A 112979-nucleotide genomic window follows, 5' to 3' on the forward strand; every position below is an offset into this window, starting at 1 on the left:
GAATAAAGGGCAATCAGGTCTTACTGTATGAAGCGGAATTGATAGTTGTCGTGCCAGAACCGCTAAAGGGTTAGCATGAATTCCAGTAATTACGCTCCCACCAAGATCTAAGGCTGCAAACTTATCCTCATTACCTATCCTTTGAGTGTAAACTCTGCCGCCAGGACGGTTCCTACCTTCCAAAACGACAACCTTATAACCAAATAACAACAGTTGCCTTGCCGCAGTCAATCCAGCAATGCCAGCACCAATAACAACAACTGTCCCTTTCGTCGCCTCAGGAAAATGAGATGTAAATGACCGCAAAACACCAAAATTGATGTGGCCATTATGCAAAAGGTAATCATAAGCAGAATTAATCAAATATTCAAACTCCTTGCTCACAGTTTCTTTAATCTGTTCCTTCGTCAACCAACTCATAACATTCCCCCTCCAGCGAGCCAGTATATGATTCCTCACAACAACATAATCGTTTTGCTCTTTCACACCTAATTTTGTGACAACCCCAGATTGAACCTCATGCTCAAGCAAAGCATTCATTGGGAAACCAAGTGAAAAGGTGATCATAGCCTCGGTGTTGGTTTCTTTCTGAAAATCTGTATTTTTACCCATCTTCTTCAAAGTGCTATGCAACTTCTTATCAATTCGCTCATCATCTAGCAATCCCTCATAACTACGATAATTCGCTTTCTTTCTCAGAGACATACGCCTCGAAACAGATTCAGAAGACGAGCTTGCCATTGTTTGTTCCTAATAAATATAATTAACCTATTCAATAAACTATTTGTGCCCAGTAATTATAATAATCTGTTCAATAATAATAATAATAAAACCAACAATAACAATAATCATATGACAAAATAAAAACTATGCTAGGTGTGAGCAAATTGATATGAAACAAAAGAATGTAAATTTGAATTTGAAAACTTCATGCCTTATTAAAAGCACCCATGACTTTTTTCACATATATTAAAAAAGTGGTTAGTAAATTTAATGTCTCGTATTTGATCTTTCAAAAGTACTCTTGGTTTATTAGTATGTAACTTTAACTTCTCAAATTTCAAAAGAAATTAGTAATATTTATAAAATGTATGTTTGAGAACAAAAATAATAAATAACCTAGTATAAATTACATATGAATTTATATTCTTCAAATGAGGCTTATAGTTAGAGACGTAGGGAGTATTTTACCAAAAGTTGATGACACTTGTTGCAGTTTTGAATTTTTGGTCTGCACAATATGTAACTAAAATGGATCAGTGAGAAGTTTTTGCATGGTGAGTACATATAAACAAATACTAGAAATAAAGAGTAAAGGAAGGGGAAAGAGAGAACTTACATTACAGAAAGAGATTTGAAGGGAAATGAAATGGCGTTTGTTCCCTGAAAGCGACAATATGTAACAAGGAGAGAATGAAAATGAGTTGTGATCAATTGACGAAAGGTTACGTTTATTTGTAGTGTCTGAAACAATCAAATATGGTAAGTTTATTGGTCTTTTAGGCGGGACTAAATATAATGTGGTCGGTGGGAACAAATTAATGCAAGTTTAAAGATTTTTTTTGGTCAAGTTCTTGTTATTTTTACATGGTATAATAATAATAAACATTCCAAATCTAGTAATAAAAATATATTCCAGTCAAACAAAATAAAAACAAAACATTTTTTTTATTTCTTAATGATATCTCCGGTAAGAACGGTTGAGTCACAATGGTGGCAGAAAATGCTTCAGTAAATCGGTAACGGCTTCCGATGCGGTGGCGATGAGTCTTCGCGGTGGAACGAAAGGTGCCTGCAAGCACGTTAGCACCCCAACGATCAAGTCAGTAATGGAACTGAGAGAGAATGTGTACCCTGAGGGTGAAGCAAGTTTACCCTCACTTGGGAGACTACCAGTTGAGAATCTATCTTCACCTGAACTTCTCGGGAACCTAGATCTCAAGCCAGGTCGAGCCCTGCTATCACAACTTTGTACTCTGTCTGGTTGTTGGTCACCGAGAACCCAAACCGGAGGGATAGTTTGACCGTCAATCCTTCTATGCTTTCGAGGATGACGCCTGATCCCCCGCCTTGGGTATTGGAGGATCCGTTAGTGAATATCATCCATTTCGAACATGGTTCGGTCGTGGGTGGAGTGAATTCTGCTAAGAAATCCGCAAACATTTGGCCCTTCAATGTTTATCTTGCCTCAAAGGTTATGTCAAACTCGGAGTGCTTTATCGACCATTTGGTCATACTTCCCGCCAAATCCGGCCAAAAGAATACATTCTTAAGCGGCTGGTCGGTTGGCACTATAATGGAATGGGCAAGGAAATACCTCCTCGGTTTCCTGGTGGCCAACGAGTGCCAACTTCTCGATTTTTTGGAGCGTGTCTCCGGTCCCGCCAAGGCTTTCGAGCAAAACTAGACCAGGTTTTGGTTGGTCCCTATCTCCCTTACTAGGACGGCACTGACTGCTTCTGCTGATATTGCCAAGTAGAGGTACGAGGTCTCCCCCGCCATTGGCCTGGATAGGACGGGGGGTTGTGAGATGATGGTTTTCAATGTATCGAACGCCTCTCCACATTCTTTTGTCCATTAAAAATTTGTTTCCTTTCGCAAGAGTCTAAGGAATGGGAGTGCATATTGGGTGGACCTGGAGATGAATCTACTAAGTTTCGTCAGCATCCCATTCAACTTCATGATCCGTTCTTTCAACGATGGGGGTTCCATTTCGAGGACAACCTGACATTTGTCCGGGTCTGCCTAGATCCCCCTTTCCATTAGGTAGAACCCTAAGAATTTGGTTGCCTTGACTTCGAAGGTGTATTTTTCGGGGTTGAGGCACATATTGTACAGGCGCACGCGGGTGAATACTGCCTCAAAGTGACTCCTATGCTATGATTATTCGGTCGACTTTACTATCATGTCGTCCATGTATACTTCAAGCATGTCCCCTATTTCTTTCTCAAAAACTTTGTTCATCATCCTTTGTTAGGTGGCGCCTGCATTCCGTAATCCAAAAGGCATGGCGTAGTACATGTAGTTGGCTCCTTCCGTCATGAAAGTCGTGTGCTTTTTGTTGTTTTTGTCCATGGGGATTTGGTTGTAGCCATATTAAGCGTTCATGAAGGATAAAAATTTGTAACCAAAGGAATTTTCTACCGATTTGTCGATGTTGAGAAGTCGATAGGCATCTTTCAGGCAAGCTTTATTCAAGTCCGTGTAGTCGATGCACATCCCCCATTTTCTTCTCACCTTCTTCATGAGGACTGCGTTGGAGAGCCTTTGAGTGTAATTGATTTCGGAGATACATTTTTCTTGTAGAAGTCCTTATAATATTTCTCTGGCGGTCTGTGCTTTTTCAGGAGATTGGTGGCGCCTCTTTTGACTCATAGGTTTGGCCTCCGGATTGACGTTTAGTTTATGGCAGGCGACACTGGGGTCTATTCCCAACATCTTTTCGGAGGAACAGGCGAAGAGTTCGGCGTTAGCCCGCAGGCATTCAATGAGGTCGTTCTCTACCGTTGGTGTTAGGTTGGCCCCGATCTTGAACATCGTGGTCGGGTTGTCGTCTAGTTGAACAGATTTGAACTCCGCGCCAGGGGTATGGCCCTCGAACGGTAACTTCGCTACCACGGGAAAGACATCTCTTGCTCCTTTTCACCTTTGGGGCATTTTTTTTTTTGGCGGGTTTCGAGGTCGGCGTTACTGTACCTAGGAATGGGGCACCGAGAATCTCTTCTTGTTCCTCATGAGACTGATATTGATTGTGGAGCGGGTAACTTCCCGAAAACCTTGTGGCACTTCGTCGCCCCCTTCAAATCCACGTAGATTGTAGCCACGTCACCGTTCTTGTTGTGATATTCATCTTTAGGCGCACCGTAGAGGTGACCACATCGAGCGTCGCAAGGGTGGGACGCCCTAGGATGCAAGTGTAAATAGATACAACCGAAACCACCAGGAAAGGTGTTTCAACTGTCTGTTCGTCCATTTCTTCTCCAAAGGTCACGCCCAACTTGATGTATCCCCACGGGCGGGTGCTTGTTTCATTGAAGCCATGAAGGTTAGTGCCTTCGTAGGGTTTCAGGTCCTCTATTCTTAGGCCCAGTTTCTCGAAGGCATCCTGGTAGAGAATGTCGACGGAGCTTCCTTCGTCCACCAGGCACCTTGCAATGTCATGGTCTCGGATACCCACGACGACGACGAGCGAAAATTATCCGTTAGACACTCTGTTTACCTTCTCGTTGTCGGTTAAGCCTAGTAATGGTCTTTTCTTCACCGGCCGCTGGGATACCCTGTGCCTCTCCCACATTTCCGCCATCTTTCTTTTGGCCGCCTCCCTCGGTGCGGTGTTCGGTGTGGAGAATACGCCCATTATTGCTTCGAGAAAGATCATGCCTTCATCTTTTTTCCTTCCGTTGTCGCTGTCTACGACCGCTCAATCTCAATAAAGGATGTCTCGCGACTTCCTTAGTGGGGGTTTGCTTCCTTGCAAGGATCGCTTTATTTTTGAAGTCTTTCGTAGTGAGTTCCCATGGCGCCCCTTATTGACGACGCGACCTAATTTTCCTACCTTCAAAGGCTTGTAGCGTCCCGAGTGCTGCAGGGAGGTTTCTTGCCTTTCCTCTGGAGGTTCACCAATGAAGAGGTAGCGTTATCCCTTGCCGAAGGCATGGTCCGGTATTGGTTTTGGAGGATTTGGATCATCAAACACGATTCTTGAGAGGTGGAGGAACGACGCGTGGTCGCTCTTATGCGAATTCTGGCCATTTCTTCGAAGGTAGGAGCGGTAACTGTTAACCGTTACGGTGGAGGAACGTGTATCTGAAAACGATTACAGCAGAGATATGCGTAACAGAAAACGATTACGGTAGAGTATCGTTGGACCATGGCGATTTAGTGAACGGTCCCTCCTTCTAGCGCCAAATGATATGTATGTTGAGAACAGTTGAATCGCAACGGTGGTAGAGAATGCTCCAGTGAATCGGTAACGGCTTCCGGTGCGGTGGCGATGAGTCTTCGTGGTGGAACGAAACGTGCCTGCAAGCCATTAGCACTTAAACTCTCAAGTCAGTAATGGAACTAAGAGAGAATGTGTAAGAAGTGTTATGGAAAGTGTTATGTACCCTGAGGGCGCATGTTGGTCATAACCGTCTCTGAACACTTAACTTCTACTCCCTCTATATTTTGACATTATTACACATGTTAAAAAATGTAGTTAATTTTGTTTTGAAAAGAGAAATTATGAATGATTTTACAAAATTATCCTTTATTAATAATATGAGAAAAAGAGATTAACATAGTGGAAAGAAGAGAGAGTATTAAATGGTAAAATGTATGATGGGAAAAAATCATTAATAATGCATTGTACCATAAACAACTTATAATAAACCAAAATATTTTTTCTCAAAGTGACTTATAATAAAATAGGAGATATATCATATTAATTTTAAAGAAAAAATATGCGATTTAAATACTTGAAATACAATAAATTTAATTACGTATTCTTTTTACACAAAAATACGTACTTTTTATTTTATATAAAATATGAGATGACTTTTTCATGTGAGTCAAACTCATATCAATTTAAGTGTACATTCCCTTGGTCCTAAATTATAGATCGCATTAAATTATCTCAAATTATAAACCGCTTTACAATACTAATAAATCATTAATGTTATTTTTTTTATCATACCCTTAACGATTTAATACTCTCGCTTATTTCAATTCTTTTACAATATTACTCCCTCCGGTCCTATTTACAAGAGAAATTTGATTTTTTAGATACATTGAATAATGTATATATCTAGTCAAGAACCTAAACCAAATGCATAAATTATTTAATGTATCTAAAAAGTAAATTGTCTCTTGTAAATAGGACTGGAATGAGTCGAGAAACCACGTGAAGAATCAAGGGATATAAAAAATAAAGATCAATGGTTCTTATAAGATTTTTTGTAAGACAATAAAAGTTGGGCAAAATTCATCCCAAGTTTTAAGGCATTTCAAGACCGAAGAACGCTCGAAAAAGGATGAAAATTGCAGAATTTGCCCCTTAGGGCTTGTGTAATGCACCCAAGCGCATGCATGAGCCACGTGCACCTGCGCATATGGGATGTGTAATGCACCCTTGCACATGGTGTTGTGCACCTTGCGTATTCATTGCAAGAAGAATACACTAATTTCTTGTTTTTCAAGCTGGATCGAGGAAAAAGCCCATAAATCGTATATTAACCTAGAAGAAACTATGTCTATAAATAGAGATTGTTGCATACTTTTTTATTCATTAAGAAATTTAGCAGTACAAGACAAGGCTTAATCATCAGAGCTTCAAGGTAAAGGGTTTCTCCTCCTTTTGTTCTCTCTAGGGCATGTTTTTCTCTTATTTTGTAATGATGTTTGTAACCATGTGTAACTAAACCTCTCTTGATTAGGGTTCTATAATAAACCTCTATTTTTTTGTTGGATTCAATTATTAAATTTTCTATTCAGTTTATAATTCAATTTTCCTGATTTAATTTGTACTCCCTCTGTCCTAAAATATAAGCAAAAAAATCTCATATTCTTTGTCTCAAAATATAAGCAAAAAAGACCAACTTTTATGTTATTATTATGTTTTTTTCAAACAAATCATCTTTTCCAATGTAAAATTAAATGCAAATTGCATTCAATTTGTTCTCCTTTTTATTTTCTCCATAATTTTTAACAAATGAAAATTATTTTTACATCTTTCCATGAAACTTATTTCAAGGAGAACACAAAAAATTATACCTCAAATCACTAAGTGTTAGTTTTCTTAATAAGTGTGAATTAGTGTTTTTTGCTTATAAATTAGGACGGAGGGAGTATATGTTATGAATACTTATAATGTTTTTCAATTAGCGGTTAACCTGATCCATAGATGAAGGTATATAAATGACTATCCTGCATTCTAGTAAATTTATTATTTTATAATTAAATTATTTAATTTAATATGAGTATGATTGTTAGGGTTATGATTCCTCTTTCGGGAAAATCAAAAAGTATATCCCTTATCTAGGTACAAATACTCGAACATCCCATTGTTAGATCACGAGGTCATATCAAAACTTTCATTTATCATGGCGAGGCCATAATTAATAGTAAACCAAGTTAATTCCAACAAATAAGGTGGAAGAGATTCAAGGAAACCCTAATCTCTATTAATCATCTGGATCAAACAAACATGATCTCGCAGTGTGCAAGACAAATCTAAAACTTGCAACCCATAAACTTTTTTAATAGATTTTCTAATCAATTAAATTTCGTTAATTGTGTCGTTAAACAACAATCTTTAGGGAGATTCTAACTTGCTACTTTATTATTTGTTTCGATTTTGTGCACTTGCCGGTTTGTTCATCAAGTGTTTGGTGTCGTTATCAAGGATTGTTGATATTTCGACAAGGCAAATCGCTGAATTTATTTTGTATATATTTCGTTTATTTGTTTTATTTTTATGGATTAATGGTGTTTTACCCCCCTGTAATATAGGTCATTTTTGGTTTTCCTCCCTGTAAAATATTTTTTTTTATTTACCCCCATGTAAAATTTATTTTTTTTGGAATACCCCCTAATAGGTCATAATATTTTTTTTGCAGAATTTTTTCGTTTTTTTATGACCTGTTAGGGGGGTATTTCAAAAAAAAAATGACTGGAGGTAAATAAAAAAAAAAAATTTACAGGGGGAAAACAAAAAATGACCTATATTACAAGGGTACACCATTAACCCTATTTTTATGTTCTGTTTTAGATTAGGTTAATTTTTTTTTTAGGTTAGATTTTTTTTTTTTTATAGTTTATCACAACGGTGATTTGTTATTTTTCGTGGAAGCTTAATCATGTAGATCATCAACCCACTAGTTAAGGATTTTGTTTAATGGCTAGAGGTTTGAATTCTACTGTCAATTTTGTTTCTTATGATTTAATGTATTTTTCCTCTAAATCTTATATTTTTCCATGATCATATATGTTTGAACACTTGTTTCATTTCATATTGATTCTATCGATAACAATTCATAATAATTTCATATATGTTTGAACGCTTGTTTCAATTCAAACCCGATTATAATGAATTGGTATCAGGGAACTGCTTAAGATACTTGATTTAGTTTAGACTCTTGATTTAAATTATTTAAATGAAGACTGTTATGTTCCATAACACTTAGTTATTGGTTTGGTTGAACTTGGTAATCAGACTACCCGTCATTTTGTGACGCATGCTCCAAAATAATGGTAAATCAAATTCTAGATTTTTGTGACACTTGCTCCAAAAATTAGTAGAAGTTATAATGAGATTGATTGATGCTTAATTTGTTAGTTTTATAAACAAACAAGATAACTGAATCATAGAGAACAACTTTAATACCTCTGAAAGACTTGAACAGACTCTGACAAACTAGTGGACCAGTTGTTTTGCCAAATCATTAATTTTGCCAGGTTGATCATCATTTTCCACAAACAAAATCTTGTAATTTACTTTCATTTTAATTGCCTTGTGCTGCTTTTTGTAAATCATTTTGACTGGGAACGATAACGATCAAAGATGAAGATGAGTTTTAGAATGAAGAAAATCGAAGAAAGGAAATGTGTTTATAGACAATCCATGTCAATAAAACGTGTACATTATGTCATTTTGCAACCAAAAATCATCTGACCTTTCAAAGATTTGTTGATCGGACTTCCGTCGAAATTCTGAACTATTTCATAATATATAATTGGTCAAATGCATCTAAAGGTCTTTTAAGTTTTTTGTTTTTCCCAAAGTGGTCTTTTAAGTTTCAAAAGTCCCAAACAAGTCATTTAAGTTTCAAAAGTTCCAAACAAGTCCTTTTAGTTTTTGAATCGTCTCAAACAAGTCCTTTTAAAGGATGATGGTGATGATTCAGATGATAGCAACAAAGAGCATTATCCACCATTTATCATGCCTAAAAAGGTGACTAATTTTAAGTGGGTGTTAGGAGCCAGATTTGGTACCAAAGATGAGTTCAAGGAAGCAATTACCAACTATGCTATATACAATAGGACTTGTTTGAAACGATTCAAAAACTAAAATGACTTGTTTGGGACTTTTGAAACTTAAAGGACCACTTTGGAAAAAACGAAAAACTTAAAGGACCTTTAGATGCATTTGACCTATATAATTTGAAAACAAGTTCACTATTTGTTCGGATTGTATAATATAAAACTGCATAATTTTTGTTAAAACTTTTCATTTTAAGTATTTTATTGTCGTCCATATTATACCAACAATTTGTGGTCCACGATGCATATAACTTTCTACAAATTGATGTGTTTGGTTCATTTGCAATATTCTATAAATTGGTGATGTGGCTATAAGTATCTTGCAATATTCTTCATTTTTATCGCAATTTCTTTATTCTTTCATTCTTTTATTTTCTTTCTTACTTTTTCTTTGGGGTGGTTTTGATTTCATGATCATTATTGTCCATTTATATCATCTCAAAAATCGTCATGCTGTTTTCATGGGATAATATATATGATGGTCGACAAACATCTTTGATTATCTATTTCTGATTTTTTTATAAGACTCATATTATATGATCCAAAATATCACTGATAGGCTTCAAATTATATATCTAAAAGGGGGAAATTTCAAAACAAAAAAAAAAATCGGTGTGTGAGAAATGGGTAAGGTAAAAAAACGAAATCTCTAATTTTTAATAAGGAAAGTTGGTAGTGGATGTCTGTGTGTGAACTAACAATGAGGCTTTCTTCTATTGTCATAGACATAAATGAATAATGTTTGATCACACACACATAAAACGATTCTTTCTGAGAATACTAAGGCCTGTTTGTTTGGGATCTTTTTGAAAAAAAATCACTTTTTTTGTAGTGTTTGTTTCCGATTTTTTAAAAAAAATCCATTTTTGTCAAGAAAAGCTTTTTTTGCCTCAAAATGAAAAGCTATTCTAGTAGCTTTTCTAAAAATCTATTTTTTCTAAAAACAAGAAATTTAAGTGTAAAAGTTTCAAATCTTCAAAAAAAAAATTATAGTAAACAAACAGAAAAAGCTTCTGATTTTTTTTAAAATTTCTAGATCCTTTTAACTCAAAATTTATTATTTTTAAAGTTGAAACAAACATACCCTAAATCATTTATAATCAATTTTTTTTTATTATTATAAAAAATCTTTTAATACGATATTCTATTCATTTATGATTGTGATCATAGTAAAGTTTCTCACTGACAAGTTGGGCGATCACTTGTGATAGAAAAAAGATGCAAGCTAATTAAAGAGTATATAGATTTTCAAAAATCATATGTCGATGAAAATGAAACTAGAGATGAAGATCAAGTCAAGGTCAAATGGATTCTCATATCAATTACTAATAGGTGTTGCTCTTGGTCCTTATTTCTATGTTTAAATAGTAAAGCAATCTTCAACAAAACAAAAATGGTACATATGTCAAATATTAATTCATCAAGCACCATTTAACAGAAATTTTTCTAGTTGCCCAAGATAAAATAGAGTGGACTCTGATGTCTTGGTAGGTTTGACTTTTTCTTCTATAAGCTCAGATTCATGATCATAAGAGATCTTCACATTCACCAAAGTTTTATTCTCTGATATTGCTGAGAATTGGAAAGTTGTCTTGTAGTATGACAAGCCTTGATTCAGATAGCCTCCTTCAACCACTTGGAGCCCAATTGTATGAGATAACTCATCATACTCAGTGATCACCTCCCTTTGATAATTTACTGGGGCTATACCTAAGATATAATAATTTGATTAATTAAAATATTTATATTATATTCTTTTCAAAAGAAAAATTCGAAAGAAGTAAATCGCTATTAACATAAATGACATTAATGATTATTTTACAACGATGTTTTAGGGCATTTAAAAAACAGGCGATGCAATCAAAATCCCAGCGAGGGCCGTGACCTAGAGAGAGAAGGTATACTTACCAGGCAAAAAATTAAAGATGAGTTTGGTACCAACCCCTCCATCCCCTTCAATTACTTGCACATCTTTCACAATATTTGGTAGAACCTTTGGAACAACTAAGGTGATATCCTTGGACTGAGCAGCCCAGAGGGCCTCTAACCCTACATTCAGTGTTGTTTGGGTGTTGAATTCCTTTATCATGATTCTTCAAGGTGTGTTTCAACTAAGACTCGTGATATTGATTTATATGTAAGAAATTTGAGAATCGTACATCATCTAACATTAATTAAGAGAAACGTTATGTAACCAAAAAAATATTGAGAAAAGTTTGGAAACAGCATCTTCCACTATGTCATTGACTTACAAGCACAAGAGATGCTTTTTTGTTTTTTTTATGGAGAGAGGTTGCATTGGAAATTGATTCTATATAGTTTTATAAAAGTTAGGTATAGATATATTGTCGGGATTTGATACCATAGAAAAGATATATCATTGGTGGAATTAAAATGGTACAGTTGATTATGATAGAGGCCAACAGTTATGGTCAAGTCATATTAATAAACTTAGACAAAAATAAGATTTTGATGAACTTTTAAAGTATGGCATACTCCCTCAGTTTTAAAATATAAGTAAATTTTACTTTTTAAGTTCATTCAATTAATGATGTATGTGATTCATAATATAGACCACATATATCATTAATTGAATGAACCTAAAAAGGAAAATTTACTTTTATTTTAAAACGGAGGGAGTATTGCATAACAAAGTATCATCCAAATAGTGCAAATATGATAATGTAATCTATTGAAATTTAATCTACTTTATGGAAATATTTAGGAAGGAGACATTGTGCGCGTCAGAACCAACAATGGATTAGTCTAAGTAGTAAGGGATTTGGGTCTCTTAAGTATATGGTCATTAGTTCATTTTCTATTTTATGTGTATAGAAAAAATCCGATTAGAAGAGAAAAACTCATCTTGTGTATCCTACATATTCCGTCACTATTAAATAACGGTAAAAACTTCGTAACGATATCATGATAACCTCAATACTCTAACCAGTTAATTTTGAAATCCACAATGATAAATGTTATGCAGTGATATAAATTAATTATGAGTTCAGTCTAAATTATTTACTTTTGATCTAAATGTAGAAGTCGATTAAACATTAAATTTAAGACTAAAAACTAATTTAAAAACTCAAAAACCGTAAATTCTAACTTGAAGTTATAATCAATTCTAACTTGATTCTAAATTCAAGTTGTAAGCAAAATCAAGTTGTAGGAAGGGAAAATCAATCAATTTAAATAATATTTCCAGCATACCTAAGATGACCGTTTATGGAAAATAATGTAGGGATAAATATGTAGAAGTATCTTTCAAAAAAAAATAAATGTAGAAGTAACGCAAATTTTAATTTTTTTTTTTAAGAAGTTAAATTAGCTCCAATGCCAATAAAAAGTAACCCATCCAATGGTATTTAACATCCAGAAAACTGCCAAATAAAATGCGTCCCAAGCCGAAATATCACAAGTACCACCTCGTCTCATCCAAATTGTTTAACCTTTCATTATTACAAGAGAAAATATTTGTACAACTATTTTATGATAATTTTTGTGATAACTTTCTCTATTATAATCACATTATATTTATTTTCTTTCTTTATTGCTTTGATTTTCGTGTCAATATCTATTTTTTTTTTTTTTAATTTATGTGACAGACCTCAACAAAAATTATAACCAATACCCACCCACAATCAAAGGCAAAAAAAAATTAATGTTTCTTCTTTCTTCCAACAGCAACGTTATTTTTGTTTTCTTCTCAAACTCTCTCGCATTCCCTCTCGACCTCCATCTCTCAGCCACGCGCCGCCACAAACATCGGTAACCATCTAGATCTAACATACATCTATCCTTTAGACTATATTTCTCCTTTTTGGACAAGAATTTAATGCTATCAAACCATCAAATCTGTATAATCACTTAATCAATCAATTTAAAAAATTATTTCAAAGAATCACAATAATCCTTTCTTTTTCGCATAATTGTGTTTTTATTTTATTAGATGCTTATTTTTATTATGAGAGCCGAGTCTCTAATTTCATAAAAACGACCCTAATAAATATAATTTATCATGAAATATTTGTATATTGAAGTAGCCATCTTTGAAACTTATCATATGTTTGGAAATTTTATTAACAACAAACAATATGACATAAATCAAATAGCTGTATGCTTAAACTAACAGAGACGATCTCCAAGTAGAGTGAAAATTTGCACCCTTATTTTTGCTACTGCATAATAACAAAGGATCCAAGTTGCACAATAAATTGTACTTAAAATCCAATTTAATAACTAAAAAACACATGTCGTCTGATCTTCATCCAACAAACAAAATTTGCTCCAAACAAAACTCATAACTCCAAAGAATCCATTTCCAAATAGGACAGATCCTCCTTAGGCCTTTACAAAACATAATTTCAAAAGGTCAACATTATTCTTTTCATTAATTAGGCACATAAAAGTAACATTCAAACATTCTTGGAAGACAATAACATTATGCTCAAGCATCATTCAACAAATTTGTTTCTAAGCATCTAAGAAAGTGTAAAGCAGATTCTAATGTTTTCATTGGAAATTCACTTTCCTCAATTTCCAACTCATAATCATAAGAAATCTTCACATTAACCATTGTCTTATCCTCTTCTGTGGTAGATAGCTTGAAACTTGTTTTGTAGAATGAGAAACCTTGATTCAAGTATCCTCCTTCAACCACTTGCAACCCAATTTCATGGGAAGAATCATCAAGCACTGTGATCTTCTCCTTCTGGTAACTTACCGGAGATAGACCTATGATTCAACTCGCAAAGAGGAATTAATTTGGTTAGAAATATTGGAAGATATTTAATATATTTTGATAAACACTTATGTATAAGCTATTTCAATAACAAAATATAAAATTAAATTAAATTGTTTTCGCACAAGTTCTAAATTGTTTTCATAATCTATTCTAGAGAGCTTATAAAAATAAGCAGAAAAACAAATTATAAACATGTCAAGTTGTTTTCGTAAGTTCTTTCAAGTAATTACAAGTGCTTATATAGTTGATAACCTCAAATAAACCAATCGTAACATACTATAAAACAAAAATTGCATTAAAAATAAGTCAACTTTTCTAAAGCAAAAATTTGCAACACTGACCTGAGAAGAAAGTCAAAAGCAAGATGGTACCAATCCCTCCACTGCCTTCAATCACTTTGACATCTTTCACAATGTTTGGTATAATCTTTGGTATTGTTACTATCAAATCTTTGGACAGAGCTTGCCACAAGGTTTCTAACTCCACACATATCTCTGCTTGTTGGTTGAACTCCTTTGTCATGATAACTGTTCAAACTTTTTCTTTAATTGAAAAAAAAATGTCATATATATAGACACACACTAAGTCCGGGGCAAAATAATATCGCAATAAATTTGACAAAATTACGGTAAATCATCTTAATATTGCAAAACCGGGGAAGGTTAGCATACACAAGTGAAACTTTTTGTGTACTATACAAGTATGTGTTTTTTTACCATTGGCTATGATTGAAAAATGAGTACTTGTTTACCACATGCAGGTTTAGCCAGTGGCGGATCTTGAGTTAAATTCCTGGGAGTGCCAAATTTCTATGGAATATATATTAAATGGTTTCAAGATATATCAATAATTAATAATTAGCCTACTTGTATTAATTGTTTGAATGCAGGAAGAGAACATGGTTTCGAGTCCCCTCAAACACTTTTTTCAAATACAATATCTAAAAATAGGAAATAAATATGTAAAAAGAAGAGTGTGGAGAAAACAAATTCATTTTGCTTGTGCATTCTGTAACATCTTAAACTCTAAAAGCGATAACACACGCAAATGATACATTCATATAAAGAATTTAGATATTACTTCCTCATTAAATCCTAAAACATGGATACTAAATTTTTTCAAAACATCTCACCGAAATAAATATCTCAACCGTTCATCAATAATAAAATAAATCTCCAAGTTGTCATGTCATCATGCTACATATATCATCATAAATACATAGTCTTGAAACTCATCAACAGTCATAATAAAGGTAAACACCAAAGACCCACACCTAATTAGAGCCCTAAAGGCTATGACACCAAAATACAGTAGACGAGGTAGCATCCATGCATCCTCAAGCAACTCACCAAAGCAAAACAAACTATTCATGCACACCGTCTACCCATTCGTAAGAATAAGGCAGACGGTTAACCAAACGACCACTGGGAGTTAGATTCCACAAATAATAGCATAATCAAATGAATGTAAACAACGTCATTAATTTCACATGATTAATACTCCCTCCGGTCCTATTTATAAGAAAAAGTTGACTTTTTAGATTCATTGAGTAATTAATGTACTTGGTATAGATTATAGACCAAATACATCATTTATGCAATGAATCAAAAAAGTTAAATGTTTCTTATAAATAAGACCGGAGGGAGTAATACTCAATTGGAGATCATTTGCAATAACCCCACAATTATTCAAGCATCAAGCATACAAGTATAACATTGCAACAAATACACATTCACATCATCACATATTCACCCAAAATTCACTAAAGTTCACCAAGCACATAAATCACCAAGATTTCAAAAATGCACATTGTCACTGGTTCATATAATCAAATATGGCACAACTCACTAATTATCAAGTGTATGCAATGTTCTAGACACTTCTAGATGTACATGGTACCAAGTTTTGAATTCGGGGATAATCTACTGAAATTCTGTACGTAATCCCCTCCAACTACGTATTACATAACTCCCTCTGGTTATGTTTATCCACCAAAGACTCGACATGACAATTAATGCATAAACATACAAGTAAAGACCCGACAATGCGACAATAACATCATTATATTATATAATCCATCCATCATATAATATTCTCACCCAAAATCCTTCATTGCATTATCAAGAATTTACATCCACACAATCAAAAAGTCATGAACATTCAAGGAGTCATCATCATAAACATTGCCAACAAATTAATCATCAAACATTAACATAAGCAATTATTAACTTAAAGAAACGTTATCGTTTCACTTTAACATTTTCATCAAAGACGGATAAACAACAATCATCATGACATATATTCATCTTATTAATCACCTATTCATCATCGAATCATTATAAACATGAATACAATTCATTTTCAAATTTTAGAAATCAAGAACCCAATTTCGGAAAAGTTAGTCTATTTTCCTTAAAGTCATTTAAGTTCGATTTTATTTGCGAAATAGAGTCACATGATCTTTCCTAGCATTGAAAACATTCCTACGTACTATTCAACATCTCAGTTAATCATTCAAAGTATATCGGTTTTACAAAGTTCGATTAATTCCATAAAAACCCAAAGTACGCCTCATTTAAAACTTGATTCAAAATCATAATCATTCTCAATTTAAAACCAAGTTAAACTACTCATAAAAACCAAGTTAAACTACTCATAAAACTCAAATTATACTTCAATTAGATAGGGTTAGTTGTTTGGAACGCATATGGATACTTAAAAGTCTGAGAAAACGCGAAAATCGAGGTTCCGGACACCTGATAGCTGCGCGCAGTAGTGCGGCCATCACACACAGTCGTGCTGACTAAGTGAGAATGGTACGCATGGTCTGTGCCCCCAATCACTACTACAAAAATGGGCTTATATAGCGCTTTTTTTTTGCTTTAGCTAGCGCTACTATAAATGGCGCTGGTAAAGGTAATATAGCGCTTTTTTTTCTGTATAAAGCGCTATCTAAAGCAAAGTTTATATAGCGCTTTTTGTAAATAAGCGCTAGCAAAGATTCTCTTTAGATAGCGCTTTCGATAATAAACGCCATCTAAAAGACGTTTAAAATAACACATACACTAGTAAAAAGTAGCGCTTTTGTTTTAAAACGCTATGTAACACTAGGTTTAGATAGCACTTTATGGAGGAAAAAAGTGCTAGGAAAAGCAATAAATTTTTTTTTTTGGTCAGATTTTTTTTTATTTACAGATAGCGTTTTTTATTAATTTAAAGTAATATTAATATATATATAATTTTTCTAAGGGAAATATATATATTTTTGGCACATTAAAATTGAGACTATTATTTATCAAATAAAACTTAAACATATATACAAAATAAAAGTCATAATGTATAGCCATTAATATAAGTTACAACTAATTAGTTAACATAAAGATCAAAATCTTCTATGGTAGCATGCAGTCTTCATCTATCTTCTTGGTCGTCTCAACATTTTTATCCAAAACAAGCGGGCAAATCATCATTCATTTCCAAATTTCGTTCACTCTCCTCCACCTGAATAAATACCACAAAACACCATTAAGCAATAACACTATATTATATTAGAGATAATTTCAAAATACTACTAATCATGAGTACAAATTAAAGCAAGATTATAAATTTAAACAACTACCACTTCTAGCAAATATATTTAGAAACATTAAACTCACTTTATTATAAAAAAATCATATAACTTTTAGGTTGATCATGAACCGACACCATTCTTCTTGGATTTCTATTATTTAATCTTTTGAGTATGTCACACACTTGAAACCATCAATGTACTGCATATATTATAACATAAAAAATAACCATGTTACTTAATAAACTTAATTATATACATATATTATACTTTAATATAAAAAAAGATATACCAACTTTGGAATCTCATTTAGTTTTGAAATGAGAATCTTTTTGATAAACCTCATCACAAAGTACCCACAATTTATACCATTTTTTTGGCGAGGACACTACAAAAAATAAAATAAGTAATTGTAGCAATAAAACAAGAATCAAGTTACCATGAGCCAAGTTAGGATTAAGCATATGAATATGAAAGGAAGTTGGTGTGGTCCATATATGCTTGAATGTGTAGTTTTCTTTTGTGGTCACAACTTCGATGCTCCACACCTCTCACCCTTGTATTCTTGAACTTCAAGTAAGTTCATTGTTAAGAAGTACATTCAATTCAATGAAATGTATTCCCTTTGCACTTGATTATGAATAAATACACTAGTCTAAAGCATAAAACCATGCAACGATATTTTCTGACACTCCAAGTCTCCAACAGCCTATATGCTTAATTAAGATTAAAAAGAACATGTTGAAAACACCTAATCAAAACCTTATATTTCACTCTCCTTGACCCAAACCTTATAAGAAGATTAAGAAAAGCTTGAGTAAAAGATTACCAGCCTTTAGAAACTCAATACATAAGTTGACCACAATGGGGAAGGTGGGTCTAAGAACAATATCCAACAAGTCACAAGTAAAATTGATATCTATAGTCCTTTGGTGTTATTCTAAAATTTGCTCATAACACAAGCACATAAATACCACACTTACCTATTATATTGTACTGAAATGCATAATATTACAAATTCTGTGTTTTGGTTCCATCACTTAAGCAAAATAAAAGAAAATCGATTGCACAAAAAATCTTCTTGAAGAAATACTAGCCCCAAAGAATTTACCTTTTTCTCAAGTCCACCTTCCTATTCATCATGATATCAACAACAAAATAAAATATGATGTCGTGATTGTGTTTGACCTTACCAAGCCATTAAACTGCATAACATCTTTCAGTCGAGCAATTATATATCAAACCAATAAGTATATTATTTTTCATAAACACAAACACGTAGGGACATAAACACAAACACATAGTGAGCAATATCTCATATTATTTTATGAAAACTCATTTCTATATAAAAGACATGACTCAAATTGAATTATCAAAACTCCATCGTATACCCAATTACATAAACTAAACTTTATAACATACTCAATCCAGTAATCAAAATAAAACAACCCCACAAAAGAAACTACAAACAAAACCATTTCATAGAGAAATAAACATAAACACCTAGAGAGCAATCACCAAAAGAAAGAGATAAAGCATTCACCCCATATTATTATTTTTTAGTTTAAATCTTAAAATCCTAAAACATCAATATGAAAATATGAAAAAATTAAAGAATATTAGAGTTAAATTGAGGTAAGGAAAGAATGGAGATGATACCTGAGATGAAGAATTGAGTATCGAAAAAGCTGTAACCCGTCGACGGCAGCGGCGATACGATGAACTGTAACTAAGACTGAGATAGAGGTGGTGGTTTTGGAATGAATCGAAAGAGACAAGTGATGGTGAAGAATGATTCAATTGATATAAACGGTGGTTCTTGAATGAATTGCTTGCACACGATCTAATGAAATTTTTTAGGAAAGTAGTTTTTGGGTTTTCATACTAATTGATTAAAAAAGTACGTTTAATAAAAATTATGTTAGTTTTCTTGATCAAACAAAAAAATTATGTTTGTTTTTAATTAGGATCCATTAAAATAGGGGTTTTTTTGTTACTTTTTTGAGCATCCAACAAAAGTAACGCTCTTCTCCATAAAAATAAAAATAAAAAACTAACGCTTTTTTGTTATCATAAAGAATTTTTTTAAAATAAAAACAAAGAAAACTTCCCACAAGGGTTCGAACAGGAGACGTGTGAGTTAGGAATTAATTGATAGATAGCGCTTTTCAAATATTATAAACGCCATCTTTATTAAACCTTTGGCAGCGCTTTAAAAGCGCTATTTATGGTTGAGCCTAAAATGGCGCTTCTTATAATAAGCGCTATCTGAGATTTATTCTGAATTTTTTAATTATATTTACTATTATTTTATGAATCCATGATGACGCAAATATAGCGTTTTTTTGAAAAAGCGCTATTTATGGCCTCCGTATTTTCATTTATAGCGCTTTAGTGTTATAAGCGCTATTAAAGGGGCGCCATTTTTTCACCATTTTGTAGTAGTGAATACGCAAGATCATGCTCGACGTGCAGGTCAGAACTTCTAATTTTTCTCGTATCGCGCATAAAATTCCAACCGTTAATCTGATTTCGAATCAGTTTTTCCCTACGCGTTTCATTCACTTAGATCTATCATATTTTTATCATAAAAATAAAGTTTACCCCATCCCAAAACAGATTAGTCAAACCTCTCATAATCACTTATTTTCCAAAAACGATCATGTTATACCCTGTTTTTGGACCTAAAAATACTGGGCCCAATTTCATTTCAAACTTTGTCAATTATCAAATTTCAACTGCACAGTTCAAATTGTCTCTGCCTCGCTGTATTTTCAATCACAATTTTACCTATGTTTTTCTTGCATAAAACCTTTCGAAATGTCTCTACTTGTCTTGTAAGTCATTCAAAAGTGTCTCTGAATCATTGCATTGCTTTCTTCTACAGTTTATTTCAAAATTTGCAAAAAGTCGTACAGAAGGGTATTTTGGTCATTTCCTGCAGTGGGACCCATTTTCATCCTTGCGACTGTCTCTGAGTCTTTTCAGATTGATTTTTAATATTTCATCAGTAAACCTTGTTAAATTCATTTCAAACTTGCATCTGAGTCAGTGTCAAGCCAATTTGAATCTGTTTAGGTCATTTTTAGCCCTAGGGGCATTTTGGTCATTTCACACAAAATTTTGGCATAGAGAGGTTACTTTGAAGTACCTCATTTAGGCCATTGGTTCGTTTTAGTCCGTTTTGTCAATTTTATTTTTGTTTCGCTTTACGTTTTATCAAATTTGTTTTTAGTCCAATTTTATTTTTAAAATTACATTTAAGTCCAAAAGTTTCTAAAAATTGCATTTCAGTCCTTTTATTATCATTTTTTTTGCAGAAACGCCCCAAAGGGCATTTTGGTCCAAATTTTCGCACAAATTTTAGTCCAGTCCAGATGTCACTTTTTTATTGGTTCAGGTACACATGGCAGCATATAAAAGGGAAACAGTGTCAGATTTTTTTCAGGGGATTCCATTCACACAGTGCCACATCACAAACAGATCCAAAACTTTCTCTCTCCATTCTGTTAGATCAAAGAAAACAGAATCACCAAGAACACAGAAAAATTCATCAAACCCTAACACACAAATTCATAACAAAATCATCAAAATCCATTGAAGTTTCCGCAAATCTCAGAAGATTCGTCAGAGAATCATCATCATCGATTTGTTTCCTTTCGCAATACGAGTGCGAATCCGTCACCGGACTCAAGCACGATCACGAAAGGTGTGCGAATCCGAGAAGAAGAAAGGGAAAACCGAATCTGTACGGAAGCCACAAGAACGTGAAGAACGCGAAGCAACAAGAACGTGAAGAACGCGAAGCAACAAGAACGTGACAACCGCGAAGAACGCGAAGCCACAAGAACGTGAAGAACGCGAAGAACACGAAGCAACAACGCCAAGCCAAGAGTCACCGCAATCGTGAGGTAACCGCCGCCGTTCTTCCTCTTTTCCTTTCCGTTTTTTTAGTTTTTTTCATCAAGATTCAAGTTTAGATCTACTCCGATTCAAAGCTCTTTTGAAAAATCTAAGCTCGGATTCGAGTAGTACGTAAAAAAGGATGTTTAAAAACGTAAAAAAAATTTGAATCGGAGAAGTTTCGAATTCCGGCGCGGAGGCGCCACCGCCGTCCGCCGCGCCGGAAAAGCCATGCCAACCGGAGAAGATGACCGGAAAGTTAGAGAGAAGGTGGAGCTTCTCTCTCTAAAAGAGAGAAGAAAGAGAAAGAGGAGTAACAAATGAGAAAAAACCGGATTTCACATATATATATAGAGATTTAAACCGGTCCGGTTTATTTTCGGTTTTACTCCCTCGTTCTCAGCCATCAGATCAATCTAACGCTCCCTGATGCTCCAGATTTTCTTGTTATGGTTTGGGCCTTTCATTTTCGTTTTTGCTGCTTTTTTTTTTGCTATCTGCACCCTGTCTCTTTGCTACTGGAACCTCTGCATGCTTAAATTTTCTTAATAAAATCTCCAAAAATTATCACATATTTCTTGATGAATTTTCATGCCTTTTTGATACTTCTCAATGGTTTTAAAATGATAAAAGAGAGTATGTGATATTTCTTGGTTAATTAGAGTGCTTAGGCATAATTTTGTGCATTTTAGTAGTATATTCCTCATGAAAACGTTGGCATGTGATATGAGTTCTTAAGATGCAATTTTTGTGATGAATTTATCACTGGTTATGGGTGCAAGTTGCTGCTTGTGTATAGTGTTTTTACTTCCCTCTTTGCTTTGCAATTAACATGCACTTTTACTAGTTAATGAAGTGCCAAAATATTGTGAAAGTGTGCTATAAATTCTAGCATAAAATGTGTCCTATTTTCCCTCATTTCGACACCAAACAAGACCTCTAAAATTTGTCATAATGAAGGAATTAGGGGTCATGCATGTACTAGAATTCTATAACCACTTTCATGCGTATTTTTGACACTTTATTAATTTCTTTTCATTTCCTCCCTTTTCAATATTATTTTGTCTTGTGCATTTCTTTTACTCTATGCTTTATTTTACTAACTATTTCATCTCATGTGCCATACATTTCATAGCATTTCACTACCTCCTCCACTTTCTTTAGCTTAGCATTTATTTTTGCAAGTTTTAATCCATTTAGTGATGTAATTTGTTATCATTGGTTTGTAGCTTGGCAAAGGGGCCATAGAATGTATTTAGGCAATTTTTGTAATATGGACTATGGACACTATGACGCACCGACACACACTCACTCACCCTAGATGTATGCTTAGGATTGTATGCATAGATGTATGGCTAGGATTGCATGATTAGATGAACACTTAGTTTCGAACACTTAGAGAAAATCCAATTTTTTCCAAAAATATGCAAATAAATTCACTTCAAATACTTTTATAAAAAATGGAGTCAAAACTCCAATAATTTTTCCCTTTTATTTTCTTAAGTAAAACTTTTAATGAACTTTAACCATGCTTAGACTTCATTTAGCAAAACGATTAATTCCACCTCACATTTTCCAAATCTTATGCCTTTGAGGCCTCTCAACTCTATTCTTCAAAAATCTCTTTTCAAACTTAAAATCAATCAACAAAAACAAAAACCATTTTTGAGAATGAACTACGAACGGTTTTGATCCCTTAAAAGGGTACGTAGGCAATGAGTCAAAACTCATCCAAGCCGAAATAAAAATCAAATTCTACTTCTTCTCACCCCCCATTCTTCACTCAAATAAAACTTCTTTTCTTTCAATAAGTAGGCAATAAAAATAAAGCGTAGAAATCAACTTAGGAGAGCGGCTCTTATGGAGTACCATAATCGTTCCGGGTGCCTAACACCTTCCCGTAGCGAAAATGACCCCCGAATCTAGAACTTTTTAAGGGTTTTTCTCCTTTTACCCTTCCCAAGAAAAAAGAGAGATATCAACGGTCGAAAGGTTCAAGTCCAATTAATGGCTTGGCACCCCAAAACCATGATAACAGAAATGGCGACTTCACTGGGGACCTTTTTAGCGGGTCGCGCCTAGTTTTCCTTAGTTTATATTTACGCTTTGTTTTATTGCTTACATATGTGAATACTTGTTTATTTTCATTTGACGTGTGGGGTGAGAATATCAAAAGTCCTATACCCGGGCTGAGTGAACTTATGTTTAGGTAGAGATATAATCGACAATTCGATCCGGGGGTTGCCTCGTGTATTGGATTATGCGATCAATCTCACATAGCTGAGGCATTTTGAAGGTGATATTGTCGGCGTGTGTTGTCATGCTTAGGCACTTCACTTTCAATTGTTCGACGAAGCTATGAACCGTAGTTACCAAACCCATCCTAGCCTTTTTAGGACGTAGTGCGGTGGCTAAATTGAGTGTTGTCTCAAACTTTAGTCGTCACGCGATACTACACTCAAACTAGACCTTCTCACAAATAATCATGGAACGGGTGTCGTCCTGTACTACCATGATATATGTGAGAGAGGTTGCAGTTTGGGAACTGTGTTAGAACCTTGGTTACTACTATCCAAAGCCTTAGTTCACCGGACGCCGTGTCCATCCGTGGCCCCGTTACTTTGAAACTCAACCCACTTTGTTCTTTAACAACACAATCATGCATACATGCATTCATGCATAAACATTTTTTCATGCATTCATCGAAGGGCTTAAACAAATGGAAATTTTTGTAAATAATCACAGGTATGAAGAAGACTAAGTGCTACAAGTTCAAGGAAGTGGATTTGGTTAGTTTGAGAGAGTTGGCACTCAAGGTCAAGAGTCAAACAGGGTTCCGACTCCGATATGGGGGATTGCTTACTTTGCTCCGAACCGATGTGGATGAGAAGCTAGTGCACACTCTAGTGCAATTTTATGATCCGAGCTTCCGTTGCTTCACTTTCCCGGACTTCCAGTTGGTTCCTACTCTCGAGGCTTACTCCGATCTAGTGGGTTTACCTATAGCCGAGAAGACGCCTTTCACCGGTCCCGGGACTTCTCTTACTCCTCTGGTTATTGCTAAGGATCTCTGCCTCAAGACTTCCGACGTCTCCAACCATCTTATTACCAAGTCTCACATCCGGGGGTTCACTTCGGAGTATCTTCTTGATCAGGCTAATCTCAGTACTACTCGTCAGGATACACTCGAGGCTATCCTTGCTTTGCTTATCTACGGGCTCATTCTCTTTCTGAACCTCGACAACTTCGTGGACATGAATGCTATCGAGGTCTTCCATTCCAAGAACCCGGTTCCTACTTTGCTAGCAGATACCTACCACGCCATTCATGACAGGACTCTCAAGGGCCGTGGGTATATTCTTTGCTGCATATCTCTTTTGTATAGGTGGTTTATTTCGCACCTTCCGAGTTCCTTCCATGATAACTCGGAAAATTGGTCCTACTCTCAGCGGATTATGGCTCTCACTCCTAATGAGGTGGTCTGGATCACTCCCGCCGCTCAAGCCAAGGAAATCATTATGGATTGTGGAGACTTTCTCAACGTACCTCTTCTTGGTACTCGTGGAGGAATTAACTACAACCCCGAGCTTGCTATGAGACAGTTCGGTTTCCCTATGAAGTCGAAACCCATCAATCTTGCTACATCTCCAGAGTTCTTCTTCTACACGAATGCTCCTACCGGACAAAGGAAAGCTTTCATGGATGCTTGGTCCAAGGTTCGAAGGAAGAGTGTGAAGCATCTAGGTGTGAGATCCGGTGTCGCTCATGAGGCTTATACTCAGTGGGTGATAGATCGAGCTGAGGAGATTGGTATGCCTTATCCAGCTATGAGATACGTGTCTTCGTCTACTCCATCTATGCCTCTACCTCTACTTCCCGCGACTCAGGATATGTATCAGGAGCATCTAGCTATGGAGAGTCGTGAGAAGCAAGTATGGAAAGCTCGGTACAATCAAGCCGAGAATCTAATCATGACTTTGGATGGTAGAGATGAGCAGAAGACTCATGAGAATCTGATGTTGAAGAAAGAACTAGCTAAGACTCGGAGGGAATTGGAAGAGAAAGACGAGCTGCTTATGAGGGATTCCAAGAGAGCCAGAGGACGACGAGATTTCTTTGCCAGATACTGTGATTCAGATTCCGAGTCCGACGATGCTCCGACTACTTCCTTTGCTTGAGGGCTTCATTTGTTTATCTTGTTGAAATTTCAAAGTCTTCCTTTTGAAAATGCTATGTAGTTTTGATTATTTGCAAGATTTCTAATTTGTTTAAAAATCCTTCGATGAAAAAAAGAAGTCTTTTGCATTCGCATTTGCATATCATGCATCATATGCATCATGCATTGGTCACAAAGGCTTCCAAGTGCTCACTATCTCCTGGTTCTTCTGCCGCAGTGTGAAAAGTGGCTCGTGCTCAGAGGATCTACGAACCTGATAGAACCGATCGAACCAGAGAATACAGAAGGAAGAAAAGGGCTATGGAAGAAGAGAACACACAACTCCGTACCGAATTGGCATCTTTAAAGGAGGAATTGGCCAAAGCTCATGATGCTATGACTGCTCTGTTGGCTGCTCAGGAACAACCAGTTCCTGTAGTTTCTACAGCTGCAAATGTGACTCCTACAGTAACAACTGATCCCCGCTTTATCATGCCATCCGGGTATCCTTACGGACTTCCGCTGTACTATACTGCTAATACGGGGGCAGGGACCTCTGGTACTACCAACAGTGGCCCAATCTTAGGGGCAAATTTAACTCCTGTTAGTACCGCCTTGACTCAAGCTGCAACAACCGTTACCGAGCCCATTGTGAATACGGTGCCTCTATTTGTCCATGCTAATGCGCACCATGGGAGTGTTGCCACAACCGGAACTATGGAAGAGAGAATGGAAGAACTTGCCAAAGAGCTCCGACGGGAAATTAAGGCCAACAGGGGAAATGGAGACTCCATTAAAACCCAGGATCTCTGCTTAGTATCGAAAGTGGATGTTCCTAAAAAGTTCAAAGTCCCGGAGTTCGACAAGTATAACGGGCTGACTTGTCCTCAAAATCATATTGTCAAATATGTCCGGAAGATGGGCAACTACAAGGATAATGATTCCCTTATGATCCATTACTTCCAAGACAGTCTGATGGAAGATGCTGCGGAGTGGTATACTAGTCTGAGCAAAGACGATGTCCATACTTTTGATGAGCTAGCCACTGCTTTCAAGAGCCACTACGGGTTTAACACTCGATTGAAGCCGAATAGGGAGTTTCTCAGGTCCCTATCTCAGAAAAAGGAGGAAAGTTTCCGGGAATATGCGCAAAGGTGGAGAGGGGCAGCTGCCCGTATCACTCCTGCTTTAGATGAAGAAGAAATGACCCAGACATTCTTAAAAACCTTGAAGAAAGATTATGTTGAGAGGATGATCATCGCTGCCCCGAACAACTTTTCGGAGATGGTCACCATGGGAACCCGTCTTGAGGAAGCCGTCAGGGATGGAATCATTGTGTTTGAGAAAGCTGAATCCTCTGTGAATGCATCGAAGAGATATGGTAATGGACACCACAAGAAGAAAGAAACGGAAGTGGGGATGGTGTCAGCTGGAGCCGGTCAACCCATGGCTACCGTGGCTCCTATCAATGCAGCTCAAATGCCTCCGTCATACCCATATGTGCCGTATTCTCAGCATCCGTTCTTTCCGCCATTTTACCATCAGTACCCCCTGCCACCGGGTCAACCTCAAGTGCCCATCAACGCAATTGCCCAACAGATGAAACAACAGATGCCAGTTCAACAACAACAACAAAATCAGCAAGCTAGACCAACTTTTCCTCCTATACCAATGTTGTATGCAGAACTTCTTCCAACTCTACTCCAAAGAGGGCATTGTACGACTAGACAGGGCAAGCCACCACCTGATCCGTTGCCTCCAAGGTTCAGGTCTGATCTCAAATGTGATTTTCATCAAGGTGCCTTAGGTCATGATGTCGAGGGGTGTTATGCTTTGAAGTATATCGTGAAGAAGCTCATTGATCAAGGGAAGCTGACTTTTGAGAATAATGCTCCACATGTCCTCGACAATCCTCTCCCAAATCATGCCGCTGTGAATATGATCGAAGTGTGTGAGGAAGCTCCTAGACTTGATGTCCGCAACGTCGCAACTCCTCTGGTACCTCTACACATCAAGCTGTGCAAAGCTTCTCTGTTCAGCCATGATCATGCCAAGTGTCTAGGATGCCTCCGTGATCCTTTGGGTTGCCATACTGTTCAAGACGACATCCAAAGCTTGATGAATGATAATCTTCTGACTGTCAGTGATGTTTGCGTGATTGTGCCAGTTTTTCACGATCCGCCTGTCAAGAGTGTACCTTTGAAGAAGAATGCTGAGCCTTTGGTGATAAGGTTGCCAGGACCAATTCCTTATGTTTCGGACAAGGCAGTTCCATACAAATACAATGCTACTATGATAGAAAATGGAGTAGAGGTGCCTCTAGTCTCCTTTGCCACAGTAAGCAATATTGCTGAAGGGACTTCTGCAGCGCTAAGAAGCGGGAAAGTCCGTCCGCCGTTATTTCAGAAGAAGGTAGCTACGCCAACCACTTCACCAGTTGAAGAAGCAACTCCAACCGTTGTTTCGCCCATTGCTACAGATGTGAACCAGCCAGGCAAATCTATAGAGGATTCGAATTTAGATGAGATTCTGAGGATAATAAAGAGGAGCGACTATAAGATCGTTGATCAATTGCTGCAAACTCCTTCGAAGATATCTGTCTTGTCATTACTCTTGAGCTCCGAGGCTCACAGGAATACCTTGTTGAAAGTGCTGGAGCAGGCTTATGTTGACCACGAAGTCACGGTAGATCGTTTCGGTGGCATAGTGGGAAATATTACTGCTTGTAACAACCTCTGATTTAGTGAAGAAGAGCTGCCGGAAGTGGGAAAGAGTCACAATCTGGCTTTGCACATCTCGGTGAATTGTAAATCAGACTTGATATCAAATGTGTTGGTGGATACCGGTTCCTCTCTCAATGTAATGCCCAAGGCAACTCTAGATCAGTTGAGCTACCGTGGGACCCCTTTGAGGAGAAGTACTTTCTTGGTCAAAGCTTTTGATGGATCTCGAAAGAATGTGCTGGGAGAGATAGACTTGCCGATAACCATTGGCCCTGAGAATTTCTTGATTACCTTCCAAGTGATGGACATTAATGCATCCTACAGTTGTCTGCTGGGAAGACCGTGGATACACGATGCGGGTGCGGTTACTTCCACCTTACATCAGAAGTTGAAGTTTGTGAAGAATGGAAAAATCGTCACAATCCATGGTGAAGAAGCATACTTAGTCAGCCAGCTGTCTTCCTTTTCTTGTATTGAAGCAGGGTCTGCTGAAGGGACTGCTTTCCAAGGTTTGACCATTGAAGATGCAGAGCCTAAGAAAGCTGGGGCTGCTATGGCTTCTTTGAAGGATGCACAGAAAGCCGTCCAAGAGGGTCAAGCTGCCGGTTGGGGCAAGATGATACAGCTCTGTGAGAACAAGCGTAAAGAAGGTCTCGGGTTCTCCCCGTCATCAAGGGTTTCCTCGGGAGTCTTCCACAGTGCTGGGTTTGTTAATGCTATCACTGAAGAAGCAACTGGATCTGGTCTCAGGCCTGTATTTGTTACACCAGGAGGCATTGCGACAGATTGGGATGCCATTGACATTCCTTCAATCATGCATGTTTCTGAGTAATGTGTCTTGTTGCTTTAATGCTTTGTTTTCAAAATAACAATCCTCTCGCTCTGCCCAAAGCGAGAGTGATATTTTCTGTAAGGGCATGTTTGTTTCGGCATTGCCGTTGATTAATAAAATTTTGTCGTTTCTTCCACGACTACTTTTTTTTAGTGCTTTTTCCCTTGGAAACAATGGTAATGCCAGAAAAAAACCAAAACGTCTGTATTTTTTCTTATTAATTTCAAAAATCTGCATGAAAAAAAAAAAAAAAAAACTCTTTCTAAAATCATCCAATCATTATATGCAGGTTGAACCATAATAAACCCGTTGAACACAGTAATCCTACGGTTCCTCCAAATTTTGAATTCCCTGTGTATGAAGCCGAAGATGAGGAAGTTGATGACATACCATATGAGATCACTCGGCTACTTGAGCAGGAAAAGAAAGCCATTCAGCCTCACCAGGAAGAGATTGAGCTTGTCAACATAGGTACCGAGGAGAACAAGCGAGAAATCAAGATTGGTGCTACCCTAGAGAAAGGGGTTAAAAGGAGGATCATCCAACTCCTCCGGGAATATCCGGATATTTTTGCATGGTCGTATGAAGATATGTCAGGGCTAGACCCTATGATTGTGGAGCATCGGATTCCCACCAAGCCTGAATGTCCTCCCGTCAGACAGAAATTGAGAAGGACTCATCCAGATATGGCTCTCAAGATTAAGAGCGAGGTTCAAAAGCAAATTGATGCGGGCTTCCTCATGACAGTTGAGTATCCTGAATGGGTTGCCAATATTGTACCTGTGCCAAAGAAGGATGGTAAAGTCCGGATGTGTGTTGACTTCAGAGACCTGAATAAAGCCAGTCCAAAAGACAACTTTCCATTACCTCATATTGATGTGCTTGTTGATAATACTGCTCAGTCTAAGGTGTTCTCCTTCATGGACGGTTTCTCCGGTTATAATCAGATCAAAATGTCTCCTGAAGATAGAGAAAAGACGTCTTTTATCACTCCATGGGGTACTTTCTGCTACAAAGTGATGCCATTCGGTCTAATTAATGCTGGTGCTACCTACCAAAGGGGAATGACTACTCTGTTTCATGACATGATTCACAAAGAAGTCGAGGTATATGTGGATGATATGATTGTGAAGTCAACAGACGAGGAGCAACATGTTGAATATTTGACGAAGATGTTTGAAAGATTGAGAAAATACAAGCTTCGACTGAATCCCAACAAATGTACATTCGGCGTCAGATCCGGGAAGTTATTAGGCTTCATTGTCAGCCAAAAGGGCATTGAAGTCGATCCTGATAAAGTCCGGGCCATCCGAGAAATGCCAGCTCCACAGACCGAGAAGCAAGTCAGAGGTTTCCTCGGGCGTTTGAATTACATCTCCCGATTCATATCTCACATGACCGCAACCTGCGGGCCGATCTTCAAGCTACTCAGAAAGAATCAGCCTATTGTATGGAATGATGAATGTCAAGAAGCTTTTGATAGCATCAAGAATTACCTGCTGGAACCACCTATCCTTGTCCCACCCGTGGAAGGAAGGCCTTTGATTATGTATTTGGCAGTATTTGATGAATCCATGGGATGTGTACTTGGTCAACAAGATGAAACGGGAAAGAAAGAACATGCTATCTACTATCTAAGCAAGAAGTTCACCGACTGTGAAACTCGGTATACAATGCTTGAGAAGACTTGTTGTGCTCTAGCTTGGGCTGCCAAACGCCTGCGTCATTATTTGGTAAATCATACAACTTGGATGATATCCAGAATGGATCCGATAAAGTATATCTTTGAGAAAGCTGTTGTTACTGGGAAGATTGCACGCTGGCAGATGCTTTTGTCTGAATATGATATTGTGTTCAAAACTCAAAAGGCAATCAAAGGTAGCATTCTTGCCGATCATCTTGCCTGCCAACCTCTTGATGATTACCAACCAATTGAATTCGATTTCCCCGATGAAGAGATCATGTATTTGAAATCCAAAGACTGCGAAGAACCGTTGATTAATGAAGGTCCAGATCCCAATAGCAAGTGGGGTTTAGTCTTTGATGGTGCTGTCAATGCTTATGGTAAAGGAATCGGGGCAGTCATTGTATCCCCGCAGGGGCATCATATTCCTTTTACCGCCCGAATTTTGTTCGAATGTACCAACAACATGGCTGAGTACGAAGCATGTATCTTCGGGATCGAGGAAGCAATTGACATGAGAATCAAACACCTCGACATCTATGGAGATTCTGCGCTCGTCATCAATCAGATAAAGGGAGAATGGGAGACACACCATGCTAAGCTGATTCCTTATCGTGATTATGCGAGACGTTTGCTGACATATTTTACAAAGGTTGAGCTGCACCATATTCCTCGTGATGAGAACCAAATGGCTGATGCTCTTGCTACTCTATCCTCCATGTTTCGAGTAAACCATTGGAATGATGTGCCAATAATCAAAGTGCAACGCCTTGAAAGACCTTCGCATGTGTTTGCTATTGGGGATGTGATCGATCAGGCTGGTGAAAATGTGGTTGACTATAAACCCTGGTACTACGACATCAAACAGTTCTTGCTGAGCCGTGAGTATCCGCCGGGTGCTTCCAAACAAGACAAGAAGACCTTGAGAAGATTGGCCAGTAGATTCCTGTTAGATGGAGATATTCTGTACAAGAGAAACTATGACATGGTATTGTTAAGATGTGTTGATGAACATGAAGCGGAGCAGTTAATGCATGATGTACATGACGGTACCTTCGGGACCCATGCTACAGGGCATACTATGTCGAGGAAGTTGTTACGGGCAGGTTACTACTGGATGGCCATGGAGCATGATTGCTACCAGCACGCCAGAAAATGCCACAAATGTCAAATCTATGCTGATAAGATTCATGTGCCTCCGCACGCTCTCAATGTTATTTCATCCCCATGGCCGTTCTCAATGTGGGGCATCGACATGATTGGAAGAATTGAACCGAAGGCTTCAAATGGTCATCGTTTCATCTTAGTGGCAATTGACTACTTCACCAAGTGGGTTGAAGCGGCATCTTATACCAATGTGACCAAGCAAGTGGTAGCTAAGTTTATCAAGAACAACATCATCTGTCGATATGGTGTTCCCAGCAAGATTATTACCGACAATGGTACCAACCTGAACAACAATGTGGTGCAAGCTCTTTGTGAAGAATTCAAAATTGAGCATCATAACTCTTCTCCCTATAGACCTCAGATGAATGGTGCAGTTGAGGCCGCCAATAAGAATATCAAGAGAATTGTCCAGAAGATGGTAACCACTTACAAGGACTGGCATGAGATGCTACCCTATGCTCTGCATGGCTACCGTACTACCGTGCGCAGTTCAACCGGGGCAACCCCTTTCTCTCTTGTATATGGTATGGAAGCAGTTCTTCCTTTGGAAGTGGAGATCCCATCTCTCCGTGTGATCATGGAAGCAACGTTATCTGAGGCTGAATGGTGCCAAAGCCGGTACGATCAGTTGAATTTGATTGAGGAAAAACGTATGGATGCCATGGCTCGTGGACAGTCATATCAAGCAAGAATGAAGACTGCTTTTGACAAGAAAGTCCATCCTCGAGAATTCAAGGTAGGGGAACTTGTATTGAAAAGGAGGATAAGCCAGCAACCCGACCCAAGGGGCAAGTGGACGCCTAACTATGAAGGTCCTTATGTTGTCAAGAAGGCCTTCTCCGGTGGTGCTTTAATCCTTACACACATGGATGGTGTAGAACTTCCAAATCCAGTGAATGCCGATATAGTCAAGAAATACTTTGCCTAGAAATGTGAAAAGAACAGCGTGGTAGGTCGAAAACCCGAAAGGGCGGCCTAGGCAAAAATGCGCTTCCCGGTGGATCGAAAACCCGAAAGGGCGGTCCAGGCAAAAATAAGGGACAAAAAAAACAAATGTGAAAAGCTCGCTGAGATTGTACACAACTCAGGCAAGAATGAGCGTCTCGATGAGCCGAAAACCCGGAAGGGCGGTTCATGCAAAAATGAGATTGAAACAAAAGGCAAGTAACTATATCTGACCAACCACCGTCCCCCTTGGGGTATCTGCAGCTGTTAATGACCATTTTCATCTGAAGCTTCTGTACTTGTGAATTCAAAGTTTCTAAGAACTGTAGTGGTTACTGTGTTCAATGTACCACCAACCAATAAAATTACCATTTTCCAAGCTTTGTGAATCCGTGGAGTCATGCCTTTGGCTGACCACCACTCTTATACATCAATTTGAGCCTTTGCTTTTGTTTGAAAACTCTATTTTCTTCTACTTTCAAAGTTATATACAAAAATATTTTCTTTCCATTTTGATAATGACAATGCTTGAAACAAACATTTTGAAAATTGAAAACTTTTTGTCTATTTTGAAAAGCAAACCTGAGCAACAGGGTACATTCAAATGAACATGCATGAGCGAGTGTGTGTTGGTGTCTATTTCAACATATGTTACAAGCAGGTTCTCCTCCAGGATAGTCTGTGGTCAATGGCAAGAATGAAAAAACAGAATGAAAATGCATGAAAATGAATAAGCTCGCTAAGTTGAAAACCCGAAAGGGCGGCTTAGGCAAAAATGAGCACCCCGCTGGATTGACAACCCGAAAGGGCAGTTCAGGCAAAAATGGGGCATTGAAAAGAATTTATTTCCCCGGTGGATCGAAAACCCGAAAGGGCGATCCAGGCAAAAATGGGATGCAAAAATGAATGAAAAATGAGAATATAACATGCAAAAAAAAAAAAAAAAAAAAAAAAAGAAGCATTGACCACAGATGCAATGTCTACAACATACCCAGCATTGAAATGCCCAGCACAACGGCGTTTTCCCCGGCGGAGTCTCTCAAGACTCTATCCCCAGCAAGTTACATACCTACCGGCCCTCGGCCATGGTTCCGATACGTCTCCCAACGACGTCATCTCCATAGAGGATCTCCGAGAATGTGTAATATAGCACGAGCCACTACGTGCCCAATACTCTAATGTCTTGTCTTCCCCGTGAAGTCGTGCCTACAAACTGCCAACAGTCATGCATTACAAGCATTCATACATGCATAATCATGCATATTACGTGCCCATGCATTTAATGAAACTGTTATATCATCCATGCATATCGCATTTCCAATGTCAACATCAGTCTCAATTCAATACTCATGTCAGGTTCTCTGTCAAAACCTTGTGAGCCAATAATATCGGTCAATTTCTGCCTTTCAATTCAAATCAATGTCAAGTCAATCTCAATCTATATTTTGTCAAAACAAACCAATCCCCAGTGAATATGTTTCTGTTTGGTCAAGTGGCTAGTTCAAGTCCAAGAACAGCTTGTACCTATCAATTTGCTTATGTTATCGGTCGAGTGCCCAGCTCAATCCAAGAGCAGCTTGTACCTGTCAATATGTTTCCGTTTGGTCAAGTGACTAGCTCAATCCAAGAGCAGCTTGTACCTGTCTATCTGTTTCTGTCCGGTGGAGTAACCAGTTCGCATCCAAGAACAAGCTCGCACCTGTCTATTTGCCTTGCTTTCAGTCGAGCAACCAGTTCGAATCCTTATGTTTGTTTTTAATTAGGATCCATTAAAATAGGGGTTTTTTTGTTACTTTTTTGAGCATCCAACAAAAGTAACGCTCTTCTCCATAAAAATAAAAATAAAAAACTAACGCTTTTTTGTTATCATAAAGAATTTTTTTAAAATAAAAACAAAGAAAACTTCCCACAAGGGTTCGAACAGGAGACGTGTGAGTTAGGAATTAATTGATAGATAGCGCTTTTCAAATATTATAAACGCCATCTTTATTAAACCTTTGGCAGCGCTTTAAAAGCGCTATTTATGGTTGAGCCTAAAATGGCGCTTCTTATAATAAGCGCTATCTGAGATTTATTCTGAATTTTTTAATTATATTTACTATTATTTTATGAATCCATGATGACGCAAATATAGCGTTTTTTTGAAAAAGCGCTATTTATGGCCTCCGTATTTTCATTTATAGCGCTTTAGTGTTATAAGCGCTATTAAAGGGGCGCCATTTTTTCACCATTTTGTAGTAGTGAATACGCAAGATCATGCTCGACGTGCAGGTCAGAACTTCTAATTTTTCTCGTATCGCGCATAAAATTCCAACCGTTAATCTGATTTCGAATCAGTTTTTCCCTACGCGTTTCATTCACTTAGATCTATCATATTTTTATCATAAAAATAAAGTTTACCCCATCCCAAAACAGATTAGTCAAACCTCTCATAATCACTTATTTTCCAAAAACGATCATGTTATACCCTGTTTTTGGACCTAAAAATACTGGGCCCAATTTCATTTCAAACTTTGTCAATTATCAAATTTCAACTGCACAGTTCAAATTGTCTCTGCCTCGCTGTATTTTCAATCACAATTTTACCTATGTTTTTCTTGCATAAAACCTTTCGAAATGTCTCTACTTGTCTTGTAAGTCATTCAAAAGTGTCTCTGAATCATTGCATTGCTTTCTTCTACAGTTTATTTCAAAATTTGCAAAAAGTCGTACAGAAGGGTATTTTGGTCATTTCCTGCAGTGGGACCCATTTTCATCCTTGCGACTGTCTCTGAGTCTTTTCAGATTGATTTTTAATATTTCATCAGTAAACCTTGTTAAATTCATTTCAAACTTGCATCTGAGTCAGTGTCAAGCCAATTTGAATCTGTTTAGGTCATTTTTAGCCCTAGGGGCATTTTGGTCATTTCACACAAAATTTTGGCATAGAGAGGTTACTTTGAAGTACCTCATTTAGGCCATTGGTTCGTTTTAGTCCGTTTTGTCAATTTTATTTTTGTTTCGCTTTACGTTTTATCAAATTTGTTTTTAGTCCAATTTTATTTTTAAAATTACATTTAAGTCCAAAAGTTTCTAAAAATTGCATTTCAGTCCTTTTATTATCATTTTTTTTGCAGAAACGCCCCAAAGGGCATTTTGGTCCAAATTTTCGCACAAATTTTAGTCCAGTCCAGATGTCACTTTTTTATTGGTTCAGGTACACATGGCAGCATATAAAAGGGAAACAGTGTCAGATTTTTTTCAGGGGATTCCATTCACACAGTGCCACATCACAAACAGATCCAAAACTTTCTCTCTCCATTCTGTTAGATCAAAGAAAACAGAATCACCAAGAACACAGAAAAATTCATCAAACCCTAACACACAAATTCATAACAAAATCATCAAAATCCATTGAAGTTTCCGCAAATCTCAGAAGATTCGTCAGAGAATCATCATCATCGATTTGTTTCCTTTCGCAATACGAGTGCGAATCCGTCACCGGACTCAAGCACGATCACGAAAGGTGTGCGAATCCGAGAAGAAGAAAGGGAAAACCGAATCTGTACGGAAGCCACAAGAACGTGAAGAACGCGAAGCAACAAGAACGTGAAGAACGCGAAGCAACAAGAACGTGACAACCGCGAAGAACGCGAAGCCACAAGAACGTGAAGAACGCGAAGAACACGAAGCAACAACGCCAAGCCAAGAGTCACCGCAATCGTGAGGTAACCGCCGCCGTTCTTCCTCTTTTCCTTTCCGTTTTTTTAGTTTTTTTCATCAAGATTCAAGTTTAGATCTACTCCGATTCAAAGCTCTTTTGAAAAATCTAAGCTCGGATTCGAGTAGTACGTAAAAAAGGATGTTTAAAAACGTAAAAAAAATTTGAATCGGAGAAGTTTCGAATTCCGGCGCGGAGGCGCCACCGCCGTCCGCCGCGCCGGAAAAGCCATGCCAACCGGAGAAGATGACCGGAAAGTTAGAGAGAAGGTGGAGCTTCTCTCTCTAAAAGAGAGAAGAAAGAGAAAGAGGAGTAACAAATGAGAAAAAACCGGATTTCACATATATATATAGAGATTTAAACCGGTCCGGTTTATTTTCGGTTTTACTCCCTCGTTCTCAGCCATCAGATCAATCTAACGCTCCCTGATGCTCCAGATTTTCTTGTTATGGTTTGGGCCTTTCATTTTCGTTTTTGCTGCTTTTTTTTTTTGCTATCTGCACCCTGTCTCTTTGCTACTGGAACCTCTGCATGCTTAAATTTTCTTAATAAAATCTCCAAAAATTATCACATATTTCTTGATGAATTTTCATGCCTTTTTGATACTTCTCAATGGTTTTAAAATGATAAAAGATAGTATGTGATATTTCTTGGTTAATTAGAGTGCTTAGGCATAATTTTGTGCATTTTAGTAGTATATTCCTCATGAAAACGTTGGCATGTGATATGAGTTCTTAAGATGCAATTTTTGTGATGAATTTATCACTGGTTATGGGTGCAAGTTGCTGCTTGTGTATAGTGTTTTTACTTCCCTCTTTGCTTTGCAATTAACATGCACTTTTACTAGTTAATGAAGTGCCAAAATATTGTGAAAGTGTGCTATAAATTCTAGCATAAAATGTGTCCTATTTTCCCTCATTTCGACACCAAACAAGACCTCTAAAATTTGTCATAATGAAGAAATTAGGGGTCATGCATGTACTAGAATTCTATAACCACTTTCATGCGTATTTTTGACACTTTATTAATTTCTTTTCATTTCCTCCCTTTTCAATATTATTTTGTCTTGTGCATTTCTTTTACTCTATGCTTTATTTTACTAACTATTTCATCTCATGTGCCATACATTTCATAGCATTTCACTACCTCCTCCACTTTCTTTAGCTTAGCATTTATTTTTGCAAGTTTTAATCCATTTAGTGATGTAATTTGTTATCATTGGTTTGTAGCTTGGCAAAGGGGCCATAGAATGTATTTAGGCAATTTTTGTAATATGGACTATGGACACTATGACGCACCGACACACACTCACTCACCCTAGATGTATGCTTAGGATTGTATGCATAGATGTATGGCTAGGATTGCATGATTAGATGAACACTTAGTTTCGAACACTTAGAGAAAATCCAATTTTTTCCAAAAATATGCAAATAAATTCACTTCAAATACTTTTATAAAAAATGGAGTCAAAACTCCAATAATTTTTCCCTTTTATTTTCTTAAGTAAAACTTTTAATGAACTTTAACCATGCTTAGACTTCATTTAGCAAAACGATTAATTCCACCTCACATTTTCCAAATCTTATGCCTTTGAGGCCTCTCATCTCTATTCTTCAAAAATCTCTTTTCAAACTTAAAATCAATCAACAAAAACAAAAACCATTTTTGAGAATGAACTACGAACGGTTTTGATCCCTTAAAAGGGTACGTAGGCAATGAGTCAAAACTCATCCAAGCCGAAATAAAAATCAAATTCTACTTCTTCTCACCCCCCATTCTTCACTCAAATAAAACTTCTTTTCTTTCAATAAGTAGGCAATAAAAATAAAGCGTAGAAATCAACTTAGGAGAGCGGCTCTTATGGAGTACCATAATCGTTCCGGGTGCCTAACACCTTCCCGTAGCGAAAATGACCCCCGAATCTAGAACTTTTTAAGGGTTTTTCTCCTTTTACCCTTCCCAAGAAAAAAGAGAGATATCAACGGTCGAAAGGTTCAAGTCCAATTAATGGCTTGGCACCCCAAAACCATGATAACAGATCAAAACTACGTTTTCGTTCAAAACCCAATTTTCTCCCCAAACTTTAAAATGACCAAAGCTTATGAACCAAAATTCCAAAACAAAATTTCTATTAAATCATTTCAGCACAACAACATCACTATTTCACTCTAATTCACCAAAATCAACACTTTCCATTTGTGACCCTTTTTCTCAAAAAAAATTATAGTTAAAATCGGGCTGTTACAACTCTCCCACATTAAAAAAAAAATTCTCCTCGAAAATTACCTCAAGTAAAAAACTTCGGATACGACTCCTTCATCCTACTCTCTTATTCCTAAGTCGCACTCTCCCCAGTTGGTCCAAACCAAATCACTTTCATCAATACATCTTTTTTCCTCTTAAGTGCTTAACTTCCCGATCTTCAATCTTAACTAGCCAAGTTTCAATAGTCAAATTATCCCTTACTTCCAATTCATCCAATTGAATCATATGAGACGGGCTGTGCACATACTTCCTCAACTGAGATACATGAAACACATCATGAAGATTAGACAACGACGACGGTAACGCAATAATCTCAAACAGTCCAACAAAACAAGGTGTCAACTTTCGACACTTCAAAGCACGTCCAACATCGGTTACATGATTCACTCTAAAAAATACATGATCACCAACTTGAAACTGAATATCTTTTCTCCTCTTATAATGATAACTCTTCTTCTTACTTTGAGACTCTTTCATCTTTTCCTGAAACATCTTAACCTTTTCCGTAGTCTCTTGCACAATTTCTGGTCCTAACAGAGCACTCTCCCCTGACCCATACCAACACAATGGTGTCATATACCTTCGTCCATAAAAAGCCTCAAACGTGTCATACTGATACTAGAATGAAAATTGTTGTTGTAAGTAAACTCAATCAATGGTAAACATTCAGCGTAACTTACACCCTATTCCAAAACATAAGCTCTCAACAGATCTTCCAAAGATTGAATAGTCCTATTCGTCTAACCATCAGTCTCAGGATGATAATTTAGTTCATGCCACCATCACCGGGGAAGATAATGATATGTTAACTGCTACCTTTACTATAGAAGAGTTCAAACAAGCAACCTTTTCTATGAAAGCAAACAAATGTCCAGGGCCACATGGATTTAATCCGGGTTTTTTCAACATTTTTGGGATACTTGTGGTCATGAAGTATATCAAGCAGGTTGTCAATAGTTAGCGAGCGGTGTTTTCCTACCCCATGTCTATTCTACTAATATTAAGCTTATACGAAAAGGTGATTCTCATACTTCAATGAAAGATTGGCGGCCTATTGCAGTTTGCAATGTTGTGTATAAAATTGTAGCCAAGGTGCTTGCTAATAGGCTCAAGCAGGTGCTTGATAAGCGTATTTTTATTAATCAGACAACTTTTGTCCCTGAAAGATCTATCTTAAATAATGCAATGGTGGTCATTGAAATTGTTCACTATATGATGGCTAAAACTAAATGGAAGAGTGGAGATGTTGCACTTAAGTTAGATATTAGCAAAGCTTGTGATCGATTAGATTGGGACTACTTACGAGATATCATGATTCAAATGGGGTTTTCCTCTAGATGGGTTAGTTAGATTATCCTTTGTGTTGAGACGGTTGACTACTCGATCTTGGTTAATGGAGCATCAGTGGGTCCTATTGTGCCAGGGTGCGACCTTCATTAGGGTGATCCTCTCTCACCTTATTTGTTCATCATCTGTGTTGAAGGTCTTTCTTTCCTTATTCATGAAGCTGAACGTCGTAATGATATCCGAGGTACTATGATATGCACAGATGCACCAATTATTTCTCACATTCTCTTTGCAGATGATTGCTTTCTTTTCCTTAAAGCTTGTGAAAGAGAGGCTATTTGTATGAAAAATATTTTGGCTACTTATGAATAAGCTTTGGGGAAAGCCATTAATCTCCGGAAGTCAGAATTATTTTGTAGTCGCAATATTCCAGATGATTTAAAGAATCTCATTGCTACTACTCTTGGTGTTCGTCAAGTCTTGGGTACATGTAAATATATTGGGCTGCCATCTATGATTGGACGTAGCAAACATGCAACTTTTAAATTTATTAAGGATCATATATGGAATAAAATCAACTCCTAGAGTAGTCGATGTCTCTCGCAGGCTAGGAGGGAGGTTCTCATTAAGTCTGTTTTGCAATCTATTCCTTCATATGTGATGAGTATTTTCCTACTTCCAGGATCCCTCATGAGATAGAGAAAATGTTAAACTCCTTCTGGTTGGGTCATAACTCAACGAACTCTCGAGGGTTGCACTGTCTATCTTGGGAACGCCTTTCAGTTCCTAAGGTGTTTGGAGGTATGGGTTTTAAGGGCCTTGAGGCTTTCAATATGGCTATGGTTGGCAAGCAGGCTTGGAAGTTGGTTTCTTCACCAGAGTCCATAATCACTCGTTTACCCAAAGCTAAATATTTTCCTCGAAGTGATTATTTTGGAGCTAGCATAGGCCATAATCCTAGTTATGTATGGCATAGTATATGGAGTGCCAAAGATGTGATTCGCCGTGGTTTTCAGTGGAGTATTGGCACAGGAGAACACATTCCAGTTTGGGATCACCCATGACTCAGTAATGCTGCCAGACTTATACCGTATACTCATCAACACTTGGAGTGGCCAGCTATCGCTGGAATATGGAGCTAATTGATGCCTTTTTTGACAATGCTACTGCTAAAAATATCATTAATACTCTGTTATTCCCTTATGTAACTCATGATATGCCTGTTTGGAAGTTCGAGTGGGATGATGCATATTTAGTTAAAAGTGCTCATAAAGATATTCTGAATCATGATGTAGCAGTTGTACAATACCGTGTGCCAGATAATTGGAATTGTTTTTGGAGTTTAAAACTGCCCCCGAAGGTCACGAGAATCCGATTACAATCAAAAGGAGTTCAATGTACTGATAGGTGTGCAATGTGTGACGATTTTTGTGAGGATAATACCCGTCTATTCTTTATATGTAATAATAGCATGATTTGTTGGCAGCGGAGTGGGTTATGGAACCTTTTAATGGTTGTTTTTGATACTGATGCAAGTTTTCCATCCAATGTGTTTGCTATCTTATAACACCTGGACCAACAACATCAGCAAGTTTTCGGTGTGACTCTCTGGAGTATATGGAAGCATCAAAATAATAAGGTATGAAACAATGTTTCTGAAACAACTCAAGCTATTTGTGCTCGTGCAAGTTCTCTTCTTACTAGTTGGAGGAATGCTCAGACTATTTGTCAGCCTATCCATCAACATCCCACTACCCCGAATGATTTGAAGTGGACTAAACCAAGTACTGGCAGGTTTACAAGTAATGTTGATGCGTCCTTTTCTCAAGCTCGGAATCGGGTTGACATTGTGTGTGCATTCGAGATGATGAAGGTCGATATGTTTTAGCCAAGATTGAATGGATGACTCCGCTCCTTGATGTGGATTTGGGGGAGGCTGTAGGTTTATTATCAATAATGCATTGGGTTCGCGATCTGCAGCTGGGTATTGTGAACTTTGAGCTTGATTTCAAAACTGTGGTAGATAGTTTTTATGGTAGTAAAAGTGACGTCTCTAATTTTAGCGCAGTAATCAATGAATGTAGACGCTTGTTAGCTTCTAATCTAGTAACCTCTGATGTTAGGTTTATTCAGAGACAAGTCAACGAAGTCACTCAGCTTTGCTAGAGTGGCTTTGCGTCATGTTAGTTTCCATATTCATATTATGATTTCATCTTGTATCTCTACTATTATTATGAATGAAATACAATAAGTTACTTCCTGTAAAAAAAAAAAATATGCAAGGTCCGGAGTTCGAACCCGGCCACAAAAAAAAATGTTAACTAATTTTGGACCCCTATCTTTCCAAAAGTTGCGGTTATGGCCCCCTAACTAATTTAAATACAAAACAACCCCTTATGTTTTGATTCTTTGACAGTTTTGGACCCCAATCCATTAGTGAGGTGCGATGTGGGGTCCAAAACTGCAAAAAAATCAAAACATAGGGGGCTGTTTTGTATTTAAATTAGTTAGGGGCCCATAACCGTAACTTTTGGAAAGATAGGGGGGCAAAAGTGCAATTAAGCCTAAAAAAATGTATCCTAATCCATTGCAATTTGTTTTAGAATTTGAGAATTAGTGAACTGTAAAAGATAATTTAATTTTGTTTATAATCAAAAGATAATATACATAATTTAAAAACTATATGATGAAAATACCCACTTTTTGTCAAAAAAAAAGTGACACTTTTACTTAAGGTAATCAGAACCGGACCGGACATCAAATCGGTAAAGGTATGGGTTTAAGGTTTAAAGGTTGAACCGGGTCGAACCGTTTTTAATAAAATAATCAATTTATATATAAAAAATATAAAATAGGTAGCATTTGAATAAATAAAATCATTTTGGTTACTATAATAACCAAAAAGAAATTAAAAAATAAATAAATAAAGTTTATTTGGCTTGTATGGTAGACCACGCCCACTTTTTTAGAAGGGCTCCACAAACCCATTTCTTTTGTATTTGTAATTGATTGGTAACCCTAGCATGTTGCTACTGCTAATGACAATAAACAGCCGCCACCAACTTGCAACTTTCTCTCTAGTATTGTATCCTTCAATTTTTCTTCTATTTTTAATATAACGGTTCTTCACCATTTGTTATCGCCTGCATCTGTGGTTATTCTTTTTGAACCAAATGTTCGATTCTCTTTTCATCTTCTTGCGGTTTTGTTTGAATACTTTGATTCTATGAATGAGGGTTTCTCTTTGTGCTGTCTGTGTGTGAAAAAACGCCAAGGAAGAACGAAACTGAGATTTTGGCCATCTTTTTCGTTTACCAAAACGCGGTCCAACCTGTCAAACCTCCGGTTCAGCCGGTTTTCTGGTTCGTTTCCCAGTTTCATGACATAGCGGTTTACAGGCCATTCCGAACCGGACATATAACCGGTTCACGGTTGAACCGGCCGGTCCGGTCCGGTTTTAATCACCTTGCTTTTACGGTTTTACCTGTCATCGTAGAGATATACAACAAAACAAAATAACCCGCGTAGACGTACCACAAGAGACATCATAAACGACGCTGCGTTGGACGACTTTTTCAGTTTCATCCACATTTCGTAAACGACAACAGCGTCACACAAACGGTGCCACTCGGTGCTACCGCGCCGTCAAGCTGATTTCTTCCTATCCTAAAACGACATCGTATCGATCAATATCATCGACGATCCTCTTTCATCCCAATTACCAAACCCTAATTCAGAGAAAGTTTTTTTCTCCTTAATTTGAAGGTGAAATTTTATTCTTCTTTACAATCTGTTCGTTTTTTTCGTGTGATTTGAATTATTTTTTAGTTTTGAATTCTGGATTGTGATTGTGGAGATTGTGAAAACGTGTTTTTTTTTTTTTTGTGTGGATGATTTTGACTTTTTTGGGTTGATGTTTGGTTTTGTAGAATTGTTGCGTTTTGTGTATGATTTTGATGTTAAAGGTGGTTAATTTTTTTGGGATTTCGTGATGGGTCGGAATTTTGTAATTTTTCATTGTTTCTGTGATCATGAGTTGATGGTGGTGTAGATTTAATAGAGGAATTTGTTGTTGAGGCAATTAGTTTGGTTTTTTGGGTTAATAGGTTAATATATTTGTGAATATTCATGTTAGGAAGTGTTGTTGATAGTGGGTTACAGAAAAAAGTGGTTTGTTCAAATTATGCTACAATGCTATAACATGCCGCTATATCTACTATTTGGCAACAGTTTGTACTAAATAGTATATCAAGGAGCAGTAGCCATTTTTGTCCAAATTCTGCTATGAATATGATATAGTGCTATAGCGCCTCTTTCTTTTTAATAGCACTAATTTTGGGTAAGAAGGATGATGTTGCTGGTTCCTGTTGGCAAAAGTGATGTTAAATGGAAAGTTGGTAGTCAAGGTTGGAGGTGTTAGTTGACTAGTTGTTGTTTAGGTTTATGTGATGATTTGCTTTTTTTTTCTTTCTGGTTTGCTTTGTTGTTAGAAAGTTTTTTTATCGTATGATTTGAATTGAGGTGACTTTGCTATATCGTAAAGAAGGATGATTTGATTGCTCTTTACTTACGATCTGTTCGTTTTTTTGCGTGATTTGAATTGATTTATTTTGAATTCTGGGTTGTGATTGTGGAGATGGTGAAAACGTGTTTTTTTTTGTGGTTTATTTTGACTTATTTTGGTTTGGTGACTGTTTTATGATAATTGTGCGTTTTGTGTATGATTTTGATGTTGAAGGTGGTTGATTTTTTCGGGATTTCGTGATGGGTTTGAATTTTCATAGTTTTTCATTGTCTCCGTGATCATGATAAACATGTGGTGATGGAATGTGGTGTATATTTTAATAAAGGAATTTTTCGTTGAGGCAATTAGTTTGGTTTTTTGGGTTAAGATGTTGATATCTTTGTGAATATTCATGTTCTTAATCTTGACAGTGGAATATTTTGACAACACTGAACTAAATAGTTTATTGCGGAATGGTGGTAATTTGTTCAAATTCTACTATGCTATAAGCCGCTATTTAACATCACTGATTTTGGTTTAGAAGGATGTGGATGCCTGTGTCTGTTGATGGGAGTGGTGTTAAATGGAAACCTGGTTCAATGGTTGGTAGTCAAGGTTTATGTGACGGATTGCTTCTGTTTCTATCCGGTTTGCTTTTTTGTTAGAAATTATTAGATATAGAGATAGGGATTTTTTAAGGAGTATAGGAGATTTTCGAAGGCCCTGTTTGGATAAACGTTTGTATAAGTTAGGCATGTGAGTAGCATGATGTACAACTTGTTTCATCTTTGGTGTCGTTTGATGTAAAATCTAACATACTGCACAACTTGCATTGATGATTTTTTCTATATAATCATTAATCACTATAATTTGCCTCTTATTCTTGTTTTCTTTTTCACCTAATTTCAGGCAAATGGCATCTTCTTCAGACTCATGGTTGAAGGAATATAATGAAGCAATGAAACTTGCTGATGATATCAGTGGCATGATTTCTGAACATAATTCATTTCCTTCATCTGGACCAGAAACACAACGTCATGCGTCTGCTATAAGAAGGAAAATCACAATATTGGGGACCCGACTAGATAGCTTGCAATCCCTTTTGTCAAAGCTCCCTGTAAAGTGAGTATTCAGCTGTTGTTTACCCTGATTAAGAAAGAATGGTGCTATTACAGCAATGAGGACCTGAACTCAATGTCCTGTAGTAATATGATGCTTTTTTATTTTGAAAAATGTTTTGTGGAATTCTCCATATCTATCCCCTTACCATTTTCTTATGATTATACTATAAAACTTTTGTGATAATACTGATAAGAAAATATGTTATCAATATAAGGTCAGTGTCTTCTTTTGAGCTGCAAAGGCATGTGATGTAATGCTTTTCACTTTTCTTTGTCAACTGATAAACAGGTCTGAGAAGGAGATGAATCGCCGCAAGGACAACCTTGCAAATTTGAGGTCAAAGGTTAACCAAATGGCTTCAACTTTGAACATGTCAAACTTTGCAAATAGGGATAGTTTGCTCGGGCCAGAAATTAAACCAGATGCAATGAGCAGAACTGTTGGCCTGGACAACAATGGACTTGTTGGTTTGCAACGACAAGTTATGAAAGGTAACTTCATTTTGAATTGTGTGAACATTGAAATATATAGTTTGTGCTTTGGATATTGATTTTGGTTGCTGTTTTTCGAACAGAACAAGATGAGGGCCTTGAGAAATTGGAGGAGACTGTATTGAGTACAAAACATATTGCGTTGGCAGTGAATGAAGAGCTGACTCTACACACTAGACTCATTGTATGTTCCCATCCTATTTTAACTGTCTTTGCTAATTTTTTGAGATCCATTTTTCTATCGGTCTGAAAATTGAATCTCTTTATTTTCGGCTAGGATGACTTGGACGAACATGTAGATGTCACAGATTCTCGGCTGAGGGTAACACTCTTACCACAACTTTCTTTAGGCATATATAAAAAATAAACTTTTTGAGATTGGAAAAGTTTACAATATACTTAATTAGTCTTCATGATGCAAACATTTCTTTGAATTCTATTTTCTTCGTTTCTAAGTTCCTTAATTCTTAATTCTGATAAGTATTTTGTCTAAGAATTAAAATAGGCCAAGTACTCACTAATTTGACATTTCAAATAGATGTACCATAGTTTGGTTAGTTTGTCTTTGTTGATGTACAGTATTTTGGAATATAATCATTAATTTGGGAAAACAATAAACTTACATTGTTGTATGCCATGTCATTCATGGATCTGCGGGGATTAGGGCTAATGTTGTTACTTTTTGTATGAGGAGATACAATTTAAGTAAATTTACTGTAAACTTACATAGTTAACTAGGTTAACTTATAAATTATTGAATATCTGTGGATGATGCTTTTTGCAAGATAAAATTGTCATTTTTCGGCTAGGTGGGGTGATGGGTTAATTTTTTCAGCCAGGTGGGGGGATGGGTTAATTTTTTAATGCTTCTGCTATTTTTATTTTTTTTTAATAATTAACTTGTTACCTTTTCCCTTTTAAGTTTTTTTTTTTTTTTTTTTTAATTCTTGAATTGAGTTATGTTAATATTGTAGAAGAAGTTGCATGCAACTAACCTTTTCTGTTTCTTTTGTGATAACAGAGAGTGCAGAAGAACTTGGCAATTTTAAACAAACGTACTAAGGGCGGTTGCTCATGCATGTGCATGCTATTAGCAGTGATTGGTATAGTGGGTTTGGTTCTTGTCATATGGCTTCTGGTCAAATATTTGTAGATATGAAAATACCCAACTCACCAAACTTCTCCCCTTGTGTTTATGTTTCTGAATGTGCCTTGAAACATATCATATATATAACCGAGGTTCTTTGATTGTTTTTTGTACTTTGCCAATGATGGAATGTATTGAGGTCTTGAAAAGCTATGATATGTTGTAATCTTCAGATCTTTCAAGTGTTGATATGTTTGTGCTTTCGTTTGTTAAAGTATGAAAGTTTAAGTGGTTTGTGATAAACTGATAATGCCTTAAGTCGCCTATTATTGAGTGAAAAGAGAAATAATATTTATGTCATGCATTGTTCAAATATATTAGATGCTCCGGTGGCACTAGATTGCAACCTTACTGCATTGTCATGTTCCTTTCTTTTTGATTCTGAACCTTCCCATAGAAGAAAATTGCTCTTCTCCCATCACATTTTATCCGTCTCATACCAAAATTCCCAAACTACCCCCCGCGTGAGTCAACTCACGTGGTGATATGGTAGCTATGTTTGTATTACTGAAGGGATTCCTCAACATGATATGGTAGCTATGTTACGAATTCTGAGATGAACAGGTTAAGGTTTTGGCATGTGAATGTGAGTGAATTATGAACAAACATCAGAGGAAAAAACAACACAAAATTGCAACACTGTCTTGCGATTTATAGCACTTGTTATTATAAACAAACATCAGAGGAATTGCAACACAAAATAACAAACAACACAGAAATTATACACAATGTTACATGGATCGCAACTCATAATCAAATAGAACACCGGGGGATCCAAATTTGCTCAGGAAAAAACAGAAACATCGAAAAAATAGAGCGAAAGTCTCACCACGACGGAGCAAGCTTGTGTTGTGGTGGATGGAGATGGAGACGATTTGGAACGCGGTGGTTCTGGGTGGTTCAAGTGATGCAGCGTGACTTAAGTCAAGGAAGTTGTATTCCAACGTGACTTAAGTCACACATGTTATACAGCTGCGTGAGTTAACTCATGCGGGGTCTTTTTGGAAGTGCAGTTGGAAACGAGGAAAACGCGATGGGAGAAGAGCAATTTTCTCCATAGAATGTTGCTTGAATGAATATTCATTCATATCTTCAAAGTTCTGGAGCACTTTTCGGACCCAATTGTTTTAGATTTAAACAAAAAAAAAAAGATTTTTCTCTGTAATTCTAAAAATAGATTTTTTTGGAAATTTACTCAAAAATAATAGAAATTAGGCTAAATTACATCATGAGTCTTTTAAGTTTTACGTTTGTAATAAATTGGTCTTTTTAAGTTATTTTTATCTCATATCAATTCTTTAAGTTGACAAACATTTTCAACATCGCCCTTCTATTAAAAAATACGTTAAAAAACTGATGAAATTTTATCCCACATTGAGGTATGTCTAACCTTATACAATTGTTTTCATGTATATGGATTGTTTGTGTCAAAAAAATGTATATTGATTGTTTGCTTGTTTGTAAAATAAATGTTGGTCTTCCTTCCCATATTTGTGAAATAAATGCTAGTCTTCCATACCATGTCATTATGCATCATATTATTCATGGCGATATCATTCTTAGGTAAATTTATTTTAGAGAGAAAAATAAGTTTTTCCAAAGGACTGATATAGGAGAAAAGGGGAATTGAGACATAAATTCATCAGTTTTTTAACGTTTGTTAAAAGAAGGGCAGTGTTGAAAATGTTTGTTAACTTAAAGGATTGATATGGGATAAAAATAACTTAAAGTACCAATTTGTCACAAACGTGAAACTTAAAGGACCCTGATGTAATTTAGCCTATAAAATTTCAAACTCATTTGGTATAAGTTAAAAAAGAGATTTTGACATTCACTAACTCAAATATTTATTTTTCGAGATTTTACATAGTAAAAATCATATATTTTTTCAAAATAATATCTTTCAAAAATGATTTTCATGAAAAGCTATTTGAAATAGCTTGTTTTTTAGAGAGTTTTTTCAAAATTTTATAGTATAAAAAAAAAGATATTTATTTTGAAGGAAAGTATAACAAAAAGATGAAATACTTAGAATGACATTTTAAAATAAGCTATTCAAAGGAATTTTCTATTTGACGCTTTCCTTAAAAAAAATTGTTAAAAAAAATTATAACAAAAACATATTACATTACAAAAATCTATAACAAATGGGCCAGCTAACTATGAAAATATATAAACAATTGCTTTTTGACCTTTTTATTAATTTTTCAATTTTAATCTTAAATTTTTATTTATCATGTGATAAAATTAAATATTTAAAAATTTAACTTTACATCCTTTATTTAAAAAACAAAAACTACTTTACAAAACATTTAACTACCGATAAAATGTAAAATTTATTTCCTCAAAAAAAAAAAAATGTAAAATTTATGGTTTAAATATGTTTTTTTTCTTCCAACTAATTTAAATATTTATTTTTAAAAAATATTTAGTCCATGTAAATATACCACTTTTCATTTTTGGTCCTTCATGTACGTGATAATAAAATCTTCAACCGGCATAATCTGCCTTGATCGACTTTAACAAAATTCAGATGTGAGTTTGAGTTTTCCCGAAATTCAAAATTGGAGGTGGGGATGTTGATATCATTGAACTCATCCCCATTCATAGTAAAAAATATATTTTTAACTTTTTTCTTTTACATATACATATTTATTCATTTTATCTAATATTTAATTTAATTCTATACTGCAAATTTTGTTCTCCCCTTCAATAGAAAATATAATTTCCTCTACAAAATGGGAACATAATTATAGAGCCAACAGATTGGGGCACCATTACTAATATTGAGCCTATGGAGATAATGTGGCATCTTCATGCGTGGGGGACAAGCAAGAGGAAAAGTGTAGCATTCCATACTCAATACTTTTCTTGCATGAGGAGGAGGACACACACTAGACTATTCTTTCCTTCACTGTTTATACTTTTTCTTTAGTGGTTTTAGAATAACTTCAATCAAACATATAAAGATACTGCTACATTTAGTGCAGGTCAATCATGCATTGGTTAAAGTATTATTAATAAACCAGAAATAAACCATAAAATAAAGAAAACTCTGTGGTATCTATAAGGAAAAAGTGCATCTGTGATTCTCAGCTGAGCTAAGCTAACTAGCAGGAAGGGTGTTTGCATCTTGAGAAGTCTGCTAAGAAATCAGGTATGCATGTAATAATTATTATTAGGTTAAATACAAAATTTAGTCCCTAAATTCAAAATTTAGATATTTGGTCCCATGTTTTACACAATATTGGAGGTCTGGTCCTAACCCGCATTTTTTGGGCAAAAGGGGCGGTTTTTGGCCAATTTTTTTTTTTAATTTTATGAATTTTCTCTTCAATTTTCTCTTCTCACATGCCAACTTTTCGAAAATATCCTCGTTCTGATTGTATAATATGAATTTCTTTTTGAACGTTTTTAGATTATATAATCTGACGAAAAAAAACAGAATTTTAAAATATATGATTCCAAAAATAAAATCTAAAACCTCTAATACTTCTTCATAAGAGGGTCAAAATAGCTTATTTTCCTAAAGATAGAAGGCAAAATTTTGAATTTTTTTATTAGGGGGCCGAAATCGCAACATTTTAAATGTTAAGAGGTCAAAAATGCACTTAAACCTATTAAAAAAAACATTAAATATGGGGTAGAAAAATCTTTTAAACAATATCTACATCTTAAAAGTTGTGATACACCGTTATCCTTTTAAGAACCTATTTGAAACTTAAAAACTTAAAAACTTAAAAATTAATCAAACAGATGCATTAAATTAAAAATTTAAAAACCTATTAAAAACTTAAAAAACTTAAAGAATTAAGTTGATATTTTTGTCAAACATAAAAGGATAAAAGAGCTATTTGACCTTTCTATCTTATAAATAAGACCATATTTTTTTTTTTAAAATTTCCTTATATACAGGATCTGAGGGGGAGTACATCATTATAGTGACATGCACATACAACTCATATAGATGTAGCAACCATGTCATCTTTTTTACTTTATTAAACTAGTTACAAACCCGTGCGATCAATAACGTATTCGATAAAAAAAATCTTTGAAAGAAGAGATGTTAAAACGACGGAACATTGTGATTCATCATAAAATATGTATGGACTGATTAAGAGAGCATATAATCAGTTTATGAGATTAGAAATTGACATAATATTTAGGATGAAAACAATTTGAACCAATAAAGGAACTAATGATGTGTGAATTTACATATTATCCAAAATTATAAAAAAGAATGTTGTTGTTATAAAGTTACGAAAAAATGATTGATACCCATATTTACATCAAATGAAATCGAGCAAAGAAGTAGCATCGGTGAGTGAAGATAATCTAGTCTAAGATTAGAGTTAAGGTGATATGCTGAAAGTGCGGATTATGAACACCAAATCTTTATTTGGAAACGACTTGAACGTGCATACTTTTAGGTGGCTTCTCTAGATCAAAAATTAACTTATCACCTACCTCTAACATATGTTCTCGGCAAAATTTGAACCATTGGCTGCCTAAATATTTTTTGTAACTTATCAAGCGACACTTATACCTTTTTTGAGCTTGTTTGTCAATGCGTGTGATTGTTTTCCGTGTTCCTTTTAGAAAAGTCATTGATATCTCATTTGAGAAGTGCTAGGTATAAAACAAGCAGTGTTAATTAGAAGTTATATATATGTACATTTCTAAAACATTTACCAAAACATTATAAAGATTTACTATAGGAAAAGAGCATGTTTTATTTTTTTTCTTCAAGAGATTATGAAAACAACATTACAATTAACATGATACTAATTGGAACCAATGAAGGAACCAACAATGTGCAGATTAACGTTACATAATAGTTAGGTTTATAAAAGAGATTGCAAGTTTCATAGACTAACCAAAAAGGGATTTTTGCCAATATTTACACCAGACAAAATGAAAAGAACAAATGACATCTCAAAGTCAAGATAGTTTACGACTACAGTCCAAAGCGATACGTCAAAATAGTAGAAGTTCAAATAGTTCAACAACAAATATCTACTTTGGAACAACTCGAATTTGCAAGTTTTTCTGTGACTTTTCGAGATCAAAGATGAGCTCCACCTTCTTCCATCACTCGTTATCTGCAGAAATTGAACCACTTCCCACCCAAGTAATTTTCATAGCTTGCCCTATCGCGGTAAAGAGGTGACAGTTATACTGTCTCTAAGTCTGGTCATCAATGAGAGTGATTGTTTTGCGCTTTCCTTTCAAAATTGTTCTTGACACGTCGTTTGAGAAATGCTAAACATGAAAATAACTGGAATATCAGTCTAATGCATATTTACATGGATAAGATGTATGCGAATATAGTTACATATTATTTATAAAATAAAGGTAGCATAACTGATTTTAAGCTAAAGAAAATGTAGCATGACTTCTAATTTATCTTCCTATAAAGTCTAGATAAATGCATGCATGTACATTATATTTACCCTGTTGACCAATTAACATTGTTGAAACAAATGGAAATTAAGCATCACTTCTGCATGTGCATATATAGTTAGCACCATTTGACATTGATGTCTTCGAACATTTGGTGCAACTCTCATAATACAATCCAAACTGGTTAGGATTGAATTTGGTTGTTTTCCAAATAGTGATGCAGTATGTTTCCTAACACAAATTATGCACATGAAATAAAGAATAATGCAATATGTATTTTTAATTTGTGCATAAAAAAACTCAAAGCATGTTTGTGCATAAAAAAGTAGACATTGACTAAGTTTATAAATTCAGCAATTGGCCTAACCTGAGACAGTTTGCAAAAATCGTTGTACGAAGTACGTTGAGAAGAAGTCGAACTCTGACTTAAGTTCTAACTGAAGCTTTAACTCTGAGCTTGAGAAGTGTTAAGGTTATGACAACAATTCAAGAAACATTGTCAAAAAACAACCAAATCGGATTGTGAACTAATAAGTTACTCTAACACTATATTGTGAAATCATAATGCAAATTTACTCAGTCTTAAACTTCTCAACAACCGGATGATGTAGGTTGACGAGCAGCCTTGAACCTGACCAATTGTTACATATATTTGGGTTGCCATTGACTACAAAATGGAAGCAAAGAACTCAAAGTAAAAAGATGGTAAATGATAAAGCTACGGAGTATTTTTCCCATAGTGTTACATCAATTATATTCCCACTACATAAGGAAAGACATCTTTCGCGTCATTATCAAACTTATACAAAATCCTATCATCTGATGCTGACAAAATAGAAAATAATACCATTTCTATTTAACAATGTTTAGTTTATTTGAAAAAGAAAAAGATATGCATATTTTGTTACGATATAAAGGTGCAATATATATATATATATATATAAAAGATAAGTATAATTTTTTTAGGCATCTATATCGTTTTTGAAGAAAAGACATCTACAATTTTACTTTTAATTAAAATCAAAATTTTATAAAAATTACACGCATTAGTGTAACAAAAAAACAGACACACATAACGTATTATTCTAAAACTAATATGTGTGTCTGTATATTTGCGAGGTTGAAGAAAGAAAATAAAAATATTTTGTATCATTAAATGATAGCGTGAATATAAATATTTGTGAGGTTGTTATGATTAAACGATATTTAAATTAAATATATAAGTGATAAAAAGATAATAAAATTTCTTTGAAAAAAAGGTAATAAAATTAAATGGAACCTCCTTAAAAAAATTAAATGGAACAGCTAAAAAAAAATTAAATGGAAGAAAATAACATATTGAAATATAATATTAGAAAATAAAATAAAAGGTTCCCAACGTGAATTGAAGAGAGATGCTTGTGAAATAAATTGTCGAGAAGTAGTTTTTTGAAGTAGCATTCAACAACTTTTGGGCAAATCTTATTCAATTCAATTTTATGCATTAAAAAAAGTACCTTTTTTAGTAAGTACTTAATTGATATTGTACTTGACCTAACTTCTCCTTAAAAATGTATAGAAGTTCAAAAAAACCGGGTCAAACGGTATCTTAATCTTCAACAACGGCAGTGAAAAAGCAACTGAATTTGGGAGAAAAAAAATTAGAAAATAGTTAAACATAAATTTTTTTTTGGAAAATAGTCAAAAGTTTTTAAAAAAATATGAAAATTAGAAAATAGTTAAAAAAAATCGGTGAGGTAGCACTCAACCAAGCAATACTAAAAAAAATTATATGCATTAGCGTAACAAAAAAATAGAAAGACGGACATAAAATGTTACTTTAAACGTTAATGTGTGTGTGTATATATTCGCGAGGTTGAAGAAAGGAAATAAAAATATTTGGTATCATTAAATGACAGCGTGAATAAAAATATTTGTGAGGTTGTGATGATTAAACAATATTGAAATTAAATATATAAGTGATAAAAAGATAATAAAATTCTTTTAAAAAAAAGATAATAAAATTAAATGGAACGGTTATAAAAATAAAATGAAACAAAGTTAAATGAAAAGAAAACATATTGAAATATAATATTAAAAAATAAAAGAAAAGGTTCCCAGTGTGAGTGAGTTGAAAAGAGGTGTGTGTGAAATATATTGTCGAGAAATAGTTTTTTAAAGTAGCATTCAACAACTTTTGGCCAAAGCTCATTCCATTCAATTTTATGCATTAAAACAAGTTCTCTTTCTAGTAAGTATTAATTGATATTGTGTTTGACCTAACATCTCCTTAAAAAGGTAGAGAAGTAAAAAAAACGGGTCAAACGGTATCTTAATCTCCCACAACGGCAGTGTAGAAGCAACTGAATTTGGGAGAAAAAATTGAAAAATAATTAAAATTAAAAAAATTGGAAAATAGTTAAAAGTTTTTAAAAATATAAAAATTGACAAATAGTTAAAAAAAACTAAAAAAATTATATGCATCAGCGTAACAAAAACACAGACAAACATAAAATATTGTTTTACTTTATTGGTATCCACGTTGATATTGTTTATAATTGCTACCCACGTTGATATTGATTGCTACTTTTGCTCTTGTTTATAATTGCTACCCACATTTGATATTGATTGCTTGATTATTTTGCACCACACATCAAGTATTTTATTGGTATGATTTTCAAAGAATTCACAACATTCTTTAATGTTAGATTTTGCGTGTGTCAAACTTTGATTTTTTTCCTCATAATCTAACAACTAAACAACCCTAACTATTCACATGTTTGATAAATATTTGACTAACTATGCACATGATTGTATTGTTAGGCTTCCTTTAATTTGATGGCAGAAAACGTTATCTCCATTGTTGCTAAACTTGCTGAATGTTTGGCTGAATGTTTAGTTAAACCTGTAATACGCGAAGGAAAATACTTTCTCTGTGTTAATAAAGTCATCAGAGATCTCGAAAATGAGAGGGAGGATCTGATTTCTGAACGAGATAACTTGTTGTGTCGAGTTAAACAAGCCAAAGAAAGAACTGAAATTATTGAGAAGCCCGTGGAAAAGTGGCTAGATGAAGTGAAGAGTCTGTTAGAAGAGGTGGAAGCATTGAAACAAAGGATGAGAACAAACACCAGGTGCTTTCAAAGAGATTTTCCAACATGGAGAAGATATCGTTTGAGCAAGCAAATGGTAAAGAAGGCACAGGCAATGGAAAGATTAAAAGGAAAAAGCAATATTCAACCATTTTCTCACTTAGCTCCTCTTCCAGGCATTCAATACCAGTACTCCTCCGAAAATTTTACATGCTTCCAATCTACAAAGGTGGCATACAATCAGCTGTTGGAGTTACTACGTGACGATTGCATCCATATGATAGGAGTGTATGGAATGGGTGGATGTGGGAAAACAACTCTTGCAACTGAAGTTGGTAAGAAGGCTGAGGAATCAAATATGTTCGATAAGGTTATCTTAATCACAGTGTCTCAAACTCCAAACGTTAGAAAAATTCAAGGAAAAATGGCAGCTTTGTTAAACTTGAAACTCAGTGAAGAAGATGAAGACGAAAGAGCACAACGTTTGTGGTTGAGTCTGAAAGAAAAAAAAACGAATTCTTGTCATAGTAGACGATTTGTGGAAAAAGTTTAATCTGACGAGTATAGGGATTCGCATAGATAGTGTTAATAAGGGAGCATGGAAAATCCTTGTAACCACTCGTAATCGGCAAGTATGCACTTCAATGAACTGTCAAAAAATTATTAATCTGGGGCTCTTATCTGAAAACGAATCTTGGACTTTGTTCCAAAAGCATGCAGATATTACTGATGAATTCTCTAAATCATTGGGTGGTGTGCCACATGAACTCTGCAATAAATGTAAAGGACTGCCTCTAGCAATTGTAACTGTGGCGTCTTCCTTAAAAGGGAAACACAAAAGTGAGTGGGATGTTGCACTATATAAGTTGAGGAATTCAGCGGAATTCGATGATCACGATGAAGGAGTGAGAGATGCTTTAAGTTGTCTTGAACTAAGCTATACATATTTACAAAACAAGGAAGCAGAGTTGCTCTTTTTGATGTGTTCTATGTTTCCAGAAGATTACAACATATCAATAGAAGATTTAATCATATATGCAATTGGACTGGGTGTGGGAGGAAGACATCCACTGAAGATATCAAGGATTTTGATTCAAGTTGCCATAGACAAACTTGTAGAATCTTGTTTGCTGATGCCTGCTGAAGACATGGAATGTGTGAAGATGCATGACTTGGTTCGCGAAGTGGCCTTATGGATAGCAAAGAGGTCAGAGGATCGCAAAATTTTGGTAAATGTTGACAAACCTCTCAACACCTTGGCAGGGGACGATAGTATACAAAATTATTTTGCGGTATCATCATGGTGGGAAAATGAAAATCCAATTATTGGTCCATTGCAAGCTGCAAAAGTTCAAATGTTGTTGCTACACATAAATACCAGTATATCACAAAGTTCCTTTGTATTATCAAATTTAACATTTGAAGGAATTGATGGACTCAAGGTTTTTTCTTTAACCAATGATTCCTATCATGATGTACTATTCTTCTCATTGCCTCCATCAGTCCAATTTTTAACAAATGTTCGAACTCTGCGCTTGAATGGGTTGAAGTTAGATGACATTTCTTTTGTAGCAAAGTTAACAATGCTTGAGGTTCTTCTCTTGCGACGTTGTAAGTTCAATGAACTTCCTTATGAAATGGGAAATCTCACAAGGCTGAAGCTACTAGATTTATCAGGAAGTGATATATTTGAAAAAACCTACAATGGAGCATTAAGGAGATGTTCACAACTAGAAGTGTTTTACTTCACAGGAGCATCTGCTGATGAGTTGGTTGCTGAGATGGTTGTGGATGTTGCTGCTCTATCAAACTTGCAGTGTTTTTCAATACATGATTTTCAGCTTCCACGTTATTTTATTAAATGGACAAGATCTCTATGCTTACATAATTTTAATATTTGCAAATTAAAAGAATCCAAAGGGAATATCCTACAAAAAGCTGAAAGTGTTGCTTTTCAATGCCTCCATGGAGGATGTAAAAATATCATCCCAGACATGGTTGAAGTTGTGGGAGGTATGAATGATTTAACTTCTCTATGGCTTGAAACTTGCGAAGAGATAGAATGCATCTTCGATATAACCTCTAATGCCAAGATAGATGATTTGATTCCGAAGTTTGTCGAGTTAGAACTCATTGACATGGATAACTTGACAGGATTGTGTCAAGGTCCACCACTACAAGTGCTATGCTTCTTTCAGAAACTAGAAAAACTTGTAATTCAGCGGTGCATTAAGATTCACATCACATTTCCACGGGAATGTAACTTGCAGAATCTCAAGATCCTCATCTTATTCTCATGCAAGTCTGGTGAAGTACTCTTCCCGACATCTGTTGCTCAAAGTCTGCAAAAATTAGAAGAGCTGCGCATACGTGAATGTCGTGAATTGAAGCTTATAATTGCGGCCAGTGGAAGAGAGCATGATGGTTGTAACACAAGAGAGGATATAGTTCCAGATCAAATGAATTCTCATTTTCTCATGCCTAGTCTAAGGAGAGTTATGATTAGTGATTGTCCGTTGTTAAAGTCGATATTCCCATTCTGTTATGTGGAAGGACTTTCACGGCTACAATCGATATATATAATAGGCGTTCCTGAGCTGAAATATATATTTGGTGAATGTGATCATGAACATCATTCTTCTCACAAATACCACAACCACATCATGCTTCCTCAACTGAAAGTACTCAATCTCGAATTCCTTCACAATTTATTGGGATATGTCCCGAATACTGTCTTGCAAAGTGGCCATCTCACTCTTTAAAGGCTCTTGTTGTGAACGATTGTCCCAAATTGGCTTTGTCATGGATCTTTGTGATGATACGCTCTGATCATAGTCAAAATGAAGTATGTTCTATTTTGCAGAAGCATAATTTATTTAATTTCCCAAATATGCTTTATAATTTCATCAACCTTTTTCATTTTCAGAACTTGCCCCTAAAACTGGACTTGGAATTATATGATTTGCCTCAGTTGAACTCCATATCATGGTTGGGTCCTACAACTCCAAGACAGACTCAGAGTCTCCAATGTCTCAAGCATTTACAAGTTTTACGTTGTGAAAATCTGAAATCTCTATTCTCCATGGAGGAATCTAGAAGTCTACCAGAGTTGATGTCCATTGAAATTGGCGACTGCCAAGAATTGCAACACATCGTTTTAGCAAATGAAGAACTTGCGCTGCTGCCCAATGCCGAAGTGTATTTTCCAAAGCTAACAGATGTAGTAGTCGGAGGCTGCAACAAGTTGAAAAGCCTTTTCCCTGTTTCTATGAGGAAAATGCTTCCAAAATTAAGCAGTCTTGAAATAAGAAACTCAGATCAAATTGAAGAGGTTTTTAAACATGATGGTGGAGACAGAACTATTGATGAAATGGAAGTTATTCTTCCAAACTTGACAGAGATAAGACTATATTGTTTGCCGAATTTTTTTGATATCTGCCAGGGTTATAAGTTACAGGCTGTGAAACTTGGACGACTCGAAATTGATGAATGCCCCAAAGTTTCTCAAAGTTTGAATGCAATTCAGGTGACATAAAAGAGCTTTTATTTGCACAATCAGTAAAGAATCCAAATACATTTTTATTTTAATTTTGAAAGATAAATGTTACTAAAATTTTGAATATATTGTTGATAAAGGTGGCATTAGAAGATGGCAGTTCTTAAATTGGTTCTTTGAGGAATCAAGTTGTTCAGGTAATGTACTAATTATCTTGTAACTTGCACATATATATGTTAATGTGAAACTATGTAAAAGACCTAGGGTGTTTTTGGTTAACCCCAAAAAAGAGCTTTTAGCTTTTAACTTATAGCTTATAAGCTCGTTTAACAAAAAAAGTTCTGTTTGGTAACACTTTTTCACCATGAGATTATAGCTTATTTCACGAGCTTATAAGCTATTTTTCAGAAGCTATTCCAAGTAGCTTTTGAGCTTATAGCTTCTCACTTTTTCTTCCAATTTTACCCTTATTATTTCATTTAGATTGTATTTTTGTCCATCATAATTTTTATAATAAGCTACGTAATAAAGACTACTATACCTTTATTCCAATTTTTGTATATATATATCAGCTGGCCCTTTTTTTTTTTTTTTTTATTTTTACGAAACAAAATACTATTATTCTATTAGTGTTTTTTTTTTTTTTTTTGAGGTAAGTGTTATTTTCTTTATTCTCTATTATTAGTATTACTCTATTAGTGCTACTTTTTTTTTGAGGTAAATGTTATTTTTTTTTATAAAGTGGAAACACTTAAATGAAAAAAAATATAAAATAAAATTTTTGTGAATAAAATTTAATTTAATTTATAATACATAGGATATATTAAATTAATAAATTGAAAGTATTTTTTAAAGAAAAATTAGTTTACAAAATTACAAATACTTAAATTAATGATATAATTTTTATTATGAATTAAGAATACCCTTTATGTCATTTTACATTTATCAACTAGTTGAACCGCTATTTTTACCAAACACTTCAGTTAGCTTATCAGCTATAAGCTATCAGCTAGCTTATCAGCTATCCGCTATTTTTACCAAACAGAATAAGTAGAAACACTTATGTGAGAATGTCAAATAACAATTAATAGAAGCTACTTTAAGTGAAGGAACGTGCATTGTAAATATCCGATATAATATAGTGAATTCTTCATGAATTTAATATCATAAGAACAAATGTTGCATGAATTTTATTTGATTTTTTTTATATGACCGTTACACATCTTCTCTATTCAATTAATGTTGCTTTAACAAACAAATATTTTTGGCAGGTCTGCTATTGCAATCTTGCAACTGGTTCAACAATGGAAGAAATTGGAGTTTTACTTTCAACTATTCAATGTTATTATTGTGTTCTTTCCCCTTGTATTTCCACATGATCAATTGATATCATGGTGTAAAACTTAATAATATGACACCGATGGTAATTCTTTAATGTACAACCGTATTACAAAATCAATCGTTGGATTGAAAGATGTTACATCATAGATCATGTCTAATTTTTTTTTACATTAATCGGAAATTCATTTGATATGTCAATAAGATACATCAAAATTAACTCATTTTTTTAAAAGTTTATAAGGTGTTCATTTTGATGTATCAAAATATAGACCAAAAAAAAAAAAAGATACATCAAAATTAACTCATTTTTTTAAAAGTTTATAAGGTGTTCATTTTGATGTATCTAATTGACATATCAAATAGTTTAAGATTAATGTAATATTTTACACACATGATCTATGTTATAATGTTTTTAAGGAGAGCGATTGATTTTGTAATAAAGTTATACAGTAAAGAATTATGATTAATTTATTTATTATTGAATCAATGAATAAATTCTGAATCACAGAATAGAGATCAATAGAAATTTGCATTCTCAACTATGTATGACTCAAACAATTTGTCAATTCAAATTTCCAACTTTATTCAAACAGTTACCAAATTGATTTACTATCTTTAACTTTTATGAACTACTTTGAGACACTAAATACCTCGAATTCTACATTTTCAATCATCAAAGTTTCTTTTGAATTCATTCCAAAAGCCACAAGTCACGACGACACTCACACTGGTCTCTCATATATGTTCAAACTTCATGTCCTCAAAATGTTGTTTGGGAACCAGGTCATGCTTCCGCAATTGCAAATACTCAAACTCGTTTTCCTTGACAATCTCATTAGGATGTAGCTAAGTGGCCACCTCACTCTCTGAGAAAGATATTTGTGAGCATATGTCCAAAGTTGGCTATGTTATGGATCGCTGTGATGATACGCTCTGATCATAGTCAACATCGTCGAAATGAAGTATGTACCAATATCTTATTTAATTCCATGTATTTGTCCAAAAGTGAATATTACTAACCACATTTTTCAGAACTTACCTCAATTGAACGCCATATCATGGTTGGGTCTTATAACTCCAAGACAAATTCGGAGTCTCCAATGTCTCCAGCGTTGAAATGTTGGTGATTGTGAAAATCTGAAATCTCTATTCTCCGTGAAGGAATCTAGAAGTCTACTAAAGTTGATGTCCCTTTCTATTTACAACTGCCAAGAATTGGAACAAATCGTTGCAGCAAATGAAGAGCTTGTGCTGCTGCCTACTGCTGAAGTTGAAAGATGCAATGAGTTGAAAAGCCTTTTCCTTGTTACTATGATTAAAATGCTTCCACAATTAAGCACTCTTCACATATTCAACTGTAATCAAATTGAAGACATCACTTTATTTGAAATAACAAACTTAAATAGAAAAGTAACAAATAGGCGAACTATTATTGTTGTCTTTAGACCCTCTCATCCATTGCACATATCTGATATAATATAGTGAATTCATCATTAATTTGATATCTTAGAACAAAAAAATGTTGCATGATTTTTATTTGCATTAGAATGTCCCAACTTTGTTATATGAGAAAAAGAATAACTTAATTTGACATAAACCACCATAGAAAAGAATCAATTAATATTGCATTAACAGACATATGTTGTAATTTAACTATATGAAGATGCCTGATAATGAGGGGTCATGTGATAAAACAGAAGAAAAAGTAGTTAGGTACTGTAATTTTTTTCTTGTGTTTATTTAAGTACTTAAACAGTTTCATCATTAATAAAATCTCGAGGAGTTTCAAGTAAACAACTTAAACCTTTAAATTTACCAAGTGACAAATTAGTTTTTGTTCATTCTATAATCTATGAATCACCAAATATAGTTCGATAGAAATTTGCATTCTCAACTATTTATGCCTTAAACATTTTGTCAATTCAATATTTCCAACTTTAATTACGACATTTACTAAATTGATTAACTCTCTTCAACTTTCATGAACTATTATGAGACATTGAAAACACCTCGAATTCTACATTTTCAAGCAATAAAGTTCTGCTGATTACTGAATCCATTCTAAAAGCGATGAAATGCGGCTGATGTGGCTGCAATTACGGTTGCAATGCCATTGCGAGACGTCTAAAACTGTTATATAGTGGGCACAGTTGCCGACTGCAATTTTAGAACTATGCATGTAATTGCACTGGACAATAGCACAAACACTCAACAATTTGTGGTTCATAACATACATATCATTTATACATACAGTCAACAACAATTTGCGCTCATTTTGCAAAGTCGGAATATGAGTCATTTGATTAAGATCGAACAACTGAGATTGCGTCGGATTTATTTATTTTCAAGGAAATTTCCTTATTTGTGTTTATATTCATATCTTGGTGCAGCTAGGTTGGTTCAAAATTATGATTCGCCAAAATGAGGAGGCGCAGCTTGTTCAGTCAAACTAAGGCAGCAGCTGGAGGCACATTAAAGAGAGCTTAGGCGCCGATAGAAGCACAGGAGAGAGAGCTGAGACAATAACTAGTGGTGCAATAAAATAAAACATTGCAAGTTTAAAAAGAATATGTACATCATTCAAAGTTCAAACAATCCCCGACATTCGTGGGAACTAACCAATATTTTGGTTTAGAAGTTCATCTGTTTTATGACACGATCCCTCAATAGCGCATCCACAGAATTAAATTACAGAAAAATACTATGATGTAAATGAAAAGTTTCTCACTACAAGAGTATCATGAAAACATTTTCTACTCACATGCATTTTATCTGGCAAAACTAAAATTTTCAAATTACAGTATTTAAGAACTGCATAAAAAAAAAAAACAAAGGTTGTTGTGAATTCTTGAACAACATCACACCAAATGAATAACAAAGATGTGTGGAGCAAAGGAAGTGGTAAATAGATAAAGTGTCTCCAAGCAACAACAACAAAAACAGACCTAAATCACCATGTAGAGCAACACCATAGGCATAATCAAAGCAATAGAGATAAGCAATGAAAGAAAGGAACAAACACACCAAGATTGTTGACCCAGTTCGGTCCAATATGACCTAATCTGGGGGAGAGAGCAGCTCTCAAATCCACTATGATGAAAGTGTTACAAAGAGTTACAAGAAATTAGCTTAAAAGCTTACACAAGAGCAAGACCTAATTTCTACCCATTTGTGTTACCCACACTCTCAATAATGAATCCTAAGAGAAAACACAAAAGGAAGCTTTTGATCCTTCCAATGGTGAAATCTCACTACTCAAGGTGTTTACAATGTTTCCCAACCCAAGAGATCCTCACTACAAAGACACTCAACCCTAAAGTTACCTCCTTTGTAATCCAAGTTTCTCTCTCTTCAAGCTCTCTTCAAAATCTGCACAAGAACACTTACATAGCAGTCTGCAACTGTCCAAATCGTGACACGATTGGTGCGTACGACCCAAGGTACGACCAACCTTATCCGGAAAACGTACTCAGCAAGTTTGAAAATTGTGTCACGTTTTCCCAAAATCGTGACACGATTGAGCACCCTGAAAACCATGCTCACTGCCTGGAAAATCGTGACACGTTGAAGAAATCGTGTCACGATTTCTCTGTTCTTCCAAACCACAAATTTGAAGCCAATTTACAACAAAGGTGAAACATCACAATAATAACATTGAATGATAGGAAGTAAAACTCCAATTTCTTCCATTGCAGAACCAGTTTCAATATGTGAATAGCAGACCTGCCAAATAGTTATATGAAACAAGTTATATGGATGTTTATGATATCAAATTCATGATGACTTCACTATATTATTATATAAAGATATGTGTTGTGGATGAGAGGGTCTAAAGGCAAGAATAGCTCACCTAGTTAGTACTTTTCTGTTTAAGATTTTTATTTGAAATTTACAATGTTGCTTCCTTCGTTTGAAGTAGCTTCAGATTCTCAAATAAAATTTGCCTTATTGCTTCTTCTGTTATCTGACATACTCACCAACTGTTTCTAGTTTCTACTGATTATATTAGTAGAATTCAGACTTGCACAATTTTGCATTAACATATGAGAAAGTTGATTATATTAGATTACCTTAAACAACTTGATTTCACAAAGTTGGGAGTTTAGAACAATGACAGTGAACATCCTCATTGATATTGTCTGGTTTTATACATCATTTCCAATTTTCCCGAAAAACTTTGTATCAAGAATTCCATCATTGTGCATTGATGGATCTTCTCCTTACCTTTATCAACAACATATTCAAAATTTTAGTTAGCTCGGGAACTATCTTCACACCCGATAGATGAACATATTAACATTTGTTATTCCAAAATAAATAAAATTAATGTATTTAGATTCTTTACTGAATGTGCAAATAAAAACTCTTTTTGTCACCTGAATTTCTTTCACACTTGGAGCAATTTTGGGGCATTCATATATGTTGATTTGTTGAAGTTTCACAGCCTGTAACTTACAACCCTGGCAGATATGAACAAAACTCGGTAAAAAGTTGAGCGTTATCTCTGTCAAGTTTGGAAGAATAAGAACAACTTCCATTTCATTTACAGTTCTGTCTCCACCGCCATTTCTAAAAACCTCTTCAAATTGAGTAGCGTCGAAAATGTGAAGAGTGCTTAATTGCGGAAGCATTTTAACCATAGCAACAGGGAAAAGGCTTTTCAACTTGTTGCATCTTTTGACTTCTACATGTGCTAGCTTTGGGAAATAGACTTCAGCATTAGGTTGCTGCACAAGTTCTTCATTTTCTGCAACAATGTGTTCCAATTCTTGGGAGTTGTAAATAGAAATGGACATCAACTCTGGTAGACTTCTAGATTCCTTCATGGAGAACAAAGATTTCAAATTTTCACAATCACCTACTTTTAAATACTGGAGACATTGGAGACTCCATATCTGTCTTGGAGCTGTAGGATCCTGCCATGATATGGATTTCAACTGAGGCAAAACATGTAAATACAACTCCAGTTTTAAGGGCAAGTTCTGAACATGAAATATCTAAAGGTTAGTAACCGAATAATAATGGAGTGAGAATGGAAAATGTGGTGACCAGAATTCGTATTCGAACAAATACATGAAATCAAATGAAATAAAATTATGAGCCTAGAAAATATTACATACTTCATTTAAACGATGCTGACTATGACCAGAACGAATCATAAGAGCGATCCACGACATATCCAATTTGGGACAATCCTCCACAACAAGATCCCTCAAAGAGTGAGATGGCCACTTCGCATGACAGTATTCAGGACACATCCCAATGAGATTGTCAAGAGAACTGAGTTTGAGAACTTCCAGTTGAGAAAGCATGGTGTGGTTCAGGTATTGGTGAGATGAATGATGTTCATGATCACATTCACCAAATATATATTTCAGCTCATGACCTTTTGCTATATGTATCCGTTTCAGCTCTGCAAGTCCTTCGACATAGCAGATGGGGAATATCGACTCTAACATCGGACAATCCAGAATCGTAACTTCCCTTAGACTAGACATGAGAAAATGAGTACTTGTTGGATTACAACAACCATGCTCTCTTCCACCTGCAGCAATTATAAGCTTCAATTCATGGCAATTACGTATTTTCAGTTGTTCTAATTGTTGCAGACTTTGAGCAACAGATTTCGGAAAGAGTACTTCACCAGACTTGCAATACTCTAAACTGAGGATCTTGAGATTCTGCAAGTTACATTCCCGTGGAAATGTGATGCGTAAATTCTTGCAATGATAAATTACAAGTTCTTCTAGTTTATCAAAGAAGCATTGCACTTGAAGAATTGGACCTTGACACAACACTGTCAAGTTATCCATAAACCGAAGGCGTAACTCGACAAACTTGGGAATCAAATCATCTATCTTGCCATTAGAGGTTATATCAAAGATGCATTCTATCTCTGGGCATTCATCAAGCCATAGAGAAGTTAAATCATTCATGCCTCCCACAACTTCAACCATGTCTGGGATGATATTTTTACATCCTCCATGGAGGCGTGTAAAAGCAACATTTTCAGATATTTGTAGAATATTCCCTTTGGATTCCCTTAATGTGGAAATATTAAAATCCCTTAATCCTAGAGATCTTGTCCTTTTACTAAAATAAGGTAGAACCAAAGAATCATGAATTGAAAAACACTGCAACTTTGAGAGACAACCAATATCTACAACGATCTCAGGAATGATCTCAAGAACAAATTGTACAGTGTTGCGTGGCAAAACGTATAATGCTTCTAGTTGTGAACATCTCCCAACTGCACCATTATAGGTTTGTTGATAAAAATGACATCTTGACAAATCTAGTAGCTTCAGTCTTGTGAGGCTACCTATTTCGCATGGAAGTTCATTGAAGTCACAATGTCGCAAGTCAAGAACCTCGAGCCTTGTTAAGCTTGCTATAAAAGAAATGTTACCCAACTTCAACCCATTCAAGCGCAGAGTTCGAACATTTGTCAACATTTGGATTGATGGAGGCAATGAGAATAGTACTTCACTATTGGAATCATTGGTTAGAGAAAATACCTTGAGCCCTTCTATTCCTTCAAATGTTAAATTTGATAAAACAAAGGAACTTTGTGATATACTGGTATTTATGTGTAGCAACAACATTTCAAGGTTTGCAGCCTGCAATGAACCAATAATTGGAATTTCATTGTGCCACCATGATGATACCGCAAAATAATTTTGCATACTATCGTCCCCTGCCAAGGTGTTGAGAGGTTTGTCAACATTTAGCAAAATTTTTTGATTCCCTGACCTCTTTGCTATCCATATGGCCACTTCACGAACCAAGTCATGCATCTTCACGCATTGCATGTCTTTAGCCGGCATCAGCAAACATGATTCTAAAAGCTTGTTTATGCCGACTTGAACCAAACTCCTTGATAACTTCAGTGGAGATCTTCCTCCCACACCTAGTCCTATTGCATATAGGATTAAATCATCGATTGATATGTTGCAATCTTCTGGAAACATAGAACACAACAAAAAGAGCAACTCTGCTTCCTTGTTTTGTAAATATTTATAGCTTAGTTCAAGACAACTCAAAGCATTTCTCACTCCTTCATCGTGATCATCAAATGCTGATGAATTCCTCATCTTATGTAGTGCAACATCCCACTCACTTTTATGCTTTCCTTTTAAGCAAGACGCCATAGTTACAATAGCTAGGGGCAGTCCCTTACATTTATCGCAGAGTTCTCGTGGCACACCATCCATTGACTTGGAAAACTTGTCAGTAATCTTTGCATGCTTTTGGAACAAAGTCCAGGATTCATCTTTAGATAAGAGCGCCAGGTGAATATTCTTTTGACAGTCCATTAAAGTGCATACTTGCTGATTACGAGTGGTTACAAGGATTTTCCATGCGCCCTTGTTAACATTGTCTATGTGAATCCCTATATTCATCAAATTAAACTCTTTCCATAAATCATCAATTATAACAAGAATTCGTTTATTTTCTTTCAAACTCAACCACAACCGTTGTGCTCTTCCCTCTTCGCTTTCTTCCTTGAGTTTCAAGTTTAACATGTCTGCCATTTTTCCTTGAATGTCTCTAATATTTTGAGTTTGAGACACTGTGATAGATATTACCTTATCGAACATATTTGATTCCTGAGCCTTCTTACCGACTTCGGTTACAAGTGTTGTTTTCCCACATCCACCCATTCCATACACACCTATCATATAGATGCAATCATCATTTAGTAACTCCAAGAGCTGATTGTAAGCCGCTTTTGTTGATTGGAAGTAAGTAAAATTCTCGGACGACTGGTATTGAATGCCTGGAAGAGGAGCATAATGAGAAAATGGTTGAATATCACTTTTGCATCTTAATTTTCCCAATGCCTCTCCCTTCTTTACCATTTTCCGTCTGATACGATATCTTCTCCATGCTGGAAATTCTCCTCGAAAGCAACTGGTGTTTGCTCTCATCCTTTGTTCTAATTCTTCCACCTCTTCTAGTAGGCTCTGCACATCATGTAGCCACTTTTCCACAGGTTTCTCGATAATTTCAGTTCTTTGCTTGGCTTGTTCAACTCGATCCAACAAGTTATCCCTTTCAAATATCAACTCATTTATTTCATTTTCAATATCTTTGATAATTTTACCGACACAAAGAAAGTATTTTCCTTCGCGTATTACCGGTCCAATAATATATTCAGAAACTTTAGCAACAGTTGTGATAACAATATCTGCCATGAACTCAAAGGCAACCCTAACAATAGAATCATGTGCATAGTTAGTCAAATATTTACCTCGAGCATAGTTATGTAATTAGTTGTTGGATCATAAAAAAAATAAAAATAAATAGAGTTTGTCATACTTGCAATGGAATTGAATATTTTTTTGGTGTTAACCCTCTTATTCTCAGGCGAAAGGTCCCTTGATAATCCGAAGTAAGTAAAGTCTGGCAAAGAATTGTTCCAGCTTAGGAAAATACAATTTAATATAAATAAACTTTTATATTAAAGGAAACATGCTATACAAAACTCAAACTTTAATCAAGCCTAGAATCCTAATGTTACAGAATAATGAACTTATTTATGTATGCAAAAGAAAGAACATTTAATAGCTAAAACATCCAATTCAGAGCAAGAAACCAGTTTTACCATTGATATATTCAGAGCGTGCATGAAAGCACCATACCTGATCTAGGAGTGGATTTCTGTGGCAGGAGATGACTTGTTAGCTTATCACAGCTGGGTGTTACAGATGCCAGAGAGAAGACTTTGACTTGTTATTTTCGTGATTTATTTCATGTTTATTATTACATTATATCCAATGCATTATTGAGCTCCACTCTGACATGACCGTGCCTTTGTATGGTTGACTAACAGTTTTTTTATTTTTATTTTTTTATAAAAAGTTGAGTTGAGATGTGTTGGGTTTGGGGCATACCTCAAGGTTCAAGTCTTGGAAATTGTGGTTAGGCCTATGACAACTTCACAAAACCAGTTTGTGAGGTGGAGATTAGGTGAGGATTACCTCAACTTATAAACACTTGTTTAAATCATCTTTTATTTGATGTTGGACTCTTTAACTCTTTAACACACCCTCTCATGACTAGCAATTGGGCTTGGTTCGAGGACATGAATATTAGGTGGCTCGATAGCATGTGCCCCAATGGATTTTAATGGAGGCTATGATAACATCTTAGAAATTGTGGTTGGGCCGAACACAACCTCACAAAACCGACTTGTAAGGTAGAGATTACCCCCACTTATAAATACATGTTCATGCTATCTTTTGTCTCATATGTGACTCTAACAATGAACACCGACAAAATTACTTATAAGTCACTCACCAAAACACCGGCGGTGGGAATTGAATTCATGACTTTTTAATATATGAATTCAACTCCTTATCAATTAAATTGATCTTCATTGACTGATTAACGTTGTTCTATAGAAGTTATTTGTGTACATTGTACACCTATTTAACATCACAAAAGATAAACAAATAGATAACCGTGTGTGTAGATGGCGATAGGAAGGGGAAATATAATGAGAAAATGAATTGTTAAATGGGTGTTTGAGAATAATGTGTATTCAAATATAAAAGTTTTATTCTAAAATCACAATCAAAGAGTGTGTTTGGAGGTGTTAATTGAAAGCTCCATTAAACATTAGAAATTGAGGCAATTCAAATGCTTAAGTTAGGGTCAAATTTAAAATAGTTGAGCGATCAATTAACAAATATTTTCCTCTACCTCAATGAGCATCAATTGGAATGGTTCTAAAACAAATACTTTTCAAACTTCAAGAGGGCTACAAGGAGATATGGTATGTCCTTAATTTAGAAAGGTTGGTTCATTAATTCAAGACATGGTTGATCAAGGGAAGTGGAATCCCTTGAAATAGGGAAGAGGTAACAAACCTCATGAAAGTTTTATAACTTAAAAGTTTACCTTAGCTCGTTTTGTCCACGTAAACTCAGCTCGAGAACTCGTACGAGTTTACCTAAAATTAAAATTAAATAATTTTTTTATTTACTTGACATATGTAACCTAATATAATATTGTAAATAATCCAATAGTGCAAAATATGATTAAATTATGAAGGTTTTCAACCACCGTAATAAAACATTATGTTCAACTAAAAATCAAAAAACAAAATAAACTTGCAAAATCATAAGTATCTTAAGTCTTAACCATCCAAAAAGGCAAGTTTCACAAGTTCTTAAAATTGTTAATAAAACTATATAAAAAAAAATAAAAAATCGACTTACATTCCGAGTTTACCAGATTTTACCTAAGTTTACTAGAAATCGAGTTTATCTTTGAGTTGACACGATTTTGGTATCTTAAAACGTAAACTCAGTAAAATCGACGAGTTAACACTCGATTTTTGGAACATTAAACCTAATCTCGCTCATATAGGACAAAACTATTGAGCATAGAAAATGTCGCTTAATTTCATGGAAAATTATTTGTAAACCAAAAAGAGGTGGATTGGGGTATAGATATAGGACAATCTTGAATCAGGCTTATATGTGGAACTTAGTGTTGAGTATTTGTATTGGCCGCAAATTTAGTACAGTTTATTGTGAGCCTTTCTTGTATCATCTTGATACATGTTAAGGACTGTTTATTGAGTTGTAAACTCGTTGTGCTACACCAAACTTGTAAGCAAGGTCATAGTTGTTTGTTTGAAGGTAACTTCACCATTTGTGTGTTTTTAGTCTGATAATCACATGGGCTATGGTTGACTGTAGGATAGTGAGATGAGATCTCAGATCTAGGAGTTCCTAGGTTAAAGTCTAGACGGGTAGATCCTAGGTCTTAAGTGTAAACGAGGATTTTGTTGAAAACTTTAGAATAAGGACTACACTAGTGGATTTCCTTCCTGGCTTGGTAGCCTTAGAGTAGGTGTGTTTGTCACTGTGCTTTTTTACTTGTCATTTATTTCCTTGCTTTTTATTTGTTCACTACATAATGTTGGAACATTAAACGGAACTTCCAGTGTCTGTGTATCAAACATTGAAACATCACATAAAATCACATAAAACATCTTAAAACAAGTACGCTAGAATTACACTTAGCTTGTTAAATGGTGACCAATCTTGAAAATTGTGGTTTTGAAAGTAAGAAAAATATATGAAATTTGATCTAATTCAAACGGTTTTCAATAAACGACATCTAAACTCATTTAAAAATATTCAATTTTATTTGCTTTTTAGTTTGTTTTAGTCAATTTGCGATTTTATTTTAAATCAGTTTGAATTTGGACACATCTACCCTTTATGATTTTTTTTACAGTATCCTTTATACGATCTTGGTACTCCAATGACTCCACTCTTTTAAAATTGTATTTTATAAAAATATATATCTTTTTAAATTTTATTTGACAATAAATTTTGTGTTTTTATAAGTACTAGCATCAAACGCAGTTTCACATCTACACAATTCTTGTTAAGGATATTAAGGACCTTTTTGCTACCTGAAATTTCTCTATTTATCATACTCTTGTATAAGGCAATCAATGTGTGGATTTCATGACTAAGTTGGGAGCTTCAGTAAATGCTGAGTTTATAATTCATACTTATCCTCTAGAGGATCTGCTCCCTCTGCTCAGGGCGGATACTATGGGAACTCCTCTTCATGAGGCGCTAGTTCCTTTGTTTTTCTTTTTCTTATGTCCTTTTCCTTTTTTTTTTTTTTCACTTTGAAAAAAAAAAGTATTAGCATCAAGACGGACACTAATATGCCGATCTTTTCATGTATGCTTATTTTTATCGTTGAATGTGGCTATAAATTTTTTGAAATCCATTATCAAATGATATTTAACCCATTTTTTAAAATTATAATTAGAATAATTTAAATGATTAGTATAATTGAAAATAAAAATTTCATCCAAAGATCATATATTTCTTTATTTAAACAGAAGGTTAAAAAATAAATGGGTCCTATAAATATGTAGAATTTTTAATCCTTTAAAAAATCACAAGTTTTAGTTTCTGTTAGATTTTCCTACTTAAATCAAAATTTTATTTATATAGGGATGGATACAAAATTATGAATACTCATGAAAAAACATTTACTTATACAAAAATAAAAAAATAAAGAATAAAATAACATAGCATCACAGAAACAAACACCAAATCCAAAACCTGTTTGAAAAAAATAAATAAATATAAAAACCAAATCCAAAACCCTTTCTTTATTAACACCCTAAAACATTGATTCAATTTAGTAAAGATTGAAAAACAAGACAAGATGAGTGTGATTCCAAAGGAATCAATTGAAGTAATTGCACAAACCCTTGGCATCAACAATTTATCTTCCGATGTTGCCCTTGCTCTTTCACCCGATCTTGAATATCGCATTCGTGAAATTATGCAGGTAGCTATTTATTAATTCTTTTTTCTTATACCCTTTTTCCCCAATTTTCAATTTAAATCAATTTAAACCCTTTTTTATTTTTTTTTATTTTTCAGGAATCAATTAAATGTATGCGCCATTCTATGAGAACTTTTCTTACTACTGATGATTTTGATACTGCACTTGCATTGAGGAATTTAGAGGTAACTTTGCTTTGCTTGTAACACGGACACGGACACTGACACGCCGACACCGATAATAATTTGAGAATATCTCATAATTCAGTGTAATTTATATGTGGTGGTGTTGTGTTGACACAATGTCCTGTGTCCGACACCGGGACACGTCTAATCCGATGAGTGTCTGTGTTTTGCTTTACTTCAGGGTTTTAAGGACCTGTTTGGATTGACTTGTTTTTAAGCTTATGCAAATAATAAGCTTTTATATTATTCATAAGTTGTTTTAATGAAGATACAATTTTCGTTAGTGAGAACTTATGACTTAACATAAAAAATTACTTTTTTGCATAAGCTATTTTTCATAAACTCAAAAGATTATATTTTTTGCATAAGCCAATCCAAATGAGACCTAAATAGCAGTTGCTGTAAATTGCTGCCGTTGTAGCCGCGGTCGGTTTGTAGTTTTGGCGAGATGAATAATTGTTATGTCGTGCCCGAGATTGTGGTTGTGGAGGACCCTGGTTTACTTTTCATGTGTTTGCCTGACTTTTTATTTGATAGGATTGGTTTTCAAAGTGCTATAAATTTTATGTTTGTTGAAAATGTTATAATTACTTTTCTTGTATTCGTTTTTGCGGTCAGGGACTAAAAGCAACAATTTTTAAATTTACACCTATCTTTTATCTTCTTTTTTTCATAGATAAATGTTAGTAAATTAGTGGTTATGTTAGGGTCCGTTTGGGGTGGTTTTCTGTTTTGAAATTTTCAAAACCAAAACCAATTCTATTATTGAAATCTTCTCATCACCTCCGCACCAAGAGCGAATCAACGATGAATAAATAAAAACCATATCAACGTCTGACAAAAACTGGGCCTTACAATGAAATGAACTCTCATAACTTATCGTTACTTGCTGCAATTAAGAGAACAGTGCCGGTTGCAACATGGTGATGGAGTGGTGGGTCGTATGGCAGCAATGTGGCGGTGCACGATGGGGTACAAGGCATCAACAAGTTACCGGGTGCTGCTATGTTAAGCACTATTTGGAGCAGCAGTGGCACCTGTGTTCTGGTGGTGAAGGGGTGGACGATGTTCATTTAAGAGGAAGGTGTTAAAGGGGTGTGCAAGACGGAGGCAGTGTCTTGCATGCGGAACTGGTGTGGAGGTTGGTCGTGAAGGTGGACGATGTTCAGAGAAGAGGAAGAACGTGTTCAGGAAGATGAAGGAGCAGCACGCAAAAGGTCACGAGAAGTGAAACTAGAAACCAACAACCCAAAACAGAAAACCTATTTTTTTGGTTTAGTTTTAGCGAAAAACTGTGTTTAAATTAATTAAAAATCGAAATAAACCCAATTTTTACCTGAACAGATTTTGGTTTTGAAATTGATTTTCAAAACCAAAAACTAACAACCACCCCGAATGGGCCCTTAATTTCTGTTTGAGCTAACTCCTGTTTTAGTTTTGATTGTATTGTTTGGGTTTCCATTTGTCTTTATGTATACACATTGTTTATTACAGAATAGAACACTATGACATTTGGTCCATGTAGTGATCACACCTAGTTGGATAAAGCTTAGTTTTTTTCTTTTTGAGAGGGGATAAAGCTTAGTTGTTGTTGTTGATTTATTGTTGCTGTTTTCTTTTTTCTTATGTTTGTATTTATGTATCAGCCGATATATGGTTTCGCCTCTAACGATCCTCCTCGGTTCAAAAAAGCTGCTGGACACAATGATTTGTTCTACATTGATGATAAGGATGTGGATATTAAAGATGTAAGCTTTTTGTAGGTACTTCTAGACTTTTTTGTTTGAACTGAAGTAGTTGAAGAATTGCTTCCTGAATCCTGATATGATATTCTTCCTATTTTTCTTGATTCGAATAGTTGGTTGAAGCAGATTTACCGAAAGCACCCCTTGATACATCAATTACCAGTCACTGGTTGGCTATTGAAGGTGTGCAACCTGCAATTCCCGAAAATGCTCCACCTGAAGGTAATTATTTAGATTTGAGTGCCCCTTAGTATATTAGATTCACTAAACATTATTGGGTAGTTCATATTACCATTACTAATTTCTTCTTATTTAACCTACCTATTATAGTATTGAAGATTAGAACTAGTGTGAATTTTGTATTTCGTTATCGGCATGATTTCACTCCGTTTTATTTTGTTCAGTTACTATGAGGTATATGAATAGAAAGTAATTTTCCAACCATTTGACAATTTTACTTGCATTATGTTACTTGCAGCTTCCACTGAGATAAAAAATTCTGAATATAAAGAAGATAGGCTTCCTGTGGATATCAAATTACCTGTTAAACATGTAATAACGACGGAGCTTCAGGTATACACTTTATATGAAATGTACTGTTTTAAAGTAATTTCTTATTTACTGATCAACATTAATGAGCTTTGTTTCATCTACAGCTTTACTACGAAAAAATAATTGAGCTGATTTTGAATAAATCTGGCTCCATTCTTTTTAGAAGAGCGTTGGTTACCTTGGCAACTGACTCAGGACTCCATCCTTTAGTTCCTTATTTCACACGCTTTGTTGCTGATGAGGTATTGACAGGTTTATATCTATTACGTTTTTTGGTTAAGTTTCTTATATATAGTGCGAAATATACTTTTTAAGTACTCATTTTTATCTTTTTCCCCTTACCATATCAGGTGGCACGGAATTTAAATAATTTAAACATCTTATTTGCCTTGATGCGCCTTGTGCGGAGCCTTTTGCAAAATCCTCACATACACATAGAACTTTATGTAAGTACGGTGTTTGTCTTTGCATCTAAACTTTCATCAAATTCGTATGATTATTTCCTTCTATGATAATGCTGATGAGGTTGCAAGGTTGATCATTGGTATGTTATACATATGTCTTCTGAATTTCAGTTTCTAACCAATTTTTTGTCAAATTCCATCAGTTACACCAATTGATGCCGCCTATCATTACTTGCATTGTTGCAAAAAGGATTGGAAACAGACTGTCTGATAATCACTGGGAGCTTAGGGATTTCAGTGCTAATCTTGTTGCTTTGATATGCAAAAGGTTTGGCCTTCTTTCAATAGATGATAAGAGTATAAATTATAGCAAAGCTCATTCAATTATAATTTAACTTGATAGTCCGAAGAAGATAAATGAGAAGGTCCACTTTTACTGATGTGCAATCTGGTTCCATGTTAAATGCTCACTGTTGAGGCTGTTACTTGTGTGTGTGTGTGTGTGGGTAATATTAAATATATCAAAGTTAAAACTATAGAAGAATAAGAAATTATAAGGTTGTATGCATTATTTATATTGAGTTTTTATGTTCGTAGTCTGAATTTTACAGATTTGGGCATATGTATCACAATCTTCAGCCACGTGTGACAAAGACGTTTCTTCACACTTTCTTGGACCCTACAAAAGCTCTGCCTCAACATTATGGTGCAATCAAAGGAATAGCAGCTCTTGGATCAAGACTGGTATGTATCTTCTAGCCTTTGTATTTTAATATTAGCAGAGTGGATTGGTAGATAACGGCCCGGGGTTGTAAAACTGGTCTCATTAGTTATGTGATGCTCTCTTGACGACAATAACTCAATGAAGATAGCTATGATTAATTTTTTCTTGGATGTGGTATTTATAGTGCTCATTCATTTGCATAGGTTCGTTTGCTTATACTTCCAAATCTGGAGCCATATTTGCATCTCCTTGAGCCCGAAAAGCAGCTTGAGAAGCAAAAAAATGAAATAAAAAGGCAAGAAGCATGGCAAGTATACGGAGCCTTGCTGGTGAGTTGTAATTTTTGTCATTGACTTTAATATTGACACAATCCAAAAAGAAAATACACTGTTATCCAATCATGTGTTGTCAAATTCAATTAAACATGTTGTCAATTGTCATTGAATGATGTGGCAACGTACCTAGTTTCGATTATGCATGAATTATTTGTTTTTTTTCATTTTCTGAACATCTTTTTACCTAATTACTGAAGTCATAAACCTTTCAGTGTGCAGTAGGCCAAAATATGCATGAAAAGGTCAAGAGATTTAGTAGTTTGCTTTCTCCTCAAAGTCGTGCTACTTCAAGTGGCAATGGAAAAGCCATGATTGCAATGCCAGGTATGACTTAATTTTGATGCATAATGAATTGTGTTGTCTTTGAAGCAATACCCCTTAAAAAAATGGAATGCAAACTAAAATGGTTAAAAGTGCTAATGGAAAACATTTTCGATAAAACAAGAATGACCAAATCTTTACATTTTAAAACCAATATATATATTTTAACACATGAATAACTAAACCAGATTTCAAACAATACTGACTAAAATTTACATTTTAAGGCCAAATCAGTGTAGAATTGCAAACTAAACTACTAGTAAAATTGAGAGTTTACCAAATTTTATCAGCTTACTTGAAATCGTAAAAGTTTATATAAACGAGTTTACATGCTAGTTCACTCATTTTTGTGACCGAGACATTTACGAGTTAACTCAATAGATTGACAACCTTAATTTGCAACAGGTGTTAGTGGGGTTGTGGCACCAATGAATTCCATGTCAGTTGACAACATGCAAGGGTCAACAAGTGGATTTCCCACCATGATGGGAGTTTCTAATTCAAGTGTCGGCATGTCATCATCAATGGGTCGTCAATTATCCAACGAAAACAACACTTCCTCTTCCATTCTAGCTCAGGCTTGGAAGGATGACATAGATGCAGGACAATTGCTACCTCCAGTGTTTGAATTATTTGGCGAAAGTTTGTTATCATTTATACCAAAACCTCAAGCATTTATATTTTTGTAAAACATAGCTGTAGTATTTTTATTTCTGCATATGAAAGTGCATGTAACTCGGTCATTGTTTATGTTAGAAGTTAGTATAGAAATTTAACCTGTCTTTTATTCTCTTCTAACATTCATAACGTTGAACTTTTTGTCTCAGACATGATTTATTTAGCATAAGGTATATTGTTTTTTGATTATTTTAATAATGTAAATTCAAAAGCCTTGATTTTAATTAAAAACCGTACAAACAAGAGCTTTTCATTTTTCTTTGCTGCAAAAAAGTACATCACTTGTTTTTCAACAAACAAAACAACCGAAGAAAACTTAAAAACGGAAAGGTCTCACTTTCTTTGGTGATTATTCATTAAAACTAGATTCAACAATAATATAATATCCAACATAGCCTTGCTGTAAACATACTTGAAATTAGTTTACCTAAATATATTTGAACTAAATTTGCATAAATGTACTTGAATCGTGTTTGCGTGCGAAAACAATACTTAAATTAAGTTTACATAAAACATACCTGAACTAAAGTTTGTGTGAGTGGACTTGAACTGAGTTTACATAAACATACTTGAACTTAATTTTTGTAATTGTATTTCAACTATGTTTGGATAAGATTTGAAAATTCAGAGTCTACACGAGTTTAAGTAAAAACATAACTGAACTGAGTTTTTTGTAGAAAAGTTTTTTTGTAAACGTACTTAAACTGAATTTGTGTAAAAATTGCAGAAAACGAAACACTCTACTTTCTTACTCGAAATTGAAGAATAAACATAATCACTTATAATCAACAAAATGAAGTATACATTCATAAATGGAACTCAAATCTTGTAAAAAAAAAAAAGAATGCCAATAAAACTTGGTTGAGGTTTTAATTTTGTGATATTTGAGAAAACTTGGTTGCACAGATGAAGTGAAATGACTACGAAGTAAAGAGATGAAGGAAGTGCAATGGAAGAGAAGATAAATGGTTCACGAGAGGACATAAGACCAAATACAATGGTTGTGTTGAATGACAATTTCAACACTTAGTAATTGTACAATGGGGAGTTGAAATTTGTTGAGAAATGATGTGGAAGATAGAGGTGATGAAAACTCTCAACATGTTGAAATTTAATCTGAAAAGTGGAGTATAATTGAATTTTTGAAACTGTTACTAAAAAAATCTTAAAATTACTTCAAATTTTAAAGCGAATCGTTCAATTCAAATCCCATATTTTTTTTCTCATATGTTTCTTCCATTAAATTTTAATTATTTGATATATATATATATATATATATATATATATGAGACAGGATCCGTTGACACCAGGTGTCAACGGTTATATTGACATCAAATCTCATCCATTGAATTAATTGATCTAATGGTATGTATTTATTCCCTAAATCACTAACATGAGGTGACCCGCACACTAATTATGCTCACCTCATCTTTAATGCTTTCAAGAATGAACATGTTCGTTTTCCCCACCGATCTCAGGAATGGCAGCAATTCAATTTAATGGTTTTTCATTTACCAAAAGCATAAAATTTGTTATACTCCCAACAATCTCAAATTTCAACTTTAACCAAAACCAATTCATTTGGAGCGAAGGATATTACCTGGTGACATTTTAATTAACTTTGCAATCATGGTTAAAAACCTATAATTATAACAAATGGATTGAAGTATGTCTCAATCTCCTCATCCAATTATTTCTCCCAATGGCGTTGAACCTTCATGATTGCTTTGATATAATTAAGCATCCTATAAACATCAGTATTTTCTTGCAAAATTTAAGGAGCTTTTTCGGCTGATGCATTAGAAATTTGATGAAATTTAAAATTCAAGAATCATGAAATTTCTACCTCCAACAATGGTAAATGATAGAAACACCATGGATGATAGAAGGAAGAAACGGACAAAAAAAAATGAGGTTTTAGGGAAGAATGTGAATGAGATTGATGAGAGAGAATATAATAAATAGTCTTAAAAGTGAGATATAAAATATTGAATGTCCACATTAAGATTTTGATGAATCATTATTGACCATTAGATTAAGAGAAATGAACGCTTAAGATTTGGTGTCAACGAATCCGTTGACACCTGGTGTCAACGGATCCTGTCTCATATATATATATATGGGGTTTGCTAGAACACACCCACTAGTTTTTATGTGGGAGTGTTTTAGCAAAGCTACACCTTAAGGTGTATTTAACCACTTTTTAGTTATTTACTTGCTAAAATACTCCTTCTAAAAAATAAGTGGGTGTATTCTAGCAAATGCCTGTAGGATTTGCTAGAACACACCCACTTGCTTTTTTTATAAGGTGTGTTATAGCAACATACACCTTAAGGTGTATTTATTAACTTTTTAATTATAACTTGCTAAAACACTCCCACATAAAAATTAGTGGGTGTGTTCTAGCAAATCCCTATATATATATATATATAGGCTTAATTGATCTGCCGGTCCCATAACTTATTTCTTTTATTCAATTTGGTCTCATAAGTCTTAACTTTCTCAAACATGTCCCTTAACTTATTTCTTTTATTCAATTTGATTCAATTTTGATAATTTTAATCTCCTAAAAAAGTAGACTGTTAGATTACGAAGGTCTATCTCATTTTATAATGTATCACCAACACCTAATTTATTTACCTTCTTCTTTTTCTTCCTTCATTTTCATCACCATTCAACCTTCATCAATAAAACCCAGGAAAAAAGATAAACCTACTATTTAGTCACTACACCACCATCATTATCATCTTCATCTATCATCATCAACACCCTGCAATCACTCCATCATAATCATCCCAAACAAGCATTTCACAAACACAGTAGCAAGAACTTCTTAACTTCAACAACCATGGCAGCATCTACTCTCGTTTGAGAATTTTATAATTTTCTGATGAATATGTTGTATTTTGTTAGCATAAAACCCCTATTGATTTTGATTCCCATTATTCATTCAAGAGCAAATGAAATTCGAAATTTTGATGGAGTTATCTAAATCATTAAGCCATGAATCTATTCCTTAAAATTTCCCTATGTATCGCCACATGTACACCGAGAACGATTTGGGTTAAATGCTGCTAGAAAGAATCTGTTTTCCTTTAACCCAAATGTATAATTTGGGTAAAGAAGACACATTTCAAAATTTTGTTGATAAATCATAATTTGAAGGGCTTTTTCTCGATTGATGAATTTCAAACCAAACCCATATTAAATCATCATTATCGGTCATTTACGATGACCCAGGGATATAAATTGAACAAATCTCTCCCTTTGTTTGTTTGTTTGTTTTGGGTGTGAAATTGAAAACGAAGAAAAGGGAAAAAGATGAAGATTGTTGAGGATTGTTTTTGATGATTTCGTATTGATTGTTGTTGTTGACTTTTTTTTTTCTGGGTATGATTGATGAGGTGATGAAACTATGATGAAGATGAGGAAGAGATGAGAAAAGAAGATGAAGAAAAAGGGAAAAAAATTTAGATATTGATGGTTTACGGTAAGAGTTTTTGTTTAAGTTGAATTGAAATGTAAATTTTTGAAAGAAAAAAAGGTGGGATTTTTATTTTATGTTATAAAGGTGATGAAGGTTGTTGAATGATGATGAAGATGGAGAAGAAGATGAAGAAAGTAAATAAATTAGGTGTTGATGATACACTATAAAATATGGTAGACCTTCATAATCCAATGGTCTCATTTTTTAGAGGATTAAAATTATCAAAATTGAATCAAATTGAATAAAAGAAATAAGTTAAGGGACGTGTTTGAGAAAGTTAGAACTTATGGGACTAAATTGAATAAAAGAAATAAATTAAGGGACCGACATATATGTGTGTGTGTGTGTGTGTGTGTGTGTGTGTGTGTGTGTTGAGATAGTTGAAATAATAAACCAAGGGATTCGATATCAAAGAACTTATGGGACTAAATTGAATAAAAGAAATAAATTAAGGGACCGACATATATATATGTGTGTGTGTGTGTGTGTGTGTTGAGATAGTTGAAATAATAAACCAAGGGATTCGGTATCAAAGTCTACCTCAGATCTCTGATATTGGGTCAAGATCTACGTTATTCTACGGGAAATGGTCAACGGTTCAAATTTTCAATCGTTGGCACAGAAAACTATGTTATGATCCTAGTTATTCCGGCATCCATGTCCGTTCATGAGTGTGGACGGGTATGCATGTGTCAAATTAGTGTTAAAGTGGTAAATAGTCTTTACCTTACAAGTCGATTATGTTTATAGTCTAAAATTCAATTTCTAAGAATATAGGTGGAAGATTTGGTCCAAATTAGAAGAATATAGTTAGAAGATTGAGGAGTAAAGGGACTGATACATAAAACTTACAATCCTTGTCATCGAGTGAGAAATACATTTTGTTATCTTTAAATTTTAGTACATCAAATAACTTTATAAAATTTAATACATCATACATCTTGAATACATAAATAGATAGAAGAGGTAAATACATTGAAGAAACATTATTCATTTATTTGAGAGGCCAGAGGATGCTTAGTTAAACATTACAAAAGCAAATGGTTCTCAAGAATTTCTTCAATTCGCTGCGAAAAAAAAGAAAAATGAGTCACCAAACAGTATACTACTCCCTCATGCCTTAATTTTGAGCAAAAGTTCACTTGTTTAGATTCATTCAATAACTAATATATTTGGTTTATGATACAGACCAAATACATTAATTAATGAATAAATCTAAAAAGTAAAGTTTTTGCTCATAATTAAATCGGAGGGAGTACAAAATATGAATATTAAAGCAATATTTGTATCAATTTATATTCAAGGTTACCTCTACATCCAGGTGGTGTTTTTCTACCACATTTTTTAGGCAAGGCCAAAGCTTTTGTAGGGTTGATTCCAAGTGCAGGTAGGAGTGACTTGTATCTACAAAGACAAGACAAATCAGCCTTCTTAATAAGTGCACAACATTTTGTAGTTGGTTTTGGAGGGCGTTTCCCAGTTATTGCATCATGGCATACATCTAGCTTATTTGTGTCAATGCTACATACTATAATAGCATTGGCACCACCAAATAATGCAATAAGCAATGCTACAAAAACTAGCAAATTCATTACCAAAGCATTGATATTAATCTTTGTCATAGCTCTAGCTACCTAATCTAGGTTATTAACAAGCTATAATGTTAATTTATATATAATGGAGTTTTATTAGACTTTAGGGTTTTGTTGCAAGTTGCAATATTATTTTACATTGCTTCACTTGGTTTTAGGTGTGTTACTTGTAATATTTTTATACTTAGCTTCACTTGGTTTTAGGTGTGTCATGTGAATTTACTCGATAGGTCACGAGATAGGTTTATACAATGAGATGTTGACCACAATAAAACAAACTTTAAACTGGCATGTTTGCTAATAAACAAAAATTGTTCCACTGACTTTGCCAAATGCATGAATCTAAGAGTGTGTTTGGATGAGGGAATGTCCTAAGGTTATGTAATGTTTTGAAGGAATTCAAATATTTGAGATGAATTTCATTGTTTGAATAATAATTTAAACAATTTTTAAAATGATGGAAATTTATGAACTATTTTGTTCAAGTTAAATTTAGAGAATTTCAAATGACATCTAAAACTTAAGAATTTTAAATTTCTTCATTGTTATAATTTTTTAGATTTTGCATTATGGCTCCTCAAATTTATCAAAATTTTCAAATTGACCCTAATGAATTTCCAAAAAATTGCAAATTGATCTCTCAAATTTTTCAAAAATTATAATTTGACCCCTCACAATTTTTAAAATTTTCAATTTATAAAAGTTAAAATTGATCCCTAATTTCAATTTTCAAATTTGGCCCAAAAAAATTAAAATTTATAAAAGTTGTTCAAAAATGATGACAATGAATTTTATTATTACTCTATCCAAACAAAAAAATTGAAAAATAAAAGTAATTTAATTGAATTATTTAAATTGCCTAGAATTTTAAATTCTCTTAAATTTATCAATTACCTCATCCAAACACACTCTAAAATAATTTCTCAATCCATCGCCAATAACGTGGAGTTGACCAGAAGCACGTTTTTGACGGTGTATTTGACAAATTTAAACATATAGGAGAGTGTAATGAGAACTTATCTGATATTAATTACTATTATTATTTATTATGTTTGGCCGAATTCAATGCCAATGATACTTTCTATTAATAAGATTCTCAAAACCGTATCTCATCCAATCTGAGACGCTATACACATGTCATCATGGTTGTCAAACTCGTGAGTAGACTCGTACACGAGTTTAGAAGGTAAAAATGAATGGAATCATGAATAGAATCGTTTTGGTGGTAGATTTAGGTAAACTCGTGAATAAATGACAGCGTGAATAAAAATATTTGTAAGGTTGTGATGATTAAACGATATTGAAATTAAATATATAAGTAATAAAAAGATAATAAAATTAAATGGAACCTCCTTAAAAAAATTAAATGGAACGATTCCAAAAAGAAATTAAATGGAAGAAACAAACATATTGTAATATAATATTAAAAAATAAAATAAAAGGTTTCCAATGTGAATTGAAGAGAGATGCTTGTGAAATAAATTGCCGAGAAGTAGTGTTTTGAAGTAGCATTCAACAACTTTTGACCAAAGCTCATTCCATTCAATTTTATGCATTAAAAAATGTACCTTAGTAAGTACTTAGTTGATATTGTATTTGGCCTAACTTCTCCTTAAAAATGTAGAGAAGTTGAAAAAAACCCGGGTCAAACGGTATCTTAATCTCCCACAACGGCAATGTAGAAGCAACTGAATTTGGGAGAAAAAAAATTGGAAAATAGTTAAAAGTTTTTAAAAATATAAAAATTGGAAAATAGTTAAAAAAAATTATATGCTAAACAAAAAACAGACGGACGGACATCAAATATTACACTAAACGTTAATATGTGTGTGTATTTGTGAGGTTGAAGAAAGGAAATAAAAATATTTTGTATCATTAAATGACAACGTGAATAAAAATATTTGTAAGGTTGTGATGATTAAACGATATTGAAATTAAATATATAAGTGATAAAAAGATAATAAAATTCCTTTAAAAAAAATAATAAAATTAAATGGAACCTCCTTAAAAAATTAAATGGAACGGTTAAAAAAAATTTTAATTGAAGAAAAAAACATATTGAAATATAATATTAAAAAATAAAAGAAAAGGTTCCAGCATGAGTTGAAAAGACGTGCTTGTGAAATAAATTGTCGAGAAGTAATTTTTTAAAGCAACATTCAACAACTTTTGACCAAAGCTCATTCCATTCAATTTTATGCATTCAAAAAAATTACTTTTTTTTAGTAAATACTTAATTGATATTATGTTTGGCCTTACTTCTACCTATTTATAATAATAATAATCAAACAAATGCTAGCAAAAAATAATAATATTTCTATAAAGCTACTAAATAATCCGATTGTATTTTTAGAGAGGAACATACTCACTTCTTTCTATAGGTTTATCTCATTGTGAAAGTAAACATTCCATTAACTAATTATTTCCTTTAAACGTTATTGAAAATTATACCGTTAATCTTAGTTTATGTCACATTGTTTGTAACTAGAATGTGATGATAAATTGTGTTATACTGCTATACTATTACTTGCTTATAAATAGTGAGGGAGATACAACACTAAAAGCAATACCAAGAAGATCTTTGAGTGAAAAAAAAAAAAAAACGAGTTTATAATGAAGCTTTCTCTTTTGATCCTTTTCTTTTTGTCTCTCCTAATTAGCTCTTCTAGCAGTGAGTTTCTTCTCTTCTATTGCATATTATTCTTCTTCTTTTTTTTCATACATAAAACATACATTTTAATGCAAGTCTTAATATATTTTGATGTAAATCATGGATCATTTTAAACAATTATTGTTAAATTGTTTAAAATTAGTCCTAATTACACACATATTGAATCATTTTATGTCAAATACATGTAAAAATTATCTATCTATTGCAAATTAAAATGAATATAATATTTATGATTGTTCTTTATTTTTCCTCTACAGGTGTGATAGCACCTGTGAAGCCCCTAGTTGAAGCACTATCATGTGACCCAAACAAGCCTGGAATTATCCGTATTTGGTTTTGCAAAGATGAGGAGTGTCATAGAAAATGTTTTGCTAAATATGGTTCAGCTGGAATTAAAAATCCTCATTGTCAAGGCAGAGACACTTGTGTCTGTTGCTTTAATAATTAGATGGATTCAATGTATCTCTTTGTATTGTAAAATTCTTTGAATAATACACAGTTTAATTTACTATCGTTTTGCCCGTTTATATTTCAAATATTAAGAAATTTGTTTCATTTGAGATTTTTTTTTTTTTTTTAAAAAGGAGAGAGATAATTATTTGATATAAAAAATGTGACAACTATATTACCCATAAATAAAAGGTGAGTAGAGTTAACCATATAAGTTGCACCAATAAAAATAACTTATTTCTCTCCTCCTCCTCCTCCCCTAACCCATAAATATAATAAGTTAAGCTTGAATATCCCTTACAAATAAGTTTGAATATATGTGTAATTTGAATAAGTTTGAATATATGTGTAGTAAAAATTATTTTTACTCTTTTTTTATCAATGGAAATAAAAAACAAGAAAAGAAATGTACAACTAATGTGGCTGCATTTCATCGGAATGAAAAATTGTCAAAAGGGGTAAATTCTACATTTATAGCTTTGATTCCGAAGATTGCTAGTCCTCAAAGACTATATAATTATCGACCTATTTCTCTGGTGGGTTGCTTGTATAAGGTGCTGGCAAAGGTTTTGGCTAACAGATTGAGTGGTGTTATCGGTAAAGTGGTGTCAGACACACAATCAGCCTTTGTTAAAGGGAAACAAATATTAGATGGTATTCTTATAGCCAATGAAGTGGTAGACGAAGCAAGACATATGGATAAAGAGCTCCTTATGTTTAAGGTGGACTTTGAAAAAGCTTACGATTCTGTCGATTTAAAATACCTTGACTTGGTAATGGTAAATATGAATTTTCCAACTCTTTGGCGGAAATGGATTTTAGAGTGTATTGGGATAGCAACGACATCAATCCTTGTTAATGGAAGTCCAACGGAAGAATTCCCTATTCATAGGGGGCTTCGTTAAGGGGATCCTTTATCGCCTTTTTTATTTTCGTTGGCGGCGGAAGGATTCAATGTTCTTATGCAAGCTATGGTGGGGGCACAGTTGTTCCATGGGTTTGGAGTTGGCCGTAGTGGTGAGGTGCGTTTGACCCATCTTCAGTTTGCCGATGATACTTTGATCATTGGTGAAAAGAGTTGGCTGAATGTACGTTCTATGAGAGCGGTGTTGCTTAGGAGGTGTCAGGATTGAAGGTGAATTTCCATAAGAGTATGTTGACTGGTGTGAATGTCTCTGATTCGTGGTTGTCAGAAGCGGCGTCAGTAATAAATTGTAGAAGAGGGTCTATTCCTTTTGGTTATCTTGGTTTATCTATTGGAGGGGATTCTCGAAAATTGAGCTTTTGGAACCTGTTGTCGATCGAATTGTGAACCGTCTGTCGTCGTGGAGTCATAAGTTTCTTTCATTTGGTGGCCGTTTGGTTCTTCTGATGTCTGTTTTGTCCTGTCTTCCGGTTTACTTTCTTTCCTTTTTCAAAGCCCCTGCAGGTATAATTTCCTATATTGAATCTATTTTTAATAATTATTTTTGGGGAGGGGGTGAGGATCATAGGAAAATGTCCTGGATTAAATGCGACTCTATTTGTTTACCTAAGGAGGATGGGGGTTAGAAGGGTGGGAGCTTTTAATTTATCTTTGTTGGGAAAGTGGTGTTGGAGAATGTTGGTGGAGAAAGAGGGGTTATGGTACCGGGTGTTAAAAGCCTGTTACGGTGAGGTGGGGAGGAGGCTTAGGGAGGGGGATAAATATGCATCGGTGTGGTGGAAATCGATTTGCAGAGTTCGTGAAGGTGTTGGTGACGGGGTTGGGAGGTGGTTCGATGAAAACATTTGTAGAGTTGTAGGTGATGGGCGGGATACCCTTTTTTGGAATGACAACTGGGTAGGGGACATCCTGTTGCGGTTAAAATATCCACGTTTGTTTGATCTAGCGGTTGTTAAGGAGTGCAAGGTAGGGGTGAAGGTGAGAAAAACACAAGAAGGGGGGTTGAATTGTGTTTTCTTTTTCTCGTAAAAAATTCTTCTTCTGATATCACTTCAGAAGCTGGTTGAGAGATGTGATGTTCAGAATTAGATATGCAGCGGAATGAAAACAGAGCAAAGAAAAGAAAGAGAGACACAAGCAATTATCCTGGTTCCTTCCACAAATCGGAAGTAGTCCAGTCCCCCTTGCACTTCCAAGGAGATTTCCACTAAGAAATAATCACACAAATTACAACTGCTCAATACTATCTAGTATGAGACTTCCCAAATGCTCAAGCACGCAGGCAAGAGACTTCTAATCAAACAGAATTACACAAAAAATTGTTTGACTTGAACACTTGATATACAATCGGTGGTGTTCACAATACAATGCAATAAAAGACTCTAGACTTAAGAATTTCTAAGATATATCAAATCAGTGCAGAAATTCAAAGTGCTTTTGAGAATCAAATTTGGCAGAGTTTGGGCGCTTTTAACTTGTGTTGATATCTCTATTGATCTTCAAGTCTTCACTCCTTTAAATAGTGGTGAGTAGAGAGACGTTGAGATCTTTAGCACGTCTAAAGTGTCGTTGAGTTCCTTTGATCATCTACCAGTAATCTTTTGCCTGATTTGGGTGTAGTCCTATGAAGGATCAACTTCAAATTCATTCCTATCTTGTGGGAACAATTCTGCAGGCAGAGCTGTTAACTTGTCTTGTAGCGAGGACACACTCAGGGTCGTGGAGGTAGTGGTTGTACACTTGTACTTTGTCAACTCTTCAATGAGGGACAAGCACCCAGTGCTTTTCAAATGAACGTTGGCACTTCCCTTTTGATCCTTCGCTCTCTTAGACGAGGTTAACTTAAAGAAACAGCTCTTTTGAGATTCTAGATTGAATCTTCTGATCAACTGTAGCTTCTGGTGATGATATAGCTTCTGATGAAATCTTGCTTCTGATGAACTTTGCTTCTGATGAACTTCTGCTTCTGATGACGTCATTACTTCAGAGGCACTTGTAACTTCAGAAACACTTCATAGCTTCAGACGCAGTTTTCTTCAGATGCTTTAGGTTCCTTTGCTCTTTATTGTTCTTCCAAGACCTATTGAAATTGATTAACTTTGCCTATGGTCCTGTACACTTGAACAAATATTAGCAATAACCAATTGACAATTTTTAATACCTTGTTATCATCAAAACTCATTACGGTTTATTGTAAAACACATTTTGTTCCAACAAGGGGATATGGGGCGGTTGGGATGGGATGGAGAGGGAATGGCATGGGTGTGGAGGCGCCGGTTGTTTGCTTGGGAGGAGGAGAGTGTGAGGGAGTGTTCTACCCTGTTATGTAACATTGTTTTGCAGGGTAATGTCCATGACATTGGAGGTGGATGCTAGATCGTGTGCATGGATATTCAGTGAAAACATCTTATCACTATATTACTTCCACAGGTGCTACTTCAGACAGGTCCCGGGTTGATGACATGGTTAAAACATATCTGATTATTTGGATTTGGTGCTACACCAGATAGTGAGGTGGACGTAGGCTCGAATCAGAAAAACAGGCATTTCCAAGCGGTTTCTTATCCTCCAAGGGCAGTTCGGTCGGTGGCTTCAGGGCCTTGGAGCTTGGAATGGTTGATTGATCACCATCATAGTGAAGCGGGGGTTGTTTCTTCCTCAAGGAAAGTTGGTAAGAAGGGTCCACGGCCCAGTGTTTGTCGTCCGTACGGTGATGTTTCCACTCCAATACAAAAAAAGGCGGGTGGATTTCTACGTCATTCTGTGCTTAGCTTGAAAAAAGTAGTGAGGCTCCCTGTTAAAGACCGGGCAGCAATCATGAAAATTCTTAAGAAAAAGGGGCGTAATTATCAAGGCTCGTTTAAATTGGAAAAGGCAGTTCGATTGATATCTTCAGAGTCTTCAGAGGACATCTCTTCTTCGAGTTCGACTAACAATGACTGGCACAATTGGGTGATTGTTCATGGGAGTGAGAAGGTGTTGAGCGAGAATGCTCGGAACATAGGTGATTCTATTGGTGTAAAGCTTGGTGAATGCAATAATATGTTTGGGGTGTTAGCTAGGAACGGAATGGGGAAGAAGAATAGGGGTGCAGTTGGTGAGAGAGGGTCTAAGGGGACGGTGGAGGATGTTATGTAGGTGGTGGGCGGTGCTAGGGAGGGTGTGGGGGAGGGCGTGGGAGATGAAGTTGTTATCTTGGAATGTTAGGGGGCTTGGGGGCCCTGAAAAATAGAAGGAGGTCCGCCGTCTAGTGAAGGAAAAGCGTCCTTGGATTTTGTGTTTGCAAGAAACAAAATTGCAATGTTATGATGATTGGTTTTGTTCCTCTATCAGGGATAGGCAGTCGGGTTCCTTCTCTTTTCGGCCGTCTCAAGGGGCGTCCGGAGGTCTGTTGATGGTGTGGGATACTTCGGAGGTGGAGGTGTGGTCTACGAGTAGTTTTGAGCACGTTTTGAGTATTCATGGTCGTTTTATATCCAGTGATGAGGAATTCCATCTGTTTAATGTGTATGCTCTGTGTAGTGGCAGTGATCGGAGACTTCTGTGGGATGTTTTGACTATTCGGCTTCAGGCCCTGAGAGGGGCGAAGGTTTGTGTCTGTGGTGATTTTAACGCGGTTCGGGGTAGGGAGGAAAGAAGGACGGTGTCAGACTATGGGGGAGCGGCGGAGTATGTGCCTTTTAATAGTTTTATTGGGGAAAATTTTCTGCTTGATTTACCGTTATGTGGCCGAAAATTTACTTGGTTCAAAGGGGATGGTAGGTCGATGAGTCGGTTAGACCGGTTTTTGATTTCGGAGGAATGGGGTTTGAGGTGGCCTAATTTTCTTCAGGTGGCTCAGTTAAGAGGATTGTCGGTGTTGGATGGGAAAGGGGAAGAAGAGGACTTGTCAGTCGTTGAATGTGATGAGTTATTTAGTATTTCATCGAAGATTCATTCCCTTTCCAAGTTGAACACCTGTATTTGTTGGCAGCAATCGAGGAGCCAGTGGCTCCGAGAAGGGGATGCGAACTCTAAATTTTTCCATTTTATTATGTTTTCTCGTCGACATTTTAACACTATTTGTTCTGTGTTGGTTGAGGATGTGCGAATTGAAGGAGTGGAGCCTGTTAGGAATGCTATTTTCACTCATTTTGCTCAACATTTTAAGTCGCAAAATGTGGTGAGACCGAGTATTTCTAACCTTCGGTTTCGGGTGCTGTCTGTGACTGCGGGTGGGGGTTTGATCAAACCTTTTTCGGTTGATGAAGTCAAGGAGGCAATTTGGGACTGTGATAGCTATAAAAGTCCGGGTCCTGACGGGGTCAGTTTTGGTTTTATAAAGGATGTACAAAAGCATTGCGAAATTATTAGCTAATAGATTGAGATTAGTTATTGGCAGTGTCGTGTCCGATACTCAGTCGGCCTTTGTTAAGAAGTGACAAGTTCTTGATGGAATTCTGATAGCTAATGAGGTTGTTGATGAAGCAAGTAAGTTCAAGAAGGACCTCATGTTGTTTAAAGTGGATTTTGAAAAGGCGTACGATTCGGTCAATTGGGGTTACCTTGATGAGGTTTTGCAGTGCATGTCATTTCCTGTGCTGTGGAGGAAATGGATCAGAGAATGTGTTAGTACCGCTACAGCTTCTGTATTAGTAAATGGCAGTCCTACAGATGAATTCCCGCTTAAGAGTGGTCTCCGACAGGGGGATCCTCTGTCCCCTTTTATGTTCCTTCTAGCAGCTGAGGGTTTGAATATTTTGATGAAAGCTATGGTAGACAATCACTTGTTCACAGGGTATTCGGTTGGGACAGTTAATCCGGTTGAAGTCTCTCATTTACAATTTGCTGACGATACTATGTTGTTAGGTAAGAAAAGTTGGGCAAATGTTCGGACTCTCCGTGCTACTCTTGTCATTTTTGAGACCATGTCGGGATTGAAGGTGAATTTTAATAAAAGTTTGTTAGTGGGTGTTAATATTTCTGAGTCATGGTTGACTGAGGCGGCTTCAGTGTTGTAAAGTGGGCAAGATTCCTTTCATGTACCTTGGTCTTCCTATAGGGGTAATCCGCGTCGTCTGTCGTTTTGGGACCCTGTTGTGAACAGAATTAAATCTAGACTGTCAGGTTGGAATAGCCGGTTTCTATCGTTCGGTGGTCGCTTGGTCCTTTTGAAAGCAGTTCCGACTTCTTTGCCTGTCTATGCTCTTTCCTTCTTTAAAGCTCCATCAGTTATAATCTCTTCCATTGAATCTTTGTTGAATAATTTTATTTTATATTTTTTTTTTGGGGGGAGGGGGGGGGGGGGGGGGGGGGAGTGAGGACCGTCGGAAAATTACTTGGATAGGTTGGAATACTTTGTGTTCTTCAAAGGAGTCTGGAGGGTTGGGGGTAAGGAGATTGAGGGAGTTTAATTTTGCTTTGTTAGGTAAATGGTGTTGGAGGATGTTGGTAGATAGAGTAGGTTTATGGTATTGTGTTCTAGTCGCCCGTTATGGCGAAGTAGGTGGGAGGTTGGAGGTTGGGGGCCGGAGTTGTTCTTCTTGGTGGAGGGAGGTCGGGAGGATTCGAGATGGGGATGGCGATGTAGGGGGTAGTTGGTTTGGTGATAGTGTGCGTAGGAAGGTGGGTGATGAGACTGGTACGTTGTTTTGGCAGCATTGGTGGTGTGGAGGGGCGCCTCTTAGAGAGCAGTTTCCGAGGTTGTTTGATTTAGCTGTGGAGAGTAACAAACTCAATCCTTTCTATTTCTTAGAAGGTTTATACAATTAATAGTAACATTTTCTTAATTTAAACATATAATACTATGGTTATATGTCACGCTGTTTGCAACTATAGAGTATATTTGCACTCTATTAGGCAATCGGAAAACTATAATTAAAATAAGTCTTGAAATCATAGTCAATCGTTCAAAAACTCCTCATTTTTGCTATTAAAATCTAATGAAAATAATTGAAAAACATACTTAAAATAACGTAAGATGAATTGTCATCAGATGGGTATTAATCAAGATCAAGGCATGATAGTCAGCAACAGACCCTTTTAGGTTAATATAATCGAGTTACAACAAAAACCAATTCAATCCGCCAGAGAACATTACTCCTAGCAGATATATAGCAAAAAAGAGCCATAGATGTCCACAATTACGGAAGAGCACACCAACAGCCACTTGCACAACTCTATACGTGAGCATCAATGACCTTCATATACCAAGCTTACGATACTCATGATAGTGAATATTGAATATTTTTTATGATAAACCGTAAAACAAATTGTTATTAACACTTATAAACAATGACATCATTTTTTTCTTATGAAATTATATTTTCAAAATTATAAAAGTCAGAAAAATATCTCTTTAATTAATAAAAAGTATTATTAATTTATTAATTTTTAAAAAAAGTACAAAAACATTTAAATTCATGAATGTACCATAGAAGCTATCATGATGAACAATACTTGTTTGGTAACAAAAAAAAAAATTAAATGGTTTGGAAACAATCACAAGTAGGAAAAAAGGTAGGAATAGAAAAAAGCAATTTATGGTTCGTATCATTAAAACATTAGTTAATATGTATTTTTGTGTGTTTGCTTAAATGATTTGGATTCGTAGTTTCAATTTCATGATTAAATGATTGTATACAGCTTTCTTACCTCTTCGGTGTGAGATAAATTTGCAATTTTTTGAATGGTTTCCTAGGAAAATCGATTGCCTTGAATACCACCATTCTACCTATTTATAATAATAATAATAATCAAACAAATTATAGCAAAAAATAATAATATTTCTATAAAGCTTCTAAATAATCCGATTGTATTTTTAGAGAGGAACATACTCACTTCTTTCTATAGGTTTTTCACAGTGTGAAAGTAAACATTCCATAAACTAATTATTTCCTTTAAACGTTATTGAAAATTATACCGTTAATCTTAGTTTAATTATGTCACGTTGTTTGTAACTAGAATGTGATGATAAATTGTATTATACTGCTATACTATTACTTGCTTATAAATAGTGAGGGAGATACAACACTAAAAGCAATACCAAGAAGATCTTTGAGTGAAAAAAAAAAACCAACGAGTTTATAATGAAGCTTTCTCTTTTGATCCTTTTCTTTTTGTCTCTCCTCATTAGCTCTTCTAGCAGTGAGTTTCTTCTCTTCTATTGCATATTATTTATTATTCACACATGCATGTATTGATTAATTTTTTGTCAAACACATTAAATTTATTTTCTACCTATTTCAAATTTGTTGTATGACTATAATATTTACGATTGTTCTTTGTTTGTCGTATGAAGGTGTGACAACAGCAGAGGAGCCCATATGCGACCCAAACAATGTTCGATTTATTCGCATTCTGTATTGTAAAAATAGTGATTGCCTAAGTAAATGTTTAGAAAAATATGGCACAAGTGGAACTAAAAATCCTAATTGTAATGGAAGAGACACTTGTGTTTGTTGCAATGATAAATAGATGGATTCATTGTATCTCGTGTATTAACCATATTTTTGAATAATAAATGGTTTAATCTACTATGCTTTTTGCCCGTTTATGTAGCAAATCTATTAAGTAAATTATTTGATTTCAGCTTATATGTTAAAATAAATATTATTTGATATCTAGAAAGAATGTGGGCACCAATGCTCATAGAATTAGTTTATTTGCATTTAAAATGATTATAAGAGAATATTCACCTAAAAATCCAAATAGTTTCTTGCATTTAAAATATTATGCATTCACGTAATCAGACCATCAATGACCGTTTAATTACCATTTTATTTTTTTGAAGAACCGTTCAATTAACATTTGATTGTCTAATAAAAAATATAAATTGATTTTTACTTTAAATTCAAAATACTGAACTAAAACATCCTATCTTAATTAAATAGTCACCAATGTTCCTAAGTCCAACCATGTCAATGTAGCGTGCTACATGTCCAAGACTGAATTCGAACCCAGAATCTTGGTTAAGTTAAAGAGGCCCGTACCAATTGGCACGAAGATTATGCCCATAAGTAATTCAAATAAATTGTTAACATTTGAAAGATCAAACCCATATACTATCCTATGCATATGAGTTTTTAATTAAAAAAACTTTATCATCCTTAGTTTAGCCATCAAATATGTACATCTAGCAAACTGTATTTTCATCAACTATATATTAATATCCTTAGATTTAGGTATGCTATTAGAGAGGGAAGATTGTACATCAAAACTGTTTAATATCTTAAAACACCTTCATTTATTTAGACCCATCTATCATCATGTCTATTATTTTTGTGAATAAATTAGGAAATTGAAGCTTTGCAAATAGAGTAACTGGAACACAAGCCAAAAGGGCAATAGGAATTGGAGCCCATACAAGTCTCTTCTCTAGCAACATAGACAGAGCTGCGCCAAAAGCTATCATTGTAGTCCCTACAGCAAAGAATAAAGCAGCCATACCTAATATTAATCTCTTCGGTAATGCCACGACAAAATCTTCTTTGGCATAACGTCCATGTATGATAGATAAAAACATCAGAAGAGAAACCATTGAGGAAAACAAGGCTAGTGCATCTGACACAATAAATAACATGAATGTCTTGTCTGACAAGAATATTGGTATTCCTTTGTCCTGGTTGTTACCTCCAGGAACAGTAATTGCAGCCGCAAAGGTGATTGTTGCAATAAGAGTTGCCACTAACATACAAGAGTTTGATGTATCCTTCATCCAATTTTTCCCTTCTTCTAGCAATGTCTTATGCTCTTCCTTGAAAACTTGCCAAGCTGTTTTACCATCGTTGTTCTTAACGTCTTTATGGAGAGGGTGGTCCAATTTCTCTACTTCCTGTTCAGCAACAGACCAGAAAATAAGCTGACAGGCGCAAGCCAAAAAAATGCACAACAGTTGCTGACAAAACACAGCAAAACAGGTGCCTAATAGACCAGAAAAATCGACACACCAGGTAAACCTATTACAGCAGAAAAAACCTTATAGCAGCAGCACACACGATCTTTTTGAGTTTTTATTTAAGATTGTGATCACATTGTTGCCAATGAGAGTCTAATTGTTCTGTTGAGTGGTGAAATATTATTTATAGTATATCATTTAATGGTCACGTATACAAATTTGTACACAAATGAACTAAGAATGAAATTTTTCCTACCATGTAAGCGTTTTTTAAAGATAAAGATTAAATAACTTAAAAATTACAAAGAATGTGCTTATGAGATTAAATTAAACAAACCTTAAACCAATGTAACTCTCTTTTCATTTGAAATGCAGCACATGCAATTGATTCAGCTTGAGAAGCAACCCTTGCTGCCAGATGTGATGTAGTGTTATTTGATTCATCTAATGCCAACACTAAGAGGTTGCAAATTATTGGCATCTCGCGTAGAAGATTAAAAACTTTTTCTTGCCTATTCTTGATAGCAATTTGAACCACATACCCTTCATTTGGAATGTGAGTCCAAACCAAATCAGGAAAAAAGAGAAAACAAGTCTTTAAAATCTCAACTATGCCAGATGATGTTGCATTGAAAATAATATCTGGACTCACAAAAGATTGCCAGAATTGATAGTCATTCAAAGTTGAAGCTTGTGAGAAAACAAGTTCAACCAATCTCACAGCAGATACATGTCTCAACTTTGTATCTCTAACTAGCTTTAGGCTCGGAACTGCAAATGAAGTTGTCTATTTTATATAGAAAAGTTTAAAAAGAAACAAAGGTTAAGAGAATGATACATCTAGAAAATATCTGGATATGAGCTTTCCTAAAAGAATAACATACCAAGAGTTTGAAGTGCATTCCATAATTTATTCCTAAAATAAGCCTGCTTGGATGGTAAATATTCAAGTTCCACAGGAACACCTTATAGAGTTTAAGAGATGTTAAATTTTTGTAAAGCAGAAGAGTATTACAATCAAATATTTTGTATCACAAAAGAATTATGCCTAAAAATAGTACTTACAATAGTAAATGCATCTTTTCCAAAACCGAACCTTGTGTCCACTTAGAAAATGTGAAGGCAATTTTGACAGAACATTAAGTATAATGCTTCCATTTGAATCAGAAATGGTGGCCAAGTTAGGGTAGCGCTGCAGAAGATGCATGGTGATATCTGTTCATGGAAGATTTATAAATAATAAAAACATATGAGCAATAGTGTGCTTACATGCTTGGTTATTAAAGCAGCACAATAATTCTATTAAGAAAAAAGAAACAAGTACATTTTGAAACTTTGAATGCTTTAGCGGTATTAACATATACTTCTCCCGCTCCTTATAATAAGGAACAATTCGCTTTTTAGGTTCATTGAATAACTGATACATCTAGCTTGCCATATACCCTCCGATTTCTAGGGAAATGAGACGCTGTAATCTGGAGTTTGGCCATGAGGTTAGTATAGTCTGGCCAAGAATTGTTCCACACGGGAATCAAACTCGGGTTCTCCCAATCGATTTATCATTAGGTGGAGCTCATTAACCACGTGAGCTCAATTGTTTGGTTTTAATCTGGCTTTCTAATGCAACTAGATATATAAAATAGTCATAAAGCTAAAGCATTAAACTATAAATAGTCATACGCTAGTGTCTATCACACTAGCTATTCACATGCATAACTATGAAGCAACTAAAATTATAAACTGATGAAGTCATTCTATTTCATGAATCAGGACTGAAAAGATTTGCAGCATTTAAATTACCATAAAATCCGGCATGAATAAGCAAAGCAACAAGTTGACTAGCAGAGGAACCAGAGAATGGTCTGCCAGGTCCATCATCTGTAGTATTCATAAAAAGATATCGAACCATGTCTTTACATCTTGTAGAAGTGACACTATAGATGAGTGGTGTGAATCCTTTAAAATCAGTAACTTGTGTAAGAGAAGGATTTTTAGCCACCAATGCTTTTGCAGCCTTAACGCTTTCGCCCATTGCAACATAGTGATTTTGTTTGTACTAATCCATAGTAGGTTTATGAAAGAAAGAAAAAAGAAAAAAATAAAGATCTTACCAAATTCAGTGACAGCAGCCTTGACGTGTTCAAAAGGCATCAGTAGTGGACTTGATTCTGCAGATGTCATTTCTATTTATATAGGAAGCTTAAAAGTTAAGGATAACATGTACAATCACACTCACATGGTTATTTCTGATTGATATAATATAAGATGTGAGAATGAGAAGAATTCATTTGAACAATTGGATAAGAATTTACGGCGAGTTTAAATGGCTTCATCGTGTACCTCTTTCTGCCATTCGTACCAAATAGCAATGTGTGGAGTAAGAAAGGGAGCTGATTATTGGAAGGCTACAACTACAAGAGGTGATTATTTGCATCCTCCATCTAAAATGTTTCAATAGAAAATAAAAGGAATTTGTGAATTATTTCCTAAGAAAACTGATCGATAATGAGGGGATACAAGTTGACTTCATGATCGAGTGGAGAAGTTAATGGTGGAGTTGACTTCATAAGGGATCAAATTTTTAAGGTGGTGTTTGTTTCAACACATAATTCCGGGAATAATTTTACGGAAAATATTACATGGACATCATTTATTTACATACACCCTTGTACACCTCATATATTTGGAAGAGAGAAGATGAGATGAAAGAGAAAGTGTGCTTGTATGGGGTCTTACGTGTCAGATTTTTGTGTGGGGGTGTCCAGGAATGTATTGCCACCTAAGGATGTATATGTATCATTACTCTAATTTTACTCGATTATAAGGATTGGAATTTTATTTACGGGTTTACCGAGAAAATAAGTCCTAGACTTGTCACCCGTGCGACAGCACGGGTCATATACAATGTAAATGCAGCCAAGAAAAGCAAAAATATATCGGATAGTTCCAACTTAATATTCAAATGTCATATCTTTAAATTCAATAGTAATTGAAGTTTTTTGTGTATACACATTTCGGAAAATTCCTTTAAACGCTGCATTCGAAGTATTATCAATGCAAACACCATCTTCATCTATTAGCAAGATTTTAAGTCTGTTTCTTGAGGTAATCGTTGATGTTGCTACATAAAGTTGACCATGCTTAACAGCTTCTCATTTGAAGTTGTTTTTAAATATTTTTTAGATCAGATTTTTTTTTTTAAGTTGTAGCAAACAGATGTAATACTCTTAAAGGTGATTATTTTAAAAAAAATGATTTTTTTTTCTTGAAAAAGCTATATCAAAGAGGCTCTAAATGGTGACATTTTTTTAGAAGAGGTTAAATGAGGACATTATATAAGTTATTTTTAGATATTTTCTAGATTCTGGTTTTTTTAAAAAGTTATAGCAAACAGATGCAATACTCTTAAAAGTAATTATTTTAAAAAAATAATAATTTTTTTTTCTTGAAAAATCCATATCAAACGGGCTCTAAATGGTGTCATTTTTTTGGAGAGGTTAAATGAGGACATTATATTTTTTTATTGTTGACTGACATAATGTTTTATTAAATAATTATACTAAGCTTAATCAATATTTCACCTAGTTCCTTCAAAAAAATTATTTCACCTAGTTCTTCCCCTAAAAAATATATATTTCACCTACTTCTTGTTTCTTTTTCCGTTGTTTCTTTCTTTTCTTGACAAATAGTTAAGCAAGTTGATGATGGAAAAATTACAGAGAGAAGTTCAAACTTCTCTCTTCTCCGTCTTCCACCTACAAACAACAACTGTCTTCCTACATCACCGTCCTCTCCTCCCCTTCACATCCAAACAACAACCACATCGATGTAGATGCTTGCTGTGGTGGTGCGATGCCTTTCATGGCCGCATCACGGGTTTGTAACTAGTATCATATTAAAACAAAAACAAAATGTGACACTAACTGTTGTGTGGACTTTCGTTTAACAAATGTCGATGTTGTTGGAAAACGATGAGCAAAGTTACAAACAGAAAATATGCAGGCATAAAATTTGAAAGAATTTTTCCGGTTGTTGGTAAACAATTGAAGGAAATTCTTTAAATTAAAACAAAAGTTATGTATTTACAATGACTAAATATTTAACTAATAAACTACAAATATTCTACTAAAATCTCACCTACAAGTTTTCTCGAGTAATCAAGCTAAGTCTAAAATAAAAAGATTTATCTCCTTGGAAAGTAACATACTCATATACTTGATTATTATGTCCTTTGAACGTTTTTTTTTACTAACCTTTAAACACGATTTGAACTATAGTTATATGATGTCAATTTGTAATAATATTACTTTCAAAAATTTCTCATTTTACATAATGGAATTTGGTTAGAAGGTTGTGTACAGCTTTCTTACACCTTCCACGTGAAACAAATTTGCAATTTGTGAATGGTTTTCTTGAAAAATCAATTGCCATGAATACCAACATTCTACTCTTTTAACATTAATGAACAAATAATATTTCTACAAAGCTACAAACTCCTACAATAATCCAGTTGTCAGTAGAGAGTAACAAACTCAATCCTTTCTATTTCTTAAAAGGTTTATACAATTAATAGTAACATTTTCTTAATTTAAACATATACAGTTAAAAGAAACATTTCTTTTAGTAATTATTGAAAATTATACAGTTAATCAAAGCTTATTAGGGTCCGTTTGATGGTCAGGATAGGATAGAGACAAGATATGATATAAAGATAGGATATGATAAGGACATGATAAACATTAATCATATCATGTGTTTGATGCACATGATAAAAAAACAGGATATCATTATAATTAAATGAAAAAATTGTTCTCATAATTAATTAAATATTTTAAAAATGGCATGTTAATTATTAATTATAATAGAAAATACATGCTATCATTATTTTAAAAATGGCAGAATATCAAGATAATAAATAAGGAATGGTCTTCTAATCTCATCAGGATAATTTTTAACCCAGCCTATACTTAGGATAGAAATTACAAAGGAAAATCATAATAGGATAGGAAAATGGTTAATTTTATCATATCATTTTGGTGCATCAAACATGAGATTTAAGCAGAATATGATTAATGTATCATATCATGTCTCCTACTCTGACTAGTGTTGGCGTGGCTTATAAATAGTGGGAAAAATCAAGATTTAGATACAACGCTATTAACAATATCAAGAATACAATTGAGTGAAGAAATTTTTTTTTGCCATGAAGCTATCTCTTTTGATCATTTTCTTTGTGTCTCTCCTGGTTAGCTCATCGTGCAGTGAGTATCTTCTCTTCTATTGCTTATCATACTCATATACTTTTTTTATACTTGATTCTCATGTGAATATTTTGATTAACAAACTTAAAATTGCTTGATGTATCAATTCATAAAATATAAAATTATTAATACTATTTTATTTATAATATATCTGTTATTTTTCACAGAGTTATATATTTAATATAGTGGTTTTAATCATAATTGTTTAAGCCCTCTAAATGGGGAATGGATTTACTTAACTTGTTTTCTCTATGTCTTTTATGTGTTAACGAATCTCACGATTGAACTTTTTAATTCTCGTTTTATATATCAAAAATCAATCTCACATTATTTGATTTAATGGTGAGATTGTTAACACATTCGAGATGTGAGAGAAAAACGATTGAGATTATTTTTTAGGCAAGCTTTTATATTTTTTTTACTTTTACATTGAAAACATTAAAATACATACCAACGTTAAAATAAACACACACCAACATATATACCTCCATTCCTTTCCATAAGAAAAAAATAACATATATACCTCCACTGGAAGAGAGAAAAAATGAACTTATTCTCACACTAGTTTATCATATTATATTGTTGGAAAAATTATATGTTAAATGGTTTAAAATGGTTTCTAATCACACATATGTTTTTTGCTACTCAATCAATCACACATATATATTGTATCTTTTTTTTGTGAAGCACATATATATTGAATGTAGGGTCAAATATGTTTATGGTCCCTATAAAATTGGGACCTTTTAAGTTCAGTCCTTACTTAATTTTAAAAGTTTATGTTAGTCTTTAAAAAAAAATTCTGCACTCAGTATTAGTCTCTCCTCAATTCAAATTTGTTTAATTTATTCTTAAACTCTTGAGTTTTTGAACAATTTTTTACGAACGTGTTAAGAACATTACTAAAAGTTTCTATGCAAAAAATTGTCTTAAAATTTAATTTCTACGTCCAGATTTTGTTAATTTTATCTTTAACTTTTGTCGTTTTAAAAAATTCATTTTTAATTCGTTTCATATTAAAAAATTCTAAATTTTAGTAAATGAACCTTTCACAGTATTCTAAACTTGTCTAAAAAAAATGGTTCAAAAATTTAATCAATTTTATAGAAACCAAACACATATTTAATCCTTGAATCTATTATCTATTGATTGGAAATAATTGGTGAATGAGTACAATATTTTTTATCGTTCTTTGTTTTTACTCTAAAGGTGTGACAGCATCTGAGAAGCCCCCTATTGAAGCACTATCATGTGACCCAAACAAGCCTGAAATTGGAATTATTCGCATTTGGTTTTGCAAACATGAGGAGTGCCATAGACAGTGTTTTGCTAAATATGACTCAGCTGGAATTAAAAATCCTCGTTGTGACGGCAGAGACACTTGTGACTGTTGTTTTGATAAATAGATGCATTAATTGTATTGATAAATTACTTTGAATAAAATAAAGTTTGATATATTGTGTTATTTCCGATTCTATGTAGCAAATATTGAGGAATTGGATAGGAATCAAATCAAAACTTATCCCAACAACACAATAGTATCAGAGCCCATCCAGGATCAACCGTTGTCGGGATTCCGCATTGCCACGCTTCATGCCCATGGGCCTAGGCCTGAGCGTGAGGGGGTGTGTCGGAAATCCCGCCTCAAACGTGAGGGGATGGATTGGTAATTCCACCTTAAAATTGCGATGCGATCTGCCCCTAGTCACCTTATGTTGGCTTGTCTTTGAGGGGGTGGATTTAGTCCCACATCGGTTAGATAGGAAGCTTGATCAGAGTTTATAAAGAGGAGGCACTCCTCACCTTACAAGCCAGTTTTGTAAGGATGAGTTAGGCCCCAAATTTCAACAATAACTATTAGATAAAAAAGCAAAAGAAAGTTCCTTATTTTACATCAACAAAAAAATGGTTAGAACCTTGGAGTAAAATAGAACAAACTTGTTAAGATAAAAGAATAAGTTGTTACTTTTTTTTTTAAGGTTTTTGGATTATATAATCTGAAAATCTTCCTGTATATAACCTTAACTCAGAAACTTCCCTCATTTTCAACAGTTAGGTTTTCTCACTAAAATCTCACTTTCACCACCCAAAATCCGAATCTTCCATATTGTGTGATTCGGCCTTTTCAAACACCAATCACAAGTACTAATTAATTACGTGATTGAGGTGGTTTCTTAAACAAAAACATAATATTTCTCAAGCACTTTGTTCTCCTTTTTGAAGTTCAGTTAGTTGAAGTTTAAAAGATAAATGCAAAAAATGCATTTTTAGTAAAGAAAAACACTAGCACAAAATCTAATATGTACATCTAGCAAACTGCATTTTCATTAACTACATATTAATAGCAATATAGCATGAGTCATGATAGAATGATACATCATTTTCTATCCTATTATCAGAACATTATACATATTTCAGAATAACCAACATGTCACTCTAACCTAAGTGCCAAGTTAGACAAACCACAAGAGCTAAAAACATAGTGCCACTCCCAATAGTAAAGTTGTCACTATAACATCTTCCTTCTACTAAGTCATCCAGTTATCAACATGAACTAAGGACACAAGTTTGTTTAATCAGTCAAATTACATAACCATATCAACATGTAGTCAAGATCAGCTTGTACTATACTGGAATTAACATCACACAATCTGTCACTGCAACCAAAAACAAATATTTCATGTTACCAAGTTATATATACATTCGGAAATAAAAAACAGAATCCCATCAAGCTGATAAACGAACTATTAAATTATCAAAGGGTTTTTCTATCATATGCTAACTTGCGTAAGGATAAACACATACAAAAGGCGGCACATTCATAAAGTCTGGGAATTGTATTAAGCGGTTTAGTATAAATCACTATGTACATCACTAATGTATCTTCACCTAATATTTTAACTTTTTCAAGTGGTCGGTTCATGATATGATATCAAAGCCTAGTTAAAAACACCTAGGTCGTGTTTTCCAACAAGGTCTCTATTCAATTACTAGTTTGATTGGATTCTATGTACAGAGACCGATTCTAACTCAGGTTTTCTATTGTACAGGTTTTTTCATTTGAAAAATCTAAAACCTCGCTTTAAGAGTTGTAACAAAGGAATGCAAGATACACTAACAAATCGCCTAGATAACACACAATGTAAAATGCCTTGTAATAGAAATGGCCCACTTTACTCGAATCTCGAAGCTTATTATACTTGGTACAATACCAAACTTCAAGACCCAACCTCAAATTACAACTTGTAACAAGGGGTGTTTCCACTGCGTTGATGCATCTCTTCAGTGCTGGTGCACTGCCATGCCAATAACCCATGGAGCAGGCAAATATCTCAGTTCAGGGACACTTATATCCCACCACCACATGTTTCAAATTAAGCAAATATCTGAAGTCTTACTCAATGCTAAATTGCTAATGGTTTTTACTCACTCTTGTGATTATAAAGGAAACCAATAAAACTGGAAGAGACTACAGGACATTCTATGTTCTTAAATCTTAATAGTTCTGAAGTTTCATTTCCTTTTAAAATGTTTCTCAATTACCACAGAATATTCAGTTTACATAATAAGAAATGGAATTCGCAAAGATTCAACAGCATGCAAAGAAGATAACATGTTGAGACATCACATGATCCAATCAACGCATGCAAAGAAGATAACATGTTGAGACATCACATGATCCAATCAACTGAACAGTTAAATAAAATCTACAGCTTCAGAGAGTAGGTTTGTTGAAACTTGAATAAGAGGTTCAGAAAAGAAGAGCACTACAAAAGTTATGGAAAATATTGTGTATGTAAGATGTACTAACCATAGAATGTTGTCAGCATCATGATCTCCTAAAAATGTGATGACGGCCCAATACTTCAGGTATCCCCAATGCTGAAATGCTTTCACAGCCAAAGATCTCCTGAAGCTTTGCATCGCACATTATTGCCATAGGATTCACAGGATCCTACAAGTATATTCAAGGTCATGTAAGTCAACAAGTTATGTTCCAACAAAGTTCACCCACCATACATAATTTGTTCTTTATGTGAGCAAAAACTTTATTCCTTTCCAATCTATTTGTGAGAGAATCAAATGCATGTCCGTGTTGCAGATAAACCTTTACAACCAAATTTGCCTTCAAGTGTTCATTGCCATAGAAGCTTAAACACCTATCTGCTTGTGTTCACATAAAAACGTAGTAACTTACTAATGTGCCGAATATTAGAGCTCTATGAATAAATTAGACCAAAAGACTTAACATATCCAGTTTTGACCCTAGATTTAACTATGGTAAGTAACACAGAAATTGCAACGATAGGTACAATTATAACAAAATACAAGACAATAAATAAACATGTAAAACATTAATACAAGACATTAAATAAACATGTAAAACATTAATACACATTGAAACAAAAAATCATTTACTAAACCAAGATGTTAAAGAGAGGTGGCGATGAAAGAAGAAAAAGCATATGCACTGGTTAGCAAAACTACAGGCTAACAATGACTAACACTATCATGGATCATTATACTTAACATCGATGCAGTAATGCTAGTGTGCATGGACTTAGTTTAAATCTAAACGATCTGTTGCTTACCTCTAGCTGGTTGACTTTAATGTACTCCCAGATACGTCTCAGAACCTCTGTCTGTAACATCTCCCTTCCAGTAACACCGAAAAAGTTAGCAAGTGAATCAGATATTATTACAGAAGGAGTAGGAGCAGGTTCAGCACTTCGTGTTCCCACCTCCACTTCTACCTTCTGTTTTTTTGGGGCAGGCTTTTCTGAAAGTTCCAAAGCATGGACAAATCAAACAATGCACTAAAACCACAATTTTATAGAAATATTACCATAACCCAGACACTTACTGGTTGGTTCAAGGGCGATTATGTGTTTAGCCAGTAACTTATTCATCTTGAACATATCAGTACAGTCCGTCTCAAACACCACGCGCAGTTCATCGTTGCAAATTATCTTCCTCTTATTGCTAGGATCTTGGAGATTGTTTTTCTTTATGTAAGCCCACAGTTGCTTCACAATCTAAACCATTCAATCCACAAATTATAAATCTTGATGGAAACCACGTTTATAACATGTAAAGTCTACAACAAACTTCAAAAACATCACAGCAACTGCACAAACCTCAGTCCTTGGCATTGCCGGCTGGCCAACAATGACCTGAAGTTCAGGCGAAACACCACAAAGTTTGTTGAGACCTCCTGGCCCGCCTCTTCTCTTTGGCTTAGGCTGAGCACTGCAAGATAACAACATGAGTGTAGTAGGATTACTTGACATGACCAAATACCATTGCAAACAAAAAGCAATTAACAAGATCGGGATATAACACATCATATCATATACATATTAAGATACAAAACAAAGTTCATTCGTATGCAGACTGCCAAACCCCCATCAGGTCCGGCTTGGAAATGGTAGATGTACGCAAATCAGTGTTGATGTATAGCAGCTACAGCAACGCGGTATCCACTATATTGTAGCGAAATTTAGACAAATCGCTATTGTTCCGCGATACACTATTTAGTACAAATTGTTGTCAAATAGCGGCGCTATAGCACTATTGCAAAGCCAAATTTCAACAATCTGCAATTTTCCGCTATCCGTCCGTGATTGACAGCACTGACGCAAACTTATCCCAACAAGTAGAAATAGAACGACTATTTCCAGGATTCGAACCTATGGCCTCCACATATCATTTTCATAAACATTATATGACTCTAATAATTCAAAACCGAAAAAACAGTCCATCTTAGAATAAAGCTTCCACTTTCCAGTACCACTTGAATATTTTGTTTACAACCCAGCATCATTTGATAGTAGATCTGATTCATATCCCATACCATACCAAATACCAATACCCAACAACTAAACATTTCATTCCCTCTTTACACCCTAACTACTACAACACAAAAATCTCTTATTTCGGAAATTACAACCTTAATCAGATCCCTTTCATTCATGCCATTTTTTCCCTCTTTCAGCTTATAGCATGACCACTCTAAAACAAGTTGAAAACAACTGATGAACATGTCATAAGTTGTTTTCATATGTCATATAAAACAGTGTCACACATGCTTATTCCAGTAGATAAGCTCAAATAAATATTCCAAACAGAATAATTATATAACTACAATAATTCAAAACTGAAAATTTTATCCATCTTAGCATAAGGCATTCGCATTCTAGTTCTACTTGAATTGTACACCCACCTACTCACCAAAACTTGAATTTTAACCTAATCTCATACATCAGGAAAGCAATAACTCCTACAACTAAAACGACCAACATCATTACATAGATCTGATTCATATTCCATAGCACAACAAAACATGCCTTAAAAAAAAAAACAAAATAAATCCCTCATTTTCAAAATTAGAACGGCCAAGTCTTACCCCAATAAGTGCAGTCGGCTACATGGATCAAAACATGCTATAACGCGGCGTTTCTATCTAACTCATTAATCTCCGTATCTTTTTTACCGGTTATTTCCAAAATTACAACATAAAAAAACAATGTTTAAGTAACATTAATTAATCACTTAATTAACCAAACCTCTCTTTCATTCATGACATTTTCCTCATTTGAGTCATTTCCCATTCATGCAACCATTTAAAAAAAATATATATATATCCAAAAACCATTAAAGAGATCTCTTCCAACTTAGAGGTCATGAGTTAAAATCCAGCTTTGGGAATGAAGCAGTGTTAAGCCCTTACTCAGCGATTAATCTTTGTAATTTTAAGCTATAGTTTGGAGATTAATCTATGCAGGTACACAACAGGTCAAACACAATAACAAAAAAAGTAAAAAAAATAAATAAATAAATTATTTATAAAAAATAAAAATAAAAATAAAAAACTAACCTTTCCTTGGGAAGCACATTGGCAGAAACATGAGCAACAGAAGCATCAGCAACAGCAGCAGAAGAAACAACAACGTTGTTACGAAAAGCAGAAGTAACAGGGACAGAATGGGAATTAGGGTTTTGGTGAAGGGTAAAATGGTCTTTACGTTCAAAAGAAATAAGTTGAGGTTGTTGTTGAGGTGGTGGAGGTTGTTGTAACTGCTGCTGCTGGTGGTGATGAACATGTTGTTGTTGATGTTGAGAAGAAGCTGCAAAAAGAAGATTGATCTGTTCCGTAATGAAATCAATCTTATGAGTAAGATCATAACCACCAAGTTTAGATTGAAGCTCTGAAACAACTTGGTTCAATGTAGTGAATGTTCTTGTTCTAGGGTTTGTTTCTGTGAATAATGAATGTATTGCTGAACATATTTCTTCTTCTGTTACATTAACCATTTCGACTCAACTTTTTTTCTCTCTGTTTTTTGTTTTTTTTTTTAAACTGAAACTAATTAACGGACTCTTTCTTCTCTCTCTCTCTCTCTGGTTGTCGTTTTTTCTTTCTTTCTCTCTCTTTCTCTTTCTCTTTCTGTTTCTCTCTCTCTCTGTTGTGTTTTTTCAAATTTAAATGAAATGAAAAATGAAAAAGTAGATAATGACAGGAACCTCGTGGGTTGTTTAATCGTAGGCTGCCACGTTGTGCTTCTCGAAGCTAAACACTTACATCAAACCGTCAATTCACTTCCTAGTGAGTTTAGTTTGAATTGATTAATCACTTAAGTTTACTATGATAAATTATGCTTTTAACACACTCTTCTTAACATATTTATTATCTCTAGTTAGATCCATTTTAAATACTCATTTTAGTTATGTTTATAAGAAAAAATTACTCCCTCCGTCCCTAATTATAAGACCCTTTTGAGAATTTTTTTTGTCCCTTTTTATAAGACCTCTTTATTATTTCCAACTACATTAATTATTTCTTTACATATATGCCCCTATTTATTATACATCTTTTTCTTCAATCAACAATAAATAACATGTTGAAAATATAAACTAACCTTCTTTCTTAAAGGATAAAATTGTAAAAACAATAGTGATTACAAACAACTTTAATACAAATATCCACTATCTTAATTCCCGTAATTTTCGCAAAAGGGTCTTATATATAGGGACGGAGGGAGTATTTTTTAAAATTTATTGAATAATTAATGCATGTAACTTGTATAGTGACTGAATACATTAAGTATTCAACGAATTTAATAAGTTGTTTTTTTTCTTATAAAAGTAACGGAGTGAATAGATCTTAGTAATTTATGTGACGTTTATATGTTCATTTGAATTTCAATCAATTAAAGAGTGTGTTAAAATGTATATTGTTAGCATTTCTTTTATTAAGATTATATAAATGAAAGTTAGTTCACTTAGTAAGGAGTAGATTCACAATAACTTTAAAGATTGTGATCTCAATTTTCATTGTCGACGTGAGAATCTCTTATATATAACTATCTCTTTAAATTATATTTGAGTCTTGAGGTTTGCTCTGATTCTGATAAGTTTTGTATCTCAACTCTAATTAAACTAAACATTCTTTTAAGAAAAAAGTTGAAATGAATTGTAAAAAGTAGTAAAAAAAAACTCTTATTCAAGAATTTTAAAGGTTGTAGCATTTTTAAGACCTGATCTAACATGGTAGAAAGTAATAATTCAATTGTTTAAATATTATACGTAAACGACCATCTTTTCTATTGAGTTTAAACTTGACCACGGATCTAGACTACGTATTCATAACCTTGATGAATTTTTTCCTTCTATAACATATGATGTTGTACTTTGAAATAAATGAAACATTCAACAAATCCATCTATCAGTTGATTCTAAGTTCAATCGGTAGTGAAATTCAATGAGTCTTGTACAATAAAAACAACAATTTATTATTTTTTTTAATCAATCTATATATATTTAAGTGAATATCCTTTGCAGTTAAAAGTCAATTTTTCATTTGTGATCCATCTATCTTTGAAATTCCATATCAGATTCTTTTTCCATTTGTCCAAATATAATTATTTAAAATATAAATTGTTTAAGTCTCAATAAATAACAACAAAATGTTTACGAATAGATAGAAATCGATAAACAATGGACGCACATTCTATTAATTTAATATAACACACACATTGAGTTATTGTGTGTGCGACCAAAAATTGAACTTTAAGGTTAACCGTTGGTGATAACATATGGCTCATATTTTATGACTGCACTATTCTTTTGCTTTTTGTTTTTATTTTCAAGAACTCGGGTTCAAACATATATATTTTATATATAAACAAGACAACATTATATGAAATATTAAGGACAAACCAACCAAAACCGTAAGCAACATTAGAATTAGTTGGATTGAAATGACCAATAAGTTGTTGATCATCATCATTTGATGTTGAGGAAACTGAAGAAACTGTTGATAATGATGGTGAACTTTATAAGCTTCGACTATTATGGTGTTGTTGTTGTTCTTAACAAACTTTGTGGAAAATATATTGGGGTTTGGCTTACACCAAAAAAGTTAACTTAACCTTTTTTTTTATGGCTCTCCGATGTGGATTTCAACAATTGATAGGAGTTATCCTTGTATATCATCTATTTATAAAGGGAAATGTTAACTTGTAAGGGCACAAGATAAGAATCTTAAAATAGAATTAATAATAAATATTGTATTAAAAAGTTAACTATTTAACCTTTTGAGGTATTGAATGCATAATTTCCAAAGTTAAATTTCTTTATTTAATTTCTTATCTTGTGTCCTTAGGGCACAAGTTAACAAGACCCATTTATAAAATATATTAGCACTAATAAAAGGGTTATTTATTTTTTATTTGAGTTTATGCAAAATCTTTAATAAAAATGAAAGATATGTCTCATGAATTAAATTACAATGATATTACTCATTTAATTAAATCAGCACCAAACTCTGGTTCTCAATCTCACATACAAATCTTTCTCGGTTTCTCTGATCTATTATTGATCTAAGGTATCTAAAACTATGCTTAACTTTCTTTTATGATTAATCAACTTAATTTGTTGTTCTGAATATTGCAATTACATGAGTGTGATTGATTATGAATAAGGATTTAGGTTGTGTTTGATTTTGGTGTTGTTCTCATTTTATATGTTTTAATGTGTTTGATTTTGCAATTTAACATGTGTGTGATTGATTGTGACTTGTGAGTAAAGAGATTATGAATGCGGATAAGTTGAAACTTATTTGTATATTTGATTTCAGTTTCAATTATTATGTTTGATATGATTTTGCAATTTAACATGTGTGTGATTGATCTGACTAAGGATTTAGGCATGAGAAGGTTTGATTACGGTTTCTATATTTGAGTTGATATGAATTTACAGCTTATTGTGTTGATTTAGTTCTTGAATACATTCAAAATGATAATACGATATGCATTCAAAACTGATTGGTTATATTTTTTTGGTCTCAAATTGTTGTTATATTTAATATTTATGAGAACTGAGAGAAAGCTAGTGAGAGAGGAAGTATGAGAGGTACACTACTCTATTTATCGATTAGGTTTTCAATCATCATTTAACCATCTAATAAGACAATAAGTAAATAGTTAAATGGTTGTGGGCTGAGGACTCTTAATGGTTCATTTAAAGTCAAAACTCAATACAATATAGTACATTACCATTTGGGGTGAAATTAGTTAAATATTGACATTTCTAAAATGAAAAGTTAAATGATGAATTTGCACATTATTATTAATTAGTAACAAACTACTATATGTGTACTTGGTTTTGATTCCAACATTTTGTTGTATCCTATATTCTTAAGTGTACGAATTTGTAAGAGCAACAGATTGTTTTTTAATGACAAATAAATATATTATAAATCAACACAAAAGAGTAGCATAAATCTATTATGTTTTAGTAGAAAAAAAAACTCTATTATATTGGTAGTCATGGTATGAACATTATCGGTCTCTTCTAGAGTACACATTCCTAGTTAATTATTTTCTTTTTCTAATGATATTCGGCCAAGGATGGTATTTGGTAGCACATGTCCGCTCACATAGTCTAAACCAAACAATTATAAATTAACATGTACAAAAGATACATTGGTTCAGCCTAATTGTTGTTATACTCATCCTAATGTCCTTTACTGACCTATATAAATGAGTTAATAATTTGTACCCAAAACTTATTTGTGGCAATGAAGCCAAGAGAATTATTGTTAAATGGATAAGTTTGAAACCTGTTAATTTTAGAAATCTACCTTACCGTAGTTAGGAACTATTAGGCTGAATGTACCAAGTTCACCTTCAAAATTAATCGGATCATATAATTAATTGATTGTTTTTAGGTTTTAACTGTTATTATTTTCCATAAGTGAAACTATGGAACTGAGTATAAATGGTTTAGGCATGATAAAAAATAATAGTAACAAATTTGGTTGTTTGCTAGGGTGTGCATGAGTTTAATAAATTTGGTTTAACACTTTAGGTGATAAAGCCCACTTCGAAGAGCTGCAATTTTTGTTAATACTATTTGTCATTTAGTTATCTTGAATTGTTTGATGTGATTAGTTTTATGTTTAATAATGGATATATGAATTATATGAAGCTACGAACTACTGATTGTTGCTTAAATAGAGATGTCATATTTCTATATTTTTACCAAGTCTTTAACTTATTTATAACTTTAATGTGATTTTCATGAGTTAATTTGTAAGTGGAAGTTTCATTTTTAGTTGAAGTTTTATAACTAAGTCATGAACTTATTTCTATACTTTTGTTTTCGCGTGTTTTTATATCTCTACATTGTCCTTGAATATTAGATTTCAAAAATTGGTTTTGAAGTACAAAGTTTCATCTTGATGCGTTGTCCCGGGTCCTGATACCTTTCTCCAAAGTTCCATCTTGATCACATCAGGCAATTCTTCATAGGTCGAATATTCTCGTGACTCTTCCAAGAATAGTCGTACCTCCTCCTAAAAAG

At 34.5% G+C, this 112979-nt stretch overlaps 12 protein-coding genes and 1 long non-coding RNA gene across 23 annotated transcripts in view; 5 read left to right on the top strand and 8 right to left on the bottom strand.

The window, feature by feature from the left end:
- The window catches only part of LOC11423713 (lysine-specific histone demethylase 1 homolog 2), a 2958-nt gene extending 2217 nt beyond the window's left edge, over positions 1-741 (bottom strand). The window contains exon 1 of the mRNA XM_003600127.3: positions 1-741. This exon is cut by the window's left edge and continues 787 nt beyond it. Within this exon, the coding sequence (XP_003600175.1) occupies positions 1-741 (741 nt within the window).
- A 9564-nt stretch (positions 742-10305) lies between these two features.
- On the bottom strand, positions 10306-11130 carry LOC11418550 (phytohormone-binding protein-like). Its single transcript, NM_001424643.1, has 2 exons — positions 10930-11130; positions 10306-10731 (listed from the first exon to the last, which is right to left on the bottom strand). The coding sequence occupies exons 1-2, from the start codon at positions 11108-11110 to the stop codon at positions 10442-10444; spliced, it is 471 nt and encodes a 156-aa protein (NP_001411572.1). The 5' UTR covers positions 11111-11130; the 3' UTR covers positions 10306-10441.
- Positions 11131-13287: 2157 nt separating this feature from the next.
- On the bottom strand, positions 13288-14321 carry LOC11425260 (phytohormone-binding protein CSBP). Its single transcript, XM_003600131.4, has 2 exons — positions 14110-14321; positions 13288-13758 (listed from the first exon to the last, which is right to left on the bottom strand). Exons 1-2 carry the CDS (start codon positions 14288-14290, stop codon positions 13472-13474), a joined length of 468 nt encoding a protein of 155 aa, XP_003600179.2. The 5' UTR covers positions 14291-14321; the 3' UTR covers positions 13288-13471.
- A 24504-nt stretch (positions 14322-38825) lies between these two features.
- LOC112420164 (uncharacterized) lies at positions 38826-39287 on the bottom strand. Its single transcript, XM_024778835.1, has one exon. It carries the CDS (start codon positions 39285-39287, stop codon positions 38826-38828), a length of 462 nt encoding a protein of 153 aa, XP_024634603.1.
- Positions 39288-43015: 3728 nt separating this feature from the next.
- On the top strand, positions 43016-47562 carry LOC11445318 (syntaxin-52). Of its 2 annotated transcripts, XM_024779605.1 has the most exons (6): positions 43016-43763; positions 45412-45624; positions 45913-46115; positions 46199-46299; positions 46393-46437; positions 47137-47562. In XM_024779605.1, exons 2-6 carry the CDS (start codon positions 45416-45418, stop codon positions 47266-47268), a joined length of 690 nt encoding a protein of 229 aa, XP_024635373.1. In that variant the 5' UTR covers positions 43016-43763; positions 45412-45415; the 3' UTR covers positions 47269-47562. The 2 variants fall into 2 exon arrangements, with proteins under 2 accessions (XP_024635373.1, XP_039687113.1); XM_039831179.1 differs by lacking the exon at positions 43016-43763 and having other exon boundaries at positions 45374-45624.
- Positions 47563-50273: 2711 nt separating this feature from the next.
- LOC112420165 (putative disease resistance protein At5g05400) lies at positions 50274-56384 on the top strand. Its single transcript, XM_024778836.2, has 2 exons — positions 50274-50419; positions 55468-56384. The coding sequence occupies exon 2, from the start codon at positions 55483-55485 to the stop codon at positions 56287-56289; it is 807 nt and encodes a 268-aa protein (XP_024634604.1). The 5' UTR covers positions 50274-50419; positions 55468-55482; the 3' UTR covers positions 56290-56384.
- Positions 56381-60813, top strand: LOC11443539 (probable disease resistance protein At4g27220). Its single transcript, XM_039831995.1, has 5 exons — positions 56381-58260; positions 58419-58581; positions 58663-59262; positions 59373-59429; positions 60504-60813. The coding sequence occupies exons 1-4, from the start codon at positions 56381-56383 to the stop codon at positions 59397-59399; spliced, it is 2670 nt and encodes an 889-aa protein (XP_039687929.1). The 3' UTR covers positions 59400-59429; positions 60504-60813.
- A 3093-nt stretch (positions 60814-63906) lies between these two features.
- LOC11428276 (disease resistance protein At4g27190) lies at positions 63907-69358 on the bottom strand. 7 transcript variants are annotated; one of them, XM_024779417.2, is made up of 7 exons: positions 69219-69358; positions 68896-68979; positions 65694-68787; positions 64950-65555; positions 64644-64797; positions 64424-64553; positions 63907-64296 (listed from the first exon to the last, which is right to left on the bottom strand). In XM_024779417.2, the coding sequence occupies exons 3-5, from the start codon at positions 68769-68771 to the stop codon at positions 64768-64770; spliced, it is 3714 nt and encodes a 1237-aa protein (XP_024635185.1). In that variant the 5' UTR covers positions 68772-68787; positions 68896-68979; positions 69219-69358; the 3' UTR covers positions 63907-64296; positions 64424-64553; positions 64644-64767. The 7 variants fall into 7 exon arrangements, with proteins under 7 accessions (XP_024635185.1, XP_013459911.1, XP_024635188.1 ...); XM_013604457.3 differs by having other exon boundaries at positions 64424-64566; XM_024779420.2 differs by lacking the exon at positions 64424-64553.
- Positions 69359-72671: 3313 nt separating this feature from the next.
- On the top strand, positions 72672-78001 carry LOC11443540 (transcription initiation factor TFIID subunit 6). The gene is made up of 12 exons (XM_003600138.4): positions 72672-72912; positions 73008-73094; positions 74741-74842; positions 74953-75061; positions 75318-75412; positions 75496-75633; positions 75742-75837; positions 75999-76123; positions 76407-76539; positions 76723-76848; positions 77067-77178; positions 77581-78001. Exons 1-12 carry the CDS (start codon positions 72787-72789, stop codon positions 77862-77864), a joined length of 1533 nt encoding a protein of 510 aa, XP_003600186.1. The 5' UTR covers positions 72672-72786; the 3' UTR covers positions 77865-78001.
- A 4157-nt stretch (positions 78002-82158) lies between these two features.
- Positions 82159-83059, bottom strand: LOC11419525 (putative lipid-transfer protein DIR1). Its single transcript, XM_003600139.4, has 2 exons — positions 82650-83059; positions 82159-82407 (listed from the first exon to the last, which is right to left on the bottom strand). The coding sequence occupies exons 1-2, from the start codon at positions 82960-82962 to the stop codon at positions 82400-82402; spliced, it is 321 nt and encodes a 106-aa protein (XP_003600187.3). The 5' UTR covers positions 82963-83059; the 3' UTR covers positions 82159-82399.
- Positions 83060-95090: 12031 nt separating this feature from the next.
- Positions 95091-98422, bottom strand: LOC11425261 (uncharacterized). Of its 3 annotated transcripts, none has more exons than XM_024780022.2 (7): positions 98194-98422; positions 97965-98021; positions 97654-97731; positions 96919-97068; positions 96738-96818; positions 96191-96624; positions 95091-95790 (listed from the first exon to the last, which is right to left on the bottom strand). In XM_024780022.2, exons 1-7 carry the CDS (start codon positions 98285-98287, stop codon positions 95203-95205), a joined length of 1482 nt encoding a protein of 493 aa, XP_024635790.1. In that variant the 5' UTR covers positions 98288-98422; the 3' UTR covers positions 95091-95202. The 3 variants fall into 3 exon arrangements, with proteins under 3 accessions (XP_024635790.1, XP_013459918.1, XP_013459916.1); XM_013604464.3 differs by having other exon boundaries at positions 97654-97809; XM_013604462.3 differs by having other exon boundaries at positions 97654-98422.
- Positions 98423-100987: 2565 nt separating this feature from the next.
- On the top strand, positions 100988-102571 carry LOC120579295 (uncharacterized). The gene is made up of 2 exons (XR_005645099.1): positions 100988-101114; positions 102324-102571. It is a non-coding gene; the product is annotated as an uncharacterized lncRNA (long non-coding RNA).
- Positions 102572-103415: 844 nt separating this feature from the next.
- LOC11423714 (uncharacterized) lies at positions 103416-108570 on the bottom strand. Of its 2 annotated transcripts, XM_003600144.4 has the most exons (6): positions 107992-108570; positions 106253-106364; positions 105979-106150; positions 105707-105894; positions 104926-105069; positions 103416-103771 (listed from the first exon to the last, which is right to left on the bottom strand). In XM_003600144.4, exons 1-5 carry the CDS (start codon positions 108426-108428, stop codon positions 104944-104946), a joined length of 1035 nt encoding a protein of 344 aa, XP_003600192.2. In that variant the 5' UTR covers positions 108429-108570; the 3' UTR covers positions 103416-103771; positions 104926-104943. The 2 variants fall into 2 exon arrangements, with proteins under 2 accessions (XP_003600192.2, XP_013459921.1); XM_013604467.3 differs by lacking the exons at positions 103416-103771; positions 104926-105069 and adding an exon at positions 105081-105278.
- Between the last annotated feature and the right edge of the window lie 4409 nt (positions 108571-112979).

Source organism: Medicago truncatula, chromosome 3 (assembly GCF_003473485.1).
Source record: "Medicago truncatula cultivar Jemalong A17 chromosome 3, MtrunA17r5.0-ANR, whole genome shotgun sequence".
Classification (NCBI taxonomy): domain Eukaryota; kingdom Viridiplantae; phylum Streptophyta; class Magnoliopsida; order Fabales; family Fabaceae; genus Medicago; species Medicago truncatula.

Excerpts from the sequence above, each read along its gene's own strand:
- LOC112420165 (XM_024778836.2), top strand. The coding sequence starts at position 55,483 with ATGGCAGAAAACGTTATCTCCATTGTTGCTAAACTTGCTGAATGTTTG.
- LOC11428276 (XM_024779420.2), bottom strand. The coding sequence starts at position 68,771 with ATGGCAGATATTGTTATCACAACTGTTGCTAAAGTTTCTGAATATATT. Across the intron at positions 65,556-65,693 it reads GTCAGCATCGTTTAAATGAA|AACTTGCCCTTAAAACTGGA; the intron begins GTATGTAATATT and ends TTTCATGTTCAG. Across the intron at positions 64,798-64,949 it reads CAAGTGTGAAAGAAATTCAG|GTAAGGAGAAGATCCATCAA; the intron begins GTGACAAAAAGA and ends TTGTTGATAAAG.
- LOC112420164 (XM_024778835.1), bottom strand. The coding sequence starts at position 39,287 with ATGACACCATTGTGTTGGTATGGGTCAGGGGAGAGTGCTCTGTTAGGA.
- LOC11443540 (XM_003600138.4), top strand. The coding sequence starts at position 72,787 with ATGAGTGTGATTCCAAAGGAATCAATTGAAGTAATTGCACAAACCCTT. Across the intron at positions 75,062-75,317 it reads CGAAAATGCTCCACCTGAAG|CTTCCACTGAGATAAAAAAT; the intron begins GTAATTATTTAG and ends TGTTACTTGCAG. Across the intron at positions 75,413-75,495 it reads TAATAACGACGGAGCTTCAG|CTTTACTACGAAAAAATAAT; the intron begins GTATACACTTTA and ends TTTCATCTACAG.
- LOC11418550 (NM_001424643.1), bottom strand. The coding sequence starts at position 11,110 with ATGATAAAGGAATTCAACACCCAAACAACACTGAATGTAGGGTTAGAG. Across the intron at positions 10,732-10,929 it reads CATCTTTAATTTTTTGCCTG|GTATAGCCCCAGTAAATTAT; the intron begins GTAAGTATACCT and ends ATTATATCTTAG.
- LOC11423714 (XM_003600144.4), bottom strand. The coding sequence starts at position 108,428 with ATGGTTAATGTAACAGAAGAAGAAATATGTTCAGCAATACATTCATTA. Across the intron at positions 106,365-107,991 it reads AATGTGCTTCCCAAGGAAAG|TGCTCAGCCTAAGCCAAAGA; the intron begins GTTAGTTTTTTA and ends GTTATCTTGCAG. Across the intron at positions 105,895-105,978 it reads AATCGCCCTTGAACCAACCA|AAAAGCCTGCCCCAAAAAAA; the intron begins GTAAGTGTCTGG and ends TGGAACTTTCAG.
- LOC11445318 (XM_024779605.1), top strand. The coding sequence starts at position 45,416 with ATGGCATCTTCTTCAGACTCATGGTTGAAGGAATATAATGAAGCAATG. Across the intron at positions 46,116-46,198 it reads GCAACGACAAGTTATGAAAG|AACAAGATGAGGGCCTTGAG; the intron begins GTAACTTCATTT and ends TTTTTCGAACAG. Across the intron at positions 46,438-47,136 it reads TCACAGATTCTCGGCTGAGG|AGAGTGCAGAAGAACTTGGC; the intron begins GTAACACTCTTA and ends TTGTGATAACAG.
- LOC11419525 (XM_003600139.4), bottom strand. The coding sequence starts at position 82,962 with ATGACAAAGATTAATATCAATGCTTTGGTAATGAATTTGCTAGTTTTT.
- LOC11425261 (XM_013604464.3), bottom strand. The coding sequence starts at position 98,287 with ATGCAAATAATCACCTCTTGTAGTTGTAGCCTTCCAATAATCAGCTCC. Across the intron at positions 98,022-98,193 it reads GGTACGAATGGCAGAAAGAG|AATCAAGTCCACTACTGATG; the intron begins GTACACGATGAA and ends TGACATCTGCAG. Across the intron at positions 97,069-97,653 it reads TATTCATGCCGGATTTTATG|ATATCACCATGCATCTTCTG; the intron begins GTAATTTAAATG and ends TTCCATGAACAG.
- LOC11443539 (XM_039831995.1), top strand. The coding sequence starts at position 56,381 with ATGAACTGTCAAAAAATTATTAATCTGGGGCTCTTATCTGAAAACGAA. Across the intron at positions 58,261-58,418 it reads AGTGATTGTCCGTTGTTAAA|TACTCAATCTCGAATTCCTT; the intron begins GTCGATATTCCC and ends CTCAACTGAAAG. Across the intron at positions 58,582-58,662 it reads CTGATCATAGTCAAAATGAA|AACTTGCCCCTAAAACTGGA; the intron begins GTATGTTCTATT and ends TTTCATTTTCAG.
- LOC11425260 (XM_003600131.4), bottom strand. The coding sequence starts at position 14,290 with ATGACAAAGGAGTTCAACCAACAAGCAGAGATATGTGTGGAGTTAGAA. Across the intron at positions 13,759-14,109 it reads GCTTTTGACTTTCTTCTCAG|GTCTATCTCCGGTAAGTTAC; the intron begins GTCAGTGTTGCA and ends GTTGAATCATAG.